This window comes from Natrix helvetica (assembly GCF_964273705.1).
Source record: "Natrix helvetica genome assembly, chromosome: 8".
In the NCBI taxonomy this organism is placed as follows: domain Eukaryota; kingdom Metazoa; phylum Chordata; class Lepidosauria; order Squamata; family Natricidae; genus Natrix; species Natrix helvetica.
The window spans coordinates 10981469-11125647 of NC_138559.1; the positions used below are offsets into that span (position 1 = coordinate 10981469).

The window sequence follows — 144179 nt, forward strand, 5'->3', positions numbered from 1 at the left end:
ATATTTTGTGGAGTGAGCCCTACATAGGTTTAGTATGAGAACATCAAGTTCAGATGATCTACTTTGCTTTTTAAACCCTATGACACTGATAGATGAAAAATCTTTTGTTTTGAATATCCATACTTTGCTTCTACAGATTTCAGAAATAGGTTTACTGTAGCATATTTATATCTTTGATGTGTTTCTGAAAGTTTATATTGTGTGGGTTCAAGGAAATAACAATTAATTGGTAACATTAATAAATGTGGAGTTTTTCCTACATTATGATAAGAGTTTAGTACATAGTTTGAGAGTTTCTTCAGCAAATCCTGTGGTGCAGCATTGGGTTGACCTCCAATAAGACAAGGTTGGTTGAGAAATGGGCTTGTTACTTGAACAGAACATTTTATAGTCCTTTGTTGAGTGTCTTTCCAAAGTTACTTAGCATTTTGCCACCAGTGATACTCCCCCTGCAGTGTGACTTCCTTTGATGGAGACTTGTGTTTATCCTATGTTCATGTTGGAATAATCAATTCAAAGCAGATTTTCTGTCCTCCTCAATCAAAATATTTTGAACAAGGTGCTTATTACTCATTGTTTCATTAATGTTGTGGAATATATTGGAATTGCACTTCTGCTCATCAAATCACACTGCAAACAAGGTTTAACCAGTGCAGTCCTCTTGCCTCCATACAGGATCACTGCTACTATCATGGACGCATCCAGAATGACATTGACTCAACTGCAGTCATCAATGCATGTGACGGCTTGAAGTAAGATAGTGTCTTATCTTTTGTTTATTTTATTAAGAATGAAAATATTATTACTGCTCTTGGAATTGTCATATTAAAAAAAGAGCATCAGTTTTTCATGCAAAGTAATTGGGTGTGATCCAAGATATCTGCAGGATTCATAAAGACTTTGGATACCAAGAGAGCTTCTGCCAGCCAGTAGACACAGTAGGGAGCTAAATCAGATCTGTCTAGATGAGCTTTAAAGTCCGTGTCTCCTTTGTATATGGGAGCGGTTGTTGCAGGGGAAAAAAAGATAAGTAGGTTTCAGATTGTGCACCTTGCTAGAAAGTGTACAAGAAGAGACAAGGAGACTTTTCAGTTCTGCCCAAAAACACCTTCTTGAGCAATTCTTCCCACCTTTTCCAACCATGTAGATAACTTAGTCATTTAAAGATTCCAAAATTCAGAAACACTTCACCCTTAAGCAGATTCAATGCTCTCCCAACAGAAGGAAAATACAAAAAACCCCACCCCAAACTAACAAAAAAAAAAAAACCATTTGAGCTGAGACTGTGTCCATACAATGAAGGACTAATAAAAACATTGGAACAGAATAGAATAACAAGAGAATGACAGAATGATAGAAAAAACAGAGTTGGAAAGAACCTCGAAGTCTTCTTGTCCACCATTCTGGAGAAATAGTTGTCCAATATCTTCTTAAAACTCCAGTGATGCTTCTACCAATTTTCACTAGGAGGCACTAGTTAATTCCACTAGTTAATTGTTCTCACTGTTATAAAATTTCTTTTTAGTTCTAGGTTGCTTCATTGGTTGACAATTTGCTAAGTTTCTCCGTTACTTCTTGTCTTGCCCTTAAGATACTTTGGGGAATAAGTTACCCTCCTCTTTGTGACATCGTCTTAAATATTGGACAACTGTTATTATGTCACCCATAGTTCTTGTCTTCATTACCTCCATCATTCATCATGTGTTTTTGTCTCCAGCTCTCTGTTTTTCTGCACTCTTAGTCTGGATTTTATTCATGTTGTTCTCTGCATTGCATTGCATGCATGCATACATACGTACAAGAACAAAGTTAACATTCTGAGTATAACCACGATGTATCTCTACAATATTTGTATGGAGAGAGTTTGACATGTAAACCTAAACCTGTTTGAAAGATTCATTTTTTGTATAAAATTTTGTTTTATTACCTAAAATTAAATTAAAATATTTGGGTCGTGTGTGTGTGTGTCTGTGCGTGTGTGTGTGTTGTAAATATGACATAAATATTTTTATGTTTTATTGTCATTGCACCTTGTACATTATAATTATAAAAATAAAACACAAACATCCTTCACATCCTATACATTAGGACTGAAAACCCCTAATATTGCATTGATACTGCAGAATATCATAATTTTATGAAATAAAATTTTACGTAAAAATTGAATCTTTCAAATAGGGTTAGTCTTCATACAAATATTGTACAAATATTTCATGGTTAATTTGAGAATGTTGACTTGGTTAGTTAAGAATTGTTTATCCATCGAGGGATAACTCATAATAATAATTCATTAGATTTTTTGCAGGCATTTCATTACCCAAGTAGGTAACATCATTAGTGAAGTTCAGTCCTGAAGTACAAATATTGCCTTCTATTGATTATCCACCTTTAATCACCCTATTCCTAAAAAAGTCTACTTTTTTTTTTACAGAGGACAATTCAGGCATGAAGGTGAGATGTACCTCATTGAACCCTTGAAGCTTTCTGACAGTGAAGCCCATGCAGTCTATAAATATGAAAATGTAGAAAAAGGGGACAAGACCCCCAAAATCTGTGGGGTAACCAGCACCAGTTGGAAATCAAATGAGTCCATCAAAAAGATCTCTCAGATGTCCGTTACTGCTGAAGAAGTAAGTCTCATATTCAACCTCAAGTATACTGTATAACATGATTTGAAAACAGGAATACACTTATTTGTTTACAAATTAAAAAGCAAAATATAAATTCTCTAGAACTGATTAGAAAGAATTCATAGGAGAGGAACCTCCATGTTTGAAATTCTATTTCAGCCATGCTGAACAATAAAATATGGAACCTCAATGAACAGAAAATGCATATTCCAGGTATATAACATTTTCCATTATCATGCAAACATAGTTTGGAGATTTGGTTCAAAATGGATTTAACTGAATCTTAACTTTGTAAATCAGTTAAAAGTGTAATCAAATGATCAAAATGGATGCCACTTTTGAATCAAAACTAACAAATTGAATCTGGTCACAGATAATCCTCATATTCCCAATGTTTTCCTCCATTATTGGAGGCAGAAAAAAATGAAGACAAAATATTGCATCTAAAATCAGAGTTTCTAGTTTCATTTGGTGGCAGAAATTGAAACTGGATGAAACATATCCGGACGTTCAAAACCTCAACTTCTTTTGTTAAAATGTGATAGTCTTGGAGCAATAGTTGTTGTTACAGTGCAATACCAAAATGCAAATGCAATCACCAGAATTGATTATGAAGACTTGAAGGCTTGATTGATGGCTTTAGTATTTATGGCAAGCTGTCCTTATGTTTTGTAGTCACCTTCACATCTTGAATGTTCTAGTCTCAATGTCAGGTCATGGTCACTTTATTCAACCTGGATCTTGTGCAACAGGGTTAAGAAAATGGCTGTCAGACAGCAAGGAAAGAAATTGCCCCATGGAATTGGCCATCTGACCTTGCAGTTCCATATGCTGAAAAAGCATGGAGACATTTTCCTATGGAAAGAAGGAAGTAATGCACTTCATATGGTTCAAATCTTAGCCATAAGGGCAGTTCCTGAGCAGTTTGGGTAGGTTAATGTGGACGATGACGCTGGAACTCAGGAGGGAGGGGCTTTTTCTTTCCCAGGGCAATACTAGCTATATATATACACACATCCACACATTTAATTCTAAAGGTAGGCACCATAAAATTCTGAAAATGGATGCCATTGGAAACAAATGCCATGCTACATTATGTACAAAGGAAATGTTTCATGCCATCGCAAAATCCCTCTCTATAAATGTCTTCTTCAAAAAAACAATCTTTCTTAAACTCCAAGGACTTTAACCAGGAAGTAAAACATGCAGATTTCTGACTATCTGATGACCTGTTGGTTGCAGGGAGTAACATACTGTATCTAAACAATCTTTTCTTTACTGTTCTGTTTAGCAAAATAACTTCTTGGAGGTCCAAAAATATCTTGAGCTTTTCATAGTTGTAGACAATTCAATGGTAAGTATACTGGATAGCATTTCGTTTTCTTTCTGAATTGTCCACACATTTTTCTTTCTGTCTTTTTTCAAATAACATTCAAACTGGATTGTATCTTAAAATGTGCCTTATGATAAACTTTCATGATTTTTTGTTATTACACTCAAATGGTTAAGAGACATTTGATATTTAACTACATTCTAATTTAAACATTAGTTCTTCCTGGACTCCATCCAAATTTTAATTATACTTTATTCAGAAATGCCAAGATCAGGGAATTGAATACAGAGAAGATAAATGAAATTTTGAAATGTAGAGAAGAGTAAAAGGGAATCATCATACATTTCTTCTACTTGGTCAATCTAGCATTTTAAAATTCACAAGGAGAATTTTGAATTAGTGGGTAGATAGGCAAATCTGGGTGTTTTACTTTTCCTTATTTTTTTCTTTTATTTCAAAATTATTACATTCAAGTAGGTTTATATATATATATATATATATATATATATATATATATATATATATATATATATATATATATATATATATATATATATATATATATAGTCATCCATGCCTGCCTGCATATTTTTTTATTTATACTTTTGCTTGAGATGCAATTTTAAAATTTCCCTAACAGAAAATATTTTGATTCATTTTTATGAATATATGAAATATTTGAAATTGATTTCCTCCCTATGTTGCCTATGTATGTGTGAATTTCAATTTCTAACTGAATTTCAATAAATAGATTGTTCCAGGATATCATAATTATACACTGTTAATGTCCATTGTATCACTCAAATGAAGTCTATTTCCCCACTGAATTAAATCTATTTCTCGAATAGAAACTAACCGTTGGCTAATAGAGAAGAATTAGCCACATTTGACTTAGCCAATCTCCTTTGCAGCAATGCAGCATTTGCAGTAAAATAACTCCTTTTGGCCATCTCTGAATATGTGCACATTTCCCCAGCGAAATCAAAGAACATTCATGAGCTCAAAAATAGTCCATGAATCCCCAGACACCAGTTTAAACTTTCCCCTTTAGTACTATTGCAAAAGGGAACATTTTATGCAAGCTCTCTTCAAGGATAATTGGTCTCAGGCTGATGTCATTTAAATTCAGCTTTTGTGGATTTCTCCAAAACATTCCTGCACTATTTATTTGTCTAAGTTGACAACACAAATAATTAGATGGATAGTAAATGATTATCTCACATATCCCTGAACATGGAAACATAGCATTCAATTAAGGAAAGCATTTCAGTAGGCTGACCAACATTTTCTCCAACCAGGAGGAAACACCATGTGTGGTGCTGAAAAATTAATTACATAATATATTAATGGCACAGATGTAGGCTAAACAATAATCAGAAATGAAAATAATTCATTGGACTGCTTGGATATATAAGTATTATTTTGCCTAAATCAGAAAATTTAATTTTTTTAAAAAAAAATCCCTTTCTTTCCCTGACATGTTATTTCTCTCTCATCCTCAATCCCTTCAATCCATAATTTATGGTCTCTTGTTAACTTTTGTGTCTTTTCTGTAGTTCAATAAATACAACCGCAACACCACTATTATAAGGATAAGGATATTTGATATGGTCAACTATATAAATGTGGTAAGAAAACTTGGCAAAAGTTTTTTTTTCTGCTTCTGGATTTAAGCCTCTCCCTCCCCCAATGCAGATTTTCATTGTGTTCACACAACAAAAGTAATGAGGTAAAACAACTGAGGAGACTGACTTTGACAAGAATGCTAACCTTTCCGGCTTTGAGTGCTCCAAAACTCCATCATTTGGTAAACTGGTGATGCAGCATGAAAGCCTAACTCAGGCAATGGGTTAGTTTAGTAACTAGGTTAATAAGCCTCTTATGTGAATACAGCCACTGTGTTGGGAGGATGCAAGTCTAAAACTGTTGCAAGAATTCAATCAGTGCTACGTCTCTGCAGCTGGATCCTTTCAGGGCTGTGGTCAATCTTCTGAACTTAGAGATTAGACAGAAATGGACAGAGTAAGCCTAGTCCAAACTCAACTGATTACGAAGATGATCCCTGAGAAGAATGCAGGAGAGAGAGGAACCCAGTTTGAGTTGCATTGTGGCACTTAGGAGAAGATCCACTCATATTGTCTCTGCTTCTATCCTATTAGCCTTGTTGACATCTTCACTGTTGATCATCAGTTAGAACCAGGGAGACAATGGGAACATCAGTGGGTGAAATCTCCCTTTACTCCTCCTCCTCCTCTTCTGTTCTTGATTAAAGAGAATAATAACCTTGTTCTTCTTTATCATTTTATTTATTTCTTCTGCTTAATAATTCGTTATTATTCTTTAATAGGTGGAGTCCTCGATGCTGTTTGAGTTTGGTGGTTTCATTGCAGATATTTCGTTACCTGACTAAACATCAAGTAAACCACCAGGCTCAGAGAGCACCAAGGACTCCCTCCTCCGAGTTCCATCCTGAACTTCAGAGATTCTCTTTTATTGATTCCCAAATCTTTTCTATTTCACTGTCCCATAGAGGCATTGCCTTTCATAGTCCATTGCCTTTCAGTCTTAAAATGGTTCTCAAAGTTTACTTCTGTTTGAGTTTCTCATTGATGCCATGTCTACCCCACAGGTTTATAAAGCTTTGGGAATTTGGGTAACATTGGATGGCATAGAAATTTGGTCCAGCGAAAATAAATTTGTGGTCAATGCATCAGAGGACAACAATTTGGACTCCTTTTCAGCATGGAGAGAGTCAGTTCTATTGAAGCGCAAAAGGAATGACAATGCTCAGTTACTAACGTATGTCTCATTATGGAGAGAGGGAAAGAGGGTGGCAGGGAGTGGAGGATTATGAGAAAGTTAGTGTTTGCACAGAACTTCCTCTCTGGGTTGCATGCCTTAAACCATGTGCAAATTATATTCTGGGTCAAAATCAACCATTTTTTTCTTATACGAGAATTATTCTTAAGCAGGGCTTGAATGGTTGCAGGCAAAAACCCAGCTTGATTTCATTTCACTTGAATCTAAGTTGAAACTCAAATGATTAACAACTTTTATGACAACTTTAAAGAGTGTCTGGATGTGAACACTTTAGAAGAGAGAGGAAACTACCTGTGGCCCAGAGAATTTGAAAGTCTTTTGACATATGTAGAATGATGTCCTTAGAAGTTTGAAGAAAGCCAGGATCTATTTTTCTTCCCATTTCCAATATTTATCAGTAACCAAATGATTTTTGAGACTTCTTGGTTTATAATAGCAGCATGTTCTCCAAATGTTCTCAGAATGAAACTTCGAGTGGAAAAATGAAGAATGCCACATCAATTGATATCTAAGAAAAATTATGGGCCTAATTAACACAATTATTTGAACTTAATTGGTGAAGATCTCCAAGAATAAATTAAAATAATAAAATATTGGGGAACACTTGAAATTGATAAATGTATTGGCTTATAGCTATAATATATTGAACAAATAACAATTCTGTTATGAGCAATCCTCAGATGGAGAGCAAACCAAAGTGAATATAAAATAAAAATAATCCATTTTATTTTCCCACAGGTATTTATTTCAGTTATCACTCAATCTTCTTTTCCAAGCTCAATTAATCTTTAATAACACCACAACTAAATTGATAGAAGAAACTTATTTTTTTAAAGAAACTCACGTTTGGGGTTTTCACTGTACATGGAATATGAATTAATCCCATATGGGCTGGATTCAGACAATGTGTTAACTCCTTTCCCCAACCTAACTAAGGCTAACACCATCCAAGCATCTCATCTGGTTGGTTAAATGGTTTGTGTGGGTAGAGGCTAAATTGAATTATGGCGTCCTGAAAACTGACGGGATTAGGGGTTCACAAAAAGCCACAGAAGGCTCTATAGGCCCCAAGGCTTTAGATTATGATTCCAGCTTCTATAAACTATGTCCCCTTCACTGCTTTCTTATAGGGGTGTTGAGATGAATGGAGGAACTTTAGGATATGCTCACATTGGAAGCATGTGTAATTCTCTGAAATCTACGGGAGTTGTTCAGGTTGGTAGAAGTTATACTGGTTTCCTGTTTTGACTCAATGAAAATTTATATACAGGCATATAATCTCTAAGTTACTAAATGGAAAAAAATAGTAAACCTTCTTGCTTTGAAAGTTTCTTACAAGCTGTGATGGCATAGTGATTACAATGCATTATTGCAGACATGCTCTGCCCACTGCCAGGAGTTTGATCCTGACTGCCTCAAGGGTGCCTTCCATCCTTCTGAGGTTGGTAAAATGAGGACCCAAATTGTTGGGGGCAATGTGCTGACTCTGTAAACTGTTTAGAAAGTGCTGTAGAACATCCTGAAGGGGTAAATAAGTTTAAGAGCTATTGCTTGTTCTTTGAACAAAGAAACTGTTTTTTTCAGGAAATACAATCACAGCCTTGCAAAGTATTAATCTCTTTTTCTAGCTCTTAGATTTTTCATTGCAAAGTGCTTGAGCAAAGGGGTTAGCTCAATGCTAGTAATAGCTGGATTCATTTTGATTTCTTGCAGATTAAAAACAAATAAAGTATTCTCTTTTTTTCAGGATCATTCCAAGGTTGCAAGTTTGGTTGCGGCTACAATGGCCCATGAGATCGGTCATAATCTGGGCATGAACCATGATGCAAATTCCTGCACTTGCAAGGGTGGTCCATGCATTATGGCTGCTGCAGGAGGGTAAGTATTCAGGAAAATAATTAAAAAATTTTCCAATCAAGTTATATTTAAATGGTAGCAATTAAATGTTAAAGTAAGTATGCTAAGAGCTTAAAAAGTAAAATGGTCAGGGAGTTACACAACAGTGGGATTTGGCCATATATGTGTCACTTTATCATGTGAAATTAAATTGGTTGTATTTAAAAAGATAGGATTGCTCTCAACCATTGAAGAGCCATCCATCAGTAGCTTCCTCCAAAACACAAGAGTTTAGAGAAATAGCATAGGAAGCATAGCCAAGAAGACAAATATTAATAACTGTGATAGATTGAAGAAGTAGTCAGTAAAGACTTTCCTACAGTGGGAAGAAGTTATAAGCAGAATGGAATAAAATGATTCTGAACCAGGCAACAGTTGGGGGAAACAGATAAATTAGCATCCTTTCCTGCCTTTTCAGCACTTTTTCAAGACAGAAGACACGTTCTGTCTCTCTCAGATATTGCAGCCTGCTGAAATCAACAGGTAGCAATGTACAGGTAATCTTCGACTTGCAACCTAGTCCTCACAGTTATATATGTCACAGCCTCCCTTTAGTCCTGGAGTCAAAATGCAGGTGGCTGGAAAGTCAATGGAGGAAGCAGGATTCCCTTAATGACTGTGTGATTCACATAACATCTCCAATTTTTGATCGTACATTGAGGACTACCTGTATTTTGTTGCTGTTCTGTGGTTAGGCTTTATTTCATCAAGAAAGAAAAGAGGAGGGGAAGAGGATGGGAAGAAAGGAAAGGAAAGGAGAGGAGAGGAAAGGAGGGAAAGACAGGAAAGAAGTGAAGTGAAGTTGTTAAGTTACGTTCTCAGGAATTGTCTACTGCAACCCCTCCGCCCATGACCTTTATGTAAGATTATTGTATAGTCTCAGTGAGTGTTTGACAGGAACGTGGCTATCCACTTGTTCATGGATCCAGAAATGCCAGAAGTGCTTAGTTTTAATACTAGTTTGTCGTGTACCACTGAATCAAAGTCTTTGCAGAAGTCTATGTAAGTTGTGTCTATTGCTTTACCATGGTCAAGATATATGGTCCAAATATTTCTGCAGTGTAAAAGTTGCAGATTACAAGACAATTTTTTCCTGAAACCAAATTGCTTGTTAGAAAGCAGGTTGCTTGTCTCTAGCCTGACCTCAATACCAGGAAAGATTCTGGAAAATAATCAAGCAATGAATTAGTGAACACCTAGAAGTAAACAAAGTAATAGCCAAAAGCCAACATGCATTTGTCAAAAACAGATCATGCCAGACTAATGTTATTGCATTTTTTGACAAAGTGACAAAATTAGTGGACTAAAGGAATGCCTTCGATATAGTTTACTTGAACTTCAGTAAGGTATTTGATAAGGTAGACCATAACCTACTACTAAATAAAGTAGAAGAATGTGGGTTAGACAGTATCACCACCAGATAGATTCATAATTGGCTGACCAACCACACTCAATGTGTAGTCCTCAATGGAACTGCATCTACATGGAGGGAAGCATGCAGTGGAGTACCCCAAGGCTCTGTTTTAGGCCCAGTACTCTTCAACATCTTCATCAATGATTTGGATGAGGGAATCAATGGTGAAAAGAGTAAGGTTCTACATTTAGCAAGAAAAATGAAATGCACAGGTAGAGTATAGGTGGTACCTTGCTCAATACTAGTAACTGTGAAAGGGATCTCGGAGTCCTAGTGTACAACCATTTAAATAGGATCCAACAGTGTGCAGCAGCTACCAAAATAGCCAACACAGTTCTAGGTTACATAAACAGAGGGATAGAATCAAGATCACATGTAGTGTTAATACCACTTCATAATGTCTTGGTAAGGCCACACTTAGAATACTGCATTCAGTTTTGGTTGCCACGATGTAGAAAAGATGTGAGACTCTAGAAAGAGTGCAGAGAAGAGCAACAAAGATAATTAGCAGACTGGAGACTAAAACATATGAAGAACGGTTGTGGGAACTGGGTATGTCTAGTTTAATGAAAAGAAGGACTAGGGGAGACATGATGGCAGTGTTCCAATATCTCAGGGATTGCACAAAGAAGAGGGAGTCAAACTATTCTCCAAGGCACCTGAGGGTAGAACAAGAAGCAATGGGTGGAAACTAATCAAGGAGAGAAGCAATTTAGAACTGAGGATAAATTTCCTGACAACGAGAATAATTAATCAGTGGAACAGCTTGCCTCCAGAAGTTGTGAATGCCCCAACACTGGAAATCTTTAAGAAGATGTTGGATAGCCATTTGTCTGAAATGATATAGGGTTTCCTGCCTAGGGAGGGGGTTGGACTAGAAGACCACCAAGGTCCCTTCCAACTCTGCTATTGTAGTATATTATAAGTGGAGGGTGATGGATTCGTTTGTAATTGATTCCATGACTTTACATGCTATGTATCACAATGAGATTGGTTTGTAATTTTCTACTGGGCTAGGGTCTCCCTTTGTAAAGATAGGTATGACCATGGCTAATGACAATAGATTGGGCAAGGAGCTTGTTCATAGATGATGCTTAGAGGTTCAGCTCGGGTAAAAGAAAAATTCCACTGTTTTTCCTTCAATTATATTACTGTCCTTCCACAGAGAGGCCGACTAAAAATGAAAATGAAAGGCAGCACACTAGATACAAGAAGTAGCCTGAGCAACTGACATCACATGGAGTTCTGATGGAAAATTCATTTTCTTAAAAAAGATATTTTTTAATGGAATTAAAAGTGAGGGAGCATAATCTGGCAGTAAGATACTGGGGTACAAAGAGTTATCTTAATTATTTTATTAGCTTTAGAGAAAAATCACTGCATTTGTTCATAAATCATTCTCCCTCCCTTGGCATTTATATGCTTTTGCAATGAATTCTTTACCTGGCCCAATATGGACAATGTCATGATCTAATCTTGGTTCCCCTTTATAGTCAGGAACTTGCCCTGCAGTTCAGCTCTTGCAGTTTAATGGATTATGAGGAATATATGATGACTGAGACCCCACAATGCGTTATCAACAAACCCTCAAACACAGATATTCTTCAAAATGCAGTTTGTGGGAATTTCTATGTGGAGGAGGGCGAAGAATGTGACTGTGGCTCTCCAGAGGTAAGTTATTTTTTTAATGAATAAGGATAATTCCAAGAAGTTTCTCAAAAATGGGAATCCTTGCCAAATCATCTGGCTTTCTAAGTGGTATCCAAGAGGTTGGATTGTGAGTAGCATAGGTGTACATCCTCAATGTACATGGATGTGTGAATTGGTTTCTTGGATTTGGGAAACCAGTTGTAGAGGTAAAGACTTGATACCTTGCTACTCTGTTGGGAAGACAATTCAGTTTTAAAAACGGCTGATTTATCACTGCAAGAATATCCTTCCCTGCTGAAAACCCTTAAATGGGGAGAAACATATTTCTAGGCATGAAAGACACTGTTAATAAAGGTAGTGTTAATACTCATGGTTGGTGAATCTTTTCTGGCCAGCTTCAAAGGCTGGCATCCTGAGTAGAAAAAATGGCTCAGAATAAGGAAGAGATTAGGATGGCATGTTATGTGGTCTTCACAATTTGGAGGTGAGGATATTTTTATTTGTTTTATTCTTTTCACATAGGAAATATCAGATGGTTCATGTAGCTATGCCATCATCTGTTTGCAATAACAAACCCCAGACTGCTCTTTGTCTCATTCATTTGCCAGCATGGGCCCACAGAAGGAAACACATGACAGAAATATTCTTTTCCCTCTTCAAAAGAGACCAATTAAAAGAGACCAGGAAGTGAAGCCTATGATGTCATTTCATATGTTTTGGTTTTCAGGAATGCGCAAACGAGTGCTGTGACGCTGCAACATGTAAATTGAAACCTGGGGCAGAGTGTGCAGAAGGGGCGTGTTGTGAGAAATGCCAGGTAAGGCTTTTATATTCATAACACTAGGAGGGATTTTATCCTGCTCCTTACTACTAATATGAAAAGGTGATCTCTCTGCTTACTGTGATCAAAAGCATTTTGATTCTATTCCCATCCCTTCTTCCAGTTTATTTGACCCTTATGAAAATATCCATAGGGAGGACAGTTTAATAAAATTTTAGCATTGTCTCAGTCGACTATTTTAGCATTGTCCCAGTCTACTGTTGGTGGGAGAGGCAGATATAGTTGGGGCCGAGGGCCAAATTATGTTCGGAGGACGCAGATTTGCTGTTTAAGAGCCATCACGTGTTCGGACCCTCATCGCCCTTCTCGCACCCCCAGGTGCTCGGGATTACAGGACCCTGGTCTCTGGCTGGTGTCGCTTAGTGCCAGGTCCGTGGTACATAAGGCTCCCCTCATTTATGACCTCGTACAAGAGGGTAGAGCGGACCTGGTGTGCATTACGGAGACCTGGTTGGGCCATGAGGGGGGTGTTCCCCTTAGCGAACTATGCCCACCAGGCTTCCTGGCATTTCACCAGCCAAGAGCCCAGGGCAGGGGCGGGGGGGGGGGGGGTGGGGGTTATTAGGGAAAATCTCAGACCTCAGGAGGTCATTGTGCCTCAGAAAGGCAGGTGTGAGTCCCTTTTTGTGAAGTGGGACCTTGGCACTCAGGTGGGCCTTTTTGTTATGTACCTGTCTCCCTGCTACGTTTCATCGGCCCTACCAGAGCTGCTGTATGTGTTAGCTGGATTGGCGGTTGATTTCCCCAGGTTTATGGTCCTGGGGGATTTCAGTCTGCCTTCCATTGGCGAGACATCCGAGTCAGCTCAGGAGTTCATGGCTTCCATGATGGCTATGGACCTAACTCAGTTAATTCAAGACCCCACCCATAATGAGGGGCACATGCTCAACCTGATTTTTGTCTCTGGGCAGTGGATGAATGATCTAAATTTAGGAGATATTTCTATTCAACCCTTGTCATGGTCTGATCATTTCCTCATCAGGCTTGACTTCCATACTGCTACCCCTCGCCGCAGGGAGGCAGAACCGACTAGATGGTTCCGCCTCAGGCGCCTGATGGACCCTGATGAAGCTTGGGACTTTTCCTGAATCCCTTGCTCACAACTCGACAGAAGCCCTATTTGAAGCCTGGGATAGGGCGGCCACTGGGGCCTTGGATTGTGTTGTGCCTTTGTGGCCTTTGACCCGGTGTCGATCCCCGGTGGCTCCCTGGTTTACCGAGGAGCTCTGGGAGACGAAACGCCAGAAGAGACGCCTAGAGAGTGGCTGGAGGGCCAGCCGGTCCAAATCTGATCGAACACTAGTAAGAATTCATATTAAATCCTACTTAGTGGTGATAAAAGCAGCAAAACAGCAACATCTTTTCGCTCTTATCGCATCCGCAGATAACTGCCCAGCCACCCTATTTAGGGTCACCCGCTCCTTACTTAACCAAGGAACTGGAGAAGACCCCTTGCAGGGTAGGGCTGAAGAATTTATTCAGTATCTGCAGGATAAAATCTCTTAGATCCGTACAGGCTTGGACTCTGACTGGGTAGATTCGGGCGAGCCGACGGGGATGAATCTTGTGGAGACAATCTGGGATGAGTTTGACCCTGTGGCCCCCGAGGGTATGGACAGGATTATGGGGAGACTCAGTGCTGCCACTTGTGTGCTGGACCCATGTCCCTCTTGGTTAGTTTCGGCTTCCCGGGAGGTGACACGAGGCTGGCTCCAGGCAATTACCAGCACTTCATTGAGAGAAGGGTTCTTTCCCACTGCCTTGAAGGAGGCAGTGGTGAGGCCCCTCCTTAAGAAGCCTTCCCTGGACCCAGCCTCTTTAGCCAACTATCGTCCGGTCTCCAACCTTTGCTGTGTAGCAAAGGTTGTCGAGAGTGTGGTAGCACGTCAGGTTCCCCAGTACCTGGATGAAGCTGGCTACCTGGATCCATTTCAGTCGGGTTTCAGACCTGGGTACAGCATGGAGATGGCATTGGTCGCGTTGATCGATGATCTCTGGCGGGCCTGGGACAGGGGCTGCTCCTCTGTCCTGGTCCTATTAGACCTCTCGGCGGCTTTCGATACCATTGACCTTGGTATCCTACTGCGACGACTCAAGGGGTTGGGAGTGGGGGGCACCGTTTTACAGTGGTTCTCCTCATACCTGTCGGATCAGTCGCAGTTCATGTTGACTGGAGGGCAGGGATCGACCCCCAGGCGCGTCACTTGTGGGGTATCCCAGGGGTTGGTTCTCTCACTCCTCCTGTTCAACATATATATGAAACCGCTGGGCAAGATCATCCATGGTTTTGGGGTATGGTATCATCAATATGCTGATGATACCCAACTTTTCATCTCTACCCCAAACCACCCAAATGATGCCCTCGACGTGATGTCCCGATGCCTGGAGGCTGTGCGGATCTGGATGGGGAGGAACAGGCTCAAGCACAATCCCTCCAAGACTGAGTGGCTGTGGTTTCCATCATCCCGATTTGTGCATCTTGTCCCATCTTTGATTGTAGGGGGAGAAATTTTAGCCCCCTCAGAGAGGGCCTGCAATCTGGGAGTCCTCCTGGATATGCGGATTAGTTTAGAAGAACACCTGATGGCTGTGACCAGGGGGGGCTTTTACCAGGTTCACCTGGTACATCAGTTGCACCCCTTCCTGGATCAGGATGCTCTGTGCACAGTCACTCATGCCCTCATCCTTTCTCACCTGGACTACTGCAACACTCTCTACATGGGGCTGCCCTTGAAGAGCACCTGGAGGCTTCAGCTGGTCCAGAATGCAGCCGCGCGGGTTATCATGGGGGTACCTAGGTACTTCCATGTTACACCCCTTTTAGGCGGCATGCACTGGTTGCTGGTTGTTTTCCGGTTGCAATTCAAGGTATTAATTATGACCTTTAAAGTGCTTCATGGCTTAGGCCCAGGGTACCTACGAGACCACCTATTGCCACCAGTAGCCTCCCACCATCCAGTATGATCCCACAGAGTTGGCCTTCTCAGGGTGCCATCGGCCAGACAGTGTCGGCTGGTGACCCCAAGGGGGAGAGCCTTCTCTGTGGGAATGCATTCCCTCTGTAATGAGCTGCCCCCGGAGCTTCGCATAATCCCTGACCTCCAGGCCTTCCGACGCGCCCTAAAAAGTTGGCTTTCCCAGCAAGCCGGCCTGGCCTGTTAATTTTATCTAATTTTTTTAATGTTATTGTCATATTAATTGGGTTTGTTTTTTTGGATATTTATCTAATTTCCTTTTAACTTTTGTGATATGTGTTTTTTAATGTTGTACACCACCCTGAGTCCTTTGGGAGAAGGGCGGCATATAAATCCAAAAAATATCAGAAACCAGTCTAAAATGCATTCCTTTGGCATCTTAAATCACATCTGTGAAAATAATACATATCCTTCTTTGATTGAGTTTGCATGGAAACCCAATTTAAATAAGGGTGGACAAAGTTTGGGATTGGCGCCCTAACTCAGTTTCCTGACTTTCTGGAAGGTTCTAAGAGGTCTTGCTTTGACATTTTTCTTTCTGAGATTTTAAAGGTGGAAATGGATTCAGGAAACTTTTAGGGGTCAAAGTGCTTCTTTTACAGCTCTTAAGTTCACCATCTCCTCTCCACAGCCCCCAATTCAGCTATTCTGTTGGCACCTTCTGAAGGGGCTGGAGGGCCATGAAGAGAGAGGTGCAAGTTTCTCTTTCCTTCTTTATGGGATCCCAGTTGACTCTGTAATAAACTTGTTCAGCAGATGGTCCAAAACCATATTGTTATACTTCCATCATAAGCAACAGAAATCAGCCACCTATTTTTCAGCCCATGGCATGAAAATTCTATGAATGCTTCTGCCCATGTAAGGAAATGAAAATATGCCATGCACAAGTTCATCAATTAATATTCTGCTGATTTTTCATGAGAGCTAATTCACTTTCAATAATGCTCATGGTCTTCTAGGTGTTATACACAACGTCTTAATTCATGGAGCCCATCTGTAACATGGCAGGGATGCCTTGCTTGGTAATCCTCAAGACAGATGAAGAGGAAGCTTTGAAATGTGTTGTGAATCGTGGTTTAGCTCTTTTAGCCCTAAGAAGTTATAGCTGGAAGTGATTTTCATTTTCACCCACAGATTAAGGAAGCAGGAGCAGAATGCCGGGAGGCAAGAGATGACTGTGACTTACCTGAACTCTGCACTGGAAAATCTGCTGAATGTCCCATAAATCGTTTCCAAACTAATGGACACCCATGCCTAAACAACCAAGGTTACTGCTACAGGGGGAACTGCCCAACTTTGGCAAACCAATGTACTTCTCTCTGGGGGCCTGGTAAGTCAACTTTAGGATTTCAGAATTATGGCATTGAAAAAAAAAAAGTAAAACAATCCTTACTGTTGAATAATTAGCCATAATAAATGATTCATTTCTGTTCTTTTGTGTCTATGTGTTCAAGTGGCATAATTTTCCAAGATGAATTTCTTTCTTTGGAGGCTTTAGAGCTCAGCCCTCCAGATCTTTTGGCTTAGGTCCAATCATCCCTAGAGAACCTGGCCAATGGTCCAAGATGATGGCAGTTGTGGACCAGAAATCTGGAGTGATGGACATTCCCAAATTGGACAAAGGTCTCAGAGAATATGCATGTGAACTGTAGGTCTGTGTATGGCATTAATAGGCTGCCATGTTGTATATTATAGCAACAGCTCAAAATCATTGCCCAATACTCTTTGTCACAATGGGCATCGTGAAGTAAGTCAAAATTCCTGGCAAAGCACAAAGAATAACACCAAGAACCTCTCATATGCTTAAAGGTTTATCCATATTCCCTTGTTTTTCTAAGAGTTCATTAGGGCAACTGTTTGATCCATCACTTTCCGCTTTTCTCCATCAGAGATAAAAGAGATTGAATATGGGACTCTCTGCTAAGAGTATTAGAACTCTGTGATTGAAATTTTCTTTACATTACAATAAAACAGGCATTGGGGATATGATTTTGGCCACTGATCATTCAGGATTTTAATTGCAGACCATCCCCAAATGAAGCTGAAAACAAGTTCCTCCTTTTCAAAGAAAAGAGATATTTTTCTGGGAATGGGAAACCGGGAGATTTATATTGATCATGGATGGGTGGTGCAGTGAGGTGTTGCACATAGATTATAGAATGTCTCAAATATAATTTTAATTAAAAGGGTCAGGTGGCAACTGGGGTTGAATGGGAGTCCTGCTGTCATGTGACACACTCAGGTCTTGGTTCCTCATTCCTCTCTTGGTTCCTCTCTTACAGACGCAAAAGTGGCTCCAGATGAATGTTTTGAGAATAACAGGAATGGCGATAAATATGGCTACTGCAGAAAGGAAAACGATACAAACATTCCATGTGAACCAGAGTAAGCACTCTAAATTATTTCCCGCTATGATGATGATACAATCAGAGGATAATATAAGAAATGTTTTCAGGTCCACATCTGTGGGAAGCTAATTCTATCACCCGCTAAAACAACAGAAGTGTGAGCCAATTTCTGAATGGCTAATTTTCCTGTGTTTTCCACCTTGGGTTTCAAGAAAGAGCACCTGTGGGCTATATTAGGAGGCTCTCTTTTTAAAGGATTGACTGAGAAAGAAAAGGTAATTCTTGACTTAAATCTATTTGTTCAGTGACTATTCCGAGTTACAACAACTCGGAAAGAATTGATTTACAACTGGTCCTTGCACTTAGGACGGTCACAATATTCCTATGGTCAAGTGAAAGAAATTTGGGCACTTGGCAACCAACATGAGGGCTGCAATGTGGCAAGGTTACATGACCCCAGTTTGCGATTTTCTCATCCAGCTTCCAATAAGCAAAATCAACGGGGGAGTCGGATTGGCTTAACAATTGTAGTGAGTCACTTAACAATCATGCCCAAAAAGTGGTAACATTGGGTGCAACTCACTTAAAAGCAGCCTTGCTGAGCAACGAAAGTTCTGGACCCAGTTGTGCTCATAAACCAAGAACTACCACTATAAGCAACTTATGTCTTTGGGCTGATATCACTCAGAATAAAGCTGGTTGGCTGAATTGCACTTAGATATGAAACCATGACTTAAAAACTACAATAGCTAAATTTGCACCACGTATTGAACACAAATTGAACAATAAAGCTCATTATCTTTCAGTTGGCTTTCTGCCTCTAAATCTTACTCAACAAATCTTCCTACTAAAATAAGGGCAGTCCTTATTTTGTCCATCACAACTTCAGTCTTATTTCCCTTGTTCTCTCCTTCTTGTCCTTAAATTGAAATGGGATAATAGCCACTTATCTGAGCAATTTCACTCTCCAATGTTTAGTGTGGCTTCTGCTACCTTTAGATTTCAACTCCCATCATCCCCAGCTATGCACTGGTCATAGATTATGAAAATGTTAAAATAGAGATCTGGAAAAACCAAGCTCTGAAATCTGCTTTGGGAGTTTTCCAGGTGGATCACAAATCATTACTTGCTCTGAAGATTAGAATCCTTACTCAAACTATGTTCACATACAGAACCAAAAAACAGGGAAACCACATGAACTAGTTGGAGACACACGAACCCTGTTTCTCTGTTATTTTTTTCACAACTTTGAAACCCTTCTTGAGATTTTTCACTTATGTGTTAAACTTAACCCAGTTCATTTTGAGGCTGAGCAAACATCTGGTTCTCAATCTTTAATTAAAAATATATCACATACATACTCCAAGATCATCAACTGCCTGTTAACACAGTCACTCAGGCCCTGGTCTTTGGATTGCAGCGTAGGGCTACCCTTGAAGAATCCTTGGAAGGTACAACTGGTAGTGAGTTCAGTGGTGTCAATAGTTCTGGAGGCCCCTCACATGGCACACGTGGCACCCTTGTTACATGATCTGCACAGATTGACACTTTGCTTCAGGGTCCAATTCAAGGTGTTGGTTGTTACCATTAAAGCCCATTTTAATATGAACCCATGGTATCTGGGGAACCATTTTAGCCCTTTGGGACTAATCCACCCAAGTCCTTGCTGTTACAGACGCAGTCAGCCAAACCTTTCAGCTGGCAGGGTCCAAGAGAAGAGCCTTTTCTTCTGTCCTCGCTCCCCCCTCCCATATTCTCCCATCAGAGGTGAGGTCTGCCCCCACAGTTTTGGCCTAATGGAACAAAGCTTGGCTCTGTCCCTTGGTCTAGGCCTGACATGGGACTGCTACGTTGAGGATGGCTGACCAGATAGAGAAAATTCTTCTCCCAACCTGCCCATCATCTTCATTTTTATGTTTTCATCTTTTATTCTAATTTTAATTCTTTCTTTTTAACACTTTTTGACATTTTATTATATTGAAAGGTGCCCAGAGTCTTTGTATTAATGAGAAAGGTGGCATGCACATTAATTAACTAATTAATGAAACAGTTTGCAAATGAGAAAGCAACAGACCGCTTATTGATGCTTTCTTGTTAATGAAAATGAATTTACTTTTTCAGGAATGTAAAATGTGGCAGGCTCTACTGCACGGGTGGCACAAAGTTCCCTACAGTTGGACTTGAGATCTTTTTTGGTTCATGCAAAGGCAGCTATTTTGAAATAATTGAAGATATTGGAATGGTTGATCCAATAACAAAATGTGGAGAAGGAAAGGTTAGTAAAAGATTACCTCTAATTTGTGTGCTCTAAAGTCTGATTCCAAGGGGTGATCAGTAAAATAATTTTGGAATGGATGATTTTGACAGCTAGTCTCAATTTTCCACCCTTCTGTGAATCTTAAGTAGAAGAAAAATATCCACCTAGCCTTCTTTTTTTTAATTGTTTTGTTTTCCTTCTAACAACAATTACAATGAATGAGTTGAGTGTCTGTTTCTTTCTTCTAAGAACAAAATACCTGGCTTTCTCAAAGCCTTGTGCTTCTCCCTCACAGCATTTTCTGGGCAGACCACTAAGAGTCTGTCCTTTCTCTTAGCTTGTAGGTATCTTCATAGGGAAGGTGGAAGAGAGAAATGAGAAAATCAGGGCAGAGCTGGTTGTGACTTAAAGGGCACCAGTTCAATGAAGCCACTTAGAAATACTGAATATATATATAAACCGATCAAAGATTATTGAATATTTTGGTTTTATTCTAGGGAATGACAAATTTTAGTTGTGTAGGAAAGAATTGTCATACTGTATTGGTAATTGACTTTGACTTTCAGGTCTGCGCCCGCGGGAAGTGTGTTGACTTATAGACAGCCTTTGGATGAACAATTAGCTTCTCTCAAATTTGATTTTGGAGATCGTACTTCTGGAAGTCTTCCTTCAAGTCCAAAGAACCATTTACCTTCATTCTAATCATCAATCACTCTTAGCTTTTAGATGGCATCTAAAATATTTTTTTCTACCTATTTAATCTCACTCTCTTTTGCTGTAATTAATTTTTTCCCCTGCCACTGAGCTCCAGGGGTATGTCCAAAATCAAAGGCACATTTACATTTTTGTCTTTTGCCGATTTCAAATCATGTTTTAATGCAACATTCTGCTTTTTGAGCCAGTGTATCCAAAGGCAATGCTTCTTCTTCCAAAATGTCATGCTGATTCCAAGATGTAACTGCTTTTATCAATAAACAATTCAAACACTGCACTTTATAAAGGTTGATGTTTTAAATCTTCAGAAGTAAACCACAACAAGAATTTGCATGCAATCATGAGATGGTAAATAATCAGGTGAATTATCTACTGGCATTAAAGAGGCTTATCTTATTCACTCACCCAGAAAATTCAAAAGGTTGTTAGCATCTTGTTCACATTCTTTTTCAGAAAGAGACCCTAACATTAAAGTTTCCATATATGGCAACGTTTGTTCCTGGTTTTGGAGGGGAGGAGAATTTTCATCTAAGTAGGTCAGAAAACTAAAGCTAAAGCAAAAAAAAAAAAAGTCAGAAAGATTTGGACATGTGATGCGATACCTGGAAAAATACGGTATCCTTCGCTTAATCCTCCAGGAAAAGATTGAAGTGAAATGAGGTCGAGGCAGAAGAACATCATGGCTTCAAAATCTATCTTGTTGATCTATCTTGTATATATTATGTTAATAATAAAATAGTTAACAGGAAGAAAAATGAAAAAAGACAAGATTCATGTTTCAAATCTCTCTGTTAACAAACTGTTGGAATCAGTTTGTAGAAGGTTCGCCATGGCATCCTATCTCTCCTATCTATCTCTCCCAAAAGTTGAGAATAATTTGCTCCGGATCAAATATCCACACTTCTTTCTTAATGCAAACTTGGAACAATTGTTGTTGAATTAAATATAATAGATTCAGTCTCCATTCTGGGTATATCTTGCCAACACAGTCCAAACAGAAGTGATTTACAGTTAGATGTTATAAATTGATTTCCCCATCTTCCTCAGTCTTCATAGGAAAAAAAGAATTTGTCACTTTCCCATTCAGTCAATCTCCTAGTATTGTAAGGGTATGTAGGCTTAAACCTCAAAGAGACACAGTTCAGTTCTCCAGATGTGGAGATATCTCTTGGTCTGTAACTTTTATTATCGATCTTTAACCAAAAATATATTCCTCTGCCTATTTTCCACAGCCATTATCAGCTCATCAACCCCTTTTTTTTTTAAAGAAAATGTGTTCATGGTCATAAAGCAACACGTAAAAATAACGACAAAAAAAAAAAAGGAAAACACCACAACTGAGCCAATGGGATTGTAGTCAAAGTGACAGAGACAACTAAAATATATACTATATTAATTACAAAATAATTAGCAAGAAGAACAACATTAATAAAAAGCAAAATTAAAGTTTCAAAACTCTCTGTTAACAAACTGCTGTTGAGATCAACTCGTAGAAAATTTACCGTATCTTATTTGTCCCAAATCATCCCAAGAGTTAACAGTGATCCATCCTTGATCAAATATTCACGTTTGTTTCTTAATACCATATTTTATCAATCATTGTCTGGTAAAATATAATAAATTCAATTTCCAAAGTTTCCCAAAAAAGTCCAGATGAAATTGTTTTTTTCAGTTAAGTATGATAAACTCATTCCCTAATCATCTTCAATCCCCCTAAGGAAACCAATATATTGCTTCTCCACTCAGTCAGATTCCCATTGTTGGGGGAAAAAAATGCAAGGTTCAACTTCAGAGAGACATGTGCAATAAATTCAGTTCTAAGTCTGTACAATCCATATTTATTTCTAACGAATCTGCTGCTTTCAAATGACATTTCTTTTGTGAATCTAATTTATCCAGATCTTCATGCTCCTGGATATTTTCTGAAGCCATTATCATTTTATCCAAACTTAAGGAAAAGCTTTCAACTAGGGATTGCATGTTATGGAACAGTCTTTTTTCACATATCAGCCACATTTGCTTTTCTGTAATCGAATACATTGTTCCTTTGTGTAACTTAGCAATGGTAGATAACAGAGCACAGGAAACATGGGAGGTTAAAATGAATTAACGTTCAGCCAGCTGGGCAACTTTTAAAAATAAAGTAAAGTAAAACAATAGATTCGAAATGGGAAGTTAAAACCCAGGAATGTTTCAGGAAACAAATGTCCAAGAGGAAGTCAGATGACTTTCAGTCCATTCCCACAGGGAAATGGAATCTTCAAGACTCCCCTACCGAGGGTGTCAGGCCTGCAGAGGTTCCTTTAAGAATCTTTGGCCTGCCACACTTTCTTATAATTTCCTATGTGTTTCATTAGCGTAGTAGTTGGGAGGGGGGAATAGAAAGGAGTAGGATTGTGGAATGTATGTTGTCATTCTTTTATAGAAGCCAGGGTCATCTTTTGTCTCCGCACCTCGACACCTGACCTCGAAGCAGAGGGGTGTAGATGCCAGCGTGGAAGATGATGATTGGAACATGTGATGGATTATGGGGTGTGGGGATAGATCATGAACTTTCAACTGGGTGGAATTCCAAGAAGAAAATCAGTGTTGGAATTCCATAGACGTGCTAACTTGCCTGTACGAATAAATTGGACCTTTAAGGATAACTTTGCCTTGGACAATGATTTAATTCTGCATGGTATTTAGAACGCTAACACAGGGTCTATGACCATTCAACAGTTGTCTTGGGTCCCAAGTGCTCCCATTGAAATCAAAGCCACAGCCGCCACTGCTGTTGCGAGGGGCGAGTGGGCCAGAGTCACATTGGGGCTCCGTGTCATAATGGGTTCCAGGAGGAGGAGAAGGGGTCCCTGTCTCCCCCATTGTGAAGTGCACTAAATTTCACTGTCCAGCGCAAGGCACTGCGAGAGCAGCAGGCAGACCACTTCAGCCATGGGGCAGCAACAGCAGCTGCGGCAGCAACACAGATCAGGTCAATGGGCAGGCTATGAGGCAGCCATGGCAGTGAACACAGCAGGCTAGTGTCTCACAGCAGAGAGCAAGTCACACATCTCCACAAATGACCAAGCCATGCGTGCCCAGCTGCACCAACAAAGAACAGAAGTAGCTGCCCACCGTTTCCTGCTAGAAAAATCTTTTTAAAAACCCTGACTGTGGGGAAGCAACACACAGCAAGAAATGAGGCGCTGGAGAATCAAACCCAGCCACTTCTCTCCATCGCAGTGCTTCCCAGATGTGGCTTACAGCTCCAAGACTGAAGTGGTGGGAGGCAAGGATTGCCTTGAGCATAAATGTACCACAATGAAGGTTTAATGCTCTCACTGAACAAAGTCAAGTACAGAGGCACTTCACTCTTGCATTAAGGCTCTGGCCATCACCACCACCACTTCAGACACCGGCACTGTCCCGCCTTGCCACAACAGCACCATTGCCTCACTCCAGGCAGCGGAGACTGTGCTACTCCTTGCACCACTTCTTGTACCACCCTCTATGGCAGAGATTTCCAGCCGCACCCACAGCGAGACTCCCTACCCCACTGTCGCCTTTACCTTCTTAGGCCAGGCAAGGAGTGACTCCCCCCCTCTCTCTCACACACACCCCTCACTGTCCATTTTGAATACATAGCAGAAATACGGACCACTTACAGTTGGTCCATTGGAGCCATTTTTCACCCTCCCCAGCCTCCAGAGACTTTCCTCAACCTGGGGAGGGTGAAAAATGGCCCCAACAGCCCAACTGGAAGTTTGGGAATGAACTTCTGGTTGAAGTTGTTTTTCTCTCTCATCAGCCTCCAGAGGCTTTCCTGAAGCCTGGAGAAGGTGAAAAATTCTGGTGATCCATACGAATAAATCATATGAATCATAACGGTCACCCATTTTCAGAAGAATTTCATTCCTACAACTTCAACCTCCTCTAGTCATTTCATTTCCTTGGCCAAGAAATGGAGATGGACACTGTCACAGGAAAACCTTTACCTAAGTCCATTACAGTCGACTCACTAATTATCTCTACAACGAATAGCATGGGTTTGTAAAAAGCAGATCATGCCAGACAAACGTTTTTGCTTTTGTTGATGAAGTGACTAACAGCAGTTTCATATACCGTTTCACAGGACTTTACAGCCCTCTCCTAGCAGTTTACCTAGTCAGCATATTGCCCCCAGCAATCTGGCTCCTCATTTTATTGACCTCGGAAGGGTGGAAAGCTGAGTCAACCAGTTCGAGAATTGAACTGCCAAAATACTGCAGCCGGCAGTTACCAGAAGTAGCCTAACCACTGCACCGCCATGGCTTTTAGAGCCTCAAAAAAGTAGCCATAAACAAAGACTATTCCCTATATGCTTCGTTGGCATAGAATTAAAGAGAAATTTCCTGACAGTGAGAGCAATTAATCAGTGCAATGGCTTGCCTTTATAAATTGTGGATGAAGCATCACTGGAGGTTTTTAAGAAGAGACTGAACAGACATTTGTCATGAGTGGTATAGGATCTTCTGCCATGGACAGGGAGGATTGGACTAGGAGACCTCCAAGTTCTCCTTCAACACTATTATTCTATGCTTTACAATTGTTCTGTTATTTCTGCCTGACAATAGGTGCATAATTTTATCACGGGAACTTGCACATTGTGGACAATGCTGATATTCAGAGGTCGCCAGGGACTTGTCATGGTTCCAAAGATTTCAATTGGCCCTTCTTCCTTCATACCTGCTTTCCAAAAAAAATAAGACTTTAATCCTAGTGCAACAAAGTTATAAGTGTATTTGAAATGGTTGCTGCCAGTTATGGGATATTGTGGTTTGGCAAGGAGCCATTTTTTTCCCTATGTGATGAACAACCGAAAATAATTTACACAGAGAATTGGCTTATGGAATTATTATCTTAGAATTATTGTCAGTCAATAAGCTTACTTATGATTGACAACTCAAGAAAGAAAAAAATATCCTAACTTTAGCAAATAAAATGTTAATAAAATTAAATATTATACTAATTAAATGGATCTAGTCAAAGAACAACATATTTTACACATAGTAAAGTAATATGTAGTCACATTCATAGAACAGGAAATTTGTTGGTCAGACAATAAAAATCTGAACAGAATTAATCTGAACTGCCTGGAAATGAATAACAATTATTATAAAGGAGACTCAGAATCAGAATTGTCTATCAGCATGTGAGTGATGATTTTTTCTTCAGGAGTCTGGTGCTATTGCTAGAGAGGTCTGCTGATGAGGGTAATGGCAGAAGATCTGAAAGACTGGGCCAACTGGGGCACCAAAGATTGTTTCAAAGATTCATATACGTCCATGTTTCTAAATGAAGAGAAGGTTATTTTCCTTTGCCAGAGATTTATCTCATAGTTCCCATTCAAAAACCCTTTAAAGGATACAGAAAAACAGAGTTAGAAGGAACCTTGGACTTCTTCTAGTTCAATACTCGGTCCAACCCGGAGGCTTTGCACCATGCTGGAGATAATGGCTGTCTTTTAAAAAAAACCTCCAGTTCTCTACCGCTTCTGAAGGCAAGCCGTTCCATTGACTATTCCCACTTTGAAGGCATGTTATGCCAGCTGAAATTTGCACCACCTACACATGAATTGTCTGTTTCAGAAAATGGAGGGGCTTGTAGAAGTGTTATAAAAAGGCTCTGGGGTCTCTTAAAAACTGAAATATCTAATATGGCATAAATATTTTATATCCCTGCAGTGAAGTAAGGGATGTCTTGACATGTAGTCAATCTTTCCCACAATATTTCACAGCCAACAAGTCAACTCATTGAGCTTCATGATTCGTAACTAACACTAAATGCTAGCAATATTGAAAGGATGCTAAATTGTCCAAAAATGCCTTTTGTACAAAAAATATCACAAAAACCAACTCTTGACATTTAAACCCCATGCACAAAGGCACCCAAATTTAGTTGCAGAAACCTGCAGGTCAGGGAGAGCTCTCCTCTAACCACTTATCCCCCCCACCTTTGAGGGATGTCTCCAAAGAACCCTTCCATGTGTAACAGTTGGCACTAAGTTAGTTGGAAACATGCCCTCCAATAGTATGGTGGCAACTCAGATATTGTGCAAATCCTTTAGCAAACACCTTGTCATATAAGGGCATGAATGAAGTTACTTGCTTCTCGTAGTCAACAGGAGAAAAGCTCAAGTTAGCTTTTAAAGCAGACATTCCCTGACCATCAGCCAACTCCAGGCTCAAAAATGATCCAAGCTCTCTTGGTAACTATCTGCTTAGCGGTTTTTCCATATCAAGGTAAGATGTTTTCTTTGGTTTTCTCATTCAGATTCTTACTACTGAAAGGCTATTTCATCCAACAGATTTCTATGGTTATTATTTGATGATTAACCAAACTTTACTCAACTTTAGTTTCTACAGATTTGCCAAAAGAACGCTCCCAAAGATTGCATTTGTTATGAATGAATGAATGAATAGATTTTTTTTGTATTTGCTTAAATTTTGTCAAGCAGCAAACAGATCCCAAGAAAGAAAAGACCTAACATTCTCAAAAGAAAAGTATGTTCAAGTCGGGGATATTTTCCAGTAATGTGAGTAAAAAAGGAGTAGAAGACTGAACAAGACAGAAAGACAGAGGTTGTTGAAAGAAAAAAAGAAAAATTCAGGAAGTAAAATGTTTTTTAAAGTGTTTTCAGTTTTAATTTTCTTCTACTAGGTTAATTAGACACCATGTCATTAAAGTTGCATAATATTGAGCAGACCACTTCTTGTTATCTTCAGGGAATCTTCCAATGGTACTGAAGCCAATCTGAGACTTTCCTCAATGCAAGATTTAAATTATCTTAAATTATTTCTTCCCTCCTTCCTTTTCATTCTCCAGAAAACCAGGGAGGGTCCCTTCTCACCTGCTTCCCATGTTCTCCTTCCTTCTGTGGGCTGAGATACCTTTGACATGCCAGTTAAGCAGTCTCTTCCTTCTGGCTCCCAAGTCATTCCCAATCATAGTGTTGGGAGAACCAGCAAAGATCAGAGGCAGGTAGTCCTCAATCCAGGGGTGGGTTTCTGTCGGTTCTAACCAGTTCGCTAGAATAGGTTCCACATCTAGTGTGCCGTTTAGAACCGGTTCCACATCTAGCGTGCCATTTAGAACTGGTTCCAACACCCCCTCGATCGCTCCCCCAGGCCCCGCCCATCTGGTCGCTGCTGGTCCGTTTGTCCCCCCCCCATCTGCACCATGCCTTTAAGAGCCCTATAGAGAGCCCTTGGCTCTCTATTGCTGCCTGCCAAGGAGGTGAGTAAGCTCTTTGCTGGCGCAGCAGCTTTTGGCGCTAATGGGGATTGGGTTTCAAGCGTGACAGCCCCCGCCACTTCTGAACATCTATTGCAGTTGCGAGGAGCCGATGAGAGTGCGGAGAAGAGCGCGAAGGTTCTTGGTGCTCCGGGAAGCCACAAAAGTGGTTGGAAGATGCACGCGCCTTGGTTTAGCCTCCCTGGACATCGCAGCAGCAGTCCCAAGCGCGCCGATCTCAGCGTTTTTTGCATTGGGGCGTGCTGCAACAGGGAATGAGTGAAGACTTTTTCCCGCCAGCGCAAAGGACTTCCCCGGACTTGCTTGCTGAGAAGGGGGTGATGGGCCCACACCTCCGCCACCAGCAATCCGGAAAAGGTTCCCTGTAGAATTTTATCCAGTTCTTGTGGCTCCTTATAAAATCCATCCCTTTCTCTGTCTTTTTTATACCTTGCTGTATTTGTAAATACGGCCACCAGCCTATATCTATTCCCTCGTCTTTCAATTCTTGTCTTGTTTCTAGTCTTTCTTAGTTATCTAATATTTCTTCATATCTTATTAGCTTGTTGATGTCCAATATGTTCGGGTATATCAGAGCTTCCATGGTGGATAGCCAGATTGGAATTTTGTTTTAATGTTTTGTTTTAATTTTTAACCATATTTGAAGTAGAGCTTTTCTAATTAAATGTTTTTTGGAAATAGCTGTGGGTTTTATCCTTCCCATCCCAGATAAAGGCATGCCAACCCCGTTCCAAATTGTAACCTTCTATTGTTAGTAATCTTCTGGTTTTTTTAGATTGATTCAGCCCCTTATCCAAGTAAGAGTTGCTGCTTGATAATAAAGCGCCCAATCAGGAAGTCCAAATCCTCCTTTTTCTCTACTGTCCTGAAACAATTTTAATTTAATTTATGGTTTTTTTTCCTGGCCAGATAAATTGTGCAATTAGTTTATTTAAATATATGAAAACATTTTTCCCTAGGCTAATTGGTACCATTTAAAATAAAAATATGACTTTTGGTAGGATATTCATTTTTACAATAGTGATTCTTCCCATTAATAATATTTGTAGTTTCCTCCAATTTTTCAAATCCTTCTTAATTTTCTGAATCATTTTATTGTAATTATCTTACTTAATAGTTAAGCATTTTCCCGTCAGCCAAATTCCTAAATATTTTACTTTTTTTATTATCTGCATTTCCATGTTTTCCTCTAATTCTTGCTTTTTTTTTTTTTGGTGAAATTCTTCGGAATGATCTTTGTTTTGTTCTTGTTCATTTTAAGTCCCACTACCCTACCAAATTCCTCTATTTTTTTGATTAATTTAATTTCTGATTTTAATGGTTCCTCTAATATAAATACCATATTGTCCGTGAATGTCTGTGTTTTATATTCCTCTTTTTTATCTTTAATCCCATTATTTCTTGATTGTTTCTAACTTCTATTAATAGAACTTCCAGTGTTAATATAAATAATAAAGGTGATAATGGACATCTTTGTCTCACTTCTTTCCATATTTTAAATTCTTCTGTAGTGTCACTATTTATTATCACTTCTGCTGTCTGGGCCAAATATATTTATTCTATCATCTTTATAAAGTTTTCTCCAAATCTCATCATTTTTAACTGTGTGATAATGAACTGCCAATTTAAATTGACAAAGGTCTTTTTGGTGTCTAAAAAGACCAGTGAAACCGGTTTCCCTGGATTCTCTTCATAGTATTCTAGTGTGTTTATAATTATCCTCATATTATTTTTTTAACTGGTGTTTTGGTAAGAAGCTGTTTTGATCTGTGTGAATGATTTCATTTAATAGTTTTTTTTTATTCACTCTGACATTATTGATGTAAAGATTTTATAGTCTGCGTTCAGTAAAGAAATTGGCCTGTAATTTTTTATTTGTTGATAGTCCGAATCTTCTTTGGGTATCAATGTTATATATTCTTCCCTCCATGATTTTGGTAGCTTCGCTTCTATAAGTGCTTCATGAAATAAATCTAAGATCACTGTTTCTATCTGGTCTTGTGTGGCTTTATAAAATTCTACAGGTATACCATCTGGGCCCGGTGTTTTATTATGTTTTTGTCTCCTCAGTGTTTCTTTTCATTCCATCATTGTGAATTTTTTTTGTTTAGATTTCTCTTCTTTCTTCCTCAATTTCATTTAGATTCTTTTTTATTTAAGTATTGTTTGATGTTGTCGTGCAATATGTTTTCTTTGCTGTATAGTTTCTCGAAAAAATTCTGTACATTTTTCCCCTCATTTCGGTATTGTATGTTTCCTCTTTCATCTTGTAAGTAGTGTATTATTCTTGAAAAGAATTCCTAATCATCTGCATTTCGATAATAAACTAGGTTTGCCTAGCTGCCTCACTAATGAATATGCTAGACCACAATATAGCCTGGTTTATTGGATTGTGTGAATCAGACTATTGTGATATCCTGTTTCCCATGTTATCCTCCAGCACTCATCATCACTCCATGCAGAAGCATACACAATGGTTGAATTTTATTTCTTTTCCTTTTGCTATTTATTTGAGTGGTTGACATGTTTCTTTTTGGCCCTCCCAAAGCAATGTCTCCAGTTAGACTCCCAGTTATCAAACACCAATTAGCAAATTTCATACGCAAAAAATTAACCTGAATTTTGGTACTATGCTCCACCAGAAAAGGATTCCATTCCTCACTGATAACTGAATAACTGTTCTAGATGTGAAAATGGTAGAACTTTTCTTTCCTTTTCTTGTGAAGGGAGTTCTATAATCTTGGAAGCTGGGAAGGTTAACGATTATGAAGTAGTATATCCACAAAAAATCCCTCCATTGCCCCAAAATAAAATTGAGCAGCGTGAGCATAAGGTAAGAAATAATCTTCATTGCATCAACTAATTTATTGATAAACCTGACCCTAAATTTTGCTCCAGATTTATATTGAGCAAAGTTAGAATTAAAACTCTACTACTTTCACAATTTTGCCATGTGGTTCTTAGGACAAATGTCCCTGAAACTCCCACTATATTTATTGGCCATTTTAAAGTTAAAATTGTTCTGTTTTGTAAAGGAAAATTACTACAAAATCACATATTTGTCAAAGTTCATAGAATGTGAAAAGTGATGATGGGAGAAGGTTATAATTTGGACTGATCACCTGTTTCATCTTTAGATTGGATCTAATCCTAGTCCAACCCTTAAAGACCTTATGAATAATAATTTCATAGATGGATTTATACAGAAAGCTGTAAGTAAAGATGACATACAATAAGTCTCGTAAGACTTTAAACTTCTGAAAATCAATTTCACTTTGATTAAAAATCTGCCAAATTGCAGAAGTCTGAGAAAAACTCCATGCATACCTATATCAAGATTTGCACTTAACATGGTTTCAGTGAAATTTATACAGCCCTAATTTTTCATGGGAGCGAAGAATTCTACTGGGCAGAATTATTACCTCAGGATAAATACTTGTTGTCAGCCAACAGAGCTTTTGGTATTCCTTTGCTGCCATCTATCTATCATCTGAATTTTTGCATTGCAATCTACCGTATTTTTCAGAGTATAAACACACCTTTTTCCTCAAAAAAGAGAGTGAAAATCTGGGTGCATCTTCTATACTGAATGCAACATTTTTGTATACCAAAACCCCGCTCTTTGCAAAAATGTATGTGCAGAGGTTTTGGGAGGCTTGCAAAGTGCTCTTGGGGAGGGCAAAAACAAGAAACAAAAGGCCACTTTTGCTCACTCCCCCCCCCCCCACAACCCTCAGGAGTACTCTACAAGCCTTCCAAAGTCTCTGCAATCCCTGTACTTTTTTTGCAAAAAAATGAGGTGTGCAAAAGGTTTGGGATGCCCGCAGAGTGCAAAAACTTTTTAAAAAAATTTACTTCTTCAAAACCATTGTGTGTCTTATATTCCAGTGCAACTTATACTCCAAAAAATGCAGTATGTGCCTACAAATTTATTTATTAAACCGATTTACAGTATATGACCACAACATATGACCAATTGCACACAATTGAGAAGACTCCTGGCAACTTAAAATATTAAAATTTCATCACGCGAATAGGTTACTATCATAAAGTGTTTGGAAATGCCTAGACAGACAGGGGGGAAGGATCAAGCAGGGAATTTGCCTTGAATCATTGCAGAATTGCAACAGACCCAGGACTGAAACACACCACACAAACAAAGTTCCATGGAACCTATCTAACTGTTAGTTTAAACTCTACACATATAAATCTGGTCACTTGTGCCTGACACAAAGTTACTATTAATGGGTAACTTCAAGAGAGTTCTTTCTTTTTATGGTCTTGACTCATTTTTCATAAAAGATGATGGGCAGCTTTGACAATTGAGAACCGTGAGATATGAAAATATCCTTTCTAGCTTCCCAGAATGCATCACTTTAAAATATAGAAGTGGTGAAGATGATGTAGTAGTTACAGCTGAGAGTTGGAACTAAAGACTAGATACCAGTATATCCTCAGCCATGGAAGCCACTGGATGACTTTTGTCTCAGTCTCTATGTCCCAGCCAAACCTCATTCGTCAGGATGTTGAATTAAAGAAGGAGGTCTTGAACTTATGCAAGAAAGTTAAATTTAATTTAAGAAGATTTTACAGTGCCTTTCAAGCATCAGATGAAATATTCCAAATCTAAAAATGAATTGGCTATGGCTCCCCATTTGACACAGGTGTTGAATTGATCAGAAGACAGGCTTAAGATACAGAAGGATCTTGACAAACTTGAACATTGGGCACTATCTAATACAATGAAATTCAATGGTGAAAAGAGTAAGGTTCTACATTTAGGCAACAAAAATGAAATGCACAGCTACAGTATAGGTGGTACCCGGCTCAATAGTAGTAACTGTGAGAGGGATCTTGGAGTCTTAGTGGACAACCATTTAAATATGAGCCAGCAGTGTGCAGCAGCTGCCAAAAAAGCCAACACAGTTCTAGGCTGCATCAACAGAGGGATAGAATCAAAGATCTTGTGAAGTGTTAAGACTACCTTGGTAAGGCCACACTTGGAATACTGCATTCGGTTTTGGTCACCATGATGTAAAAAGGATGTTGAGACTCTAGAAAGAGTGCAGAGAAGAGCAACAAAGATGATTAGGGGACTGGAGGCTAAAACATGAAGAACAGTTGCAGGAACTGGGTCTGTCTAGTTTAATGAAAAGAAGGACTAGGGGAAACATGATAGCAGTGTTCCAATATATCAGGGGTTGCCACAAAGAAGAGGGAGTCAAACTATTCTCCAAAGCACCTGAGGGCAGAACAAGAAGCAGTGGGTGGAAACCATAATCAAGGAGAGAAGCAACTTAGAACTGAGGAGAAATTTCCTGAGAGTTAAAACAATTAATCAGTGGAACAGAAGTTGCCTCCAGACGTTGTGAATTCCCCAACACTGGAAGTCTTTAAGAAGATGTTGGATAGCCATTTGTCTGAAACAGTATAGGGTTTCCTGTCTAGGCAGGGGGTTGGACTCGAAGATCTCCAAGGTCCCTTCCAACTCTGCTATTGTATTGTATTAAGTCCTAACAGGCACTAAAAGTTCAGCACCTGCTGCTGTGGCCTAGAGATGGAGCTCTTGTCCTAACAATTAGGAGGTTGTGAGTTTGATCCTTGGTAGAGGCAGATGTAGGGTCTCCTGTTTGGGCAGGGCGTTGGACTAGATGACCTGCAGCAAAGTCCCTTCCAACTCTATTAATCTGTTAGAAGGTACACATTTTATTTGTCTTTTTGTTTGTGTTTTTTAAAAATGAACACTGAACTCTTTGCATTTCAGGTGAACTATGAAGATTCCATTAAATATGAATTTAAAATGAATGGAAAGCCAGTGGTCCTTCACCTAGAAAAAAATAAGTATGTTAACTCAGAAGTTCTCTTAACTTTGCTAAGAGAAGGTTAAAAATGTATATCCTTGGACATAATTCTATAGAAATAATATCTGTATTGCTAAGTTTGGGAAATTTAGTTTAAATGTTACTATATCAGTGAAGTAGATATATTTATTTGAATCAATTAATTAAGTCTTAGCCCAAAACTGAGAATTTTATATTCCTGCTTTCACTGCTACTCTGCTTGAATGTAACAATTCTAAATAAAGCTGAGCCACTCAAAGCTCATAAACCTCTGGACCTTGAATTATCAAGCTAATTATGAAATGTTACAGAGCAGTGGTGCGTTTCCATTATTTTTACTACTGGTTTTCTTGTGCATGCATGACACTTCTGCACATACGCAAAAGCATTCAGGTGGGTGGGCAGAGACTCCTGTCACCATCACTCCACGTCTGTTACATAGATTTTAAAATGATTACTTATGCATGAATGATGCTCCACAGACAATGCATCAATCTGTATGCTTCCTAACACCCTGATATTGCTGCTCAGTTTATATCAGAGCGTAAATGTTGGAGCATCAGTCATGAAACCACCTTTGACACCAAACAATATCCTTAAAATGCCATTATACAGTAATTGTAGACTGAATATGCAATTGCCTCTTAAATTCCTACTTAATTCCTAATATAAATAATGCTTGCTAAGTAACGTCTTCTTTGCATTCTTTCCAGAGGACTTTTTTCCAAAGATTACACCGAGACTCATTATTCTCCCGATGGCAGAGAAATTACAACAAGCCCTCCGGTTGAGGTAATATTCAGAGTGTCTTAGTTTTAGGAAATAAATTGAGAGGAATATTTGAGCACCATATTCCAAATATGCATATTAAAATCAGACAGAGCCTGACCCCACCAGCTGTTATATCACAGCAGTAACATGCTTCGTTAGATCCACTGCCACCTCCACCAAAATTGATTTAAAAGTGAATCCTCTGCTTCCAAAAATTGTCCACTTGTGACTTAGTATCTTCAAAGGTCATACCAACTACTCTTTTCTTGGTTGTAACAGAAATCTGTGGGTTTTAATTTCTACATGACACTTCTCCTAGAACAGTGGTCGGCAAGCCGCGGCTCGCGAGCCACAAGCGGCTCTTTACACATTTTAATGCGGCTCTTCTGTGTGCCGGATTATTATCCTCCCTAATCATTGTGGATCGAAAAGAAAAAAGGGAAAGGGGCGCTTGTTTTGAAGCGCCCGCTCCCCTCCCTCCTCTCGGGCACTTCAAAACAAGCGCCTCTTTCCCTTTTTTCTTTTCGATCCACAATGATTCGGGAGGATCCTGAAGTCGGGCGGGGACGAGAAGCGAGGAGGCAGAAAAAGAAACGCAGGCTAAGGAGCTTCCCCCCCCGCCTCCTCCCAGCAAAAATCTAACCGGGGAGCCGGGCGGGCAGTAGCAAATTAGCCGATCACGCTGCGTGATCAGCTAATTTGCTACTGCCCGCCGGCTCCCTGATAAGATTTTTGTGTGGGGGGGGGGGAGAAGCTCCTTGCCTCCGTCTCTTTTTCTCCCTCCTCGCTTCCTGGGGCTCCACCAATGGGGGAGCAAGGCCCGCCCAGCGCCAGGCTTTGGGCTAACACAGAGGTCTGCAAAGTTGCTGTTTTAAGACTGGTGGACTTCAATTCTCAGAATTCTGGGAGTTGAAGTCCACCAGTCTTAAGAGCCAATTTTGCAGATCCCTGCCTGGGCTAATATGATTGATGCCCTTGGTGGACTTCAACTCTCAGAATTCTGGGAGTTGAAGTCCACCAGTCTTAAGAGCCAATTTTGCAGATCCCTGGGCTAATATGATTGATGCCCTTGGTGGACTTCAATTCTCAGAATTCTGGGAGTTGAAGTCCATAAGTCTTCAAGCTGTCAGGTTTGAAGACCCTGGGTTTTTTTTCTAAAGGGTTAGGGGTGCAAGGGTCTTGCAACTTGACAGCTTTAAGACTTGCATGCTTCAATGCCAGAGTTTCTGAGCCAACATGACTGGAGGAGGAATTCTGGGAGTTGAAGTCCACAAGTCTTCAAGCTGTCAGGTTTGAAGACCCCTTGGGGTTTTTTTCCTAAAGGGTTAGGGATGCAAGGATCTTGTAACTTGACAGCTTTAAGACTTGCGTGCTTCAAATGCCAGAGTTTATTGAAACTAAAAACAGTGTACCATCCTATGTATTTTCGGTTTTAAAAGTGTGGCTCTCAAAATAAATTTCAATCGTGGTTTTGGTGAGATTTGGCTCAGTTGAAAAAAAAGGTTGCCCACCACTGTCCTAGAAGATGCTAGGAATCAAATTTCAACACCAGATGGAGTCTTCCTGGTTATATGTGCATCTTTTACATAGTTTTACTGTAGCATATTTATATCTTTGATGTGTTTCTGAAAGTTTTTATTGTGTGGGTTCAAGGAAATAACAATTAATTGGTAACATTAATAAATGTGGAGTTTTTCCTACATTATGATAAGAGTTTAGTACATAGTTTGAGAGTTTCTTCAGCAAATCCTGTGGTGCAGCATTGGGTTGACCTCCAATAAGAAGAGTTGGTTGAGAAATGGGCTTCATACTTGAACAGAACATTTTATAGTCCTTTGTTGAGCGTCTTTCCAAAGTTTCTTAGCATTTTGCCACCAGTGATACTCCCCCTGCAGTGTGACTTCCTTTGATGGAGACTTGTGTTTATCCTATGTTCATTTTGGAATAATCAATTCAAAGCAGATTTTCTGTCCTCCTCAATCAAAATATTTTGAACAAGGTGCTTATTGCTCATAGTTTCATTAATGTTGTGGAATATATTGGAATTGCACTTCTGCTCATCAAATCACACTGCAAACAAGATTTAACTATTGTAGTCCTCTTGCCTCCATACAGGATCACTGCTACTATCATGGACGCATCCAGAATGACATTGACTCAACAGCAGTCATCAATGCATGTGACGGATTGAAGTAAGATAGTGTCTTATCTTTTGTTTATTTTATTAAGAATGAAAATATTATTACTGCTCTTGGAATTGTCATATTAAAAAAGAGCATCAGTTTTTCATGCAAAGCAATTGGGTGTGATCCAAGATATCTGCAGGATTCATAAAGACTTTGGATACCAAGAGAGCTGCTGCCAGCCAGTAGACACAGTAGGGAGCTAAATCAGATCTGTCTAGATGAGCTTTAAAGTCCATGTCTCCTTTGTATATGGGAGCGGTTGTTGCAGGGGGAAAAAAGATAGGTAGGTTTCAGATTGTGCACCTTGCTAGAAAGTGTTTCCAACAGAAGGAAAATACAAAAAAACCCACCCCAAACTAACCCCCCCCCCCAAAAAAAAACATTTGAGCTGAGACTGTGTCCATACAAAGAAGGACTAATAAAAACATTGGAACAGAATAGAATAACAAGAGAATGACAGAATGATAGAAAAACATAGTTGGAAGGAACCTCGAGGTCTTCTTGTCCACCATTCTGGAGAAATAGTTGTCCAATCTCTTCTTAAAAGCCTGCAGTGATGCTTCCACCAATTTCCACTAGGAGGCACTAGTTAATTCCATTAGTTAATTGTTCTCACTGTCATAAAATTTCTTTTTAGTTCTAGGTTGCTTCATTGGTTGATAAGTTTGCTAAGTTTCTCTGTTACTTCTTGTCTTGCCCTTAAGATACTTTGGGGAATAAGTTACCCTCCTCTTTGTGACATCTCTTAAATATTGGACAATTGTTATTATGTCACCCATAGTTCTTGTCTTCATTATCTCCATCATTCATCATATGTTTTAGCCTCCAGCTCCCTGTTTTTCTGCACTCTTAGTCTGGATTTTATTCATGTTGTTCTCTGCATTGCAAACTAAACCTGTTTGAAAGATTCAGTTTTTGTATAAAATTTTATTTTATTACCTAAAATTAAATTAAAATATTTGGTGTGTGTGTGTGTGTGTATCGTAAATATGGCATATAATATTTTAAGTTTAAGTTTACCTTATTGTCATTGCACCTCGTACATTATAATTATAAAAATAAAACACAAACATCCTTCACATTCTATACATTAGGACTGAAAACCCCTGATATTGCATTGATACTGCAGCATATCATAATTTTATGAAATAAAATTTTACGTAAAAATTGAATCTTTCAAACAGGTTTAGTCTTCATACAAATATTGTGCAGATATTTCATGGTTAGATTGAGAACGTTGAGTTGGTTAGTTAACAATTGGTTATCCATTAGGGGTCCCGTACACTCTGTGTATTGATTTTTTGCAGACATTTTGTTACCCAAGTAGGTAACATCATTAGTGCAGTTTAGCCCTGAAATACAAATTGTCTTTTATTGATTATCCACCTTTAATCATCCTATTCATAAAGAGCCTACAATTTTTCTTACAGAGGACATTTCAACTATCAAGGTGAGACGTACCTTATTGAACCCTTGAAGCTTTCTGACAGTGAAGCCCATGCAGTCTACAAATATGAAAATGTAGAAAAAGAGGATCAGACCCCCAACATCTGTGGGGTCACCAGCACCAGTTGGAAATCAAATGGACCCATCAAAAAGGCCTCTCAATTATCTACTACTCCTGAAGAAGTAAGTCTCATTAACCTTCAAGTATATAACATGGTTTGAGAACAGGGATACATTTATTTGTTTCTAAAATGTAAAGCAAAAGATAATTTCTCTGGAAGTGATTAGAAAGAATTCATAGGAAAGAAACCTCCATTTCTGAAATTCCATTTCAGCCATGCTGAAGAATAAGATGGAAATTTAATGAAAATAAAATACATATTCCAGATATATAACATTTTCCACGATCATGCAAATTTAGTTTGGAGAGTTGGTTCAAAATGGATTTAATTGAATCTTAACTTTGTAAATCAGTTTTTAAAAAGTAATCAAATGATCAAATTGGATGCCACTTTTATGCATGCATAGAGGACTTGGGATAGGGGAGAAACTCTCTGAAATGTTAAAACAATGTGTTGAGATGTCTAATAAGACCTAATAATCATAATCTTGTCTCAATTTTCCAATTTGATTTGAATCTAGTTAGATTGAAGTAATGATGGAATCAAAACTAATAAATTGAATCTGGTCACAGATAATCCTCATATTCCCAATGTTTTCCTCCATTATTGGAGGCAGAATAAAATTGAAGACAAAATATTGCATCTAAAATCACAGTTTCTAATTTCATTTGGTGGCAGAAATTGAAACTGGATGAAACATATCCGGACGTTCAAAACCTCGACTTCTTTTGTTAAAATGTGATAGTCTTGGAGCAATAGTAGTTGTTACAGTGCAATCCCAAAATGCGAATGCAATCGCCAGAATTGATTATGAAGACTTGAAGGCTTGATTGATGGCTTTAGTATTTATGGCAAGCTGTCCTTATGTTTTGTAGTCACCTTCACATCTTGAATGTTCTAGTCTCAATGTCAGGTCATGGTCACCTTATTCAACCTGGATCTTGTGCAACAGGGTTAAGAAGGTGGCTGTCAGACAGCAAGGAAAGAAATTGCCCCATGGAATTGGCAATCTGACCTTGCAGTTCCATATGCCGAAAAAGCACGGATACATTTTCCTATGGAAAGAAGGAAGTAATGCACTTCATGTGGTTCAAATCTTAGCCATAAGGGTAGTTCCTGAGCAGTTTGGGTAGGTTAATGTGGACGATGCCACAGGAACTCAGGAGGGAGGGGCTTTTTCTTTCCCAGGGAAATACAAGTAGCAGAAATTTTGACAGGCTGAAAAATAGGTCCAAAAAGTGATTTCTTCATTTGCTTGTTTCTATGCCAAAATGGATGCAATTGGAAACAAATGCCATGCTACATTATGTACAAAGGAAATATTTCATGCCATGACAAAATCTCTCTCTATAAATGTCTTCTTCAAAAAGAACCTAATATTTCTGAAACTCCAAGGACTCTGACCTGGAAGTAAAACATGCAGATTTTTGACTATATGATGACCTGTTGGCTGCAGGGAGTAACATGTCTAAAAAAATTTTTTGTTTACTGTTCTGTTTAGAAAAATAACTTCTTGGAAGATCCAAAATATATTGAGCTTTACATAGTTGCAGACAATGCATTGGTAAGTATCCTGGATAGCATTTCATTTTCTTTCTGCATTGTGCAAAGATTTTTCTTTCTGTCTTTTTTTACATAACATTCAAACTGGAGTGCATCTTAAAATGTGCTTTATAATAAACTTTGATAATCATTTTTGTTATTACAGTCAAATGTTTAAGAGATTTTTGACATTTAACTACGTTCTAATTTGCACATTAGTCCTCCCAGGACTCCATCTAAATGTTAATTATATTTTATTCAGAAATGCCAAGATCAGGGAATTGAATACAGAGAAGATAAATGAAATTTTGAAATGGAGAAAAGAGTAAAAGGGAATCATCATACATTTCTTCTACTTGGTCAATCTAGCATTTTAAAATTCACGAGGAGAATTTTGAATTAGTGGGTAGATAGGCAAATCTGGGTGTTTTACTTTTCCTTATTTTTTCTTTTATTTCAAAACTATTACATTCAAGTAGGTTTTTATTTAGATATAAATATATATTTTGTCATCCATGCCTGCCAGTATATTTTTTTTATTTATACTTTTGCTTGAGATGCAATTTTAAGATAAGTTTCCTGAGCAGAAAAAATTGATTTATTTTTATTAATATACACATTTGAAATTGATTTCCTCCTTATGTGTACCTGTGCCCGTGTGAATTTCATTTTTTTGCCGAATTTCAATAGATTGTTTCAAGAAATCATAATTATACAGTGTTAATGTTCATAGTATCTCTCAAATTAAATCTTTTCCCCCACCATATTAAATCTATTTCTCGAATAGAAGCTAATCCTTGGCTAACAGAGAAGAAAGATCCACATTTGACTTAACCAATCTCTTTTGCAGCAATGCAGCATTTGCAGTAAAATAACTCTTTTTGGCTTTCTCTGACTATGTGCAAATTTTTTTTCCCCAGCAAAAAAAAAAAAAAAAAAAAAAAGATTCATGAGCTGAAAAATAGACCATGAATTCCCAGACATCAGTTTAAGCTTTCCCCTTTATACTATTGCAAAAGGGAAAATTTTATCCACGCAATTTTCAAGGAAATTGGTCTCAGGTTGATGTCATTAAAATTCAGGTTCCTCCTCCTTAGCAGGGTGACTAGTGATATTCTGTTATGAAGTTATTGACTGCAAAAATATAGGCTCTTTATTCTGCAATAAAACATATTTCACTGTGGAGATATAATATGATTTTTTTGTGAATTCAGTGATTTCCCATCAAACCTGATACATCTTGCAAATTTGCAAAGATTCCTTCATGTGTTATTCAGCTTAGTGGTGCTCCTTGTCCCCAATACTGCTTAGTTAGTACTATAATTTTAAAACATTTTCAAATTTGTTTCATTACATTGGACGGAGGAAGTTGATTGGAAAGGTAATTTATAAAAGCATTCTTGCTTTGGGAAATGTTATGTGGGGATGCCCTTTCCACAGACTAGACAATGGTGAAGGTGAGGGAGAGGGTGGAATTTAATTGTCCAAGTTGACAATACATGAAGAATCACCTGGATAGTAAATAATGATTATCTCACACATTCCTGAACATGGAAATATAGCATTCATTTAAGGAAAGCATTTCAGTAGGTTGACCAACATTTTCTCCAACCAGGAGGAAATACCATGTAGGGTGCTGAAAAATTAATAACATTAATATATTAATGGCACAAATGTAGGTTGAAAAATAATCAGAAATGAAAAGAAATCATTGGACATCTTGGATATAAAACTATTTTGTCCAAATCAGCAAATTCTATTTTTTAAAAATCTCTTTCTTTCCTTGACAATTTTATTTCTCTCTCATCCTCAATCCCTTCAATCCCATAATTATGGTCTCTTCTTAGCTTTTTTGTCTTTTCTGTAGTTCAATAAGTACAGCGGCAACACCACTATTATAAGGAAGAGGACGTTTGGTATGATCAACTTTATAAATGTGGTAAGAAAACTTGGCAATTTTTTTTTCTGTTTTGGGATTTTATTCACACAACAAAATTAATGAGATAAGGTGACTCAGGAGACTGACTTTTACAAGAATGCTAACTTTTCTGGCTTTGAGTGCACCAAAACTCCATCATTTGGTAAGCTGGTGATTCAGCATGGAAGCCTAACTCAGAAAATGGGTTAGTTTAGTAACTAGGTTAATAAGCCTCTTATGTGAATACAGCCACTGTGTTGGGAGGATGTAAGTCTAAAACTGTTGCAAGAATTCAATCAGTGCTACATCTCTGTAGCTAGATCCTTTCAGGGCTGTGGTCAATCTTCTGAATTTGGAGATTAGGCAGAAATGGACAGAGTAAGCCTAGTCCAAACTCAACTGATTACGAAGATGATCCCTGAGAAGAAAGCAGGAGAGGCGAACCCAGTTTGAGTTGGATTGTGGCATTTAGGAGAAGATCCACTCATATTGTCTCTGCTTCTATCCTATTAGCCTTGTTGACATCTTCACTGTTGATCATCAGTTAGAATCAGGGAGACAATGGGAACATCAATGGGTGAAATCTCCCTTTACTCCTCCTCCTCCTCTTCTGTTCTTGATTAAAGAGAATCATAACCTTGTTCTTCTTTATCATTTTATTTATTTCTTCTGCTTAATAATTTTTATTGTTCTTTAATATGTGGAGTCCTCGATGCTGTCTGAGTTTGGTGGTTTCCTTGCAGATATTTTGTTACCTGACTAAACATCAAGTAAACCACCAGGCTCCGAGAGCACCAAGGAGTCCCTCCTCCCAGTTCAACCCTGAGCTTCATTGATTCTCTTTTATTGATTCCCAAATTTCATTGTCCCATAGAGGCCAATGTGAGTTGCCTTTCGGTCTTGAAATGGTTCTCACAGTTTACTTCTGTTTGAGTTTCTCATTGATGCTGTGTTCATTGACAGGTTTATAAAGCTTTGGGAATTCACGTAGTATTGATTGGCTTAGAAATTTGGTGCGACGGAGATAAGATTGTGGTCAGTGCAACAGAGGACAATTTGTTCTCCTTTGCAGTATGGAGAGCAACAGATCTGCTGAAACGCAAAAGGAATGACAACACACAGCTACTCACGTATGTCTCATTGTGGAGAGAGGGAAAGAGGGGGGCAGGGAGTGGAGGATTATGAGAAAGTTAGTGTTTGCACAGAACTTCCTCTCTGGGTTGCATGCCTTAAACCATGTGCAAATTATATTCTGGGTCAAAATCAACCATTTTTTTCTTATACGAGAATTAGTCTTAAGCAGGGCTTGAATGGTTGCAGGTCAAAAACCCAGCTTGATTTCATTTCACCCGAGTCTAAATTGAAACTCAAATGATTAACAACTTTAATGACAACTTTAAAGTGCGTCTAGATGTCAATATTTTAGAAGACGGAGGGAGCTACCTGTGGCCCAGAGAACTTTAATCTCTGCTTTGAAAGTCACAAAAATGGTCTTTTGGCATATGTAGAACGATGTAGTTAGAAGCTAGAAGAAAGCCAGGATCTATTTTTCTTCCCATTTCCAATATTTATCAGTAACAAACCAGACTTCTTGGTTTATAATAGCAGCATTTCCTCCAAATGTTCTCAGAATGAAACTTCAAGTGAAAAAATGAAGAAAGCCAAGTCAATTAATATCAATTATGGGCCTAATTAACATAATTATTTGAACTAAATTGGTGAAGATCTCCAAGAATAAATTAAAAAAATAAAACATTGGGTAACACTTGAAATTGATAAATGTATTGGCTTACAGCTATAATATATTGGACAAATAACAATTCTGTTATGAGCAATCCTCAGATGGAGAGCAAAACAAAGTGAATATAAAATAAAATAATAATTCATTTTATTTTCCCACAAGTATTTATTTCAGTTATCACTCAATCTTCTTTTCCAAGCTCAATTAATCTTTAATAACACCACAGCTAAATTGATAGAAGAAACTTATTTTTTAAAGAAACCCACGTTTGGGGTTTTCACTGTACATCTTCTATGAACTTTGTCCTCCTCATTGCTTTCTTATAGGGGTGTTGAGATGGATGGAGGAAATTTAGGATACGCTCCCCTTAGAAGCATGTGTGATTCTTGGACATCTGTGGGAATTGTTCAGGTTGGTAGAAGTTATACCCATTACAAGTTTGGCTTAATGAAAATTTATATACAGGCATATAATCTCTAAATTACTAAATGGAAAAAAGAGTAAACCTTCTTGCTTTGAAAGTTTCTTACAAGCTGTGGTGGAACAGTGCTTACAATGCATTATTGCAGGCATGCTCTGCCCACTGCCAGGAGTTTGATCCTGGCTGCCTCAAGGGTGCCTTCCATCCTTCTGAGGTTGGTAAAATGACGACCCAATGTGCTGACTCTGTAAACTGTTTAGAAAGTCCTGTAAAACATCATGAAGTGATAAGTCTAAGAGCTTTTGCTATTTGAACAAAGAAACTGTTTTTTCCCCCAGGAAATACAATCACAGCTTTGCAAATTATTAAACTATTTTTCTAACTCGTTAGAAAGTGCTTGAGCAAAGTTGTTAGCTCAGTGCTAGATGGATTCACTTTTGATTTCGTGCAGACTAAAAACAAACAAAGCATTCTCTTTTCTTCAGGATCATTCCGAAGATGTTAGTTTGGTTGGGTCTACAATGGCCCATGAGATCGGTCATAATGTGGGCATGGAGCATGATGCAAATTCCTGCACTTGCAAGGGTGGTCCATGCATTATGGCTGCTTCGGGAGGGTAAGTATTCAGGGGGAAAAATAATAATGTTTTTCCAATCAAATTACATTTCAATAGTTGCAATTAAATGTTAAAGGAAGGATGCTAAGAGCTTAAAAAATAAAATGGTCTGAGAGTTACACAACAGTGGGGTTTGGCCATATGTGTGTCACTTCACCACGTGTAATTAAAATTGGTTGTATTTAAAATGATCAGACTGCTCTCAACAATTGAAGACCCATCCATCAGTAGCTTCCTCCAAAGCACAAGAGTTTAGAGAAATAGCATAGGAAGCTGTTCTGACCTTCCTCTTATACCAAAGCACTCCGAGACAAGGTCTCTGCAAGATGATTTACTTACACACAGACTAAACCTTGGCAGCAATCCAGTACAGATAACACCTTGGCAGCAATCCAGTACAGACAATACCTTGGCAGCAATCCAGCCTAACGAGGTATAACACAGACTTGAGAGCGTCTCCAGCTCCAGTAAATAAGTTGAATCCTGCAAAACAGCTTCCGGAAAGTCCTTCCTTAAATAGTTTGAGAGGAGCCTAATTACGATCACCTGAGTCCAATTAGCTCCTGTAACTGTTTAGCTGTTCTCTCTGTCTATCAGCTCTCCATTGCCGGGCATCCAGGAACGACTCCCTTGTCTCCTCCCCACGGCATGACGTCAGGAGCACACTCCCTTTGGCTTTCACCACTGCTCCATGCCTCAGGCGCCTCACTGTTGGAGTCTGGTTGCAGTTCCAACGGCTCCTGCTGGCCCACAACAGGAAGCATAGCCAAGAAAACAAAGATTAATAATTATGATAGATAAATAGAAGAAGTCAGTAAAGACTTTCCTACAGTGGGAAGAAGTTATAAGCAGAATGGAATAAAATGATTCTGAACCAGGCAACAGGTGGAAGAAAGAGATAAAGTAGCATCTTTTCCTGCCTCAACCCCTTTTCAAGACAGGAGAAATGTTCTGTCTCGCTCATATATTGCAGCCTGCTGAAATCAACAGGTAGCAATGTACAGGTAGTCCTTGACTGTAACCTGGTCCTTGCAGTTACAACTGTCACAGCCTCCCCTCAGTCCCAGAATCAAAAGGCATGTGCCTGGAAGGCAGCATGTATTTATGATGGTTGCAGCATCTCATGAGACCATCATGTGCCACCCTCCAAGCTGTCTTCCGATATGCAAAGTCAGTGAAGGAAGCAGGAGTCCCTTAATGACTGTGTGATTCAAATAACATCTCCAGTGCTGCGCTTAACAACTTGTAATTGTACATTGAGGACTACCTGTGTTTTGTTGCTGTTCCGTGGTTAGGCTTTATTTCAATAAGAAAGAAAAGGGAAGGGGAAGAGGATGGGATGGAATGGGAAGAAAGGAAAGGAGAGGAGAGGAGGAAAAGACAGGAAAGAAGTGAAGTGAAGTTGCTAAGTTATCAGGAATTGTCTACTGCAACCTCATGGGGTGAGGTCCATGGTAGATAGTTTAAGGTTGAAGCTGTGCAGTTTACAGGGTGTAATAATGGAGTCAGATAGAGCAGTCATTGACAGGTAGGACATTGTAGCAGACAATTTTGTGTACTATGCTTAGGTCCGACTGCAGGCGGTGCAGTTCCAGTTTTTCCAAGCCCAAAATTTTGATCCTGGTGTCATAAGGGATTCTATTCCGAGTAGAGGAGTGGAGTGCTTTTCTCGTGAAATACCTCTGGACCCACCTGATCTTATTAATGTCTGATTTACAGCATGGTTCCAGGCAGATGAGCTGTATTTGAGAATTGGTCTAGCAAACATTTTGTATGCACTAGTTACCACTACAATGTCGTGAAATACCTCTGGACCCACCTGATCTTATTAATGTCTGATTTACAGCATGGTTCCAGGCAGATGAGCTGTATTTGAGAATTGGTCTAGCAAACATTTTGTATGCACTAGTTACCACTACAATGTTGCTGGAGAAGAAGCTTCCCAAAATTAGGTTAACAACTTTTAAAGCTTTTTTGGCTGTTACAATGGGTTCCAGGGCTTGGATCGTTTGAGATGAGGTCTCCTAGGTCATTGACAGAGAGAGGGTCATCTACAAGGTCATTTCCACCCAATTTGTATTTGGTGTTCTGATTTTTATTGCCAATGTGTAGGACAGAGCATTTGTGAGTTGAGATTTGGAGTTACCAATTGCGTAACCATTCTGACACACAGCTTATTTTTCGGAGTATAAGACGCAACTTTTTACCAAAAAAAGAGCATGGAAATCTGAGTGCATCTTATACTCCGAATGTAGGCCCACCCAATCTGTGTGTCACATTTTTGGGTGGTTCCCGCTGGCGGCAATCCTCACTTCCACTCGGATTTTGATAGCTTTTAATCCATTTAAAACAAACCCTATCACCCTTTGCATATTTAACTAGAGGGGTGGGGTGGGGTATGATTTTCATGGGGGCAGAAGAGAGACTGGGCACTGAAGACTCCACTCCCAAGATGCCCATCTTCCTACCTATAAGCGTAGGTACCTACCTATGAGTCTTTAAGTTTGGCGTTTATGAAATTATAGAAGGCTCAGGTGGATTTTGAGTATAACAGTCCAATAAATATATTAACTTTTCCTTTGCCTTAAAACATTCATTTGTTATAAAAATGAAACAATATAAGAAAAGAAAAATTCCACTGTTTTTCCTTCAATTATATTACTGCCCTTCCACAGAGAGGCTGACTAAAAATGAAAATGAAAGGCAGCATACTAGATACAAGAAGTAGCCTGAGCAACTAACATCACATGGAGTTCTGATTGAAAATTTTGTTTTGTTAAAAAAGAAAAAAAAAGTTAATGGGGTTAAAACTGAAAGAGCATAATCTAGCAGTTAGATACAGGGGTACAAAGAGTTATCTTAGTTATTTTATTAGCTTTAGAGAAAAATCACTGCATTTGTTCATGAATCATTTTTCCCTATCTTATATGCTTTTGCAATGAATTATGTATCTGTCCCAATATGGACGATGTCATGATCTTTTCTTCACCTTTACAGAGACGAACTTGCCCTGCAGTTCAGCTCTTGCAGTTTAATGGATTATGAGGACTATATGATGACTGAGACCCCACAATGTGTTATCAACAAACCCTTGAACACAGATATTCTTCAAAATGCAGTTTGTGGGAATTCTTATGTGGAGGAGGGTGAAGAATGTGACTGTGGCACTCCAGAGGTAAGTTCTTTTTTTAATGAATAAGGATAATTCCAAGACGTTTCTCAACAATGGGAATCCTTGCCAAATCATCTGGCTTTCTAAGTGGTATCCAAGAGGTTGGATTGTGAGTAGCATAGGTGTACGTCCTCAATGTTCATGGATGTGTGAATTGGTTTCTTCGATTTGGGAAACCAGTTGTAGAGGTTAAGACTTGATACCTTGCTACTCTGTTGGGAAGACAATTCAGTTTTAAAAACAGCTGATTTATCACTGCAAGAATATCCTTCCCTGCTGAAAACCCTTACATTACTTCACATTATTACTTCACATGATTTGTCTCACAGTTTTCTTGAGCTGCTTCCTACACCTTAACCTGTGGAAGCAATTGGGGCATGGCAAGCATCTCAAGAAGAATAACTTCAACCCATTTTCTCCCCACTCTAAAGATAAATGGGGAGAAACCTATTTCTAGGCATGAAAGACACTGTTAATAAAGGTAGTGTTAATACCCATGGTTGGTGAATCTTTTCTGGACAACTCCAAAGGCTGGCATCCTGAGTAGAAAATGGCTCAGAATAAGGAAGAGATTAGGATGGCAGATTATGAAGGTTTTACAATCAGGAGGTGAGGATATTTTTATTTGTTTTATTCTTTTCACATAGGAAATATCCGATAAGTATCTTTCATGTAGCTATGCTATCAGCCGTTTGCAATAACAAACCCCCAGGCTGTTCTTTGTCACATTCATTTGCCAGCATGGACCCATAAAAGGAAACACATGACAGAAGTATCCTTTTCCCTCTTCAAAAGAGACCAATTAAAAGAGACTAGGAAGTGAACCCTATGATGTCATTTCATATGTTTTGATTTTCAGGAATGTGCAAATGAGTGCTGTGATGCTGCAACATGTAAACTGAAACCTGGAGCAAAGTGTGCAGAAGGGGCATGTTGTGAGAAATGCCAGGTAAGGCTTTTATATTCATAACACTAGGAGGGATTTTATCCTGCTCCTTACTACTAATATGAAAATGTGATCTCTCTGCTTACTGTGATCAAAAGCATTTTAATTCTATTCCCATCCCTTCTTCCAGTTTATTTGACCCTTATGAAAATATCCATAGGGAGGACAGTTTAACAAAATAACACCATTGTCTCAGTCTAAATTGCATTCCTTTGGCATCTTACATCAAGTCTGTGAAAATAATTCATATTCTTCTTTGAGTTTGCATGGAAACCCAATTTAAATAAGGGTGGACAAAGTTTAGGACTGATGTCCTAACTCAGTTTCCTGACTTTCTGGAAGGTTGAAGGAGGTCTCCAGTAATGCTTTGACATTTTTCTTTCTGAGATTTTAAAGGCAGAAATGGATTCTGGAAACTTTTAGAGGTCAAATTACTTCTTTTACAACCCTTACATTCTCCATCTCCTCTCCACAGCCCTCAATTCAGCTATTCTGGTGGTACCTCCTGAAGGGGCTGGAGGGCCATGAAGAGAGAGATGCAAGTTTCTCTTTCCTTCTTTATGGGATCCCAGTTGACTCTGTAATAAACTTGTTCAACAGAGGGTCCAAAACCTTATTGTTATACTTCCATCATACCAACAGAAATCAGCCACCTATTTTTCAGCACATGGCATGAAAATTCTATGAATGCTTCTGCCCATGTAAGGAAATGAAAATATACCATGCACACATTCATCAATTAATGTTCTGCTGATTTTCATGAGAGCCCATTGAGTTTTCATTGATGTTCATGGTCAGCCAACATGTAGCACTTGCATCTCATGGTGATCATTTTCTCACTGCAAATAGGGCTGGGACTTCTAGGCGTTATACACAACATCTAAATTCATGGAGCCCATCTATAACATGGCAGGGATGCCTTGCTTGGTAATCCTCAAGACAGATGAAGAGGAAGCTTTGAAATGTGTTGTGAATTGTGGTTTAGCTCTTTTAGCCCTAAGGCATTATAGCTGGAAGTGATTTTCATCTTCACCCACAGATTAAAGAAGCAGGAGCAGAATGCCGGAAGGCAAGAGATGACTGTGACTTACCTGAACTCTGCACTGGAAAATCTGCTGAGTGTCCCATCAATCGCTTTCAAAAGAATGGACACCCATGCCAAAACAACCAAGGTTACTGCTTCAGGGGGAACTGCCCCACTTTGGCAAACCAATGTACTGCTCTCTGGGGGCCTGGTAAGTCAACCTTAGGATTTCAGAATTATGGCATTGTAAAAAACAAGTTAGGCAATCTTTACTATTGAACAATTGGCCATAATAAATGATCCATTTCTGTTCTTTTGTGTCTATGTGTGCAAGTGACATAATTTTCCAATATTTTTTTATGGAGGGGTTAGAGCTCAGTCCTCCAGATCTTACGGTTTAGGTCCAATCATCCCTAGGGAACCTGGCCAATGGTCCATCTGGAGAGATGGGCTTCAGCCAAAGGATTTGGGGGGGGGGGGATTCTTACTACATTCCTAAATTGGACAAAGATATGAGAGAATATGTATGTGAACTGTAGCTGTGTATATGCCATTAATAGACTGCCATGTTGTATATTACAGCAACAGCTCAAAATCATTGCTCAATATTCTTTGTCACAATGGGCATCGTGAAGTAAGTCAAAATTCCTGGAAAAGCACAAAGAATAACACCAAGAACCTCTCATATGCTTAAAGGTTTATCCATATTCCCTTGTTTTTCTAAGAGTTAATTAGGGCAACTGTTTGATCCATCACTTTCTACTTCTCTGAATCAGAGATAATGGAGATTGAATATGGGACTATCTGCTAAGAGTATTAAAACTCTGTGATTGAAATTTTCTTTACATTTGGTTTAATAAAATAGGCATTGGGGATGTGATTCTTGCCACTGATCGCTCAGGATTTTAATGGCAGACTATCCCCAAATGAAGCTGAAATCTAGTTCCTCCTTTTCAAATAAAAGATATATTTTTCTGGAAACAGGAGAATTATATTGATTATCCATGGGTGGTGCAGTGAGGTGTTGCATATCGATTATAGAATGTCTCAAATATAATTTTAATTAAAAGGGTCAGGTGGCAACTGGGGGTGAATGGGAGTCCTGCTGCCATGTGACACACTCAGGTCTTGGTTCCTCACTCCTCTCTTGGTTCCTCACTCCCCTCTTACAGACGCAAAAGTGGCTCCAGATGAATGTTTTGAGAATAACAGGAATGGCGATAAATATGGCTACTGCAGAAAGGAAAACGATACAAACATTCCATGTGAACCAGAGTAAGCATTCTACATTATTTCCCGCTAGGATGATGATACAATCGAAGGATAACATAAGAAATGTTTTCAGATCCACATCTGTGGGAAGCTAACTCTCTCACCCGCTAAAACAACAGAAGTGTGAGCCTATTACTGAATGGCTAATTTTCCTGTGTTTTCCACCTTGGGTTTCAAGAAAGAGCACAAGTGGGCTATAATAGGAGGCTTTCTTTTTAAAAGATTGACTGAGAAAGAAAAGGTAATTCTTGACTTATATCTATTTGTTCAGTGACTATTCCGAGTTACAACAGCACTGAAAAAAGTCATTTACAACTGGTTCTTGCAGTTAGGACTGTCACAATGTTCCTATAGTCATGTGAAAGAAATTTGGGCACATGGTAACCAACTTGTATTTATGAGGGCTGAAGAACCATCTTAGCCCTTTGGGACTAATCCACACTAGTCCTTCTTGTTTCAGATCCAGTCAGCCAAACCTTTCAGTTGGCAGGGTCCAAAAGAAGAGCCTTTTCTTCTGTCCTCCCTCCCCCCACCCATATTCTCCCATCAGAGGTGAGGTCAGCCCCCATAGTTCTGGCCTAATGGGACAAAGCTTGGCTCTGTCCCTTGGTCTAGGCCTGACATGGGACTGCTAGGTTGAGGATGGCTGACCAGATAGAGAAAATTCTTTTCCCAACCTGCCCATCATCTTGATTTTTAAGTTTTCATCTTTTATTCTAATTTTAATCCTTTCTTTTTAACACTTGTTGACATTTTATTATATTGAAAGCTGCCCAGAGTCTTTGTATTAGTGAGAAAGGTAGCTTGCAAATTAATTAAGTAATTAATTTAACTGTTTGCAAATGAGAAAGGAACAGATCTCTCATTGATGAATTCTTTTTTTAAATAATTTTTTTATTATTATTTTGTTTTCAAAACAAACACAACACATAAAATCTTTTCTTTTTTTTTGCATACTGTAGAAAGTGTATCAGTTGGTTACAAAAGGCTTTCGTGCATCTCTTCCACAGTCATCAAGCATAATTCATATTAACTCAAGTGTTTTAATTCAGATATTTATACATGTTACCATCATCATACCTCCATTTACATTTGACTATAATTGTTTAAATGTCCTTCATCATAAAATATATCAAGATTTAAAACATAACCACATACTAGCATTTCATTTGCTATTTCTAAAATCCTCCAATAACACTAAATCTTTATGTTCTACTCTAGTTAAACATCCATAATATTCAATAACAAAATTTTCTAATCCTTCTTTCCAAATCATTATTTGCAATTTACATTCAATTTCCTTATGTTGTACCCATGCCTATATATAACTTATTATCATTATCCCTCCTTTATTTAACTATATTGTATATTATTACATTTCCCCCTAATATTCAAAACTTAACTATATCTAATTTAGTTCTATCTATCTATTTATTTATTTATTTATTTATTTATTTATTTATTTACTTACTTACTTACTTACTTACTTACTTATTTATTTATTTATCTTTATATTTAATCCAAAATGTTTTCTAATCTTCCTTTCATTGGTACCATTCAATATTCATATCCCATTATTACTTATCACGACACTACACATAGTATACATTATCATCATTATCAATTATTTGTTTAACTATATCTATTATCACTAAATTTCACTAAGTTTAGCTAGTTTTAAGTTATATTCTTCCATCTATCAACCTGTATCTTTCCAATAATGAGGCAATCTCATATCTTCTGCTGTTTGTGGTATCAGTCCTCTTATCTTCTCTTTAATCAACTTTGTATGGACTCCTCTTAGCAGCTCTTTGCTTATACGGTCTCTCTTGTAATTTCGATGCCCTTCTTCTGTTTCCTCAATCAGCTTATCTATAATTGTCAGTGGTGTTATCAAAACTATTGCTGAAAAGATTTCTCTCTTTAGGTCCATAAATTCTTTTATTTTTTCTTCTTCTGTATTTTGCCATCTGGAGTAAGTTTCCCCTCCATTTAATTCCTCTTTCAATATTCCACTCTTTCCATTTTCAGAGATGAACCAATCATCATAAATATCAACAGTTTTAATTTCTTTATAATCATTTTCCTCTTCATTTTTTTTTTTGAATTTTAACTGCCACTTTCTCCATTTGATGAATGTCTTCAACTTCCCCGTCATACTTTGCTGTTAAATGGACTAAATCATCCAACTTCTGCTCAATCCTCTCATGTGTATTTGATAGTTTCTATATTTCTGAAAATATATTTTGCAGACTTAAAGCCTCTTTCTCCAGCTGAGATGGCACCATTGTTTTCAACTATGTAAACACTGTTATTCTAATTTAGTAGCTTTTAATCACCGCTCTCTGGTTAGAAATACCTCAAAGGAACATCTGTTTCTTTTTATCTCTCTCTGTAAACATGCAATAAGACCTTGAGGTACCAGCCGAGATAGTCCGTGAAAAAAAGTAAATGTGTTTTGTTTCCGATACACAAAGCCTAATTTCCGCAGTGTTAGCCACAATGCCGCAAATTCTTTCCTTTTTAAAAAGAAAGTGTCTTTTTGTATTTCAAATTGAAGAGAAAGTCCAATTCTTAAATGAGTTAAAAAAACCTCCACAGTAATGACAGATGAGTTTTAGACCATAGGTTACAGAGAGTAATGAAAAAAGGAAAATAGAAGAGAGGAAGCTTAGTCTGTTCGTTTTAAAGGTCTTACATAAATTCCATCCATGAAGTTAGCATTGAGAAAGAAAAAAGATAACCCCGTCAAAAACCATTCCAAATTTAATTCCGCCACTTATTTCTTCTGTTCTCCAATTTAAATTATTTTAAGTTTTTTATAGGCAGTCACTCTTAAAACAATAAAATTTCCTCACCAGCTGGAAACACTTTCTCTTTCCATATCCTCCCATTTTGGAGCCAACTTCATCAACCAAATGGCTGGATTTTTTGTCACCAGCTTGAAGACTTTCTCTTGGATCAATCAGGGACTTTGCAATGTCTCTGAGATCAGCAAGACATATTCTTCCTGTTCACCATCTCTGTGGGACAGTTTAGGTCCATTTGGACCCACCAGTGGCAAAAGTGTCAACTGCAATCCCAGAGCATTGAGATTGTATGCTGTATCGTCGCGACTTCGGCCCTGCCTCCGATGAATTCTTGTTAATGAAAACAAATTGGCTTTTCCAGGAATATAAAATGTGGCAGACTCTACTGCACAGGTGGTACAGAAACACCTTCAGTTGGAGAAAATATCTTGTTTGGTTCATGCAAAGGCAGCTATCATGAAGTACTTGAAGACATTGGAATGGTTGATCCAATAACAACATGTGGAGAAGGAAAGGTTAGTAAAAGATTACCTCTAATTTGTGTGATCTAAAGTCTGATTCCACGGGGTGATCACTAAAATAATTTTGGAATGGATGATTTTGACAGCTAGTCTCGATTTTCCACACTTCTGTGAATCTAAGTAGAAGAAGAATATCCATCTAGCCTTTTTTGTTTTTGTTTTGTTTTTCTTCAAACAACAACTACAACAAATAAGTTGAATGTCTGTTTTTTTCTTCTAAGAACAAAGTGCCTGGCCGTCTCGGAGCCTTGTGCTTCTCCTTTGCAACACTTTCTGGACAGAGACAGTTCTTTCCCTTCACTTGTAGGGAAGGTGGAAGAGAGAAATGTGAAAATCAGGGCATAGCTGGTTGTGATCCAAAGGTCACCAGTTCAATGCAGCCCCTTAGAAGTGGTGAAGCAATTTGAAAGCTTATGTTAAAGGATCAGGAATCATTTCCCCTTGTCTTTTTATAAAGTATAGTATAAATATATAATACACAATATATAAACTGAACAAAGATTATTGAATATTTTGGTTTTATTTAGTTGTGTAGGAAAGCATTGTCTTACTGTATTGATAATCTTTGACTTTGACTTTCAGGTCTGTGACCTCGGGAAGTGTGTTGACATAAATACAGTTTTTGCATGAACTATTAGCTTCTCTCAAATTTGATTTTGGAGATCCTCCTTCCAGAAGTCTTCCTTTAAGTCCAAAGGAACCATTTACCTTCATTCTAATCATCAATCACTCTTAGCTTCTTGATGGTATCTAAAATATTTCTTCTCCCTATTTAATCCAACTCTCTTTTGCTGCAATTAAATCTTTTTCCTACCACAGAGCTCCAGGGGTATGTCCAACATCAGAAGCATATTTAATGTCAATTGGTCATTTTGTCCTTTGCCAATTGTAAATCATGTTTTATTTCAACTTGCCTTTTGAGCTGGAATATCCAAAGGCAATGCTTCTTGTTGCGAAATTTCATGCTGATTCCAAGATGTAACTGCTTTCATCAATAAACAATTCAAACACTGCATTTTATAAAGATTGGTCTTTCAAATCTTCAGAAGTAAACCGCAACAAGAATTTGCATGTAATCATGAGATGGTAAATCATCAGGTGAATTATCTACTGGCATTAAAGAGGCTGGGTTTATCTGATTCAGTCACCCAGAAAATTCAAAAGGTTGATAGCATCTTGTTCACATTGTTTTAAAAAGAGCCCCTAACAATAAATAATCCACATATGGCAACATTTCTTCCTGGTTTGGATAGGGAAGAGTTTCCATCTAAGTAGATCAGAAAGCAAAAGCAAAAGCAAAAAAAGGGAAAGTTAGAATATTTTGGACATGTGATGCGACACCCAGAAAAATACAACATCCTTCACAATCCCCCAGGGAAAGATTGAAGGCAAACGAGGTCCAGGCAGAACAAGAACATCATGGCTTCAGAATCTAAGGGACTGGTTTGGACAAAAGTCAGCAGCACTGGAGGAGGAGGAGGAAGAGGAGGAGGAGGAGGAGGAGGAGGAGGAGGAGGAGGAGGAGGAGGAGGAGGAGGAGGAGGAGGAGGAGGAGGAGGAGGAGGAGGAGGAGGAGGAAGAGATGATAATCAGAAACAGGCGCTTCATTGAAAACAGTTGGGCTATTTTCAAAGCCTTTGGTTAAGAAAGTCCAGTGCAGCTGAGTCCCCACCACCTGTTCCTTCTCAGACCATTGAAAAGCAAACAACCTCTGGCTAACTGCTTGAAGGGGAAAAGAGAGGAGGTCATCCTTGAAGTGCAATAATAATAAAACTTAATTTACAATCACAGACCAAAACACGACCACTACAAAAGAGACACAGGAGAATTGATCATAGCATCATAGTAGCCAGTCACCAAAAGCCCAACTAAGGGAGGTTACAGCGCTCTCCTTTAATGGTTACAGCGCTCTCCTCTAATGGTTATAGTGCTCTCAAGAAAAACCTGGAAACCTGAGAGATGATGTATGAGGAGACACCCCCAAGGCAATATACAAACAAATCACAGCTATCAGGTCTAGAAGGGACGATTTCAAGAAGAGATAGTAACTAGATCTGTCCACACTATACATGGGGCAAAATAGAAGGACGTGCTCTGCTGTCTCAAATTCAGCTCTGTCACAAGGGCACAGCCACTCGTTAATCGGGAGCCTCTTAAAATGACCATCCAAAAGTGCTGAGGGCAAGACATTGAAGCAAACTAGGGAAAAAGCTCTTCTATACTTGGGAATGGTTAGGGTATAAAAATAGGAAGCCATCCTCAATCCATAGTTATTAAGTTGGTTGAAAGTCAGGGGGGAGCAAGTTTTGTTGGCTCTGGCTCGTAGATATTGTAAATCAATGTCCACAAGCATTTGGACTATCCTAAATTGGCCATCCTTGAGGTCATAGTTTCCTAAGGCATCCTCCGTAAAACCTAGCAGATGAAGTTTCTTCAGCAGCTCTTTCTCCCAGCGAGAAATATGGGAGTCCATGAACACCAGGGAGAGGTAGCTGCCAGGAACTGCCAGAAAAAGCAATAGAATAAACCAAGAAAAACCAAGGTGAAGTCAGACAGCAAAGTATAAGGATTTGGCACTCTACAGTGAATTGTCACTGTGAGTAAACTGACCCACCAGTTTTTTTTTAATTCTAATTTTTATTTCGTTCAAATGAAGGTTTGTAGTTTTTCTGCCCTTTGCGAAACATCCCCCCTCCCCCTGCTATTAAACTAGTATATTTATTTGCAAATTGTTGATCTATTTTCTATGTATGATATTAATTACAAAACTGTTAACAGGAAGAAGAATAAAAAAGACAAGATTAATGTTCTAAATCCTTCTATTAACAAACTGTTGGAATCGAGTTGTAGAAGGTTTGCCATGGCATCCTATCTATTTCTCCCAAAAGTTGAAAATAATTTGCCCTGGATCAAGCATCTATGCTTGTTTCTTAATGCCATTTCTGAACAACTGTTGTTGAATTAAATATAATAGATTCGGTCTCCACTCGGGGTGTATCTTGCCAAACAAAGTCCAAACAGAAGTGATTTACAGTTAGGTGTTAAAAATTCATTCCTCCATCTTCCACAGTCTTCCTAGGATAAAAGAAAACAAAAACAAGTATTATTAGCTGTCATATCTGCACCAAATAACAATCAAAAGGAATATCATAGCAAATTACATAGAGAGATAGTAGAATTGGAATTGGAGAATATATGTTTAATTGGGGATTTCAATGCAGTAGTATACCCCCTCCCAAAAAGATTATAAAACAGGGGGGGAATTCATCAAAGGAGAATACTACCAGATTCATTTTTTGAAATGACCCAAGAATTGACTCTAAGAGTTATATGGAGAGAAGCTAACCCACAGAAAAATCTGGAGAATCTGGAACCGAGAGAATTCACTGTGCCGCAGATATCAGGGTGTGAGTCTCTAGGCATGAGATGGGGCCCAGGGAGACAGCTGGGCCTGCTGATTGTATACTTGGCTCCTCGCTATACATCAGCGGCCCTGCCCGAACTCCTCGAGCGGATCACTGAGATGGCGGTTGAGACCCCCAAACTTTTAGTTATGGGGAATTTCAACCTGCCGTCGATGGGAGAAGCATCCGAGGCAGTTCGGGAGTTCATGGCTTCCATGGCAGCCATGGATCTGACTCAAGTAATTCAGGGCCCCACACACGAGGGAGGCCACACACTGGATCTTGTGTTTGTCTCCGACCAGTGGACGAGTGATCTAGCCATCACGCCCCTGTCATGGTCAGATCACTCACTTCTCCAGCTCGATTTCCCTGGCGCTACCCCCCGCCACGGGGAGGCGGAACCAGATTGTCCTAGATGGTTCCGCCCCAGGCGTCTGATGGAACCGGATAGGTTCCAGACGGAGCTTGGGCCACTTCCTGTGGACCGGACCCGCTCCCGGATGGAGGACTTGGTGGCTGCATGGAATAGTGCGGCTGCCGGGGCCTTAGACCGGGTTGCGCCTTTGCGGCCTCTCCGGTGGCAACGAACCGCCCTGGCTCCCTGGTTTAACAAGGAGCTAAGGGCGATGAAACGCCACAAGAGACGCCTAGAGAGCAGATGGAGATCCTCTCGCTCCGAATTTGACCGAACACAGGTAAGAACCTACTTAAGGACTTACCTTGTGGCATTAAGAGTGGCCAAACGTCGATATTGTGCCACTCTTATTGCGTCCGCAGAGAACCGCCCTGCTGCCCTGTTTCGGGTGACCCGCTCCCTCTTGTCACAGAGGCAGCGGGAGCCCCCTTTGCAGGGCAGGGCAGAGGAATTTGGGGAATACCTGCAGGATAAAATCGCTCATATCCAGAGGGAATGGGCCCCCTTCAGTGTTCCAGGGGGGACGTCCGAGGCAAGTCTTGAGAGACCATGCTGGGAGGAGTTTGACTCTGTTGCCACCGAGGACTTGGACAGGTTGCGTGGGCGACTGCGAGCCACCACGTGTTTATTGGACCCGTATCCCTCCTGGCTTGTGCTGGCATCCTGGGAGGTTACACAAGGCTGGCTATTGGGACTTGTGAACGCTTCATTGAGTGAGGGTTTCCTGCCAGCCGCCTTGAAAGAGGCAGTTGTGAGGCCCTTGCTCAAGAAGCCTTCTCTGGACCCAATGGAGCTAGCAAATTATCATCCTGTCTCCAACCTTCCTTTTTTAACGAAGGTTGTAGAGAGCGTGGTGGCTCAGCAGTTCCCACGTCACCTGGAGGAATCTGATTATCTAGACCCGCACCAGTCTGGCTTCCGGCCCGGGCACAGCACAGAGACGGCCTTGGTCGCGTTGGTGGATGATCTCTGGAGGGCCAGAGATAGGGGTTGTTCCTCTATCCTGGTCCTATTAGACCTCTCAGAGGCTTTTGATACCATCGACCATGGTATCCTACTGCGCGCGCTGGAGGGGTTGGGGGTAGGAGGCACCGTGTTGTGGTGGTTCTGCTCCTACCTCTCCGACCGGACGCAATGTGTGTTGGCAGGGGAGCAGAGGTCGACCCTGAGGCCGCTCACTTGTGGGGTGCCACAGGGGTCGGTCCTCTCGCCTCTCCTGTTCAACACATATATGAAGCCGCTGGGCGAGATCATCCGTGGTTTTGGGGTGGGATACCACCTGTACGCTGATGATACACAGCTGTACATTTCCACCCCAAACCACCCCAACGAGGCCGTCAAAGTGATGTCCCGGTGTTTGGAAGCCGTAAGGGGCTGGATGGGAGACAACAGACTCAGACTCAACCCCTCCAAGACGGAGTGGGTGTGGCTTCCGGCCCCCCGGTTCAACCAGTGTATTCCATCGCTGGCCATCGGGGGCGAGCAACTGGCCCCCGTGGAGCGGGCGCACAATTTGGGCGTCCTCCTAGACGCCCGGCTGTCTATGGAAGACCATGTGGCAGCCGTGGCAAGGGGGGCGTTCACCAGGTTCGCCTGGTGCACCAATTGCGCCCCCTATTGGACCGGGATGCCCTCCGCACAGTCACTCACGCACTGGTGACGTCCCGCCTGGACTACTGTAATGCTCTCTACATGGGGCTCCCCTTGAGATGCACCCGGAGACTGCAACTGGTCCAGAATGTGGCCTCGCGGGCAATTATGGGGAGAACGAGGTTCTCCCATATAACACCTCTCCTGCGCGAGCTGCACTGGCTCCCTGTGGTCTACCGGGTGCGCTTCAAGGTGTTAGTTACCATCTTTAAAGCGCTCCATGGCACAGGACCTAGCTATTTGGGGATCGCATTCTGCCCCATACATCCCTGCGACCAATTCGCTCTCACAGAGAGGGACTCCTCCGGGTCTTGTCCACCAGACAGTGTCAGAGGGTGGCATCCAGGAGTAGGGCCTTCTCTGTGATGGGCCCAGCCCTCTGGAATGACCTACCCCCAGACATCAGGATAACGACCGATCTCCGCTCCTTCCGCACAAAACTCAAGACCCACCTGTTCCAACTAGCCAGCCTGGCTTAAACTAGAACTTTCTAACCTCCCTGGCAATTTTAATTACGGTAAATGTAAATTTTGTGGTTTTAAATTATTTTAACTGTTTTAATTTATTGTTATTTATTTTAACCTAGTGGCTTTTAATTGGAATCTTAATTGTTAAGCATTGATGTCACCTCCTCCATGCCACATCTGTATATTTGTTTTGGATTGTACGTCGCCCCGAGTCCCTTTGCGGAGAGGGGGCGACTGATAAGTCAAATAAATAAATAAAAAATAAAAAAAATCAATACATTTTCTTTTCCAGTCCTCACAATTCATGGTCCAGGATTGACATGGTGTGGATGGATCTGGAAATGGAGAAAGACATAGAAGAAATAGAAATAACCCCAAATATTTGGTCAGTTCATAACCCATTAATAGTTAAGTGGAAAGGGAAAGCAAAAAGAAAAGGGAAATGGACCATGAACCAGAGGTTTGTAAAAGAATATATATATGTATCTATGTATCTATGTATCTATATCTATCTATCTATCTATCTGTCTGTCTGTCTGTCTGTCTGTTTGTCTGTCTGTCTGTCTGTGTGTGTGTGTGTGTGTGTGTGTATTTGTGTTACAACCCCTGGTATGACTAAATATGGGAGGAAGGTCACTACTCCCTCTTTCTGTCCCTCGGCCTATCACAGAAGACCATGCAGATAGAAAACCACATTTTTTGAACCGCCAATTTGCAAGCAGTTAGCAGAAGTAGCCTGCAGTACTGCATTGTAAGCACTGCCCACCAGGGTTTATAATCTCTCCTCCAATCTTGAGCAGCATCACTGGGGAGGAAAATAAATGATGAGTCTTCTTCCATCTTCCCAGTCATCCTTTGATGATTACTGGTTTATTACTGTCATTAGCACTGGGAAACTGGTGATGTATCCCGGTTAAACTACTATTCACCTGGATAGTAGAAATCAGATTACCTGATTGCTTTCTATTAATTGTTGAAAGAATCTCATTTCAATATAAAAAGAACAAATACTTTTCAGAAAGAAAATTTTCCAAAATAATTTCTACGGTGATATTTAACTTTTTCTGAATGTTGCAATAGTTTCAGAGTGACTTCTTCTACAAGCAGGGAGGAAAAGAGAGCTGGAGGGAAGAGTCCTGAAGAGGTCTTTTGGTCAGTCTCCCTTCCTTCATCTTCAGAGAGCTCGGCCTCTTTGAGCTCACCTTCCTCTGATTCAGAGGTTAGCTCTTGATCCTCCTGGTCAGAAGCCACCAGGTCAGTGGTTGTAGCCACTGTGGGTGGTGTTGGTATTGGGAGGGCTGTAGCAGGAACCTGTCTCTGGGAAAGGGCCTCCCTCTGTTGTATGCCTGCTGTGATGCCCTGTGAGATGGCGCTGGCAATTAACTCCTGAAAATTTGGTAGGAGTACTGGAGGTGTCAGGCCCAGGTGTGGTGCCACAGAGGTGGAAGGGAGAGAGTCCAATCTCTGGACCGTAGGTGGTAGCATAACACTTCTGTCAGGCATAGAAACCAGAGGTTCCTGAGAAATCCCCCATATGTTTGAGACATCAATGGGGAAAATAGGGTTAATAGGAGCCTCCCTATGAAGCCTGTCACCAGGAGACATCAGCAGGGACAACTGACCCTGTGCCTGTTGAGGCTTATCCGCTGCCTGAGGTAAAGTTCCTTTTTTTCTAATAATCCATCGCTGTGGCAATCATATTTTCAGGAAAGTAAAGCCTTAGAAAGTTTTTTTTTTATTATTCATTTAAACTGGGTACCAGACAGTCTGGTACCCATTGCAAAGTTTCCAGGATGAAGCCCAGAAAGTAAGAAAGAGGAATGGATAACCTACAGTGAAAAAGAAAATCCAAATGGTAGTTCTCAAGACTGCGCGAGAAAGTTAGCTGAATAAATATAATTTCAAACTGCATTCAAAGCCTGCCACCTGAAGTAGCTACCTCATCTCTAGCAGCAAATCTTCCCCAATTTTCAGTCGTTCTGTCAGAGCATGAATTCCCATAAGTGCAACAATCTTCAACCATTACTTTGTGGTTTGTGAAAACATACTCAGGTATGTTTTATCTACATATCTCAACAATCTACAATAATCTGTGAACACTCAAGAGTGGTGGGGGGTGAGCTGCCTTCACCCTCTTTCTCTCATACATGATATCCCGGCAGAATTGCCTCTTATTACTCTGAATGGTCTTTTGCAAGTTGGATAATAGCAGCTTGAGCTTAAATCATAGTGTTTTTTTAAGCAATCTTTGTATGTGTAGTAACCCTGACATCTACTGTGCATGAGTCTCAACTGCACCCTTAAATACATACTATTTATTTGTCTTCTATCTGCATATAGTCATGCTGGCCACATGACCACAGAAGCTCTTCAGCTGTGAATCAGAGGTGAACACTGCCCCCTAGAGTCAGACACATTTTAATGCATTGGTAACAATGTTTGATAATTTTTCATATCATATTTGGCCAGAGGAGTTTAGAAGCAATAACAGCTACAGTAAATGAAGCTCACCAGTTATGTGGATTTTGCCAACATAAAGTCAGTAATCTTTGTGGTTTTGGTGCCAGATCTTCTTTTACACACTTTGTTCTGCTGACACCCAAGGTAAGATCCAAGAGAATAGGAAGGGATGATGGCATTTCTAGTTTTTATTACATAGTACTAACTTTGGTTTTGAAAATTCTAAATGAGACAACCTGATATTAATGGTAGATATGTTTCCAGACAGAGGACATGAATTTCACATTGTCTTTTGAATCAGAAAGAGTGGGAACGACCCTGAAAAAGACTGGGCAGAGCCAGTAACATGAGAGACAATATGGGCCACAGGTGCATAGTAGGTGGAGCAAGAGGCTCAGAAGGGACCCTCCCTAGTTTCTCAGACTGCAAAGGAGACAGTGGGAGATTTGTACTTTCAGACATTAGAGGACTTGGTTTTCCAGAGCCTCATCTCTCCACTTCCACTTCTGTTCTGTAGTGCAAAAAGCTTCTCAAACAGAGGTACTAAAATTGCTCACTTGTGCTCTGGTTCTTAGTACTCAAGTACTCGATTCCAAAATATCTGTTTTTATTTTTCTGCAGTTCCAGATTTCACAGCCATCTGTGAAATCCTATTTTATCACCCAAATGGAACAGCTTATCTCCTGAAGGATTAGGTGCTGTCTCTGACTAGATCAGTCGGCAAGAGTAACTCACTTGGTCAGTTAAAGCTACCACCTGCAACATTTAGCAACAAGATGCTATTTAAAAGCACACATTCCATCTCTTCCTAGTGTTCATCTTTCTTTCATGCTAAAAAGTGATATAAAAACTTCAAGTGTCTTATAATTTGGAACTGAGGGATATCAGGTTCTCATAGTCCTAAATCAGATTGCCTTGAATGTATCAACTCCATTCTTAACAACATGGTAAAGTTTACGATGAAGATGATGTTGCGCTACCATGAATGTATTTGACAATACACATTAGATTCTGGAGTGTTCATCATTCCTCTCAAATGGCATCTAATTGGCAATCCTTGAACTTCCTGCAGGGATGGGAAACTATTTCCTCTGAAGGCCACTTGACTTGTTTGATGCTACAGAGATTAGTCTCCTATTCAGAAGTGTATCTTTGTTTGCTTTTGTTAAGACATTAAAATTCAGTAACTGGAGCTGTGGAGTTGCAGAAAATGACAGGCTTAGACTTCTCAGGATACAGGAAAAGTTTATTTGGCAGCCAGGTTCAGAAACGTTAGCCCATGGCTAACATTGCAAATTCTGAAGAATCTTTATTATTGATGCACGCATTCTTATACATTCTCAAAGACAGCGTAACACGGAAACACTTTACTCATTTCTTATTGGTTACCTTGAGGAAAAAGCCTTATAAGGAGATGGGGGTCTTACTTCTCCTTTTGTTGCAGGTATGGACTATGTGCCATTAACGAACTTTAATTGAACCTTGTGGTTTTGGACTTTTGACATAGGGACATTTGCTGGAACATGTTGTGGTTGAAGGCTGATGACATTTCCCTGTCCCTTTAAGCAAGCTTCCAACTGTCCCTTTTATGCCACGTCTTCATTCTTATATTTTAATCCATATTTTATTCTACTTTAGTGGGGTTGCATAGTGAGCCACAGCACACAATTAAAACTGATTGCTCTTGTGTGAGGCAATCTGCACTGTGATTGGTTGCTATGGGGGTGAAGGGGGAGGGGGAGTCTCCCTTTTTAACCGCCTTTTTCTTCTGTGTGCCTTGTGTGATTTACCTCATGAGGCTCCTGTTTGCCTGACTATATAATTTTCTGTATACATAGATGTAAACTATATTTATTTAGCATGACACCTGCTGCACAATTCCCTGACAATTTCCATATATGTAAAAGCCATTTTGGCATAGCCTTGATTCCTTTCTTGTAGCAATAGCCATAGCACTTAGACTTATATATCACTTCACAGTGCTTTACCGTCGTCTGCAAGCAGTTTACAGAGTCAGCCTCTTGCTCTGATAATCTGGGTCCTTGTTTTACCCACCTCGGAAGGATGGAAGGCTGAGTCAATCTTGATCCTGGTGAGATTTGAACTGCCAAATTGCAAGCAGTCAGCAGAAACAGCCTGTAGTACTGCATTGTAAGCACTGCCCACCAGGGCTTATCATCTGTCCTCCCATCTTCAGCAGCATCACTGGGGAGGTAAAAAAAAATGACGAGCCTTCCTCCATCTTCCCAGTCATCCTTTGATGATCACTGGTTCCTTACTGTCATTAGCACTGGGAAACTGTTGATGTATCCCAGTTATTTATCTGGATAATAGAAATTGATTACCTAATTGCTTTCTATTAATTGTTGAAAGAATCTCATTTCAATATAAAAAGAACAAATACTTTTCAGAAAGAAAATTGTTGGAAATAATTTTTACTGCAATATTTCACTTTTTCTGGATGTTGGAATAGTTTCAGTGTGTCTTCTTCTACAAGTAGTATAAGAAGGGTGGCCCTTGAACATTATTCTCCTACGCTAAAGAACAGCACAGGTAGTCCTTGATTTACAACAGTTCCTTTAGTGACCAAAGTTACAAGGGCACTTAGAAAGTGACTTATGAACATTTTTCAGTTACAACCTTTTCCAGCAGCCCCATGGTTAAGTGATCAAAATTCAGATGCTTGCCAACTGTTTCATACTTATGACCGTTTCTGTGTCCCAAGATCATGCGATCCCCTTTTGCAACCTTCTGATAAGCAACATCAATGGGGAAACCAGATTCACTGAACAACCAGGTTACTAACTTATCAATTGCAATGATTCACTTAACAACTGAGGCAAGAAAGGTCATAAAATGGGGCAAAATTCATTTAGCAAATTTGTGGCTCAATTGTGATCATATGTTGGGGGCTACCTACAATATCAAGGGAAATTTCTGGTTTTATTCCTTGCAGTTTGAAATGGGCAATAAAGGTAAGAAGGTAATCAAAATAGTCTATAGCATTTCTCATTTTGCAGACCTTCTGGTGGTCTTTAATGAGCCCCAAGATCATTCAAACTTCTTTGAATCAAAATTACAAAAAAGGGGGTATGTGTGAATAATCATGCTGATGCAGATAGACTTTTTCTAAACCCCCTTCTTTACCTTTGCTGTTCTTCTCTGTGATGGGCCCAGCCCTGTGGAATGACCTCCCCCCTGATATCAGGACCACCTCTGACCTCCGCTCCTTCCACGTAAAGCTTAAGACCCACCTCTTCCAAGTAGCTGGCCTGGCTCAACCATAGTTTTATCATATCGCTCCTGACGGGTTTTTAATTGTGTATTTTGTACTGTAATTGAGGGATTTTAAATTGAAATTTTAATGCTATTTTATTCATTTGTTCACCTCCTCCTTGCACATGTATCTATATATGTTTATGTATTGTTATATTTGTATATTTGTATGTGTTTTAATTGTACGCCGCCCCGAGTCCTTCTGGAGAGGGTGCGGCTAATCAAATAAAATTTGTATTTGTATTTGTATTCTACTCGTCTTCTGTGGCTTTGAAGATTTTCAAACTGCAATGGATCAGATAAAACTTCTGAGTCTGTCTTGTAAAATGATGACACTGAGGCATGGAATAATTGTAATATATAAGCTAGCTGTATATTCACAACAATGGCAAAGCCTAGTGAATTGTGGAAGAGGTTTTCATGACTTCAGGTATTCCTCAAGAAATAGAAATAGCTCATCGAAAAGGCTCAGGTCACAAAAATAAATGCATTTGAAATATTATTGTAATTGTTGATATACTAGAAAGTGACAAAGTAAGAGATGATTGAACACACGGTTGATATAAAGTAAGAATTCTGTTTATGCTTATCTTTTATATGTTATTTTTAAAATTGTAAAAGTGTGAGATTTGCGGGGATTTCTACTACTAACATGGGAGCTACCAAAATTTTCTATGTACCTTTTAACCTTTTCCCCATAAATGTTTTAAAACCAATAAAATTATTTACAAAAAAAGAAATAGCAATAGCTCGTAGTCCTCTTAACTTCAATTCCAAGATGATGATTCTGCACACGTTTTTACTCATCGTTAAGTCCTATTGAACTCAACAGGAACTACTGCTAAGTAAATGCACCAATGAAGCAATATTTCTTTAAAAAATGATCATGGCAGAGAAACCTTTTCACAAACTAATTCTCCTTGAATTGTAGGCTCAGTTTCACAACTGCCAGATGTAGCCACTAATGACCTTCATTTTGATTCCCCCCCCTGCATTTTATAATTTGATAGAAGGGGCAATGATCTTATGAATTCCATTTAATTACTTGAATTTGCGCAGAATTAAATTAGCCTTTATCTGGTTATATCGCATTGTTTTCCCCTAATTCCACCTTGTACCAAGTCAATCAATATTTGACTCCAAAAGCTTGAGTATTCTCAACTAATCAACCCCCTTGACAATCAAGATGGAAGGATTTACTCTCTGACAGGTCTTTGACTTATGACCGGCCACAAGTCCTCGATTTTTTATATTTTTTTTATTACATTTTTTAAAATAAAATTTACAATTATCACCCCCTTACCCTTCCCTCTTCCCGCCCTCCCTCCCCCCGACCTCCCAGAGCAAAATACAGGGTATAAACATTTAACAACCATATGCTAACCTAAGCTAACTAATTTTAACTTGTTACTATTCTTATGCTTTAATGCCTCCTTTATTAAACTAACTTTGAATAAATTGTAGTGTTCTTTATGCCTTCATTCATAAGCTAACTGAAATTTTTTAGTCCGGTACTTGTTTTGAATATAGTCAATCCATCTTGTCCAATCCAGCTTGTACTTCTCATCCGAATGATCCTTGAAATACGCTGCAATTTTGGCCATCTCTGCTAAGTTTGCTACTTTTAACGTCCATTCTTGGATAGTAGGCAACTCTTCCTTCTTCCAGTATTGCGCCACCAACAATCTTGCTGCCGTCGTTAGGTTCAAGATCAGGTTAGTCTCTATGACAGTACAGTCTGAAACTATACCTAACAAAAACAACTAGAGTGTAAACTTTATCCTCTTTTTCAACATATTTTGAATAACCCACCATATTTTTATCCAAAATGCTTTAACTTTTTTACAAGTCCACCAAATATGGTAGTACGTGGCATTAAAACAATCACATCTCCAACATTAAGATTGTAAATTCGGATACAAACAGGCTAGCCTTTTGGATCTAAATGCCATCTGTACAACATCTTATAGAAATTCTCTCTCAGGTTCTGAACTTGTGTAAATTTTACATTTCTTACCCAAATCTCTTCCCATATTTCCATCATTATTGGTTCCTCAAAATTTTGTGCCCATTTTAAATTGGAATTTTAATGCTATTTTATTCATTTGTTCACCTCCTCCTTGCACATGTATCTATATATGTTTATGTATTGTTATATTTGTATATTTTTATGTGTTTTAATTGTACGCCGCCCCGAGTCCTTCTGGAGAGGGTGCGGCTAATCAAATAAAATTTGATTTGATTTGATTTGATACAATCTTTAACTAATTCTGTTTCTGAGTCTATTTCTATCAATACATTGAACAACCTTTTTATATGCATTGGACCCTGATCCCTAATTTGTTTTATCAAGTTATCCTCACTGTGGATAATACCGGATTTCTGGTCTTTTTTCCATCTAGCCTGTAACTGACCATACTGGAACCCTTTTATCTCTTAATACATTCAAAGATTTCAACTACAGCGTACCTCTATCCATATTAAGGAGTTCTACATATGTAGCTAGATCTTGTTTTTGTTCTATACTTATATTCTCTATAGCATATCTAGGCAACCGCCCCATAGATATTTTGTCGTTTAACCTATATTGATATTTTTTCCAAACACGCAGTAAGGCATTCCTTAAAATATGACTTTTAAAGATCTTATCAACCTTCTTGTCATATATTAAGTAAGCATGCCAGCCATATACCAAATCATAACCCTCAATATTCAATATTCTATCCTCTGTTAGGTTGATCCAATTGCTAATTGTTGCTAAAACTGGTCTTGACTTACGACCGGCCACAAGTCCTCGATTTATGACTGACAGCCCGGCAACCAAAGACTCGCACCTATTAGTTTATACGTGCCGGAGTGAAAGGGTTTCTATTGACTGCCCTGCTTGACAGCTCCTGTATAAATAGCTGTCAAGCAGGGCAAGGTGCTGAAGTTGTCGTTTTATTCTGAACTTGTGTTCTCTGTTAAATAAAGCCTGTTAAAGTACCTCAGTGACTCCGACGGTTATGTTCAACCTAGTCTTCAATATTCTCAAACATAATTCTGATGTTTTAGATTACAATCTTCCAGAACTGTAGCTTTCCCAAATCCTAATCAGCCAACACATCTAGAAATAGGCTTTAGGCCAGGGGTGCCAAACTCAATTTCATTGCATCAACGTTGTGTTTGACTTTGGGGGTGGGGCAGGGGGTGGGTGGGCAGCATGACATCACTTGTGTCAGGGGACGCCTGTGACGGCTTGAGCAGACTCCTGGGCTCCATTTTTGCCTGCAACAACTTCCTGCAATCCTCTACCAGTAAAAATGGAGTTTGAGGGGGCTACACACAGCCCTCATGAGCTCCATTTTTACTGGCAGAGGCACCAAGGGCTGGTCCTTCATTATATCCACCTCAGCCCCGTGGGCCAGATCTAAGCACCCTGCAGGCCAGAACCAGCCCTTGGGACTTAAGTTACCCTTAAGCAAGATACCCCTGCTTTAGGCCTTTGACAGTCTTTTTTTTTTGCATTTATTTATTTATTTATTCATTCATTCATTCATTTCATACCCATCTCATGGTTGAAGGCAGCTCTGAGCAACTTAAAAGATAAAACACACATTTAAAAAAAAGATAAAACACACAAACATTTGACAATTATAAATATAAGAACATTAAACTAAAAATTTAATCTAAAAAAATAAAAATAAAAACCAAGGGTTTGGCAAGGACAGGCCAGTTAGCCAAGGTTTAAGGCTTTATCTGAGGGACAAAAGAAAGAGAGTGAATCTTATCTTCTGTGGCAAAATGTTCTAAAGGGGATGAGCAGTGGCAGCAAACGTTCTTCTTCTGGATCCCACCAGCTGAAATTCCTTGACAGAAAGATCTGCAGCAGTGTGAGTGGGTAAAGCTTTGGGGAAAGATGATTCTGCATATATCCTAGATCTATGGCCTAAAGATAATAATTAGCATTTTAATTGCACCCAGAAACAGATCAGTGCAGCTCTTGAAACAAGGTGTTACATATGCTATCCAAGGAGCCTCCAAAACTGTCCACACCAAAACTGGACCAATTATAGCTTCCGAATACTCTTCAGAGGTACTGTAGCTTCTGAATATTCTTCAAGGGAAGCCCCTGTAGAACACACTAAAATAAGTGGTGGGAGATAGACCATAGTTAGCAGCAGGATTCTTGCTGCTTTCAAGGGTGGAAAGGTGCCCATGAACTCACAATTCGAATCAAAGTGCATTCTTCTATTTCTTTTTAAAATTGAAATCTGAAGAGTTATCTGAAGAACACTGATTTGTGAAATCATAATTATAAATGCTAAAATCTTAAGAAAAGCTTTGGTGATTCAGGGAACTTTAGGATTCTTATTTTTTGATGAAGAGCTGGGCCATTAGATAACACTATAAGATGCCATCAAATGCCAGGGAAAAAAGCCATCACCTTGTGCAGAGGACAGCAGTAAAATATAAATAAGGGTTTTACCTTCTTCATTCTGTTAAAATCTTTCCTTTGCAGAAGTGATCAGGGTAAATATGTCTTCCTATTATTTTCTAATTCCTGCCATGAGAAAGCTGAATGTCAGAGTGTGTATTTATTATTACAGGTTCTTGGCATGGATGAGATTTACTCTGCTAAATGTTTTGTATTTGTTTTTCAAGGATTGGGACCATATCCAAAAAGGCAATGAAATGCCATCCCAAGTCATATGAAAGTTTTGTAATGTGGAAAGTGCCAGGTAAGGTTACATGATTATTTCCATGACTTCTATGAATTGATCTAACCCTTTACTGAAGTGGAAAAAATGGTTACGGGAGCTACTTATGTCTAACATATTAAAGAGAAAGATTAAGGGGACAGGATAAGTGTCTTAAAAGTAATTGTGGGGCTATCCTAGTGAAGAGGGCATTGACTTATTAAAGAGAGATCCAAACTAAAAGTAAGGATAAATTTTCTGACAGTGAGAACAATTAATCAATGGAATGAACATTCACTGGAGATTTGACTAGGATGGTATAAGACTCGTGATTTAAGCAGGTAATTGGACTACAAGACCTCAGAGGTCCCTTCCATCACGATGATTCTATATTTTGTGAAACCAGCCAACAATAGCATTGATGATATTACCTAGTTTGGTAATGAAATGTCTGCAAGCAAAAAGGACCCCACAGTATTCATAAGCAATAGCTGCTTAAAAATAGCAGTAATAACAGCATTATGATAGCTTGACAGTAGGAAAGCCTGCATCAATAATAATAATAATAATAATAATAATAATAATAATAATAATAATAATAACAACAACAACAACAACAACAACAATAATAATAATAATAATAATAATAATAATAATAATAATAAAAAAATAAAAAATCCTCTGATGATGCCAAATGTAGACTTTGCAAAGAGGCTGATGAAACTGTTGACCACATACTCAGCTGCTGTAAAAAAATCGCGCAGACTGACTATAAAATGCGGCACAATTCAGTGGCACAAATGATCCACTGGAATTTGTGCAAAAATTACAACATTAAAACAGCAACAAAGTGGTGGGAACATAAGCCTGAAAAAGTCGTTGAGGGTCAGATGGTCAAGATCTTGTGGGATTTTCGCATACAAACGGATAAAATACTGGCGCATAATACACCAGACATCACCCTGGTTGAGAAAAATAAGGTTACAATCATAGACATCGCAATACCAGGTGATAGCAGGGTCGCCGAGAAGGAATATGAAAAAATCGCAAAATACCAGGACTTAAAAATTGAAATTCAACGATTATGGCACAAACCAGCAGTGGTAATTCCAGTGGTAATCGGCACACTGGGTGCTATTCCAAAAGCACTGGAATTACATTTAAAACAGTTAAAAATTGACAAAATCACCATCAGTCAAATGCAAAAGGCCGCACTGCTTGGATCCGCACACATATTACGAAAATACGTTACGACGTCCTAGGCCCCTGGGTGGGGCCCGACTAGTAATCAATGCCAAATCCGGCGAAACAACTGGCCGCTGTGATACAATTCTGTTGATGCAATAATAATAATAATAATAATAATAATAATAATAATAATAATAATAATAATAATAATAATAATAATAATACCACCACCACTGGGAATTACAAATTGAGGTTGAGCGACTATGGAAAAAGAAATCATGTGTTGTCCCAATTGTAATTGGAGCCCTTGGAGCAATACCTAAAGGGCTACCTCACTATTTGGAAATTCTAAATTTACTTGACTCGAACATTCTGACTCTACAAAAAACCACCATATTTGGAACAACTTTTATCCTCTGACGTTACCTTAAGAGTTCCTAGGTCCTTGGTTAGGACTTAAGCTGTTGAGCTATCAAGCAGCCCCAAAGGCTGTGAATCTCACCAAAGATTAACCAACAACAACAACAACAACAACTGATCACCAAAAGGTTAAGCATAATAATTGTTTCACTGTTGTTTCGTCTTGTCTCTTAACAGCATCTGATTGAAAGAAACAGACAAAATGAAATTAAAGGAGATTAAAAGGAGATTAATGCCAAGGAGAATGTGGAAAGAAACCATTTTCTTCCCTGATTTGTTTCTTTAATTCTTTGCTTTCTCTGCTTATTTTGATTTTATCTTCCAAAGCTGTAAAGGGTCATAATGAGGTTTATGCAACATTAGAATTAGTGGCACTCAAGAATGCACACATTTGACCTGCCAATATAAAAGAGACATGGCTTGATTACCTGACACTCTCTTACCAATCTCCCTGCAGATGCCCATAGCTGCAGTCAAAACTCATGAAAATCTCTGGACCTTGTTGGTGGTGGTTAGAATTTGGGGAGAGATCCATTACCAAAATGAATAACAAACGGAGTCATAAAGAGCCAGTTGGTATAGTGGTTAAGATGCTGGTATAGAAACCAGGAGACTGTGAGCCCATTTAAGGCATAAAAGCCAGTTGGGTGACTTTGGGCTTCTCTGTTAGCCCAACAGAACACATAAGGTTCCCCAACAGTGTTGCTATGGAAAATAGGACAATGAAAGAATATAAGGAATGTTCACCACCTTGACTTATTTATAAAAACAATAAAGGCATGTGGGGCAGGGAAGGTGGAATCTAAGCATAAGCCAGAAATAAAGAAGAAAACATTTGTCCATAAATCATATACATGTAGGAGAAGAACAGACAAAGCTGGAGAATGGAATTAAATGTGACATCAGTTTGGAGTTCTTGCATTGCTACAAGAGACCCAAGCCCAGCCTTCCATGAATTTCATTGACCCTTTTCTAGCATCAATTTAGCATTTACCATTAGTTGATTCATCTTTACAATGGCAACAGTGTGCTTTGAATTCAATGGTTTTGTTGAATTGTGCCTGGATTGTGTTGAATTCCAACATGACAGTCACTCTCTGCCAAAGTTCCTGCAACTTCAGTTCCCCCTATTGTTCAATCCCCGATAGTAAGAATTCAGTCCAGTATTGCTTACCCACTATACCTTCCACAATAAATAGAAGCCACCATGGGTTTGTCAAAGAAACATATTTCTTTCTTTGGGAAAGTGACTACATCAGTGGATAAGGGAAACACTGTGGACATAGACTTTTTACTAGACTTCAGTATGGCATGTGACAAAGTAGACAACAGCCTACCTTTCGGAAAGATTGAACACTCTGGGATTATCAGTATCACCACCAGATTACAACTGACTGACAATCACACTTAGCAGGTAGTTCTCAATGGAAGTATATCTCTATGGCAGGAGGTATGCAATGGGGTACCCCAAATTCTGACTTAGGCCCAGTACTCTTCAATATCTTCATAAGTCATTTAGATGAATGAATAGAAGGGGAACTCATCAAATTTACAGGCAGTGCCAAGCGGAGAGGAACAGGCAACACTTTGGAAGATAAGCTGAAGATTCAGAACGACCATGACAGATTTGAACATTGGGCCTTATCTAGCAAAATTCAGTGGTCAGAAAGGTAATGTTTTATACATAGGCAAGAAAAACAAAATGCACAGATATATACTAGGTGATACCTGGCTCAACATTAGCAACTGTGAGTGAAATCTAGGTGTCTTAGTAGAACCACCACTAAAGTATGGGCCAGCAGTGTGCTGCAGCTGCCAAAAAGGCTAATGTGCTCCTAGGTTGCATAAACAGGTGGGATAATTTCAATAAATGATAATACTGCAGTGGGGAAACCACACATGGAATATTACATCTAATTATGGTCACCATGATGCAAAATAAAATGATGAGATGAGAACAGCAAAGATAATAAGGAGTCTGGAGGCTAAACCATATAATGAAAGAAGACATGTCCTGTGTAACAAAGGGGAAGATTAGGGGTTATATGATAGCAGTCTTCCAGTCCTTGTGGGGCTGTCACAGAGAAGTGGCAGTCAATTTATTCTTCCAAGCAGCTGAAGGCTGGACAAGAAGTAACAAGTGGAAGGTCATTAAAAAGAGATTGGATCTAGAACTAAGGAGAAATTTTCTGACAGTAAGAACGATTAATCAGTGGAACAATTTGCTTCTGGAAGTTGTGGGTGCTCCATCACTGGAGGTTTCCAAGAAGAGATTGGACAGCCATTTGTCTCTAATGATATAGGATCTCCTTCCCTGGACAGAAATTGGACTAGAAGGTCTCTTCCAACCCAATCTTTTTATGTTCTAGGATTGTTCTTGGTTATTTGCACCTGATAATAGGTGCATGATTATATTATGGAAACTGCACATTATGGATAGTGCTGATATGGTCATGGTTCCAAAGACTCTAATCTGGCTCTTCTTTGTTTAATGCTTTCTTTCCAAGAAAATTAAGACTTTAATCCTAGTGCAACAATGCTATAAGTGTGTTTGGAATGGCTGCTGCCAGTAATGGAATATTGTGGTTGGCAAAGAACCATTTCTTCTCAAGTATAGTAAACATCATCCTCTTGTCACAAATGACAGGTTAAACCATGTCCTTTCTTTTCTATTGGTGTTGTGACTCAGAAGGACTTTCAGCCTCCAAAGTCTGTGCCCACACAAATATTTTCAGTTTTCCTTGCCTTGTAAAGAAGTTTCCTTCAACTGATGAGTGGGGTGAAAAGGATACTAACTTCCTGGAGAAAATACTTCTCTAAGGTTCCCTGTCTAACCTTTAAAAAAAAGATTAGGTTGCAAAAAGGAAGAAGAAGAATCGAAGCATGCATTGAATCATTTACAAATCTACCAACCTCTATACTAGATTTTCTAATTGAATTTTAACATTTATTTTATTTTGGTATCTTTTTCAAGGGCCAGTGTTATATAAATTGAGATGTTGGATGGGATTCAGGATAGCCATGTTTAAGTCTCTGCTTACCATGCATCTCACTGGATGACTTTGGGTGTTGCTTTTCTTATTGCAGACTAATTCCCAAGACTGGTGCTGTGAGGATAAAATGAGAAGTGATCTCATGTACTATTTGAGCTCCAGGGAGGAAATTTGGGAGATTAAAATAAGAGAATATAATAGATTCTTAAAGATAGTTCTTAGGCAACATTTTCTTAGTGTGCAATGATGTGTTTTCTGTTAATGTTTCTTCTTTTTGACCAAGATCATATAATTTCATTGAGTTTATGATAGCTCCTAGATTATGGCAATATATAAAAATAGATCAGCAAATATAACACAAAAATCACAGGTAAACAGGTAAAAAGAAAAAAATATATAATTGTTCTAAAATATCTAAAAAAAAAAAGATTAGAGTAAATATGGCATTCTGCACAAATTATAGGATAGTACTTGGCTATGTCACGGAAATAAAATCAGATTGGTCCAACAATAACATCTTGAAATAAACCAATTCAAAATGATCAGATTATTTAATAAAGAATAAAAATAATAATTATTGACAAACATCTGCATAGAGAGGACAATATAGAATAACATGTTCCATCGATTTTAATTATTTCTCTCACATGGACACTGTCTGTTTTTGAAGGGGATTTTTGGTATTCTCCTTCTGTAATTGCTGTGGGGGAGGGATTGAATTGTGCTAAAGAAAATGTCCTTCTGAATTTTGGGATACTTATATCACTAAGATATTTGACTGGTTGGAGAAAGTGTGCAGAGTAGTTCAAGAAGGGATTTCTGAGAATTTATCATTTATCAAACACAAATAACCAAGAGCATTTGTTGTGTTCAAAGCACAGAAGAATTTATGATTGCCACCTGTAATAAAATAATCACAAGAGGTTCACTTTCTAATATAATTGAAAAGAACAAACAGATCATTGAGATGTACTATAGATTCTTGTTCTAAAGAATGGCATGCATGATACTGTATAAAAATGCAAGAGATAACTTTGACTTAGACAAGAACTGTTACATCAGCAAAATGGGCTGAAGGGTTCTTGAAGCTACAAATTTGGCAATAAATCCCTATGCAGTTTGTAGAAGAGATGGTACTATCCCTAAGACTTCTAGATTCTGCTAAATTAAAATCTAGATATGTTGGTGACACTGCTTAGGGCAGCTGGGAAATACCCAGTTGATTAGAATTATCTGGAAGTCAATGCGACTATTAGTAAAGAAAAGACAAAATATTCTGAAAGAAAAATCAGTATGCATAGAATATATATACCTATACATATATTCACCTACTTAAATAAAATGCAGGTAGAAAAAAAATATTCACTATGCTAGTGAATTCTGAACAAAAGTTGCTATATAAAATTTCTTTTTATAATGGAGGTAAAAGAAAAAATAAATGGTGATTTTACGAGACGAAGGAGCATAACCCAGAATGTAGAAGAAGAGATGTAGAAAAAAAACTAAAAACTTTTTAAAGAAAAATTTAAAAATGATACATTTAGGGAGTGTGTTAGACAAAAGTGTTAGAAACTTATTTTCATGTGTTGTTTTGATGAACAGCTAAAATCATTTGTCCAGAAAATTGGCTTATGGAGTGGTTAATTATCAATCAGTCAAAAAAATTTTATAGTCATTGACATAAGAAGTCATTGAAACTTCTTATAGTCAATTCATAAAAAGGAGAAGAACAAGTTCCAATTCAAGGAAAGACAATTATTTTTAAATAAATGAAAAATAAATGTGTAGTCAAAATACAGCATATTTTAAAAGTAATAAAGCAAATGTGGCCACATTCAGAGAAAGGAAAACAGAGATCAGACAATAATAATTTAGACAGAATTAATCTAAATCACTTGGAAATGAATAACAATCGTAGGGAAAAGAGTATGTGATGATAGAGAATTTTCCTTGTCTACTGACCTGTGAGTGATGATCTCTTCTTCAGGAGCAAAATATAGAGATACAGAGATACAAATTAATGGGAAGAATGAGGTTGTTTAGTTGAGTAGCAGCTATGAAGAATGAACTCGATCATGGGATTCGGATTTCTTAATCTCTTTTCTCTTCAATTACTCTAAAACGGAACCACGTTTTCACTTCAAGAAAGCTCATTGAGTAACTCATTTTTAAGATGACTGAAAGAGAAAGCATTTCCTCCTTTTTTCTGTTATGAGAGAAGAATTTATAATATTTAGATCAGATTCAGCATCAAACTGAGATAAGAAAAGCATTAAAAGCAGACTGTATTTGCAGAAGTGTGCATACATTGTAATACTGGTTTACCATTTATCCTCCCTTCAAACAAAAAGGTTAAATTCAGCATAAGATGTGGCTTGAGCTACTGTTATAGCTCTTCCCCCAACAGCTTTGCAATTTTAATTAGTTTGGTCTCATTGCAGGAGAGGAGATCTGGTGATGGTAAGGGCAGAAATTCTGAAAGAAAACAAGCTCGTCACCAAAGAGAGTTTCAAAGGCTCAAATAACTCCTTGTTTCTAAATGAAGAGAAGATTGTTTTGCCTTTGTCCTCTTGGAATGAAGCTGCTGTTTCTACTGTGACTTCTCTTTCTCCCAAAATTGCCTAACAGTGTAATCAAAAGGAGAGTTCCCTAAAGGAAAACAAATGTTTTTGAGTTCCCTAAAAAGGCAGAAATCTATTATGGCATAGAGGGTTTTTCCCCTATAGTGAAGTCAGGGGTTCCTCAGATCAATGCATTGACATGGATTCAGTCTATCCCAAAATAACATCATTTTTCAGATGCTACTAGTTAGCTCATTGAGCTCCCTGACTGGCAACCAGCACCAGATGCGAGCAATATTGAAAAGATGCCAGATTGCTGAAAAAGTGCCTCTTACTCCCAGAATACTATGAAAACCAACTCTTGGCATTTAAGACCCCATGCCCAACAGGCCCCAAATTTAGCTGTATTAACATGTGAGCCATGGACAGCACTGATATGAGCATTTAATCCTCTTCCTTTTGGCTTTTGCTTTGAGGGATGCCTTGAAAGAAGCTTTCCAGATGTCATTGTTGGAGTGACAAGCACTAAGCCAGTTGGAAAACTGCCCACCAGTAATATTGTTACAAGTTAGAATTTGGGCAAATCCTTTAGCAAACACCTTCGCATATAAGGGCATGAATGAAGCTGAAGAACATGCTTCTCACAGTCAACAGGAGAAGAGCTCAGGTTGGCTTGGAAGCAGAAGGAGATTTCCTGTCCACCAGCCCATCCAGGCTCCAAAATGATCCAAGCTCTCTTGGTAACTATATGCTTAGTGGTTCTTCCATATCAAGGTAAGATGTTTTCTTTGGTTTCCTTCTTCAGATTCTTACTGCTAAAAGTCTGTGGCACCCAACAAGTCTCTATGGTTTTCCTTTTGATACTTAATCAAAATTTGCTCCACTTCAGTTTCGACAGACTGAGCAAAAGAGTTCTTGCTCTCAAAGATCACATTTGTTGTAAAGTTATATAGATGGTTTACTGGTATTGGTTAAATTTTGTCAAGATAATAGATCCTGAGAAAGAAAAGTCCTAATATCCTCAGAAGAAAAGATTTTCCAATAATGTGAGTAAAAGAATTAGAAGATTGAAGAGGACAGAGAGACAGAGTTTGTGACAAGAAAAGTTCAGGAAGCAAAATGTTAATAATGTAGTATGGTTTACTGAATTTTTTGAATTAGACTATTGTAATTTATAATTTCTCATGTTATCCTTATCACTCAGTGCACAAATTGCACATTCAGTGAGATTTATTTATTTGTTTTTCTGATTATTCACATTCCAAAATCTTTCTTTTGCACCTGCCCAAATCAATGCATCTAGAAAGTCTCCCAGCTGTCAATCATCATTCAGCAAATTGCATATCCAAAGAAAACCTGGATTTTTGTGCTGTGTTCCACTAGAAAAAGATTCCATTCTTCACTGATAATTGAGTAACAAACTGAGTTGTGAATGTGAGAATGGTTGAATAACTTCCCAAAAGTAATAACAACCTTTCCTCTTCTCCCCCCACCTCCTTACGAAGGAAGCTCTATCATCCTGGAATCTGGGAATGTTAATGATTATGAAATAGTGTATCCACAAAAAGTCCCTACATTGCCCAAAGGAGAAGTTCAGAATGCTGAGCCAGAGGTAAGAAAAGGATCTCACCAAATAACTTCTTGCCAGTCAACATAATTTTGGGTATTCCTAGGCTGCCATCTAATGATTATCTGGATTTTTCAATAGGCTACTATAGCTAATAAAGTGTTGGGAAGCACCCAGCCATATAGCGAAGAGGGATCGAGCAGGGACTTAGCCTTGAGTCATTTCATAGCTGCAACAGATCTCACTCATCCCTTTTCTCTCTCTCCATTAAATCTTATCTATCTGTTCTGAAGAGAAGGGGAATTTGTGTTTCTAAGTGAAGATGGTATAGTAGTTATAGCTCAAGATTAAGACTAAGAACCAGATTCAAGACCATCACTGGATGACTTTCGAGTCAGTCTCTCTGTCCCAGCCTACCTTCATTCACCAAGATGTTCAATTTGAGAATGAGATCTTGAACTTATGCAGGAACGTTTAATGTAACTTAAGATTTTATAGTGCCGTTCAATCACTAGATGAAATACTCCAAATCTAATAAATACTTTGGCTACAGCTCTCCATTTGACAGAGGTGTGGAGTTGTTAAGAGGGTACACATTTTATTTGCCTATTTTTAAAAATAAACTCTGAACTCTTTGCATTTCAGACCAAGTATGAAGATACAATGCAATATGAATTTAAAGTGAATGGAGAGCCAGTGGTCCTTCACCTAGAAAGAAATAAGTATGTTAACTCGGAAGTTGTCTTAACTTTACTAGAACTGTATGGAAAATGTATATTCTCAGACATAATCCAAGTGAAATAATTGTATTGCTTTGTTTGGGAAACTAAAACTCAATTAAATTTTATACTACAGGACAGTGGTGGCTGCGAACCCCCAGGAGCCCAACCCTGGTTGGAAGGAACCTTAAATGCCTTCTAGTCCAACCCCCTCCTCAAACAGGAGACGATACCATTCCATAGCTGTCCAATCATTCCTTGAAAGCCTCCAGTGATGGAACTCCCACAATTTCTCAATCAATTAATTGTTCTCATTGTCAGGAAATTTCTCTTAATTCTAGGTTGGATTTCTCACATGTAAATAAACTACTAACACTGCTAAAAGAAAGTGTATCATTTTCATTATCCCAAAACATCACCGTCGAAATTAGTATGGCTGTCACTGTACTGTAAACATTGGAAGTCCCTGAAGTCCTAGTGCAATGTAATATTAGTATTAAGACCGAGATACATAGCTGGTGCATTGAGAGTGACTGCCTGGCTTTGATTTTACAATGTATTTTACTTTTGATCATGCTATATCGAAAAGATTTTATTTTGCCTCTGGATGACTGAGAATCTCCATAGACCATGCTATATGTGCCTCTAAATGTATATTGCCTTTATTATTAAGTACAGGCTATAAAGAAATTCCCCTATATATGGGCATTTCTGTGTCACTTTATCTTGTACCACTGGAGAGATTTCATACTAAATTCTAATGTGTGCTTTAGAAATTCTAGTGCCCCCTTTTGTTTTGTTTAAATATGAAGGCTATCCAGATTTCAAGAGCAGCATCTGAATGATCACGTTTTGGCATGGAAGCCAAGCAGGGCTACAAGTGGAAGACTAGCAAGGAACATGTAGACTGGAAAAAGAGAAGGCAATGCCAGAAGGCATAGTTGTGACACTAGGAGTGGAAAGTGACTCCATATATTGGCTTAAAACGTCAAGGCACATGCTTCTGTATGAAGCTTCAAAGCATCCATTTCTTTGAGGTTGCTTCCTTTTACTCTTAAGTTAATAGAGCTATGTGGCTCTCCTTAATAGACCAAGTAGTTTCATCAAATTGTTGCATAGACCAGAAGAATACAAAGAAGAGGAAATACAAAATGTTTGCTCCTGGTCAATCATACCATCTCTGAGCATTGATGAAGAGAATTGCACAGCTTCCTTGGTGCAAATCTCTTTCCTTTGGCGAATCTAGTATCTTCAGCACTCCTCTTAAATAGGTGTCCTCTTCAGATTGAAACTCCTGTTCCTTTCCTTTGATACCAAACAATATAAGCTGAAAGTACAATAGTTATAGACATACAATAAAATTTTCTCCGTCCTACTTAATTCCTGACATAGATATTCACTTTTTTCATTCTTTCCAGAGGACTTTTTTCCAAAGATTACACCGAGACTCATTATTCCCCTGATGGCAGAGAAATTACAACAAGCCCTCTGGTTGAGGTAATATCCAAAGTATCTTAGTTTTAGGAAATAAATTGAGAGGAATATTTGAGCACTAATATTCCAAATATGTAAGTACCAGACCAGGCTACTTAAACAAGGAGTGTACATCTATAAAGTATCTTATACCGAAATATTCATATAAGGATGTATGGATTGTTAAACCCAGTTTGTTTTATTCATTGAATTAGTAGGGCAAGATTTCAATCAACCAGTTCTTTCCTACTGGTTAAAAGCAAACATTCTGGGGAGTGAGTTTCACAAATAGATTGATCATGAGAACATCAGGTTCATAAGATCTACATTTTGATTTTTAAAGCAGATTACTGTGATAAATTCAGAATCATTTGTTTATAATACTAAAAATGATGCTAGGAATTACATCTCTGTGTAAATTTCTGAAAGCTTTCATTATGCAGGCTCAAGGGAATAACAATTAATTGTTAGCATTAGTTAATGTGGAATTTTTAATACATTATGGTACAATTTCAGAATGTAGGACAATCATCAAGTCTGAAAGTTTGTTCAGCAAATCCTTGGTTCATCACTAGAGTTGATCTCCAAGAAGACAAGGTTGATGGAGAAAAAGGCTTGTAATTTCAACAACGCATTTTCTATTTGTGTGTTGCAAATAGAACAGAAGTTTTAGCATTTTACCAAGATGGGGCTCTCCCTGCAGTGTGACTTGTTTTTATAGAGAGTTGTGTTTAGCCTATGTTCATTTTGGAACAATCAATATTAAATAGGTCTTCTGTCCCCCTGAATCAAAATGTTCTGAATAATTGCTTTCTTAATATTTCATTGATGTGGTGAAATACATTGGAAATGCACTTCTGCTCATCAAATCACACTACAAACAAGCTTTAATCAATGTAGTCCTCTTGCCTCCATACAGGATCACTGCTATTATCATGGACGCATCCAGAATGAAGCTGACTCAACTGCAGTCATCAGTGCATGCAATGGCTTGAAGTAAGATAGTCTCTTATCTTTTATTTATTTTGTTAAGAATAAAATGCTCCTCTTGGAGATGTCATAATTAAATTGAAGGACATCAGTTATTCATGCAAATTAGTTGGGTTTGATCTAAGACCTCTGCAGAATTTAGAAAGACTTTGGTTGAATACCAAGAACAGCTGCTGCCAGCCAGTAGAGACACTAGGGAGCTAAATCAGGTCTGCATAAAGGAGCTTCCAGCCCATATATTCTTTGTATATAGGGGCTGATGTTACAGGTAGAGAAGATAAGTAAGCTTCAGATTGCAAACCTTGCTAGAATGTCTACAGGAAGAGGCAAGCAGTTCCCCTTTGTACAGAGACTGTGTCCATGCAGTGGAGGAATAAATGAAGTGATGGAACATAACAGAATAACAACAGAATAATAAAGGAAGAACAGAATGATAGAATAACAGACCTGGAAGGGGCCTTGTTGGTCTTCTAGTCCAACCTCCTCCTCAAGTAGGAAAACTATATCATTTTGGACAAATGGCTATCAATCTCCTTTTAAAAACCAGTGGTGATGGAACACCCACAATGTCTGAAGGTAAACCTTTCCACCGGTTAATTCTTCAAACTGTCAGGAAATTTCTGCTTAGTTCTAGGTTGCTTCTTTCCTTGACTAGTTTCCATCCGTTGTTTCTTGTCCTGCATTCACGTACTTTGGAGAATAGATTGTCCTTCTTAGCCCCTTAAAGATTGGAAAGTGTTATCATGTCACTCTTAGTCCTTCTCTTCATTAGTCTAGATGTACCCGGTTCCTGCAACCATTCATCATGTTTTAGCCCCCAGCTCCTTGTTATTCTGCATTGTGATTCATGTTATTCTACATTGCTATATTCTCTCCTATTACCTATCTCCTTTTCTATTTATGACTATAACTTTGTTCCTTGCATCTTTATGATTTATATTGTTTTATTTAGTTTACTACTACAATTTGTGTTGATTGCTTATTTAGCATCTTACTGTCACTAAGTGTTACATTTTATGATTTATGATGAATTTATTTTTATGGTGACTATCAAAGGTGGGATTCAGATTTTGCAGTTTGGAGAACTACTGGCTAGCCCCGCCCATCATGCCCCTCCCAGTCACCCCTTATCTCGCCTCACCCGTCTTAGCTACAGTACACTAGCTCCTTCTCTCTGTCTCCCTCACTTGCTAGCTCACTAGTCTCGACCACATGGTCCCCGCAGCCCAGACCACTTGCCTTTCTTTGCCCTAGCTTCTCACATGGCCCAGTTGCCTGTCAAGCCTTCCTTCGCCATTCTCCAATGCCTCCCACCCAGCCCATCCACCTGCCTGTCTGGTGAGCCTTCCTTTGCCTCTTTGCTGATGCAAGCGGACTGCAGCCTCTCCCTCTTTGCTGGCATGAGTGGCCTGCAGCAGCTGCTGCCTCTTTACCAAAGTGAGCAGCCTCCAGCGGCTTCCTCTTTGCTGGCATGAGGGTAGCTGCATGCTTCTTGCCCCGACAAAGAGGCGGTGTCTGCAGGCTTCTCATGCCAAAAAAGACCGGGGGCTGGAGGCTTCTCGCGCCGGCAGTGGCTGCAGGCCAGCTTGTTAAAGAGGACCACTCCTCTGCCCTACCCATGCATTTTCCAGCATTTTCCAGCCCAGGCTGCTTGGAGTGAAAAGCCTGTAATATGCTGCCACTAAGCTGCCTGGGTTCCTTGCACTAGTGCTGGAAGAAAGGGAGTCTGATTAAGAGGGTGGGCTTTTCCAAGGCCACTCATAGAGGGGAAAAGTGAGTGCGCCTGGCCTCCATGTGGCTCTAATTATTTAAAATTTTGGGGGGTTGTGCACGTGGGGTCCTGGGGGAATCAGTGACCGGAGCAAGAGGGGTGCACAGTCTGACTGGGCAGGGAAGGACTTCCAGCGCTCATGCAGGGAACCCAGGCTTGAAGCAGCAGCAATGGTTGGAGCTTGTTCAGCAGGACCACTCTTCCGCCCAGCCCGGGCTCCTTGGAGTGAAAAGCATGCAATATGTTGTTACTAAGCTCCCTGGGTTCCCTGCATGAGCACTGGAAGAAAATTGGACGATGTCTGTAGCCAGGGCCGGGCTTGGAGCAACAGCAGACAGACTTCATGGCTTATAATCTGCTCCTCAAGCTCCGAATGCACGAACCGGCGAGCTGGAAGAGATATTCTCTGTCATGCAGGTGAGTATGTATGGATCAAGTGCTTTTTCCCTCCACCTCCCCATCCTCATCCGGGTCAGGCCAAACAGCTCAATGGGGCGGAAAATGGGGCAGTCCTTCTCTCTTTTCCCCCTAGCCTCCTTTTTCCATCATGCACCAGTCAGGCTCAGCTGACAGCCGTGATCTTTAAATGGGCTTCTATTTAGTCAGTCCAAGAGGGGGTGGGGAAGGGGCTTGGAATGGTATGTAGGAAATTGCCATCCCACCTTGCCGTGAGTGACATTGAGTTGGCTATGCCCACACAGTCATGTGACCCTCCCAAGCCACACCTACCCAACCAGTCATTAGGAGAAACAGTTGTTAAATTACTTAAATCCCACCGCTGACTATGATTATGGTTTATCACTCATAGCTTTTTATGTACAATGAGAGCTTATGAACCGCAGATTCCTTGTGAGTCCAATCACATTTCGGCAATAAAGATTTCTGCTCTGCTCTGCTCTATTCCGCTGTTATTTTCTGTTCTGTTCTATTCTATTTCTATTCATATATATCTATATGTGTATGAGTGTGTACGTTTTGCATTTGTGTAGCTAGAAACTATTTTTTTTTAAAAAAAAAAACCTAGGAAATATACAATATCGGATTCCATGTCAAACTTTCTCCATGCAAATACTGTGCAGATATTTCCTGGCTGTTTTGAGTATGTGCAATGTATTGTATTTTTCTGATGATGGTTGTATCATTGGGTAGCATGAGAAAGTGACATGAGAAAGTGAGGATAGAAAATAAATATTTCAATTAGTTTTAAGAAGGGATTGAAAAACACAGGGAATGTTGACTTGGTCAGTTAAAAATGGCTCTCAGAGCTTAGTTGTTTCCTTGCAGACATTTCATTACCCAACTAGGTAACATCATCAGTGCAGGTCATCCCTCAACTAACAATATTCTCTTCTATTAGTTCTCCATCTGTGACCACCCTTTTATATATTGTTTTACAGAGGACATTTCAAGCATCAAGGAGAGACGTACCTTATTGAACCCTTGAAGCTTTCCGACAGTGAAGCCCATGCAGTCTACAAATATGAAAATATAGAAAAGGAGGATGAGACCCCCAAAACCTGTGGGGTAACCCAGACTACTTGGGAATCGGATGAGCCCATCAAAATGACCTCTCAGTTAGTCCTTACTCCTGAAGTAAGTCTTATATTAAACTCTCATGTATATAATATGGTTAGAGAACAGGGATTCATTCACTTGTTTCTAAAATGTAAAGTAAAAGAGAAATTCTTGGGGGGGGGGGTGATTAGATAGAATTCATAAGGGAGAACCCTCAATTTCTAAATTCTTTATACTCAGCAAGCTGTGGCTATATACATTATGTTTAATTGGTCCTTAATTGGTCCTTTATCTTGAATGTTCTAGTCTCAATGTCTGCTCCCAGTCACTTTAGTCAAACGGGATCTTGTGCAGCAGAGTTAAGAAAGTGACTGTCAGACAGCAAGAAAAGAAATTGCATTCTAGAATTGGCAATTTGGCCTTGTAGTTCTGTATGCTGAAAAAAACATAAAAACATTTTCCTAGGGAAAGAAGCAAGATCTGTGTGATTTGAGCATTCTAGTAGTCAGATCTAACAGTAGAATGGAAGAGGGAAGGGCTCTTTCCCTGGGAAATAAGTGGCAGATCAGCAATAAATCCTTGGATTGCAAAAAGAAGTTCAGAAGGGATTCCTCCCTAACACTTTCACAGGATGTATCCAATGGTTACACAGAGTGTACTTTAGTCTGGCAAGATTCCTATCTATAGGAGAGCAGCAATAAAGAAACTACTCTGAGCTTTTAACTATGTTGTTCTTGTTCCTTGTGCCCAACAAGTCTGAAACAATACTCAAGTAATCATTTTGAAATTGCATCAAAAGAAAGATATAGCTCTTTCACAATTTAGAGGGACTTTAATTGGTCAGAATGTCTCATTGCCTCCCCTTATTTTGTCTTTGATGCATAGCAATATCATTGGAGGCAATGTCTAATTGGTTACATGACCACATCACAATGTTTCTCATATGATTGATTGAGAAAGGGAAGGAAAAGTGAGAAAGTCATTGGAGCATCGTTTTGACAGGCTCAAAAATAAGTCAGAGAAAGCGATTCTTTCACATGCTCGTTTTTATTCCTATTAAATTCTGTTCAGAACTAGGTATTCATATATAAATTTATCTTTAAGTGTTGGCATCATAAATACCAAAAACAAATCAATTGGAAACAAGTGCCACACCATATTGATACAAAGAAAGTGATTTGTGTCATGACAAACTTTTTTTAAAGGTGATAACTTTTGTTATTGCTTCACAATCCATTGCATACTGTAATTTTTCCTCAAAAATTTATCAACACATTCGCTAAGTCAGAGTTGCCCAATCTTTTCAGCTTTGTGGACTGGCAGGGGAGAAAGGGGATGGTTCTATGTGAGCAATGGAGGTCATGTGAATGCACCCACTTGGACAAATGGAGCATGTCCATCCATGCTTTCTTGCTGACCATGCAAGTGGAGATGCACATGCTCATGCCAATGCTTGCCCACAACTTCCAAGGCCTGGTAGTGGGCCATGGCCCAAAGGTTGGAGACCCTCACTCTAAGTGCTAAAGTTTAAACAACCTGTCTCCCTATAAATGCCTTCTTCAAAGAGCCAATGTTTCTGAAAGGCCAAGTATTTTGACCAGGGAGTATAACAAGCAGTTTTCTGATTATCTGATGATGACCAAGATTCTTGTTGGCTGCTGGGAGCAACATGTCTGAACTGCCTTTTGTTTATTGTTCTGTTTAGCAACAAAAATACTTGCAGGCCCCAAAATTCATTGAGCTTTTCATAGTTGTGGACAACGTAATGGTAAGTATCCTGGATATCATTCCATATTTTGTTTCTGCCTTTTTTAATGTGGCCATTTTTGAAGACCTTAAGAGACATCCGAACTGGGTTTCTCTTAAATGTGATTTATCGTAAACTTTGATATTTCTTTGTTATTGGACCCAACCAATATTTTAAAAAGTTAGGAGACATTTGTCAATATACTCTAATTTGCACACTTGTTCTTCCTGGATTCTATCTAAATTTATTTTTATCGCAAGTTTGTTAAACAGTTCTACAGTTTCTTTGAAACATTCCTGCACAATTTGTATATCCAAGTTGACATCACATGAAGAATAAGATGTCTAGTAGAGAATGCTTAGTATGTTACACTTCTCTAAACGTGGAAATATGGCATCCAATTTAAGAAAGAATCTCAGTAAGCTGACCAAAATTTTCTCCAACCAGGAGGAGAGCACATGTAAGCTGTTCAAAAATTAATAATCTGAATATATTAATAGCAGAAATGTAGATTAAAAATCAGCACAAAAGAATTCTTTGGACTGAATAAAAAGTAATATTTTGTCTAAATCAGCAAATTCAATGATCCTTTCACTGAAATGTTGTTTGTCTTCCTCCTTCTCTCCCTTCTTCCTATAATTATGATCTCATCTTAACTTTTTTGTCTTTTCTGTAGTTCAGGAAATACACCGGCAATTACACCGCTATAAGAACAAGAATATATGAAATTATCAATTATTTAAATGTGGTAAGAAGACATGGCAAAAATTATTTCACTTGTTGGATTTAAACTTCTCTCTGCCCCGTCCCAGATTTTCATTGTGTTCGCACAACACACGTAACCAGTTAAAGAGAGCTAGGAGATGGACTTCTATAAGAATGCTAACTTGTGTGGCTTCGAGTGAGGTTACATCATTCGGCCAGCAAGGTGATTCAGCATTTAAGGCCATCCCAGAAAATGGTTAATTCAGTAACTAGGTTAATAAGCCTCTTATGTGAATAAAGGCACTGTGTTGGGAGGCTGCAATTCCAAAAGTGTTGTAAGAATTCAGTCAGAAGGACACCCATAGCTAGATTCTTTGAATTCTGCAGTTAATGGTTCTGAACTTGGACATTAGAAAGATATGGACAGAGTCAGCCAATTGATTGTGAAACTGATCCCCGAGAAGAAACCTGGAGAGAGGAACTTAATTTAAGTTGGATTGTGGTACTTAGGAGGAGATACACTCGTATTGTAGTGTCCTGGTTAGCCTTCTTTACATTTCTGTTGGAATCAGGGAGACAACAGGAAGTTCGCTGAGTCAAATCTCCTTTTCGTCCTCCTCCTCTCCTATTCCTGATTACAGAGAATAATCACCTGCTTCTTTCTGTCATTTTATTTATTTATTCTGCTTAATGTGCATTATTCTTATTCCCCAATATATAGAGTCCTTATTGCTGTCTGAGCTTGGTGGTTTCCTTGCAGACATTTCATTATCTCACTAAAGAACTTACTTCTGTAAGCAAAGTAGCAAACTCAGAGCACCGAGGACTCCACAATCCAATCTTGAGCTACAGAGATTTCTCTTCTTTTGATGCCTAGATCTATTTTGTTCACCTGTCCATAGAAGCCAATGTTAGTTGCCTTTTAACCTTGAAAGGTTTCTCAAGGTTTAATTGCATTTCAGTTTCTGATTGCTCCCATGTCCACCTGACAGATTTTCAGATTTCTGAAAATTCATGTAGCACTGATTGGCATAGAAGTGTGGTCCCTCCAAGATCCGATTAACGTGCAGTCAGCGGCGAATGTCACTTTGGACTTATTTGGAAGATGGAGAGAAACAGATTTGCTGCCACGCAGAAGGAATGATAACGCTCAGTTACTCACGTACGTCTCATTGTGGGGGAGTTTGGGAGTGGAGGATTATGGGAAGGTTTGTGCTTGCACAGAGTTTCCGCTCTATGGTGTATTCTTTAAATCCTATGTGAACTATATCTCTGGGTCAAAGTCAACCACTTTTATTTTTTTTTGTAGATGAGAGCTGGTTTTGAGAAGTCCTTGAATGATTGTAGGTCAAAAACTCAGCTTCATTTCATTTCACCTGGATTTAAAATTGAAACTCAAATGATTATCCTGCTATGCTTTGGCTGTACTTACACATTCATTTTCAATTTGATTAAGTAATGCTTTGGTTCCCACTCTGTACTTTATTTATCAGTACAAATACAACACAAATATAAAAAGGCAACATTAAAAATAAAAATATGGTTTTCTGCCTGCATGGTCTTCTGTGATGAGCCGAAGGACAGAAAGAGGGAGTAGTGACCTTCCTCCCATATTTAGGCATACCAGGGGTTGTAACACAAATACATATCCATATCCATATCCATATCCATATCCATATACATATACATATACATATACATCATGAATATGTTTAAAAGTTCTACTTAGCTAAATGGCATCTGAGACTAGAGCCTAAAATGAATTCTAACATTCTGAAAACTGGTAGTAACTGAGGACGGGATGAGAGGTTTGCAAAAAGCCATGGAGAGTTATGTATGCCCTAAGACTACATAATGTGCTTCTATTTTCTATAAATTTTATCCACCTCTCCTTCTTTTTTATAGGGGCATTAACTTCAATGGAGATACTGTAGGATTAGGTTACGTGAGCAGCTTCTGCAAGTCGAAGCATTCTGCAGCAATTGTTCAAGTTAGTAGAAAGTATACCTGTTACCTATTTGTACTCAAGTGAAAACTTATATATATATAGGCATAACTTCTTTACAAATAAAGTGTCTTCTGATTTTTGATCCATGTCATTTTCATCCATATTTGTTTGTGCATTTCACATCTCCAGGTCCTGCCGCAATTGATAACATTTTGGCCCAATGCATTCTAGACATGTTGTAGATTGAACTTTTTGTATGTAATGAGCTAAATATCAGAAAGTGACAATATATTATAATGTTTCTGGATCAGGAGGAGTGAAACTGTGCTCTGATTGGTAAATGAGCAAGTCAAATCAAGTTACAATACCCCCCAAATAATGCTTCTGAACAATATTCTTAGCAATCATAATGACAAATATGAATCACTCCTCTTTTCTTCCAAGAAATTTAGGATCTAGATCACATATGATTGAATTAAGGTACATTGACAATTGAGGTAATACTAAATCTACTTTTTAAAAAAGTGTAGTATTTTAAGATCCTGCAAGAAAACCATATTAGTTAAGGTGATGCTGTAAACTAAGTTTACAGCATCACCTTAGGTGATACAGCATCAGTTTACAACTTAGGTGATACAGTAAACCTAGTTTATTATTCACATAGAAAGAATGTATAAGTTTTGTTTCTTAAAAAGCAGAGTTATGATGTGGGTAGTATGAGGTAATCCTAAACCTGTTTGCGAAATAAGGACATTTTTTTTATTCAGAAAGAGCAACTCACTCTTAAGTCTGTTTAGGGCTTCAGCCTTCAATATTCTGAAAATGCTAACTTGAACAAAAAAATGCTGAATATTTTTGGACTGAAGTTGCTTGTAACTAAATGAATGAGACAACAAATGGATGCATAGGTTTGGATCTTCTCCTGTGCTGTAGCTTCTGGGGTTTAAAGTTTTCTTCTGGAGGTATTTGTGTATGTTCTGGAGTCTTGGTGGGCATATATGCATTCAGAAGAGCTAGCTAGAGGAATTCTGAGATGGTACCCTTGACTTAAAATGTGCCACTTAGTCACATTTTTAGCCACTTAGTGCTAATAATAATTTGATTCACTTTCAGTTTCTTGATGGACTAACAATAAGTAAAGCATTCTCTTTTCTTCAGGATCATAGCAAAAGAACAAGTCTTATTGCATCTGCAATGGCCCATGAGATGGGTCATAACCTGGGCATTAATCATGACACAAATGCCTGTGCTTGCCAACCGGACTCATGCATTATGTCTCCAACACTAGGGTAAGGATTGAAGAAAACCTTTGATGCCTTTCCAATCAAGCCACTTTTAAAGAATTGCAATTAATTGTTAACTTAAATATACTAAGGACTTGCACAAATGAAATAGTCAGGGAGTTAAACACAATTAGTGTCCTTGGGATTTTCCTGCCTTGCCCCTTGAAAGATAGAAGATATGTTACATCTCTGCCATATATTGCAGTCTTCTGAAATCAACAGATAGCAACCTATAGGTCTTTGACTTACAACCATTTGTTTAGCAACCATGCGAAGTTACAATGGCAGTGAAAACAGTGACTTATGACTGGTCGTCACAGTTAAAACCATTGCAGCCTCCCTTCAGTCACAGAATCAAAATTTGGGCAGTTGGTGACATCAGTATGTATTTATGGCGGTTGTAGCATCCTGCATTCATGTAATCGTCATTTGTGACTTTCCTAGCTGTCTTCCCCTATGCAAAGCCAATGGAGCAAGCTGGAGCCCCTTAATGACTTTGTGATTCACTTAACAAAGTGGTTGTAATATTGAGCATGACTCACTTAATAACTGGCTTGCTTGACAATGGAAATTCTATGGTACCAAGTCAAGGACTAGAAATATTCTGTTCCAGGTCCATGTTTAGCCTTTGCTTCATCAAGAGGGAAAAGGAAAAGGGAAGCCAAACAAATTGAAGGAATATTCTCAGCAATTGTCTATTGCAAAACTCCCCGTAATTTTTGTGTAGCCTCAGTGAGCATGTCCCCTATTGATCACTTTCTGGTTTCTTCTGCTAAAGCCCTAGGACTACATTGTCTCATATTCTATGCAATGGCAATGAGGTCAGGAAGTATGGAGAATGCTATGTAGCCTTTCCTGTACTTGCTGGAAGATTTCTGGGCATCATGATTACTTTTTAGACACTTCATGGTGTTTTGTACAGAAGACTTTGCTTAGAAAACAATGTTGCTCAATGAACGCCACGAAATGGGTCTGGCACAATTTTGACCTTGAAAGAAGACCATCTTGTCTATTTAATGACCACCTGCAGATTGTCTTTGTGTTCTTGTTTCCAGCCCTAACTTGAGGGCCAATGTTTATATTAACATTAGGAAGCTGCTTGGGTGGGCATATGATACTGTGTTTGCATCTATTTAAGTACGCAGTTTCAGAGGTCAGTGTGACATCGCTGATATTATGACATTTTCAACAAAAGAAATCAACAGTGAATAGTTTAAGGCAAATAGAGAGTTAGTATAGTTAGCTCTCCATGTGCCTCAAAGATTTTATTGTAATAAAAACTACTATCCCTCCAAAAGAAGAAAAGAAAAACAAAACTCCACCTGTTTTCCCTTCAATTATATTATTGTCCTTCCACAGAGAGGCTGACTAACAATGAAAATGAAAGGCAGGCCACTCAAACACAAGTAGCTCAATCAACTACATAATATCTCATTGAAAATTTATTTGGTTAAAAAAGAAAAGAAAGTTGGTGGAATTAAACTGAGGGAGCATAATCTGGGAGTAAGATCAAGGGGTACAAAGAGTTCTCTTTGTACCCCTTAGCAATATTTCTTCATTAGCCATCCCTTTTTCATCTTATATGGTTTTGCAATGAATTTTGTTCCTAGTCCAAATGTGGATGATGTCCTGATCTTATTTCATTTCATCTCTACAGTTTTCTACCTTCCTTTCAGTTCAGCCACTGTAGTTATGAAGAACATCAAAGATATCTTATTAATAACCTCCCACAGTGCATTCTCAACAAACCCTTGAGAACAGATATTGTTGCACCTGCAGTTTGTGGAAATTACTTTGTAGAAGTAGGAGAAGAATGTGACTGTGGCTCTCCTCAGGTAAGGGTTTTTTTTTTAATCAACAAGAGTAATTTGAAAAAAAAAATCTCAAAAATGGGAACCTTTGAAAAATCATCTGGCTTTCTAAGTGGTTTGAGCCATCCAAGAGGTTGGTTTGTGAATGGCATAGATTTGTGCCCTTTATATACATGCATGTATGCAATGGTTTCTTGGATTTGGGGAACCAGTTGTGGAAGAATAAGGAACGGTTTTCTCACTACCAGTTGGGGAAGACGTTATATTTTTAAAAATGGGTGATTTACCTCTCCAACAAAATCCTTCCCTACTGAAAACCCCTATTTTGGTGACATGGCCACATTATCTGTCCCACTATTTTCTTGAACTGCTTCCTCCTAGAATTTATGATCTTTAATCTATGCTCTGATCCCTAATAATATTTTTAAAAGAACAGTAATTTAGTGAAGTGTTCTCTTTGTATTGTTAACTAAAAATGTAATAGTTTGTAAGAATGTCCTTGAGAGACGAGGAGGAAAAATCTACTCAATGGTCATATAAGTGTGTAAGATTAGCCTGCAGGGCATGGCAAACATCTGAAGAGGAACACTTCCCACACATTCTCTTGGTCCATAAGAATGGGGGGGGGGGGTGTTAGAAATAAACTTTCAGTATTTAAAGATTCCGCTACTGTAACCTTACAATTAAGGTAGGGTTAATATTCATGGTTGGTGCTTCTTCTCTGGACTACCTCCAAGGCTGGCATGACGATTACAAAATCCCTCATGAATAAGAAAGGAATGGGGTCTCTAGGTTATGTGGCCTTCACAATTGGGAGACGAGGATATTTTTATTTGTTTTATTCTTTCCACATAGGAGATATCAGAGAAGTCTGTTTCACATCGATATGCCATCAACCGTTTACAATAACAAACCATTTGTGCATTTGCTAGCTTGAACCCATAAGAGGGAACCCATCACAGACATATCTTTTTCCTTCACAGTTTCCCTCTTCAAAATAGACCAATTAAAAAAGACCAGGCCAAACACTCTATGACATCCTTTGATATGATTTCATTTTCAGACTTGTCAAAGTACCTGCTGCAATGCTGCAACTTGTAAGCTGAAACCTAGGGCACAGTGTGACGCTGGAGAGTGTTGTAAGAAATGCAGAGTAAGACTTATTTATTTTTAACACCAAGAGCAATTTTAACCTTTATATTATAAATATAAAAATGTAATATTTCTTGGCTGTTTACTATGATCAAAACATTTTAACCTCTTCCTATCCCCTCTTCCAGATTATTTGACCCGTAGGAACATATCCATAGGGAAGATAATGTAACAATATTTCAGACTTGTCTTAATCGAACATGCCCTCTTTCTGTACATTAAATCTCTGAAAATAATACATTTGTTCTTGGATTGACTTTGCATGGAAGTCCAATTTAAATAAGGGTGCCCAATGTTTGAGATTGATGCCCTAACTTAGCTCCTTGACTTTTTGGAAGGTTCTGGGAGGTCTCTGGTAATGCTGTGACATTTTTCTCACTGAGATTTTTAGGATGGAAATAGGTTTAAGAGATTTCTGGAAATAAAATTGCTTCTCTCCCACCCCTCCTTAAATTCCCTACCTGCTCTCTAAAGCTCTAAATTCAGTTATTTAGGTGGCACATTCTGGAGGTGCTGCAGGATCATAAAGAGAGAGATTCAAGTTCCTCATTCCTTCTATATAGGATCCCAGTTGATTCTGCAATGAACCTTTTGAGCAGAGGGTCCCAAATCATTTTGTTCTTTCCATATTTTCATCACAAGTCCAGATTCATAGAAAGAGAAGACATTTTTCAGCAACACAGAAAATTCTGGGAATGCTTCTTCCCGTGTAAGGAAATAAAAAATATATCATGAGAAGTTCATCAGTTAACCATTGGCAGCCCAATTGATTTTCACTTCATGGTCAGCCAAATGTAGTCTTGTGTTTCAGAAATCGAGCCTTTCATTGCAATCATTTTTCCGTAGCGAAGAAGACAGGCTGCAACTTGTTCTAGGCACAATGCACAAGTGCAAAATGGCAATTTTTTGCAAGGGATGCCTTGATTAGAAATCCTCATGAAGACGAAGAGGAAATTTTGAAATGTGTCATGAATCATAGTTTGACTCTGATCTTTGCTGCTAAAGAATGACAGGTGGGAATATTTTCCATTCTCACCCACAGTTTAAGAGCGCAACAACAGTGTGCCGGGCAGCAAAGGATGACTGTGATGAGGCTGAACTCTGCACTGGCCAATCTGCTGAGTGTCCCACAGATAGCTTCAAGAGCAATGGAGGACCATGCGAAAGCAACCAAGGTTACTGCTACAATGGGACATGCCCCACCATGCAAAAACAATGTCGTGATTTGTTTAACAATGTGCCAGGTAAGTCAACCAGAGGATTTGAAAAATAGTTTTATTGTAAAAGACTAAGACAGTCATTGCATTAATCAAAGATTTTCTCCTTTGTATCCATAGTAAATCATGATTGCATATAACAGAGTAAGAAGGAGGGGGTCTTCTAGTCCAACTCCCTGCTCAAGTAGGAAACCTTATACCATTTCCCACGTCCTCTCTAAAAATCTCCAGCATTGGAGCACCTACAATTTCTGAGGGTTTTGTACAGATGGAACAATTTTTCAAGACGAAGTTCTTTCTTTGGAGGCTTTAGAGCTCAGCCTTCTAGATCTTTTGGTTTAAAGCTCCAGTCATCCTTAGAGAAAATGGCCAATGGTCCAAGATGATGGCAGTTGTAGTCAAGAAATCTGGAAAGACTGACTTTGAGAAAAGTGTCTTTTGTGGGTTATGGATACCTTCCCAAATTGGACAAAGATCTGGGCCAATCTCAATGAGAGATAATGTAAATTGATTATGGGACTGTGTGCTAAGAATATTCAAATCCCAGGATTAAAATTTTCTTTACACTTGGCACAAAAATTGAAGAAACAGATGTTGGGGGATGTGATTCTTCTCACTCATCACTCCTGACTTTTAGGCTACATTCCAACACAGGGATATTTCTACAACAGTGTTAAAGTTGGAAAATGAGAATGAGCACACAGAGGAATGGAGCTGCATTCAGATTCCCCTCCAGCCATTGATTTTCTGCATGGTCTTCTGCAAGTGGCACAAAAGTGGCTTCAGCTTTTGTGCCCATAAAATTCAATAAGGAAGTTTAATGTAGCTGGTTAGATAGAAAACGATTCAGGCATAATGAGGATTAGATAAATAATGGGTTACAAAATAGTAGCTTAGAAATAAGCAAATATTAACTATAGTTTCTTTAATCCTCTGGAATCTCTTAAATTATTCTTTATCCTGCTGGCATGTTATACATTCATGTATTTGTCTTGGTTTTTCACTCCCTCTTGCAGATATAAATGTGTCTCCAGATAAATGTTTTAGAATTAATCGCAAGGGGAATGATTATGGCTACTGCAGAAGGGAAAATGGTGTAAGGATTCCATGTGAACCACAGTAAGCAATCTAAATTATTTCCTTCTATGATGATGATATAATATAAGGATAATAAGAAATATTTTAGGGTCCACATCTGCAGGAATATGATCCTGCCATCTGGCTAAAACCGTAGAAATGTGAATCAGTTTCTGGATGGCTAATTTTCCTTTGTTTTCCATCTTGGGAAACTGCCTTTTAAAAGATTTTGTCAGAAATGACAGATAGTTCTTGACTTACAACCATTCCTTAATGACTTCCAAGAAGTGACTTAGAACTTGCCTTTTCACTTACAACTGTTGCCCCATTCCTATAGTCATGTGACCAATATTTGGGTGCTTGGTTTGGCGCAGTGTTCCAAGATCACATGTTCATTATTTGCAACCTTCCAGCCAGCTTCCAATAAATCAAAGACAATGGGAGAAATCAGATTTCCTTAACAACAATGTGATTTATTTTGCAATTGTAGTGATTCACTTAACAACCATGGCAAAAAGATTATAAAATTGGGTGCAGCTCACTTATCAACAGCCTTGTTCAGAAATGGAAATTCTTCATGCATTTGTGGTCATAAGTTAAGGACTACGCTATAATCAGCTTTTCTCTTTGGGATGACATCACCCAGCTTGTTTACCCTGCATATTACTGTACAAACCCTGGTTGATGAGTTTATGAATTGCATTTAGCCATAAATCATGATTTAGAAATCACAATGGCCAAATTTGCACCACATGTTGAACCCAAACTAAACAATAAGCCACATTATCTGTTTGTCATGGGTATAAATCCAGATTCTTCTTTTGGCTCTTACACAAACACACAGACCCCTGTGCCATTGTTTCTTGTTAAAACAAGGGGACTTTTTATTTTATACATTCCTATTTCAATCTTTTTTCCTCTTTACTCTCATATTTTTTTTAATTAGATTGAAATGGAATAATAACTATTTTTCAAGGCAATTTCCCTCTCCGATATTTAGTGCAGTTGCCTCAATCTTTGGATTTCAACTTTCATCATCCCCTGTCATCCACTGATCAGAGATTGTGAGAATTTTAAGCTAGAGATCTGGAAAATCTCTAAAGTCTCCTAAATCTGCTTTAAGGGTTTTCCAGGTGGATAACGGATGCATTAGTTGCTCATAAGATAAGAATACTGAGTCAACCATCTTCATCCTTAAAAACAGGGAAATCACAGGGAGCCGGTTGGAGATACAGGGAATTGTGATCTCCAAAACTTGAAACACCTTGTGAGATTTTTGAGTTATGTGTCAGGGGCAACTAGTTCTTGCCCCTGACACATAACTAAACAAAAACCCATAAAGGTTAACCCGAGATGAAGATTCTTAGCGCAGTCACTCATGTCCTGGTCCCAGCTGGACGACTGCATAGGGCTACCCTTGCAGAGCATTTAGAAGCTACAGCTGGTACAGAAGGCAAAGATGCTGACAGTGCTGGACACCCCTGGAACATGGCATGTGTGACCACATTGTTACACAAGTTGCACAGGTTGCCAGTTTGCTTCTGGGCCCAATTCAAGCAGCTGGTCATTACCTTTAAAGCCCTTTATGAAATAGGTCCAAGATATTGGTCGAATTGCCTTATTTGTTGGGATTGACCTGCCCCAGTCCTTCAGTGGAAAGTGCCTGCTTCAGATTCTGTCAGCCAAAGACTTTTGGCTGTCCAGGTGCAGGAGAAAAGAATTCTCTGCTTGGCAATATTTTCTTATCAGAAGTGAGATCTGCCTCCAGAATTCTGGCCTCCCGGAACAGCCTATGGACCTAGCTCTGCCCCTTGGCCTGCGTCTACAACATGGGCCTGCTACGTTCGGGGTGGCTGACCAGGAAGAGTCAATTCTCACCCCCAGGCTGCCCATTATCTTGGTTTTTAGCTTTTATTCTAATTATAATTGTTTTTAGTAATTTCTCACTTTTTTATTATATTGTAAGTCACTGTAGAGATAAACAAATAAACATCCTCTCATTACTCCATTTTTTTTAACTACAATGAATTCACTGTTTCCTTTTCAGGGATGTAAAGTGTGGCAGGTTATACTGCACAAGTGAAAACAAAGGGGAATGCCGATTAATATATTCTCAAGCAACACCAGATGAAGGATTGGTTGAACCTAGAACAAAATGTGAAGATGGAAGGGTCAGTAAAAGATTACCTGTTATTCTATGTGCTCGGATTCCAAGGGTTGATCACTACAAGTGTCATAATGGATCTTGCTGAAAGCTGGTTTAGATTTTCCAAACTACAGAGAATGTACACAGAAGAAAAAGTATCCCTCTAGCCTTCTTGGGGTTTTCTTATTATTTTGTTTTTCCTTCAAACAGCAGCCACAACAAATGAAGTGAATGTCCAGGGCTTTTTCTTTCTTCTAAGAACAAAATGCCTGGCCTCCTCAGAGCTTTGTGCTTCTCCCTTGCAACACTTTCTGGACAGAGACAGTCCTTTCTCTTCACTTGTAGGTATCTCCATAGGGAAGGAGGAAGAGAGAAATGAGAAAATCAGGGCAGAGCTGGTTGTGACCTAGTTCAATGAAGCCACTTAGAAGTGCTGAAGTGATCCCAAGCGTTATGTGAAAGGATCAAGAATCACTTCACCCTGTCTTTTGATACAATGTAGAACCTGAAAGAAATTTGGGTTAGTGCTAAGGAACGACAGAGTTTAGTTGTGAGGAAAGTGCTGTCTTACTCTATTGCAGGGGTGTCAAACTCAAGGCCCAGGGGCTGAATCCGCCCCACATGCTGCTTAAATCTGCCCCACAGGGCTGCCCTGGAAACAGTGATGGACGTGCCCACGGTGCCTCTGCCAGCAAAAACAGAGGTCCAAACTCCGTTTCTGCTGGCAAAGTGTTGCAGGAGGCTGTTGCAGCCAAAAATGGAGCTTGGGAGCCTGTTTTCTCTGGCAGAGTGCTCAAGCCACCACAGGCAAACCCAGCAAAAGTGATGTTGAGCTGGCCACACCCACCCTGGCCATACCTATTCTGCCCCCCCCAAAAAAAGGTCAAACACAACCCTGAGTTTGACACCCCTGCTCTATTGATAATCTCTTACTTTGACTTTCAGGTCTGCAGCAACGGGCATTGTGTTGATGTTCAGACAGCCTACTGATCAACCACTGGATTCTCTATAATTTGATTTTGGAGATCTTCCTTCCAGAAGGCTTCCTTCAAGTCCAAAGAGACACATCTGTCTTTATCCTACTAGTAAATCATTCTTAGCTTCTAGATGGCATCTAAATTTTGCAATATTGCTTCTCCATATTTAACCTGATTATCTTTTGCTACAATCACACCTTTTTCCTGCCACAAAGCTCAATGGTCACATACAACACCAAAGGCTTATTTGCTGTCAAGAAAAATGGCCATTTTACCACTTGCCAATTGCAATGCACAGCTGGTGTATTGAAAGGCAATGCTTCCTCTCCCAAAATTTTATGCTGGCTTCCAAGATGTAGCTGCTTCCATCAATAAACTATTCTCATTCTGCATTTGTAAAGGCTCGTCTTTCAAATCTGGTTTGATGAAGTAAACCGTATCAAGAACATGCATGCAATCATGAGTTAAACCTTCCAGGTGAAATATCTACTGGTATTAAAGAAGTTCTATTTAGCTTATTCACAGTCACCTGTCTCATTCTAGATCGGAAATAGCCCCAAAATATAAATCTTTCCCATATTGCAACACGTGTGCTTTTCAAAAGGCAACTGGACTTTGGTTCTTCCTTGAAAATGTTTCACTTTGATACTGTAGGGTACATTGTCACTGTAAGTGAAGACATAATTCTCAAATCCAGTACAAAATCCTCAGACAGTCTGGCACCAAAACCAATCAATAAGTAAAGTTCCTTTTTTCTAATAATCCATCGCTGTGGCAATCATATTTTCAGGAAAGCAAAGCCTTAGAAAGGTTTTTTTTAAAAAAAATGTAATATCACATTATTCATTTAAACTGGGTACCAGACTATCTGTCTGATTGCAAAGTTTCCAGGATGAAGCCCAGAAATTAAGAAAGATGGGTGAGTTACCTTCAGTGGAAAAATCTAAATGATAGCTCTCAAGACTGGGTGAGAAAGTTAGCTAAATAAATATAATTTCAAACTGCATTCAAAGCCCGTCATCTGAAGTAGCTACCTCATCTCTAGCAGCAAATCTTCCCAAATATTCAGTAGTTATGTCAGAGCATGAATTCCCATAAGTGTAACAATCTTCCACCATTGCTTTGTGGGTTTTGAAAACATACTCAGGTATGTTTTAATTTACATATCTCAACTATCTACAATATCACCTGTGAACAATCAAGAGTGGGGGCGGGGAGCTGAGCCCTCTTTCTCTCACACATGATATCCAGGCAGAGTTGCCTCTTACTTCTCTGAATTTCACCCCATCCCTTCTGGGAAACCATTTCTTTTTTTTTAAAGAATTTTATTGGTTTTTAAACATTTGTAGGAAAGGGTAGGTGGATATACAAAAAATTTTGGCAGCTAAATCGTGCTGAAGGTAGAAATCTCTCCAAATCTCACAACTTTTACAGAGAAAAAACAAAAGATAAAAGATAAGCAGAAACAGCATCCTGTTATACATTGTATCAACCATATGTTCAATCATCTCTTTTGCCACTTTCTAATATATCAACAATTATAATAATATTTCAAATACATTTATTTTTGTGACCTGAGTCTTTTCAATATTGCTCCCTCACCCCTGTCCTCTGGCGGAGCCACAGCCCCTCCCTCCCTCATACCTTGTGTATTGTCACCTTTTTCATTACCTCTTATGATTTTGTCCTCTAGGAGGGCACTATGTTTTTTCATGAAGGCTTCTGCCTCCACAACTGTATTAATTCTAATTCTATTTCCCTCCCAGAAGATCAACATTCCTTCTGGGAATAACCATCTAAACAAACTCCTTTGTTATATAATTTCTTTGATAAGGAGGAATACTTCCTCCTCTTATCTCTTATTTTTTGGGGAATTTGTTTAAGAATAACAATTTATTTATCTTTATATTTTAGTGGTCTCCCCCTTTGGGGCCCCAAAACCTCATCCCTCGTGGTCTTCCTGAGAAATTTAACATGTACTTTCCTTGGAACATTATGTGTTCTGGCATATTCTGAATTGATCCTGTAAACCAGGTCCATATCCCACCGCAACTATTCTTCATCTCTCTTAATATATTCTGCTAAGATTGTACACATAGTATCCTTAAGATCGTCATCTTCTCTCTCCGGTAGTTTCTGGAATCTGAGAAAAAGGGACATTCTTTCCAGTTCCATCTTTACCATGAAATTTTCCAATTCTCTTCCAATTCTGCTGTACATCCCTGAGCTGTTCTTTAAAGTCTGCCACCTCTTCTTTCAATTCATCTTGACTCTTCATAAGAGCCTGGAACATTTGGGTAACAGATAAGTCCTTTGAACTCTCTCCAGTCCCTTCTTGTTGTAAGAATGATGAAATTTTTGTCTGTTGAGTCATTGGGCTGGATGTGGAGGAAGTGGGCACCGAGGCTGCCTTGCCAGGAGGTGGTTTTCTGGGCCCCATTTGTTAAGTTCAGAGATGAGTGTAAGTCTTATACAAAAGAAATGGCGTCTGTGGAATGCGCAGCTGGGTGATGCCGTGGAAGCAGACAAGCCCAGAAGTGAAAGTTAATCCTCAAAGACAGTTCCAAGCCGAAAGAAGACAATCAAATAATCCAAATCCAGAAAGACCACATAACAGGAGGGGCTCCAGGAGACCTTCGGGGGGTAATAATAATATAAAGCCAGAAATTTCTTCAAAGGTAGTTTCGAAAGGCTAGTTTCATTTATAAGAGCGAAGATGAAGATGGAAGTGGGCCATCTTGGCTCCCCCTTTCACAGGGAACCAGGAAGCAAAGCATCCAAAGTTTCGATAAAACTTTTAAAACAACTCAGGAATCACCTCTTGCAATTGTGATGTAAATCTTTCTCACATAGTTAGTACAAGTGAGTAATTCAACGGTTTACTCTCTCTCTCTCCATTCCGAGATCGAGAGATAGTCCAAATGCCGCTTTACCCGAGGGGGGTGAAAAAAAAAAAACCTCCAATCTTGCAACTTCAAATAGATTGAATCCACAACTTGCAAAAAGCTGTTGCTCATCAATTAAATGGTGTTAAAAGAGATTAGAGCAAACTTCTCACCTCCCTGGGAAACCATTTCTTCACTGCATTCCAGCACGGGAATGTATCTGTGACATTCCTGATATTGGAAAAGGAGCACATAAAGGAATCAATCTGGATTTAGATTCTGCTACAACTATTGATTTACCAAATGGTCTTTTGCAAGTTTGATAATAGCAGCTTGAGCTTTCTGTCTATAAAATGGAATAAGCAAGTTTATACGGTGACACTGTATGAGATAATGAATGCTTCATGCATAATGAGGTTGAGTGAAATAAAACGGGTTATAAGTATATGAATATTAACTAAATTGTTTGGAATTCCTCTGAGATTTGTTAAACCATTTGTTATCCTGCCAGGGCATGTTACACTCCATTAAAAGACATCAGTTTTAAACATTTAGATTTTTAAATCATAGTTGTTGTTGTTTTTTAAAAAAGTTCTTTGTATGTGTAGCAACCCTGACATCTACTGTGCATGAGTCTCAACTGCACCCTTAAATACATGCTATTTATTTGTCTTCTACCTGCATATGGTCATGCTGGCCACATGACCACAGAAGCTCTTCAGCTGTGAATCAGAGGTGAACACTGCCCCCTAGAGTCAGACACATTTTAATGCATTGGTAACAATGTTTGATAGTTTTTCATATCATATTTGGCCAGAGGAGTTTAGAAGCAGTAACAGCTACAGTAAATGAAGCTCACTGGTTATGTGGATTTTGCCAACATAAAGACAATAAATTTTGTGGTTTTGGTGCCAGATCTTCTTTCACACACTTTGTTTTGATGACACCTAGGATAAGATCCAAGAGAATAGGAAGGGATGATGGCATTTACATAGTACTATGGTTTTGAATATTCTAAATGAGATAAGCTGATATTAATGGTAGATATGTTTCCAGACAAAGTACATGAATTTGACGTTGTCCTTTCAATCACAAACAGTAATGGTATGTGGGAACAACCCCGAAAAGACTGGGCAAAGCGAGGGAATAGTAATACAAGAGACAACATGGCCCACAGCTGCATACTAGGTGGTGCAAGAGCCTCCAAAGGGACCCTCCCTAGTTTCTCAGACTGTAAAGGGGACAGTGGGAGATTTGTACTTTCAGACACTAGAGTAGTTGGTTTCGAGAGCCTCATCCTTCCACTCCTGTTCTGTATTTGAAAAAGCTTCTCAAACAGAAGTACTAAAACTGCTCACTTGTGCCCTGGTTCTTAGTACTCAAGTACTCAACTCAAAAATATCTGTTTTTATTTTCCTGCAGTTCCAGATTTCACAGCCATCTGTGAAATCCCATTTTACCACCCAAATGGAACATCTTACCTCCTGGAGCTGTAGGTTGTTTATCTGACCAGATCAGTTGGCAAGAGAACCAGCCCTTGGGACTTAAGTTTGATACCCCTGCTTTAGGCCATTGACAGTCTCTTTTTTTACATTTATTTATTCATTTATTCATTCATTCATTTCATACCCATCTCATGGTTGAAGGCAGCTCTGAGCAACTTAAAAGATAAAACACACAAAACATTTGACAATTATAAATCTAAGAACATTAAACTAAAAATTTAATCTAAAAAAATAAACAAAAAACCCAAGGATTTGGAGAGGACAGGCCAGCATAGCCAAGGTTTAAGGCTTTATCTGAGGGACAAAAGAAAGAGAGTGAATCTTATCTCCTGTGGCAAAATGTTCTAAAGGTGAAGAGCAATGGCAGAAAACGTTCTTCTTCCGGATCCCACCAGCTGAAATTCCTTGGCAGAAAGACCTGCAGCAGCGTGAGTGGGGAAGGTTTTAGGGAAAGATGATTCTGTAGATATCCTAGATCCATGGCCTGAAGGGCTTTAAAGATAATAATTAGCATGTTAATTGCACCCAGAAACAGGTCAGTGCAGCTCTTGAAACAAGGTGTTACATTTGCTATCCAAGGAGCCTCCAAAACTGTCCACACCAAAACTGGACCAATTGTAGCTTCCGAATACTCTTCAGATGTACTGTAGCTTCTGAATATTCTTCAAGGGAAGCCCCTGTAGAACACACTACAATAAGTGGTGGGAGATAGACCATAGTTGGCAGCAGGATTCTTGCTGCTTTCAAGGGTGAGAAGGTGCCCATGAACTCACAATTCGAATCAAAGTGCATTCTTCTATTTCTTTTTTAAATTGAAATCTGAAGAGTTATCTGAAGAACACTGATTTGTGAAATCATAATTATAAATGCTAAAATCTTAAGAAAAGTTTTGGTGATTCAGGGAACTTTAAGATTCTTATTTTTGGATCAAGAGCTGGGCCGTTAGATAAGACTATAAGATGCCATCAAATGCCAGGGAAAAAAGCCATCACCTTGTGCAGAGGACAGCAGTAAAATAAAAATAAATAATCACCAAAGCATTTCTTAAGATTTTAGCATTTATAATTATGATTTCACAAATTAGTATTCTTCAGATAACTCTTCAGATTTACCTTCTTCATTCTGTTAAAATCTTTCTTTGCAGAAGTGATTAGGGTAAATATGTCTTCCTATTATTTTCTAATTCCTGCCATGAGAAAGCTGAATGTCAGAGTGTGTATTTATTATTATAGGTTCTTGGCATGGATGAGATTTACTCTGCTAAATGTTTTGTATTTGTTTTTCAAGGATTGGGACCATATCCAAAAAGGCAATGAAATGCCATCCCAAGTCATATGAAAGCTTTGTAAATGGGGACAGTGCCAGGTAAGGTTACATGATTATTTCCATGACTTCTGTGAATTGATATAACCCTTTACTGAAGTGGAAAAAATGGTTACGGGAGCTACGTATGTCTAACATATTAAAGAGAAAGATTAAGGGGGACAGGATAAGTGTCTTAAAAGTAATTGTGGGGCTATCCTAGTGAAGAGGGCATTGACTTATTAAAGAGAGATCCAAACTAAAAGTAAGGATAAATTTTCTGACAGTGAGAACAATTAATCAATGGAATGAACATTCACTGGAGATTTTACTGGGATGGTATACGACTCGTGACTTCAGCAGATAATTGGACTACAAGACCTCTGAGTCCCTTCCATCACAATGATTCCATATTTTGTGAAACCAGCCAACAATAGCATTGATGATATTACCGTTTGGTAATGAAATGTCTGCAAGCAAAAAGGACCCCACAGTATTAATAAGCAATAGCTGCTTAAAAATAGCAGTAATATCACCATTATGATAGCTTGACAGTAGGAAAGCCTGCATTATTATTATTATTATTATTATTATTATTATTATTATTATTATTATTATTATTATTATTATTATTATTATTATTATTATTATTATTATTAATAATAATAATAATAATAATAATAATAATAATAATAATAATAATAATAATACCGGGACTTGCAAATTGAGGTTGAGCAGCTGTGGAAAAAGAAATCATGTGTTGTCCCAATTGCAGTTGGAGCCCTTGGAGCAATACCTAAAGGGCTACCTCGCTATTTGGAAATTCTAAATTTAGTTGACTTGAACATTCTGATTCTACAAAAAACCACCCTATTTGGAACAGCTTATATCCTCCAACCTTAACAGTTCCTAGGTCCTTGGTTAGGACTTAAGGTGTTGAGCTATCAAGCAGCCCCAAAGGCTGTGAATCTCACCAAAGATTAACTACCAGCAGCAACAAGTGATCACCAAAAGGTTAAGCATAATAATTGTTTCACAGTTGTTTTGTCTTGTCTCTTACCAGCATCTGATTGAAAGAAACAGACAAAATGAAATTAAAGGAGATTAAAAGGAGATTAATGCCAAGGAGAATGTGGAAAGAAAGCATTTTCTTCCCTGATTTGTTTCTTTAATTCTTTTCTTTCTCTGCTTATTTTGATTTTATCTTCCAAAGCTGTAAAGGGTCATAATGAGGTTTATGCAACATTAGAATTAGTGGCAGTCAAGAATGCACACATTTGACCTGCCAGTATAAAAGAGACATGGCTTTATGGCATCATCTTGACACTCTCTTACCAATCTCCCTGCAGATGCCCATAGCTGCAGTCAAAACTCATGAAAATCTCTGGACCTTGTTGGTGGTGGTTAGAATTTGGGGAGATATCCATTAACAAAATGAATAACAAACGGAGTCATAAAGAGCCAGTTGGTATAGTGGTTAAGATGCTGGTAATAGAAACCAGGAGACTGTGAGCCCATTTAAGACATAAAAGCCAGTTGGATGACTTTGGGCTTCTCTGTTAGCCCAACAGAACACATAAGGTTCCCCAACAATGTTGCTATGGAAAATAGGACAATGAAAGAATATACGGAATGTTCACCACCTTGACTTATTTATAAAAGTAATAAAGGCGTGTGTGTGTGTGTGTGTGTGTGTGTGTGTGTGTGTGTGTGTGGAATCTAAATATAAACCAGAAATAAAGAAGAAAACATTTGGCCATAAATCATATAGATGTAGGAGAAGAACAGACAAAGCTGGAGAATGGAATTAAATGTGACCTCAGTTTGGAGTTCTTGCATTGCTACAAGAGACCCAAGCCCAGCCTTCCATGAATTTCATTGACCCTTTTCTAGTATCAATTTAGCATTTACCATTAGTTGATTCATCTTTACAATGGCAACAGTGTGCTTTGAATTCAATGGTTTTGTTGAATTGTGCCTGCATTGTGTTGAATTCCAACATGACAGTCACTCTCTGCCAAAGTTCCTGCACCTTCAATTCCCCCTATCGTTCAATCTCCGTTAGTAAGAATTCAGTCCAGTATTGCTTACCCACTATACCTTCCACAATTAATAGAAGCCACCATGGGTTGGTCAAAGAAACATATTTCTTTCTTTGGGAAAGTGACTACATCAGTGGATAAGGGAAACACTGTGGACATAGTTTTACTAGACTTCAGTATGACATGTGACAAAGTAGGCAACAGCCCACCTTTTGGAAATATTGAACACTGTGAGATTATCAGTATCACCACCAGATTGCAACTGACTGACCAATCACACTTAGCAGGTAGTTCTCAATGGAAGTATATCTCTATGGCAGGAGGTATGCAATGGGGAAGCCCAAATTCTGACTTAGGCCTTGTACTCTTCACCAGCTTCATAAGTCATTTAGATGAATGAATAGAAGGGGAACTCATCAAATTTACAGGCAGTGCCAAGCTGAGGGGAACAGCCAACACTTTGGAAGATAAGATGAAGATTCAGAACGACCATGACAGATTTGAACATTGGGCCTTATCTAGCAAAATTCAGTGGTCAGAAAGGTAAAGTTTTATACAGAGGCAAGAAAAGCAAAATGCACAGATACATACTGGTGAAATCCTGGTGTCCTTGTAGAACCTCTACTAAAGTTTTAGCCAGCAGTGTGCTGCAGCTGCCAAAAAGGCTAATGTGCTCCTAGGTTGCATAAACAGGTGGGATAATTTCAATAAATGATAATACTGCAGTGGGGAAACCACACATGGAATATTACATCTAATTATGGTCACCATGATGCAAAATAAAAAGATGAGATGAGAACAACAAAGATAATAAGGAGTCTGGAGGCTAAACTATATGATGAAAGAAGAGGGAACTCCACATGTCCTGTGTAACAAAGGGGAAGATTAGGGGTTATATGATAGCAGTCTTCCAGTCCTTGAGGGGCTGTCACAGAGAAGTGGCAGTCAATTTATTCTTCCAAGCAGCTGAAGGCTGGACAAGAAGTAACAAGTGGAAGGTCATTAAAAAGAGATTCAATCTAGAACTAAGGAGAAATTTTCTGACAGTGAGAACGATTAATCAGTGGAACAATTTGCTTCTGGAAGTTGTGGGGGCTCCATTATTGGAGGTTTCCAAGAACAGATTGGACAGCCATTTGTCTCCAATGATATAGGATCTCCTTCCCTGCACAGAAATTGGACTAGAAGGTCTCTTCCAACCCAATCTTTTTATGTTCTAGGATTGCTCTTGGTTATTTGCACCTGATAATAGGTGCATGATTATATTATGGGAACTGCATATTATGGATAGTGCTGATATGGTCATGGTTCCAAAGACTTTAATCTGGCCCTTCTTTCTTTAATGCTTACTTTCCAAAAAAAATTAAGACTTTAATCCTAGTGCAACAATGCTATAAGTGTGTTTGGAATGGCTGCTGCCAGTAATGGAATATTGTGGTTGGCAAAGAACCATTTCTTCTCAAGTATAGTAAACATCATCCTCTTGTCACAAATGACAGGTTAAACCATGTCCTTTCTTTTCTATTGGTGTTGTGACTCAGAAGGACTTTCAGCCTCCAAAGTCTGTGCCCACACAAATATTTACAGTTTTCCTTGCCTTGTAAAGAAGTTTCCTTCAACTGATGAGTGAGGTGAAAAGAATACTTACTTCCTGGAGAAAATACTTCTCTAAGGTTCCCTGTCTAACCTTTAAAAAAAAAGATTAGGTTGCAAAAAGGAAGAAGAAGAATCGAAGCATGCATTGAATCATTTACAAATCTACCAACGTCTATATTAGATTTTCTAATTGATATTTAACATTTATTTTATTTTGATATCTTTTTCAAGGGCCAGTGTTATATAAATTGAGATGTTGGATGGGATTCAGGATAGCCATGTTTAAGTCTCTGCTTACCATGCATATCTCACTGGATGACTTTGGATGTTCCTTTTCTTAGTGCAGACTTATTCCCAAGACTGGTGCTGTGAGGATAAAATGAGAAGTGATCTCATGTACTATTTGAGCTCCAGGGAGGAAATTTGGGAGATTAAAACAAGAGAATATAATAGATTCTTGAAGATAGCTCTTATGCAACAATTTTCTTAGTGTGCAATGATGTGTTTTCTGTTAATGTTTCTTCTTTTTGACCAAGATCATATAATTTGATTGAGTTTATAATAGCTCCTAGATTATGGCAATATATAAAAATAGATCAGCAAATATAACACAAAAATCACAGGTAAACAGGTAAAAAGAAAAAATATATATTTGTTCTCAAATATCTAAAAAAAAAGATTAGAGTAAATATGGCATTCTGCACAAATTATAGGACAGTACTTGGCACGGAAATAAAATCAGATTGATCCAACAATACCATCTTGAAATAAACCAAATCAGAATGATCAGATTATTTAATAAAGAATAGAAATAATAATTATTGACAAACATCTGCATAGAGAGGATAATATAGAATAACATGTTCCATCGATTTTAATTATTTCTCTAACACATGGACACTGTTTTTGAAGGGGATTTTTGGTATTCTCCTTCAGTAATTGCTGTGGGGGGGGGGGGATTGAATTGTGCTAGAGAAAATGTCCTACTGAATTTTGGGATATTGTATCACTAAGACATTTGACTGGTTGGAGAAAGTGTGCAGAGTAGTTCAAGAAGGGATTCCTGAGAATTTATCATTTATCAAACACAAATAACCAAGAGCATTTGTTGTGTTCAAAGCACAGAAGAATTTATGATTGATACCTGTAATAAAGGAATCACAAGAAGTTCACTTTCTAATATAATTGAAAAGAACAAACAGATCATTGAGATGTACTATAGATTCTTGTTCTAAAGAATGGCATGCATGATACTATATAGAAATGCAAATAATAATAATAATAATAATAATAATAATAATAATAATAATAATAATAATAATAATAATAATAATAATAATAATAATAATAATATTTAATGCTTCTAGACCGCCCCCTCTCCCAAAAGGGGCTCGGGGCGGTGTACAGTTCATACAAAATATAACAAGATACAGTAAAATTAAATATGTACAGTTGACAGTTGACTTGGAGGAGGTTAAAATGCAGTTAAAAGAACTGTACAAAGCAATATATTATAAGTTAAACCCTTAAAAACAGATACAGTGAATTAAAAAATCCCTAAAATAACCAGATATAATACATTTGCCAGGAGGGACAGTTGAATTATGCCAGGCCTGCTAATCGGAACAGGTGGGTCTTCAGTTTTTGCCGGAAGGTCAGAAGTGGTTCTAATGTCGGGGGGGAGGTCATTCCAGAGGGTTGGGCCCATCACAGAGAAGGCCCTACTCCTCGGTGTCGCCCGCTGGCATTGCATAGTGGACGGCACCAGGAGAAGTCCCTCCCTGTGTGAGCGAATTGGCTGCAGGGATGTATGTGGGAGGATGCGATCCCGCAAGTAACTAGGTCCCGTGCCATGGAGCGCTTTAAAGATGGTAGTCAGCACCTTGAAATGCACCCGGAAAACCACAGGCAGCCAGTGCAGCTCGCGCAGGAGCGGTGTTACGTGGGAGTACCTCGTACTCCCCATCACAGCCCGCGCGGCTGCGTTCTGAACTAACTGCAGTCTCCGGACGCGTCCCAAGGGCAGCCCCATGTAGAGAGCGTTGCAGTAATCCAGGCGGGACGTCACCAGCGCATGAGTGACCGTGCGTAGGGCATCCCGGTCCAGTAGGGGGCGCAATTGGTGCACCAGGCGAACCTGGTGGAACGCCCCCCTTGCCACGGCTGCCACATGGTCATCCATTGACAGCCGGGCATCAAGGAGGACGCCCAAATTGCGCGCCCGTTCCACAGGGGGCAATTGTTCGCCCCCTATGGCCAGCGATGGGGTCAGCTGGCTGAACCGAGGTGCCGGTAGCCACAGCCACTCAGTCTTGGAGGGGTTGAGTTTAAGTCTGTTGTCCCCCATCCAGACCCCGACGGCCTCCAAACACCAGGACATCACTTCGACAGCCTCGTTGGGGTGGTTTGGAGTTGAAATATACAGCTGAGTATCATCAGCGTAGAAATGATACTCAACCCCAAAACCACGGATGATCTCACCCAGCGGCTTCACATATGTGTTGAACAGGAGAGGCGAGAGGACCGACCCCTGTGGCACTCCACAAGTGAGTGGCCTCGGGGTCGACCTCTGTCCCCCTGTCAACACACATTGCCTCCGGTCGGAGAGGTAGGAGCCGAACCACCGCAAAACGGTACCTCCGACTCCTATCCCCTCCAACCGGCGCAATAGGATACCATGGTCGATGGTATCAAAAGCCGCCGAGAGGTCTAATAGGACCAGGATAGAGGAACAACCCCTATCTCTGGCCCTCCAGAGATCATCAATCAACGCGACCAAGGCTGTCTCTGTGCTGTGCCCAGGTGTCGTGGAAACTGCTGCGCCACCACATTCTCAACAACCTTCGCTAGAAACGGAAGGTTGGAGACTGGACGATAATTAGCTAGCTCCATTGGGTCGAGCGAAGGCCTCTTAAGTAAGGGCCTCACCACCGCCTCTTTCAAGGCGGTTGGTAAGGATCCCTCACCCAATGAGGCATTCACCAGGCCCAGAAGCCAGCCTCGGGTCACCTCCCAAGATGCCAGTACCAACCAGGAGGGACACGGGTCCATTAAACATGTGGTGGGTCAATAAGAGTGGCGCAAGAGATAACTTTGACTTAGACAAGAACTGCTACATCAGCAAAATGGGCTGAAGGGTTCTTGAAGTTGCAAATTTGGCAATAAATCCCTATGCAGTTTGTAGAAGAGATGGTACTATCCCTAAGACTTCCAAATTCTGCTAAATTAAAATCTAGATATGTTGGCGACACTGCTTAGGGCTTCTGGGAAATACCCAGTTGATTAGAATTATCTGGAAGTCTAAGGGACTATTAGTAAAGAAAAGACAAAATATTCTGAAAGAAAAATTAGTATGCATAGAATATATATACCTATACATATATTCACCTACTTAAATAAAATGCATGTAGAAAACTTTTTTTTTGACTAAGCTAGTGAATTACTGAACAAAAGTTGCTATATAAAATTTCTTTTCATAATGGAGGTAAAAGAAAAAAAATAAATGGTGATTTTAGGAGACGAAGGAGCATAACCCAGAATGTAGAAGAAGAGATGTAGAAAAAAAACTAAAAACTTTTTAAAGAAAAATTTGAAAATGATACATTTAGGGAGTGTGTTAGACAAAAGTGTTAGAAACTAATTTTTCATGTGTTGATTTGATGAACAGCTAAAATCATTTGTCCAGAATATTGGCTTATGGAGTGGTTAATTATCAATCAGTCAAGAAACTTCTTATAATCATTGACATAAGAAGTCGTTGAAACTTCTTATAGTCAATTCATAAAAAGGAGAAGGACAAGTTCCAGTTCTAGGAAAGACAATTTTGCTAAAATTATCTTTAAATAAATGAAAAATAAATGTGTAGTCAAAACACAGCATATTTTAAAAGTAATAAAGCAAATGTGGCCACATTCAGAGAAAGGAAAACAGAGATCAGACAATAATAATTTAGACAGAATTAATCTAAGTAATTTGGAAATGAATAACAATCATAGGGAAAAAGTATGTGATGATAGAGAATTTTCCTAGTCTACTGACCTGTTACTCTAAAACGGAACCACATTTTCACTTCAAGAAAGCTCATTGAGTAACTCATTTTTAAGATGACTGAAAGAGAAAGCATTTCTTCCTTTTTTCTATTATTAGAGAAGAATTTATAAATTTTAGAACAGATTCAGCATCAAACTGAGATAAGAAAAGCATTAAAAGCAGACTATATTTGCAGAAGTGTGCATACATTGTAATACTGGTTTATCATTTATCCTCCCTTAAAAACAGAAAGGTTAAATTCAGCATAAGATGTGGCTTGAGCTACTTTTATAGCTCTTCCCCCAACAGCTTTACAATTTTAATTAGTTTGGTCTCGTTGCAGGAGAAGAGATCTGGTGATGGTAAGGGCAGAAATTCTGAAAGAAAAGAAGCTGGTCACCAAAGAGAGTTTCAAAGGCTCAAATAACTCATTGTTTCTAAATGAAGAGAAGGTTGTTTTGCCTTTGTCCTCTTGGAATGAAGCTGCTGTTTCTACTGTGGCTTCTCTTTCTCCCAAAATTGCCTAAAGGTGTAAACAAAAGGAGAGTTCCCTAAGGGAAAACAAATGTTTTTGAGTTCTCTACAAAGGGAGAAATCTATTATGGCATAGAGGGTTTTTTCCCCTGTAGTGAAATCAGGGGTTCCTTAGGTCAATGCATTGACATGGATTCAGTCTATCCCAAAATAACATCATTTTTCAGATGCTACTAGTCAGTTCATTGAGCTCCCTGACTGGCAACCAGCACTAAATGCGAGCAATATTGAAAAAATGCCAGATTGCTGAAAAAGTGCTCTTACTCACAGAATACTATGAAAACCAACTCTTGACATTTAAGACCCCATGCCCAAGAGGCCCTAAATTTAGCTGTATTAACATGTGAGCCAGGGACAGCACTGATATGAGCATTTAATCCTCTTCCTTTTGGCTTTTGCTTTGAAGGATGCCTTGAAAGAAGCTTTCCAGATGTCATTGTTGGAGTGACAAGCACTAAGCCAGTTGGAAAACTGCCCTCCCGTCATATTGTTACAAGTTAGAATTTGGGCAAATCCTTTAGCAAACACCTTTACATATAAGGGCGTGAATGAAGCTGAAGAACATGCTTCTCACAGTCAACAGGAGAAGAGCTCAGGTTGGCTTAGAAGCAGAAGGAGATTTCCTGTCCGCCAGCCCATCCAGGCTCCAAAATGATCCAAGTTCTCTTGGTAACTATATGCTTAGCGGTTTTTCCATATCAAGGTAAGATGTTTTCTTTGGTTTCCTTGTTCAGATTCTTACTGCTAAAAGTCTGTGGCACCCAACAAGTCTCTATGGTTTTCCTTTTGATACTTAACCAAAATTTGCTCCACTTCAATTTCGACAGACTGAGCAAAAGAGTTCTTGCTCTCAAAGATCACATTTGTTGTAAAGTTATGTAGATGGTTTTCTGGTATTTGTTACATTTTGTCAAGATAATAGATCCTGAGAAAGAAAAGTCCTAATATCCTCAGAAGAAAAGCATGTTCAATTTGAAGAAAAGATTTTCCAATAATGTGAGTAAAAGAATTAGAAGATTGAAGAGGACAAAGAGACAGAGTTTGTGACGAGAAAAGTTCAGGAAGCAAAATGTTAATAATGTAGTATGGTTTACTGAATTGTGTGAATCAGACTATTGTAATTCAAAGTTTTTGTGTTATCCTTATCACTCAGTGCACAAACTTGCACATTCAGTGAGATTTATTTATTTATTTTTCTGATTATTCATGTTCCAAAATCTTTCTTTTGCACCTGCCCAAATCAATGCCTCTAGATAGTCTCCCAGCTGTCAATCATCATTCAGCAAATTGCATACCCGGTGGACACCTCGATTTGTGTGGTCTCTTCCACTAGAAAAAGATTCCATTCTTCATTGATAATTGAGTAACAAACTGAGTTGTGAATGTGAGAATGGTTGAATAACTTCCCAATGTAATAAAAACCTTTCTTCTTCTTTCCCCCCTCCTTATGAAGGAAGCTCTATCATCCTGGAATCTGGGAATGTTAATGATTATGAAGTAGTGTATCCACAAAAAGTCACTGCATTGCCCAAAAGAGGAGTTCACAATGCTGAGCCAGAGGTAAGAAAAGGATCTCAGCAAATTACTTCTTGCCAGTCAACATAATTTTGGATATTCCTATGCTGCCGTCTAATTATTACCAGGATTTTTTAATAGGCTACTATAGCTAATAAAGTGTTGGGAAGCACCCAGCCGTATAGGGAAGAGGGATCGAGCAGGGACTTAGCCTTGAATCATTTCATAGCTGCAACAGATCTCCCTTTTCTCTCTCCCTCCAATAAATCTTATCTATCTGTTCTGAAGAGAAGGGGAAATTGTGTTTCTAAGTGAAGATGGTATAGTAGTTATAGCTCAAGGTTAAGACTAAGAACCAGATTCAAGACCATCACTGGTCCCAGCCTACCTTCTTTCACCAAGATGTTCAATTTGAGAATGTGATTTTGAACTTACGCAGGAACAATTAACTTAAATTATGATTTTATAGTGCCCTTCAATCACTAGATGAAATACTCTAAATCTAATAAATAATTTGGCTACAGGTCTCCATTTGACAGAGGTGTGGAGTTGTTAAGAGGGTACACATTTTATTTGCCTATTTTTAAAAAATAAACTCTGAACTCTTTGCATTTCAGACCAAGTATGAAGATACAATGCAATATGAATTCAAACTGAATGGAGAGCCAGTGGTCCTTCACCTAGAAAGAAATAAGTATGTTAACTCAGAAGTTCTCTTAACTTTACTAGAACTGTATGGAAAATGTATATTCTCAGACATAATCTTGGAGAAATAATAATTGTATTGCTTTGTTTGGGAAACTAAAACTAAATTAAATTTTATACTATAGGACAGTGGTGGCTGCGAACCCCCAGGAGCCCACCCCTGGTTGGAAGGAACCTTAAATGCCTTCTAGTCCAACCCCCTCCTCAAACAGGAGACGATACCATTCCATAGCTGTCCAATCATTCCTTGAAAGCCTCCAGTGACGGAACTCCCACAATTTCTCAATCAATTAATTGTTCTCATTGTCAGGAAATTTCTCTTAATTCTAGGTTGGATTTCTCACATGTAAATAAACTACTAACACTGCTAAAAGAAAGTGTATCATTTTCATTACCCCGAAAACATCACCATTGAAATTAGTATGGCTGTCACTGTACTGTAAACATTGGAAGTCCCTGAAGTCCTAGTGCAATGTAATATTAGTATTAAGACCGAGATACATAGCTGGTGCATTGAGAGTGACTGCCTGGCTTTGATTTTACAATGTATTTTACTTTTGAGCATTCTATATCGAAAAGATTTTATTTTGCTTCTGGATGACTGAGAATCTCCATAGACCATGCTATATGTGCCTCTAAATGTATATTGCCTTTATTATTAAGTACAGGCTATAAAGAAATTCCCCTATATATGGGCATTTCTGTGTCAATTTATCTTGTACTGCTGGAGAGATTTCATACTAAATTCTAACGTGTGCTTTAGAAATTCTAGTGCCCCCATTTGCTTTGTTTAAAAGGCTATCCAGATTTCAAGAGCAGCATCTGAATGATCACGTTTTGGCATGGAAGCCAAGCAGGGCTACAAGTGGAAGACTAGCAAGGAACATGTAGACTGGAAAAAGAGAAGGCAATGCCAGAAGGCATAGTTGTGACACTAGGAGTGGAAAGTGACTCCATATATTGGCTTAAAACGTCAAGGCACATGCTTCTGTATGAAGCGTCAAGGCATCCATTTCTTTGAGGTTGCTTCATTTTACTCTTAAGTTAATAGAGCTATGTGGCTCTCCTTAATAGACCAAGTAGTTTCATCAAATTGTTGCATAGACCAAAAGAATAAAAAGAAGAGGAAATACAAAATGTTTGCTCCTGGTCAATCATACCATCTCTGAGCATTGATGAAGAGAATTGCACAACTTCCTTGGTGCAAATCTATTTCCTTTGGCGAATCTAGTATGTTCAGCGCTCCTCTTAAATAGGTGTCCTCTTCAGATTGAAACTCCTGTTCCTTTCCTTTGATACCAAACAATATAAGCTTAAAATACAGTAGTTGTAGACATACTATAAAGTTATCTCCGTCCTACTTAATTCCTGACATAGATATTCACTTTTTTCATTCTTTCCAGAGGACTTTTTTCAAAAGATTACACCGAGACTCATTATTCCCCTGATGGCAGAGAAATTACAACAAGCCCTCCGGTTGAGGTAATATCCAGAGTGTCTTACTTTTTAGGAAATAAATTGAGAGGAATATTTGAGCACTAATATTCCAAATACGTAAGTACGAGACCAGGCTACTTAAACAAGAAGTGTACATCTATAAAGTACCTTATACCGAAATATTCATATAAGGATGTATGGATTGTTAAACCCAGTTTGTTTTATTCATTGAATTAGTAGGGCAAGATTTCAATCAACCAGTTCTTTCCTACTGGTTAAAAGCAAACATTCTGGGGAGTGAGTTTCACAAATAGATTGATCATGAGAACATCAGGTTCATAAGATCTACATTTTGATTTTTAAAGCAGATTACTGTGATAAATTCAGAATCATTTGTTTATAATACTAAAAATGAAAGGAATTCACTTTGATCCTTACTACAGGTGTAGTAAGTTATAATACTCTCTATGGTGCAGCACTAGAAGGTCACCAGCAGTTTTTCATTCAGTTGTTGTTTCCTGAGAAGTCTCAAGTACTATAATCTCATCAAGGCCCCTTTGACCAGTGCTTCATTAGGTCCTTGGCTTCTTCCCCCCAAATTGATATAAAAGTGCATCCTCTGTCTCCAAAAATAATCTACTTCTGGGTTAGCATCTTGAAAGTTCATACAAATTGTTCCTACTGAGTGTGTAACAGAAATCTCCTGACTTTAATGTCTACATGGACCCTGCTTCCAGATGAGGCTAGGAATTACATCTCTGTGTAAATTTCTGAAAGCTTTCATTATGCAGGCTCAAGGGAATAACAATTAATTGTTATCATTAGTTAATGTGGAATTTTTAATACATTATGGTACGCTTTCAGAATGTAGGACAATCATCAAGTCTGAAAGTTTGTTCAGCAAATCCTTGGTTCATCACCAGAGTTGATCTCCAAGAAGACAAGGTTGATGGAGAAAAAGGCTTGTAATTTCAACAACACATTTTCTATTTGTGTGTTGCAAATAGAACAGAAGTTTTAGCATTTTACCAAGATGGGGCTCTCCCTGCAGTGTGACTTGTTTTTATGGAGAGTTGTGTTTAGCCTATGTTCATTTTGGAACAATCAATATTAAACAGGTCTTCTGTCCCCCTGAATCAAAATGTTCTGAATAATTGCTTTCTTAATATTTCATTGATGTGGTGAAATAAATTGGAAATGCACTTCTGCTCATCAAATCACACTACAAACAAGCTTTAATCAATGTAGTCCTCTTGCCTCCATACAGGATCACTGCTATTATCATGGACGCATCCAGAATGAAGCTGACTCAACTGCAGTCATCAGTGCATGCAATGGCTTGAAGTAAGATAGTCTCTTATCTTTTATTTTATTTATTTTGTTAAGAATAAAATGCTCCTCTTGGAGATGTCATAATTAAGTTGAAGGACATCAGTTATTCTTGCAAATTAGTTGGGTGTGATCCAAGACTTCTGCAGAATTTAGAAAGACTTTGGTTGAATACCAAGAACAGCTGCTGCCAGCCAATAGAGACACTAGGGAGCTAAATCAGGTCTGTCTAAAGAAGCTCCCGAGCCCATTTCCCATTTGTATATAGGAGTTGATGTTACAGGTAGAGAAGATAAGTAAGGTTCAGATTGCATACCTTGCTAGAATGTCTACAGGAAGAGACAAGCAGACTTTTCAGTTCTACCCAGAAACACTTCCTTGAGTCACTCTGCACACGTTCTCCAATCAGCTATATATCTTAGCCACATAAAGACCCCACAATTCAAAATCATTAGTCAGATTCAATGTTGTCCCAACAGCTGTTATTGAAGGAAGGCACAAAAAGATCCCCTTTGTACAGAGACTATGTCCATACAGTGGAGGAATAAATGAAATGATGGAACATAAGATAATCACAACAGAGTAATAAAGGAAGAACAGAATGATAGAATAGTAGAATTGGAAGGGACCGTAGAGGTCTTCTAGTCCAACCTCCTGCTCAAGTACAAGATCTATATCATTCTGGAGAAATGGCTGTCAATCTCTCTTTAAAAACCAGTGGTGATGGAGCACCCACATTGTCTGAAGGTAAACTTTTCTATTGGTTAATTGTTCCAACTGTCAGGAAATTTCCCCTTCCATCTATTGTTTCTTGTCCTGCCTTCAGATACTTTGGAGAATAGATTGTCCTCCTCTTATCCCCAATATTCTCTTCTATTAGTTCTCCATCTGTGACCACCCTTTTATATATTGTTTTACAGAGGACATTTCAAGCATCAAGGGGAGATGTACCTTATTGAACCCTTGAAGCTTTCCGACAGTGAAGCCCATGCAGTCTACAAATCTGAACATATAGAAAAGGAGGATGAGACCCCCAAAATCTGTGGGGTAACTCATACCTGGGAATCAGATGAACCCGTCAAAATGAACCCTCAGTTAGTTCTTACTCCTGAAGTAAGTCTTATATTAAACTCTCATGTATATAATATGGTTAGAGAACAGGGATTCATTCTCTAATCATTTTAAAATTACATCAAAAGAAAGATATAAATATTTAACCACTTAGAGTAAATTCAGTGGGTCAGAATGTCTGATTGCCACCCCTTATCTTGTCATTGATGCATAATGTGCTATCATTGCAGGCAAGGTCTAATTGGTTACATAGCAGGACCACATCGCCATGTTTCTCATATGATTGGTTGAAATCCTTTGTTTGAGAAAGGAAAGGAAAAGTGAAAAACTCATTAGAGTATCATTTTGACAGGCTGAAAAATAGGTCAAAGAAAACCATTCCTTCACATTTGTTTTTATTCCTATTAAATTCTGTTCAGAACTAGGTATTCATATATAAATTTATCTTTAAGTGTTGGCATCATAAATACCAAAAACAAATCAATTGGAAACAAGTGTCACACCATATTAATACAAAGAAAGTGATTTGTGTCGTGACAAACTTTTTTTAAAGGTGATAACTTTTGTTATTGCTTCACAATCCATTGCATACTGTAATTTTTCCTCAAAAATTTATCAACACATTCGCTAAGTCAGAGTTGCCCAATCTTTCCAGCTTTGCGGACTGGCAGGGGGAGAAAGGGGATGGTTCTATGTGAGCAATGGGGGTCATGTACATGCACCCACTTGGACAAATGGAGCATGTCCATCCATGCTTTCTTGCTGGCCATGCAAGTGGAGATGGACATGCTCATGCCAATTCTCGCCCACAACTTCCAAGGCCTGGTAGTGGGCCATGGCCCAAAGGTTGGAGACCCTCACTCTAAGTGCTAAAATTTAAACAACCTGTCTCCCTATAAATGTCTTCTTCAAAGAGCCAATTTTTCTGAAAAGCCAAATATTTTGACCAGGGAGTATAACAAGCAGTTTTCTGATTATCTGATGATGACCAAGATTCTTGTTGGCTGCTGGGAGCAACATGTCTGAACTGCCTTTTGCTTATTGGTTTTTGTTTTTTTAGCAAGACAGATACTTGCAAGCCCCCAAATACGTTGAGTTTTTCATAGTTGTGGACTACAAAATGGTAAGTATCCTGGATATCATTCCAATTTTTATTCTGCATTCATTTCTGCCTTTTTTATGTGGGCATTTTCAATGACATTAATAAACATCCTAACCAGATTTCTCTTAACATGTGCTTCATCATAAATTTTGATATTTCTTTTTGTAATTGGACCCAACCAATATTTACAAAGTTAGGAGACATTTGTAAATATACTCTAATGCACATTTGTTCTTCCTGGATTCCATCTAAATTTATTTTTATCCCACATTGGTTTAACAGTTATATAGGTTTCTTTGAAACATTCCTGCACAATTTATATATCCAAGTTTACAACACATGAAGAATAAGATGTCTAGTAGAGAATGCTTAGTATGTTACACTTCTCTAAACATGGAAATATGGTATCCAATTTAAGAAAGCATCTCAGTAGGCTGACCAAAATTTTCTCCAACCAGGAATAGAGCCCATGTATTCTGCTGAAAAGTTAATAATTTGGATATATTAATGGCACAAATGTAGATTAAAAAATCAGCACAAAAGAATTATTTGGACTACTTGGATAAAAATTAATATTTTGTCTAAATCAGCAAATTCAATGATCCTTTCACTGATATGTTCTTTGTCTTCCTCCCTCTCTCTCTTCTTCCTATAATTATGATCTCATTTTAACTTTTTTGTCTTTTTTGTAGTATACAAAATACAAGAGCGATTTAACTGCTATAAGAACAAGACTATATGAAATTGCCAACGTTATGAATACGGTAAGAAGACATGGCAAAAATTATTTCACTTGTTGGATTTAAACTTCTCTCAGGCCCATCCCAGATTTTCACTGAGTTCACATAACACACTTAATCAGGTAAAGAGAACTAGAAGATGAGTTAATTAGGTTCCTCTCTTTAGTCCTCTTCCTCTTCTGTTCCTGATTATAGAGCATAATCAACTGATTCTTTTTATCCTTTGATAATTATTATATTATCCTTATTATTATAAACTTTTATTCATTACACATGAAACTTAGTAAACTGAACATTCAAAAACGCATCACAAATACCATTGACTGGCACTGATGGTTGATATGGGTTGCTGCCAGCGTCCTAGGTATCAACCAAGTACCTTCTTAAAATATATGATGTTCTTAGTAGCGCGGGTTTTTGCAGTTCCACTGGTGTTATTGCAAGCAGCTGCCATTTCTTTATGTGTTTTGTAAAGTTCTTGGACACAGTACCAAGTGCTCTGATGACAATGGGTATCACTGTTACATGTTACATGTGACATGTTACATATCAACCAAGTATCTTCTTAAATTTATGTTGTTCCAAGTTGTTGTTGTTATATTATTATTATGTGGTTAATCTTTGGTGAGATTCACAGCCTTTGGAGCTGGTTGGTAGCCTAACAGCTCGAGTCCTAACCAAGGACCTAGGAACTCTTAAGGTAATGTCGGAGGATATAAGTTGTTCCAAGTGGGGTGGTTTTTTGTAGAGTCAGAATGTTCAAGTCAGGTAAATTTAGAATTTTCAAATAGCGAGGTAGCCCTTTAGGTATTGCTCCAAGGTCTCCAATTACAATTGGGACAACACATTATTTCTTTTTCCACAGTCGCTCAACTTCAATTTGCAAGTCCCGGTATTTTGTGAATTTTTCTTGCTGTTTATCTTCAACAACAACAACAACTATTATTATTATTATTATTATTATTATTATTATTATTATTATTATTATTATTTCCCCAATATATAGGGGAAAGGCTCCACAATTCAACCTTGAGTTCCAGAGATTTCTCTTCTATTGATGCCTAGATCTTTTCCCCCTTCACCTGCCCATAGAAGCCAATATCAGTTGCTTTTTAATCTTGAAAGGTTTCTCAAGGTTTACTTGTATTTGAGTTTCTGATTGTTGCCATGTTCATCTGACAGATGTTCAAACATTTGAAAATTTATGTTGCACTGGTTGGCACAGAAATTTGGTCCAACGGAGATAAGATTAACGTGCAGTCAGCGGCGCGTGTCACTTTGGACTTATTTGGAACATGGAGAGAAACAGATTTGCTGCTGCGCAAAGGGAACGATAATGCTCAGTTAATCACGTACGTCTCATTGTGGGGAAAGGGGGAGGGTTGTCTGGGAGTGGAGTATTATGGGAAGATTAGTGCTTGTACAGCTTTTCCACTCTATGCTGTGTACTTTAAACCATATGTGAACTATATCTCTGGGTCAAAGTCAACTACTTTTTTTTTAAGATGAGAGCTGGTTTGGTTCCCACTCTGCATCAATTAAATGAATGCTTAGCAATATACATACACACGCACGCACGCACGCACACACACACACACACACACACACGTGTGTTACAACCCTTGGTATGCCCTAATATGGGAGGGAGCTCACTACTCCCCCTTTCTGTCCTTCGGCTCATAACAGAGGACCATCCAGGCAGAAAACCATTTATTTTTTATTTTTAATGTTGCCTTTTTATATTTGTGTTGTATTTGTGCTTCTGTCAATTCCGTCATGGTTATTCGTTCACTGGACATATCTTTAACTGTGTCTGGTACTTTAGGGAGTTCAGATTGTTCCAAATAATGTTGTACTTTATTTTCCAGAATGTTCTCCTTATCATACAGTTTCTCATAATACTATTTTAATGGTTTTTTTCTTCTCATTCTGATAATGAAGAAAATCTCTCCATCTTTCTTATAGGGACATTGACTTTGATGGACCAACTGTAGGATTAGGTTACATGGGCACCTTCTGCCAGTCGATGGATTCCACAGCAATTGTTCAGGTTAGTAGAAAGGATACCTGTTATCTATTTGTAAACAAGTGAAAACTTATATATGGGCATAACTTCTTTACAAATAAAGCATCTTCTTATTTCTGATCCAAGTCATTTTCATCCATCTTTATTTGCAGATTTGACATCTCCAGGTCCTGCCTCAGTTGATGGCATTTTGGCACAATGCATTCTAGACACGTAGATTGAGCTTTTTGTATGCCATGAGCTATATATCAGAAGGCGACAATACATTATAATGTTTCTGGAATAGTCTAACTGTGCTCTGATTGGCAAATGAGCAGGTCACATCGGATTACAACATTCCCAAATAATGATTCTGAACAATATTCTTAGCAATCCTAATGACAAACATGAATCACCCTTCTTTTTCCAAGAAATTTAGGATCTAGATTGCATAAGATTGAATTAATGTGCATTGAGAAAATGAGGGAATACTAAATCTACTTAAAAAGAAAAAAAACTCCAATATTTTAAGACTCTACAAGAAAACTATATTAGTTAAGGTGATGCTATGAATTTATTGAGAAACAAAAAAGCTTCCTTTTTTGTTCACATAGAAAGAATGGAGAGACATGGCAATAAAAAAAACTTATACCACAAAACTCATAAAGTTTTGTTTCTTAAGAAGCAGAATTCAAGCAATATGAGGTAATCCTAAACTTGTTTGCTCAATAAGGTCATTTTTATTCAGAAAGAACAACTCATTTGTACTGTTCAGGGATTCAGCCTTTAATATTCTGAAAATACTAACTCACACAAAAAACCGCTGAATATTTTTGAACTGAAGTTGCCTGTCAGTTTAAATAACTAAATAAATGCAGAGAGCAAATGGATGCATAGGTTTTCATCTTCTCCTGAGCTGTAGCTTCCGGGCTTTGAAGTTTACTTCTGGATGTATTTGTATATGTTCTGGAGTCTTGGAGGGCATACATACATTCAGAAGAGCAAGCTAGAGGAATTCTGAGATGATATCCTCAACTCAAAATTTCCACTTAATCACCATTTTTACACACTTAGTGTTAATAATAATTAGATTCACTTTCAGTTTCTTGGCAGACTAACAATAAAGAAAGTATTCTCTTTTTTTTTTAGGATTATACCAAAGAAATAAGTTTGATGGCAAGTACAATGGCCCATGAACTGGGTCATAATCTGGGCATTAATCATGACACAAAGGCCTGTAATTGCTCTGCTGACAAATGCATTATGTCTCCGACCATAAGGTAAGATTAAGGAACACTTTTAATGCCTTTCCGATTAAGTTATTTTGAAATTCTTGAAATTAATTGTGAAATTAAATATACTAAGGACTTACAAAAATGAAATAGTCAGGGAGTTATTAAAAAAGGAGGGTTTGGGTCATTTGTGTGTCACATTTGTAATTAAAATGTGTTTTATTTAAAAAGGTAGAACTGCTCTCAACAATTGAGTAGCTATCATTCAGTAGCTTCCTCCAAAACACAAGTGTTTAACGAAACAGAATAGGAAGCATAGCCCAAGAAACAAAATATCTGTGATGGATAACAGAGGAAAGCAGGTTAGACTTTAAAGACTTTCCAAAATAGGAAGCAGAATTGGTGGGGGGATGAGATTATTCTGAACCATGCAACAGCAGGAAGGAAAGGATGAATTACTGTCCTTGGGGTTTTCCTGCCTCACCCCTTGTAATATAGAAGATATCTCTGCCATATATTGCATTCTTCTGAAATCAACAGGGAGCAACATAGAGGTAGTCATTGACTTACAATCATTTGTTTAGCAACCATGCAAAGTTACAATGGCAGTGAAAACAGTGACTTATGACTGGTCGTCACAGTTGAAACCATTGCAGCCTCCCTTCAGTCACAGAATCAAAATTTGGGCAGTTGGTGACACCAGTGTGCATTTATGGTGGTTGGAGCATCCTGCATTCATGTAATCATCATTTGTGACTTTCCTAGCTGTCTTCCCCTATGCAAAGCCAATGGAGCAAGCTGGAGTCCCTTAATGATTGTGTGATTCATTTAACAAAGTGGCAAAACTGGTTATAAAACTGAGCATGACTCACATAACAACTGGCTTGCTTGGCAATGTAAATTCTGTGGTAGCAAGTCAAGAACTAGCAATATTTTGTTCCAGGTGCATGTTGAGCCTTTGCTTCATCAAGAGGGAAAAAGAAAAGGAAAAAGGAAGCCAAACAAATTGAAGGAAACTTCTCAGCAATTGTCTATTGCAAACCTCCCCATAATCTTTGCCTAAGAGTTTTGTGGAGCCTCAGTGAGCATGTCCCCTATTGATCACTTTCTGGTTTCTTCTGCTAAAGCCCCAGGACTTCATTGTCTCATATTTCATGCAATGGCAATGAGGTCGGGAAGTATGGAGAATGCTATGTAGCCTTTCCTGTACTTACTGAAAGATTTCTGGGCATCATGATTACTTTTTAATATTTCTAGACACTTCATGGTGTTTTGTACAGAAGACCTTGCTTAGAAAACAATGTTGTGCAATGAACGCCACGAAATGGGTCTGGCGCAATTTTGACCTTGAAAGAAGACCATCTTGTCAATTTAATGACCACCTGCAGATTGTCTTTGTGTTCTTGTTTCAGCCCTAACTTGAGGGCCAATGAAGATGTTCCTATTTTTTAAGTTCTGAGGTAATAAGGACGAGGAGGCTGCTGAACCATCAACTGTTTATTAACACAACTCTGACAGGAACAGAACAACAACAGACCGGCTGACAGCTATTTATACTGACAGCTGTCAGACCGGTAACCAATAGGAGGACAAGGATTATCCCGCCAAGAATTTAGCTCAGCTGGACCAATCAGGGGGAAGCGGGCCAGCGCCACCTGCTGGTGGACGCTCTTGGTACACAACACTATTGATTTGTATTAACATTAGGAAGGTGTTTGGGTGGGCTTATGATACTATATCTGCATCTATTTAAGTACACAGTTTCATAGTGACATTGCTGATATTATGACCCTTTCAGCAAAAGAAATCAACAATGAATAGTTTAAGGCAAATAGAGACTTAGTATACTTACCTCTCCATTTGCCTCAAAGTATTCATTGCTATAAAAAGTCTCCAAAAGAAGAAAAGAAAAACACATTTCCACTGTTTTCCCTTCAATTATATTATTGTCCTTCCACAGAGAGGCTGACTAAAAATGAAAATGAAAGGCAGTCCACTCAAAGACAAAAAGAAGCTCAATCAACTAATATCCCTTGGAGTTCTCACTGAAAATTTATTTGGTTAAAAAAGAAAAGTAAATTGGTGGAAATAAAACTGAGGGAACCTAATCTGGGAATAAGATCAAGGGAACAAATAATTATTTTAGCCATTTTGTTAGCTTTAGAGAAAAGAATCACTAACAAATCACTTATTTAGCTTTACAGAAAAAAACACTGTATTTCTTCATTAGCCATCCCTTTTCCATCTTATATGTTTTTGCAATGAATTCTGTTCCTAGTTCAGATATGGATGATGTCCTGATCTTACTTTGTTTCATCTCTGCAGTAGTATCCCTACCTATGACTTCAGCTCTTGTAGTCTTAAGCAATACAAGACGTTTCTAACTTCAAAACTCCCAGAATGCATTCTCAACAAACCCTTGAAAACAGATATTGTTGCACCTGCAGTTTGTGGAAATTACTTTGTGGAGATGGGAGAAGAATGTGATTGTGGCTCTCCTGAGGTAATTTTTTTAAATCAACAAGAGTGATTTCAAATTTTTTCTCCTTGAAAAATCATCTGGCTTTCTAAGTGGTTTGAGCCATCGGATATGTTAGTTTGGGAATGTCATAGGTTTGTTCCCTTTATATACATGCATATATGCTTTGGTTTCTCGGATTTGGGGAACCAGTTGTGGAAGTATAAAGAACTGGTATCTCACTACCATTTGGGGAAAGACATTGTATTTTTAAACATGGGTGATTTACCTCTCCAACAAAATCCTTTCCTACTGAAAACCCTTATTTTGTTGACATGGACACATTATCTGTCCCACTATTTTCTTGAGCTGCTTCCTCCCAGAACTTATTATCTTTAATCTATGCTCTGATCTCTAATAATATTTTTATAAGAACAGTAATGTACTTAAGTGTTCTCTTTATATTGTTAAATACACATATACTGGTTTGTAAGAATGTCCTTGAGAGACAAAAGGAGGAGGAGAAGAATACTTGACGGTCATATGAGAAGTAGATTAGCCTGCAGAAGCAATGGGACAACGCAAACATCTCAAGAGGAACAACCTCCACCCATTCTCTTCATCCATAAAGATGAGAGGGTAGAAATATACTTTCAGTATTTAAAGATTCTGCTACTGTAACCTTACAATAAAGGTAGTGTTCATGTTCATGGTTGGTGGTTCTTCTCTGGACTACCTCCAAGGCTGGGATGAAGACTAAAAAATCCCTCATGAATAAGAAAGGAATGGGGTCTCTAGATTATGTGGCCTTCACAATTGGGAGATGAGGATATTTTTATTTGTTTTATACTTTCCACGTAAGAGATATCAGAGAAGTCTGTTTCACATCGATATGCCATCAACTGTTTACAATAACAAATTGTTTGTGCATTTGCTAGCTTCAACCCATAAGAGGGAACCCATCACAGACATATCTTTTTCCTTCACAGTTTCCCTCTTCAAAATAGATGAATTAAAAAAGACCAGGCCAAACACTCTATGACATCCTTTGATATGTTTTGGTTTTCAGGCTTGTCAAAGTACCTGCTGCGATGCTGCAACTTGTGAGCTGAAACCTGGGGCACAGTGTGACGCTGGAGAGTGTTGTGAGCAATGCAGAGTAAGACTTGTTTATTTTTAACACCAAGAGAGATTTTACCCTGCTCCATACTAGCCATATAAAAATGTAATATCTCTTGGCTGTTTACTATGATCAAAACATTTTAACCTCTTCCTATCCCCTCTTCCAGATTATTTGACCCTTAGGAACATATCCATAGGGAAGATAATGTAACAATATTTCAGACTTGTCTTAATCGAACATGCCCTCTTTCTGTACATTAAATCTCTGAAAATAATACATTTGTTCTTGGATTGACTTTGCATGGAAGTCCAATTTAAATAAGGGTGCCCAATGTTTGAGATTGATGCTCTAACTTAGCTCCTTGACTTTTTGGAAGGTTCTGGGAGGTCTCTGGTAATGCTGTGACATTTTTCTCACTGAGATTTTTAGGATGGAAATAGGTTTAAGAGATTTCTGCAAATAAAATTGCTTCTCTCCCACCCCCTCCTTAAATTCCCTACCTGCTCTCTAAATTCAGTTTTTTTGGTGGCACATTCTGGAGGTGCTGCAGGATCTTGAAGAGAAAGATGCAAGTTCCTCATTCCTTCTATATAGGATCCCAGTTGATTCTGCAATGAACCTTTTGAGCAGAGGGTCCCAAATCATTTTGTTCTTTCCATATTTTCATCACAAGTCCAGATTCATAGGAAGAGAAGACATTTTTCAGCAACACAGAAAATTCTGGGAATGCTTCTTCCCATGTAAGGAAATAAAAATATATCATGAGAAGTTCATCAATTAACCTTTGGCAGCCCAATTGATTTTCACTTCATGGTCAGCCAATATGTAGTCTTGTGTTTCAGAAATCGAGCCTTTCATTGCAATCATTTTTCCGTAGCGAAGAAGACAGGCTGCAACTTGTTCTAGGCACAATACACAATTGCAAAATGGCAATTTTTGCAAGGGATGCCTTGATTAGTAATCCTCATGAAGACGAAGAGGAAATTTTGAAATGTGTCATGAATCATAGTTTGACTCCGATCTCTTCAGCTAAAGAATGACAGGTGGGAATATTTTCCATTCTCACCCACAGTTTAAGGGAGCAGGAACAGAATGCCGGGGAGCAAAGGATGACTGTGATGTGGCTGAACTCTGCACTGGCCAATCTGCTGAGTGTCCCACAGATAGCTTCCAGAGGAATGGAGAACCATGCGAAAGCAACCAAGGTTACTGCTACAATGGGATGTGCCCCACCATGCAAAAAAAATGTCGTGCTTTGTTTAGCAATGTGCCAAGTAAGTCAACCAGAGGATTTCAAAAATAGTTTTATTGTAAAAGACTAAGACAGTCATTGCATTGATCAAAGATTTTCTCCTTTGTATCCATAGTAAATCATGATTGCATATATCAGAGTAAGAAGGAGGGGGTCTTATAGTCCAACTCCCTGCTCAAGTAGAAAACCTTATACCATTTCCCACCTCTTCTCTAAAAATCTCCAGTGTTGGAGCACCTACAATTTCCGAGGGTTTTGTAAAGATGGAACAATTTTTCAAGATGAAGTTCTTTCTTTGGAGGCTTTAGAGCCGAGCCTTCCAGATCTTTTGGTTTAAAGCTCCAGTCATCCTTAGAGAAAATGGCCAACGGTCCAAGATGATGGCAGTTGTAGTCAAGAAATCTGGAAAGACTGACTTTGAGAAAAGAGTCTTTTGTGGGTTATGGATACCTTCCCAAATTGGACAAAGATCTGAGGCCAATCTCAATGAGAGATAATGTAAATTGATTATGGGACTTTGTGCTAAGAATATTCAAATCCCAGGATCAAAATTTTGTTTATATTTGTCACAATAACTGAAGAAACAGATGTTGGAGGATGTGATTCTTCTCACTCATCACTCCTGACTTTTACGCTATTCATAAAATTTTCAGCATTGTTTTATGTTGAAAAAGGAAACTGAAAACAAGTTCCCTTTTTCATATAAGGTAGGTAGTTTTCAGTAAGCATGGAAATTTATCTTGCCCGTAGATCAGTGGAACAGTGAGGCTTTGCATATAGAAAGCCCAAATACAGGTTCAGGGTCATTAATTCAAAGGGTCAGAATTAACAGAATAACTGAGTTGGAAGGAGCCTTGGAGGTCTTCTAGCCCAACTCCCTGATCAAGCAGGAAACCGTCTACCTTTTCCAATCTCTTCTTTAAAAACTTCCAGTGTTGAAGCACCCACAACTTCTGAAGGGAAGCCATTCCACTGATTGATTTTTCTGACATAAAAGTTCTTCATTAGCCTTCAATTCCATAATCATATTTGCTGCTTTTCTCCATATTCTTTCTAGAATCTCAACATCTGTTTTATATTGTGGCAAACAAAACTAAATGCAATATTCCAAATGTGGTGTTGCCAAAGCATTATAAAGTGGTACTAACACTTCTCATAATCTTGATTTTATCCCTCTGTTAATGTAGCCTAGGACTGTGTTGGATTTTGGGCAGTTGAAACACACTGCTGGTGCATATTTAAGTGATTGTCCACTAAGACTGCAAGATCCCTCTTATAGTTATAGTATTGAGCCAGGTATTACCTAGTCTGTACCTGTAATTTGGTTGTTCTTCCCTAAATATAGAACTTTTAAAAACTTTTTTCACCATTAAATTTCATTCGTTAGATAGGGTTGAGTGTTGAAGTCTCTCGAGATCCTTCTGGACCTTAAGCCTATCTTCTGGAGTGATGGCCATTCCTGTCAGTTTGTTGTTGTCTGTAAATTTGATGAGTTCCCTTTTGTCCCCTTCTCTAAATTGTTTATGAAGGGTCAGATGACATGTGATGGTGATTGGGAATCCAAATTGCAAATCAGAACATTGTTCCACTTGCATAATCAATCGACCCATTGGATTTATGGAGATGTGATTTAGGCAATAAATGGACACTTGCTGGATTATTTCCATTGCTTTGAAAATGGAAATCTCAGTTCAAACAAACATCTTTATTTGGTCAGTTAAATAGCATAACATGATTTAACATTCCAAAGAATGATAATACCTCAATCTTTTGCAAGTAGTCCAGCTATATTCAAAAAGGCTTATACCCAGGAATTGACAGGCCTCAAATCAAGAATAACACATGATGATTCTTCCATGCTGAGTTCTTTCTTCTTTCATTCCTGTAAACAAAATCTTGCTGAACTGAGGACGCTACTGTCTGCATCTACAATACACTCTGTAAACTATTAGAGAGCGTCTCTCTTCACCCTCGTTCTCTCACGTGTAATATCTGGGGTGTGTGACTTGCCTCTTACTCATCTGGACTGAACCTCTCCCACCCAGGGATCCCCCTCCTCATTACATTCCAGCACAGGGATATTTCTACCACAGTGTTAAAGTTGGAAAATGAGAATGAGCACACAGAGGAATGAAGCTGCATTCAGATTCCCCTCCAGCTATTGATTTTCTGTATGGCCTTCTGCAAGTGGCATAAAAGTGGCTTCAGCTTTTGTGCCCATAAAATTCAATAAGGAAGTTTAATGTAGCACTGTATCAGATAGAGAATGATTCAGGCATAATGAGGATTAGATAAATAATGGGTTACAAAATAGTAGCTTAGAAATAAGCAAATATTAACTATAGTTTCTTTAATCCTCTGGAATCTCTTAAATTATTCTTTATCCTGCTGGCATGTTATACATTCATGTATTTGTCTTGGTTTTTCACTCCCTCTTGCAGATATAAATGTGTCTGAAGATGATTGTTTTGAACATAACCGCAAGGGGAATGAGGATAGCTACTGTAAAAGTGAAAATGGTGTAAAGATTCCATGTGAACCACAGTAAGCAATCTAAATTATTTCCTTCTATGGTGATGATATAATATAAGGATAATAAGAAATATTTTAGGGTCCACATCTGCAGGAATATGATTCTGCCATCTGGCTGAAACCGTAGAAATGTGAATCAATTTCTGACTGGCTAATTTTCCTTTGTTTTCCATCTTGGGGAACTGCCTTTTAAAAGATTGTGTCAGAAATGACAGATAGTTCTTGACTTACAACCATTCATTTAATGACTTCCAAGAAGTGACTCACAACTAGCCCTTGCACTTACAACTGTTGCCCAATTCCTATAATCATGTGACCAAAATTTGGGTGCTTGGTTTGGCGCAATGTTCCAAGATCACATATTCATTATTTGCGACCTTCCAGCCAGCTTCCAATAAATCAAAGACAATGGGGGAAATCAGATTTCCTTAACAACAATGTGATTTATTTTGCAATTGTAGTGATTCACTTAACAACCATGGCAAAAAGATTATAAAATTGGGTGCAGCTCACTTATCAACAGCCTTGTTCAGAAATGGAAATTCTTCATGCATTTGTGGTCATAAGTTAAGGACTAGGCTATAATCAGCTTCTCTCTTTGGGATGGCATCACCCAGCTTGTTTACCCTGCATATTACTGCACAAACCCTGGTTGATGAGTTTATGAATTGCATTTAGTCATAAATTATGATCTAGAAATCTCAATGGCCAAATTTGCACCACATGTTGAGCCCAAACTAAACAATAAGCCACATTATCTTTTTGTCATGGGTATAAATCCAGATTCTTCTTTTGGCTCTTACACAAACACACAGAGCCCTGTGCCATTGTTTCTTGTTAAAACAAGGGGACTTTTTATTTTATACATTCCTATTTCAATCTTTTTTCCTCTTTACTCTCATATTTTTTTTATTAGATTGAAATGGAATAGTAACTATTTTTCAAGGCAATTTCCCTCTCCGATATTTAGTGCAGTTGCCTCAATCTTTGGATTTCAACTCCCATCATCCCCTGTCATCCACTGATCAGAGATTATGAGAATTTTAAGCTAGAGATCTGGAAAATCTCTAAAGTCTCCTAAATCTGCTTTAAGGGTTTTCCAGGTGGATAACGGATGCATTAGTTGCTCACAAGATAAGAATCCTGAGTCAACCATCTTCATCCTTAAAAACAGGGAAATCACAGGGAGCCGGTTGGAGATACAGGGAATTGTGATCTCCAAAACTTGAAACACCTTGTGAGATTTTTCAGTTATTTGTCAGGGGCAACTAGTACTTAATGAGGTGGGGCAAACTTCTGGTTCTCCATAACTAAACAAAAACACATAAAGGTTAAACCGAGATCAAGATTCTTAGCGCAATCACTCATGTCCTGGTCCCAGCTGGACTACTACATAGGGCTACCCTTGCAGAGCATTTAGAAGCTACAGCTGGTACAGAAGGCAAAGATGCTGACAGTGCTGGACACCCCTGGAACATGGCATGTGTGACCACATTGCTACACAAGTTGCACAGGTTGCCAGTTTGGTTCTGGGCCCAATTCAAGCAGCTGGTCATTACCTTTAAAGCCCTTTATGAAATAGGTCCAAGATATTGGTCAAATTGCCTTACCTTGTTGGGATTGACCTGCCCCAGTCCTTCGGTGGAAAGTGCCTGCTTCAGATTCTGTCAGCCAAAGAATTTTGGCTGTCCAGGTGCAGGAGCAAAGCCTTCTCTGCTTGGCAATATTTTCTTATCAGAAGTGAGATCTGCCCCCCAGAATTCTGGCCTCCCAGAACAGCCTATGAACCTAGCTCTGCCCCTTGGCCTGCGTCCACAACATGGGCCTGCTACGTTGGGGGTGGCTGACCAGGAAGAGGCAATTCTCACCCCCAGGCTGCCCATTATCTTAGTTTTTAGCTTTTATTCTAATTATAATTGTTTTTAGTAATTTCTAACTTTTTTATTATATTGTAAGTCACTGTAGAGATAAGCAAATGAACATCCTCTCATTACTCCATTCTTTTTAATTACAATGAATTCACTGTTTCCTTTTCAGGGATGTAAAGTGTGGCAGGTTATACTGCACAAGGGAAAACATAATAGAATGCCGAATTAAACTTTTTCAAGAAACACCAGATGAAGGATTGGTTGAACCTGGAACAAAATGTGGAGATGGAAGGGTCAGTAAAAGATTACCTCTAATCTATGTGCTCGGATTCCAAGGGTTGATCACTACAAGTGTCATAATGGATCTTGCTGAAAGCTGGTTTAGATTTTCCAAACTACAGAGAATGTACACAGAAGAAAAAGTATCCTTCTAGCCTTCTTTTGGTTTTCTTATTATTTTGTTTTTCCTTCAAACAGCAGCCACAACAAATGAAGTGAATGTCCAGGGCTGTTTCTTTCTTCTAAGAACAAAGTGCCTGGCCTTCTCAGAGCCTTGTGCTTCTCCCTTGCAACACTTTCTGGACAGAGACAATCCTTTCTCTTCACTTGTAGGTATCTCCATAGGGAAGGAGGAAGAGAGAAATGAGAAAATCAGGGCACAGCTGGTTGTGACCTAAAGGTCACCTGTTCAATGAAGCCACTTAGAAGTGCTGAAGTGATCCCAAGGCTTATGTGAAAGGATCAAGAATCACTTCACCCTGTCTTTTGATACAATGTAGAACCTGAAAGAAATTTGGGTTAGTGCTAAGGAAGGACAGAGTTTAGTTGTGAGGAAAGTGCTGTCTTACTCTATTACAGGGGTGTCAAACTCAAGGCCCAGGGGCTGAATCCGCCCCACATGCTGCTTAAATCTGCCCCACAGGGCTGCCCTGGAAACAGTGATGGACTTGCCCACGGTGCCTCTGCCAGCAAAAACAGAGGTCCAAACTCCTTTTCTGCTGGCAAAGTGTTGCAGGAGGCTGTTGCAGCCAAAAATGGAGCTTGGGAGCCTGTTTTCTGTGGCAGAGTGCTCAAGCCACCACAGGCAAACCCAGCAAAAGTGATGTTGAGCTGGCCACACCCACCCTGGCCATACCTATTCTGCCCCCCCCCAAAAAAAAAGGTCAAACACAACCCTGAGTTTGACACCCCTGCTCTATTGATAATCTCTTACTTTGACTTTCAGGTCTGCAGCAACGGGCATTGTGTTGATGTGCGGACAGCCTACTGATCAACCACTGGATTCTCTATAATTTGATTTTGGAGATCTTCCTTCCAGAAGGCTTCCTTCAAGTCCAAAGAGACACATCTGTCTTTATCCTACTAGTAAATCATTCTTAGCTTCTAGATGGCATCTAAAATTTGCAATATTGCTTCTCCATATTTAACCTGATTATCTTTTGCTACAATCACACCTTTTCCCTGCCACAAAGCTCCATGGTCACATTCAACACCAAAGGCTTATTTGCTGTCAAGAAAAATGGCCATTTTACCACTTGCCAATTGCAATGCACAGCTGGTGTATTGAAAGGCAATGCTTCTTCTCCCAAAATTTTATGCTGGCTTTCCAAGATGTAGCTGCTTCCATCAATAAACTATTCTCATTCTGCATTTGTAAAGGCTCGTCTTTCAAATCTGGTTTGATGAAGTAAACCGTATCAAGAACATGCATGCAATCATGAGTTAAACCTTCCAGGTGAAATATCTACTGGTATTAAAGAAGTTCGATTTAGCTTATTCACAGTCACCTGTCTCATTCTAGCTCAGAAAGAGCCCCAAAATATAAATCTTTCCCATATTGCAACACGTGTGCTTTTCAAAAGGCAACTGGACTTTGGTTCTTCCTTGAAAATGTTTCACTTTGATACTGTAGGGTGCATTGTCACTGTAAGTGAAGACATAATTCTCAAATCCAGTACAAAATCCTCAGACAGTCTGGCACGAAAACCAATCAATAAGTAAAGTTCCTTTTTTCTAATAATCCATCGCTGTGGAAAATCATATTTTCAGGAAAGCAAAGCTTTAGAAAGGTTTTTTTTTAAAATGTAATATCACATTATTCATTTAAACTGGGTACCAGACTATGTCTCATTGCAAAGTTTCCAGGATGAAGCCCATAAATTAAAAAATCATGGATGAGTTACCTACAGTGGAAAAATCTAAATGATAGTTTTCAAGACTGGGTGAGAAAGTTAGCTAAATAAATATAATTTCAAACTACATTCAAAGCCTGCCACCTGAAGTAGCTACCTCATCTCTAGCAGCAAATCTTCCCAAATATTCAGTAGTTATGTCAGAGCATGAATTCCCATAAGTGCAACAATCTTCCACCATTGCTTTGTGGGTTTTGAAAACATACTCAGGTATGTTTTAATTTACATATCTCAACTATCTACAATATCATCTGTGAACAATCAAGAGTGGAGGCAGGGAGCTGAGCCCTCTTTCTCTCACACATGATATCCAAGCAGAGTTGTCTCTTACTTCTCTGAATTTCACCCCATCCCTTCTGGGAAACCATTTCTTGTTTTTTAAAGAATTTTATTGGTTTTTAAACATTTGTAGGAAAGGATAGGTGGATATACAAAAAATTTTGGCAGCTAAATCGTGCTGTAGGTAGAAATCTCTCCAAATCTCACAACTTTTACAGAGAAAAAACAAAAGATAAAAGATAAGCAGAAACAGCATCCTGTTATACATTGTATCAACCATATGTTCAATCATCTCTTTTGCCACTTTCTAATATATCAACAATTATAATAATATTTCAAATACATTTATTTTTGTGACCTGAGTCTTTTCAATATTGCTCCCTCACCCCTGTCCTCTGGCGGAGCCACAGCCCCTCCCTCAATCATATCTTGTGTATTGTCACGTTTTTCACTACCTCTTATGATTTTGTCCTCTAGGAGGGCACTATGTTTTTTCATGAAGGCCTCTGCCTCCACAACTGTATTGATTGTAATTCTATTTCCCTCCCAGAAGATCAACATTCCTTCTGGCAATAACCATCTAAACAAACTCCTTTGTTATATAATTTCTTTGATAAGGAGGAATACTTCCTCCTCTTATCTCTTATTTTTTGGGGAATTTGTTTAAGAATAACAATTTCTTTATCTTTATATTTTAGTGGTCCCCCCCCCTTTGGGCCCCCAAAACCTCATCCCTCGTGGTCTTCCTGAGAAATTTAACATGTACTTTCCTTGGAACATTATGTGTTCTGGCATATTCTGAATTGATCCTGTAAACCAGGTCCATATCCCACCGCAACTATTCTTTATCTCTATTAATATATTCTGCTAAGATTGTACACATAGTATCCTTAAGATCTTCATCTTCTCTCTCCGGTAGGTTCTGGAATCTGAGAAAAAGGGACATTCTTTCAAGTTCCATTTTTACCATGAAATTTTCCAATTCTCTTCCAATTCTGCTCTACATCTCTGAGCTGTTCTTTAAAGTCTGCCACATCTTTTTTTCAATTCATCTTGACCCTTCATAAGAGCCTGGAACATTTGGGTAACAGATAAGTTCTTTGAACTCTTTCCAGTCCCTTCTTGTTGTAAGAATGATGAAATTTTTGTCTGTTGAGTCATTGGGCTGGATGTGGAGGAAGTGGGCACCGAGGCTGTCTTGCCAGGAGGTGGTTTTCTGGGCCCCATTTGTTAAGTTCAGAGATGAGTGTAAGTCTTATACAAAATGAGGGAATAAATGGGGAACTCATCAAATTTGCAGATGACACCAAGCTGGCAGGAATAGCCAACACTCCAGAAGATAGGCTTAAGATACAGAAGGATCTTGACAAACTTGAACATTGGGCACTATCTAATAAAATGAAATTCAATGGTGAAAAGAGTAAGGTTCTACATTTAGGCAACAAAAACGGAATGCACAGGGACAGTATAGGTGGTACCGTGCTCAATAGTAGTAACTGTGAGAGGGATCTTGGAGTTCTAGTGGGACAACCATTTAAATATGATCCAGCAGTGTGCAGCAGCTCCCAAAAAAGCCAACACAGTTCTAGGCTGCATCAACAGAGGGAGAGAATCAAGATCACGTGAAGTGTTAATACCACTTTATAATGCCTTGGTAAGGCCACACTTGGAATACTGCATTCAGTTCTGGTCGCCACGATGTAAAAAAGATGTGGAGACTCTAAAAAGAGTGCAGAGAAGAGCAACAAAGATGGTTAGGGGACTGGAGACTAAAACATATGAAGAACGGTTGCAGGAACTAGGTATGTCTAGCTTAAGAGAAAGAAGGACTAGGGGAGACATGATAGCAGTGTTCCAATATCTCAGGGGTTGCCACAAAGAAGAGGGAGTCAAGCTATTCTCCAAGGCACCTGAGGACAGAACAAGAAGCAATGGGTGGAAACTAATCAAGGAGAGAAGCAACTTAGAACTAAGGAGAAACTTCCTGACAGTTAGAACAATTAATCAGTGGAACAGCTTGCCTCCAGAAGTTGTGAATGCCCCAACACTGGAAGTCTTTAAGAAGATGTTGGATAGCCATTTGTCTGGAACAGTATAGGGTTTCCTGCCTAGGCAGGGGGTTGGACTAGAAGACCTCCAAGGTCCCTTCTAACTCTACTATTGTATTGTATAAAAGAAATGGTGTCTGTGGAATGCGCAGCTGGGTGATGCCGTGGAAGCAGACAAGCCCAGAAGTGAAAGGTTGCGCCTTTGCGGCCTCTCCTGCGGCAGCGATCCACCCAGGCCCCTTGGTTTTCCGAGGAGCTGAGGGTGATGAAGTGCCACAAGAGACGCCTAGAGAGCAGATGGAGATCTTCACGCTCTGAATCTGACCGAACACAGGTAAGAGCCTATTTACGGACCTACCTTGTGGTATTAAGAGTGGCCAAGCGTCGATATTGTGCCACTCTTATTGCGTCCACAGACAACCGCCCTGCTGCCCTGTTTCGGGTGACCCGCTCCCTTCTTTCACAGAGGCCGTGGAAAGCCCCTTTGCAGGGTAGAGCAGAGGAATTTGGGGAATATCTGTGGGACAAAATCGCTCAGATCCGCAGCGAGTGGGTCCCCTGCAGTGGGCTAGGAGGGATGCCAGAGGCGAGTCTTGAGGTACCATCTTGGGAGGAGTTTGACTCTATTACTGCCGAAGATATGGACAGGTTGCGTGGTCGACTGCGAGCCACCACATGTTTACTGGACCCGTGTCCCTCCTGGCTTGTACTGGCATCCTGGGAGGTCACACGAGGCTGGCTCCAGGAGTTAGTCAACGCCTCCTTGAGAGAGGGGTTCTTGCCAGCCATCTTAAAAGAGGCGGTGGTGAGGCCCCTACTCAAGAAGCCTTCCCTGGATCCAGCTATATTAGCTAACTACCGTCCTGTCTCCAACCTTTGCTTTTTGGCAAAGGTTGTAGAGTGTGGTGGCACAACAGTTCCCACGCCACTTGGATGAAATTGGTTATCTAGACCCACGCCAGTCCGGTTTCTGGCCCGGCCACAGCACGGAGACGGCTTTGGTCGCGTTGGTGGATGATCTCTGGAGGGCCAGAGATGGGGGTTGCTCCTCCATCCTGGTCCTATTAGATCTCTCGGCTGCTTTTGATACCATTGACCATGGTATCCTATTGCGCCGTCTAGAGGGGTTGGGGGTGAGGGGTACCGTTTTGCGGCGGTTCTCCTCCTACCTCTCTGGCCGAGCGCAATGTATGCTGGCGGGAGGGCAGAGGTCGACCCTGAGGCCGCTCACTTGTGGGGTGCTGCAGGGGTCGGTCCTCTCGCCTCTCCTGTTCAACACATATATGAAGCCGCTGGGTGAGATCATCCACGGTTTTGGGGTTGAGTACCATCTGTACGCTGACGATACTCAGCTGTACATATCTACCACGAACCACCCCAACGAGGCCGTCAAAATGATGTCCCGGTGCCTGGAGGCCGTACGGGTCTGGATGGGCAGTAACAGACTAAAATTCAACCCCTCTAAGACGGAGTGGCTGTGGTTACCAGCCCCCCAGTTCAACCAGTGGGTTCCATCACTGGCCATCAGGGGCGAACAGCTGGCCCCCGTGGAGCGGGCGCGCAATTTGGGCGTCCTCCTGGATGCCCGGCTGTCAATGGATGACCATGTGACGGCCGTGGCAAGGGGGGCGTTCCACCAGGTTTGCTTGGTGCGCCAATTGCACCCCCTATTGGACCGGGGCGCCCTGCGCACAGTCACCCATGCACTGGTGATGTTCCGACTGGACTACTGCAATGCTCTCTACATGGGGCTTCCCTTGAGATGCACCCGAAGGCTGCAGTTGGTCCAGAACGCGGCCACGTGGGCAATTACGGGAGGTACCAGATACTCCCATGTAACACCTCTCCTGCACGGGCTGCACTGGCTACCTGTGGCTTTTCGGGTGCGTTTCAAGGTGTTGACTACCATCTTCAAAGCGCTCCATGGCACAGGACCTAGCTACTTGCGGGATCGCATCCTGCCCCATACATCCCTGCGGCCGATTCGCTCTCACAGGGAGGGACTCCTCCGGGTGCCATCCACTAGGCAGTGCCAGCGGGCGACGCCCAGGAGTAGGGCCTTCTCGGTGATGGGCCCGACCCTCTGGAATGACCTCCCCCCCGACATTAGAATAACGACTGATCTCCACTCCTTCCGTAAAAAACTTAAGACCCACCTGTTTAACTTAGCTGGCCTGGCCTAACTGTAGCTTTTGTGTCCCTCTAGCCTATATTTTAAATTTTAAATGTTTAGGGATAGATTTTTTAGGTTATTTTAATTTTTAACTGTAACTGTACAGCCTATCATATAATTTGTTTTAATGGCTATTTATAATTATCTAAGTTTGTATATTGTTTTATTGTGGTCTGTACACCGCCCCGAGTCCCTTTGGGGAGAGGGGGCGGTCTATAAATTTAATAAATTAAATTAAATTAAATTAATCCTCAAACACAGTTCCAAGCCGAAAGAAGACAATCAAATAATCCAAATCCAGAAAGACCACATAACAGGAGGGGCTCCAGGAGACCTTTGGGGGGTAATAATAATATAAAGCCAGAAATTTCTTCAAAGGTAGTTTCGAAAGGCTAGTTTCATTTATAAGAGCGAAGATGAAGATGGAAGTGGGCCATCTTGGCTCCCCCTTTCACAGGGAACCAGGAAGCAAAGCATCCAAAGTTTCGATAAAACTTTTAAAACAACTCAGGAATCACCTCTTGCAATTGTGATGTAAATCTTTCTCACATAGTTAGTACAAGTGAGTAATTCAATGATTTACTCTCTCTCTCTCTCTCCATTCAGAGATTGAGAGATAGTCCAAATGCCACTTTACCCGAGGGGGGTGAAAAAAAAACCCTCGATTCTTGCAACTTCAAATAGATTGAATCCACAACTTGCAAAAAGCTGTTGCTCATCAATTAAATGGTGTTAAAAGAGATTAGAGCAAACTTCTCACCTCCCTGGGAAACCATTTACTTTGTGGGTTGTGAAAACATACTTAGGTATGTTTTATTTACATATCGCAACAATCTACAATATCACCTGTGAACAATCAAGATTGAGGAGGGGAGCTGTCTTCACCCTCTTTCTCTCACACATGATATCCAGACAGAGTTGCCTCTTATTACTCTGAATTTCACCCCATCCCTTCTGGAAACCATTTTTTCACTACATTCCAGCACAGGAATGTATCTGTGACACTCCTGATGTTGGAAAAGGAGCACATAAAGTAATCAATCTGGATTTAGATTCTGCTACAACTATTGATTTACCAAATGGTCTTTTGCAAGTTGGATAATAGCAGCTTGAGCTTTCCATCTATAAAATGCAGTAAGCAAGTTTATACGGTGACACTGTATGAGATAGTGAATGCTTCATGCATAATGAGGATGAGTAAAATAAAACGGGTTATAAGTATATGAATATTAACTAAATTGTTTGGAATTCCTCTGAGATTTGTTTTAAACCATTTGTTATCCTGCCAGGGCATGTTACACTCCATTAAAAGACATCAGTTTTAAACATTTAGATTTTTAAATCATAGTGTTTTTTTAAACAATCTTTGTATGTGTAGCAACCCTGACATCTACTGTGCATGAGTCTCAACTGCACACTTAAATACATGCTATTTATTTGTCTTCTATCTGCATATAGTCATGCTGGCCACATGACCACAGAAGCTCTTCAGCTGTGAATCAGAGGTGAACACTGCCCCCTAGAGTCAGACACATTTTAATGCATTGGTAACAATGTTTGATAGTTTTTTCATAGCATATTTTGCAAGAGGATTTTAGCAGCAATAACAGCTACAGTAAATGAAGCTCACCAGTTATGTGGATTTTGCCAACATAAAGTCAATAATGTTTGTGGTTTTGGTGCCAGATCTTCTTTCACACACTTTGTTCTGCTGACACCCAAGGTAAGATCCAAGAGAATAGGAAGGGATGATGGCATTTCTAGTTTTTATTACATAGTACTAACTTTGGTTTTGACAATTCTAAATGAGACAAGCTGATATTAATGGTAGATATGTTTCCAGACAGAGCACATGAATTTGTCCTTTCAATCACAAACAGTAATGATATGTGGGAACGACCCTGAAAAAGACTGGGCAAAGCGAGGGAATAGTAATACAAGAGACAACATGGCCCACAGGTGCATACTAGGTGGTGCAAGAGCCTCAGAAGGGACCCTCCCTAGTTTCTCAGACTGCAAAGGAGACAGTGGGAGATTTGTACTTTCAGACACTAGAGGAGTTGGTTTCCAGAGCCTCATCCTTCCACTTCTACTTCTGTTCTGTATTTGAAAAAGCTTCTCAAACAGAAGTGCTAAAACTGCTCACTTGTGCTCTGGTTCTTAGTACTCAAGTACTCAACTCAAAAATATATGTTTTTTATTTTCCTGCAGTTCCGGATTTCACAGCCATCTGTGAAATCCCATTTTACCACCCAAATGGAACATCTTACCTCCTGGAGCTGTAGGTCCTTTATCTGACCAGATCAGTTGGCAAGAGGGACTTAAGTTTGATACCCCTGCTTTAGGCCATTGACAGTCTCTTTTTTTACATTTATTTGTTCATTTATTCATTCATTCATTTCATACCCATCTCATGGTTGAATGCAGCTCTGAGCAACTTAAAAGATAAAACACACAAAACATTTGACAATTATAAATCTAAGAACATTAAACTAAAAATTTAATCTAAAAAAATAAACAAAAAACCCAAGGATTTGGAGAGGACAAGCCAGCATAGCCAAGGTTTAAGGCTTTATCTGAGGGACAAAAGAAAGGCTTTAAAGATAATAATTCGCATTTTAATTGCACCCAGAAACAGGTCAGTGCAGCTCTTGAAACAAGGTGTTACATTTGCTATCCAAGGAGCCTCCAAAACTGTCCACACCAAAACTGGACCAATTGTAGCTTCCGAATACTCTTCAGATGTACTGTAGCTTCTGAATATTCTTCAAGGGAAGCCCCTGTAGAACACACTACAATAAGTGGTGGGAGATAGACCATACTTGGCAGCAGGATTCTTGCTGCTTTCAAGGGTGGGAAGGTGCCCATGAACTCACAATTCGAATCAAAGTGCATTCTTCTATTTCTTTTTTAAATTGAAATCTGAAGAGTTATCTGAAGAACACTGATTTGTGAAATCATAATTATAAATGCTAAAATCTTAAGAAAAGCTTTGGTGATTCAGGGAACTTTAGGATTCTTATTTTTTGATCAAGAGCTGGGCTGTTAGATAAGACTATAAGATGCCATCAAATGCCAGGGAAAACAGCTTCTTCATTCTGTTAAAATCTTTC

At 39.0% G+C, this 144179-nt stretch overlaps 2 protein-coding genes and 1 pseudogene across 3 annotated transcripts; all 3 read left to right on the forward strand.

Moving 5' to 3' along the window:
• Positions 1 to 27089: 27089 nt before the first annotated feature.
• Positions 27090 to 97035, forward strand: LOC309395998 (zinc metalloproteinase-disintegrin-like protein H3; the record flags this gene model as incomplete). Its single annotated transcript, XM_081960710.1, has 15 exons — positions 27090 to 27141; positions 79520 to 79611; positions 80227 to 80303; positions 81719 to 81797; positions 82693 to 82769; positions 85932 to 86127; positions 87755 to 87817; positions 88473 to 88544; positions 89494 to 89663; positions 90407 to 90491; positions 91608 to 91738; positions 93390 to 93567; positions 94607 to 94696; positions 95738 to 95939; positions 96929 to 97035. 15 exons carry the CDS (start codon positions 27090 to 27092, stop codon positions 97033 to 97035), a joined length of 1671 nt encoding a protein of 556 aa, XP_081816836.1.
• Positions 27797 to 55125, forward strand: LOC309395982 (zinc metalloproteinase-disintegrin-like ohanin; the record flags this gene model as incomplete). The annotated part of the gene is made up of 17 exons (XM_081960694.1): positions 27797 to 27880; positions 28929 to 28950; positions 30880 to 30986; positions 33918 to 33994; positions 34707 to 34785; positions 36880 to 36956; positions 38381 to 38579; positions 40020 to 40082; positions 41928 to 41999; positions 42942 to 43108; positions 44046 to 44130; positions 44626 to 44756; positions 47754 to 47931; positions 48788 to 48877; positions 49914 to 50109; positions 51071 to 51173; positions 55084 to 55125. The coding sequence occupies 17 exons, from the start codon at positions 27797 to 27799 to the stop codon at positions 55112 to 55114; spliced, it is 1761 nt and encodes a 586-aa protein (XP_081816820.1). The 3' UTR covers positions 55115 to 55125.
• Positions 97036 to 107928: 10893 nt separating the features above from the next.
• On the forward strand, positions 107929 to 135976 carry LOC309395999 (zinc metalloproteinase-disintegrin-like MTP9; annotated as a pseudogene). The gene is made up of 18 exons: positions 107929 to 108169; positions 114527 to 114708; positions 115459 to 115565; positions 116138 to 116214; positions 117629 to 117707; positions 118930 to 119006; positions 119912 to 120104; positions 121123 to 121185; positions 121857 to 121928; positions 123087 to 123256; positions 123870 to 123954; positions 125059 to 125189; positions 127467 to 127644; positions 128669 to 128758; positions 129795 to 129996; positions 132416 to 132518; positions 134544 to 134667; positions 135600 to 135976. The product of its transcript is annotated as a zinc metalloproteinase-disintegrin-like MTP9 (transcript).
• The last annotated feature ends 8203 nt before the right edge of the window (positions 135977 to 144179 follow it).